At 43.5% G+C, this 102930-nt stretch overlaps 2 protein-coding genes across 2 annotated transcripts; one reads left to right on the top strand and one right to left on the bottom strand.

Annotated features, from left to right (window-relative positions):
- Nucleotides 1-36852: 36852 nt before the first annotated feature.
- LOC311247347 (rho-related GTP-binding protein RhoG-like) lies at nt 36853-44568 on the bottom strand. Its single transcript, XM_084337713.1, has 3 exons — nt 44367-44568; nt 43912-43999; nt 36853-38784 (listed from the first exon to the last, which is right to left on the bottom strand). Exon 3 carries the CDS (start codon nt 38743-38745, stop codon nt 38158-38160), a length of 588 nt encoding a protein of 195 aa, XP_084193839.1. The 5' UTR covers nt 38746-38784; nt 43912-43999; nt 44367-44568; the 3' UTR covers nt 36853-38157.
- Nucleotides 44569-46226: 1658 nt separating this feature from the next.
- LOC311247012 (cathepsin B-like) lies at nt 46227-97017 on the top strand. The gene is made up of 11 exons (XM_084337291.1): nt 46227-46361; nt 69173-69300; nt 80044-80129; nt 84592-84706; nt 85579-85694; nt 86222-86307; nt 87688-87834; nt 88047-88163; nt 88778-88906; nt 90303-90379; nt 96267-97017. The coding sequence occupies exons 2-10, from the start codon at nt 69178-69180 to the stop codon at nt 90374-90376; spliced, it is 993 nt and encodes a 330-aa protein (XP_084193417.1). The 5' UTR covers nt 46227-46361; nt 69173-69177; the 3' UTR covers nt 90377-90379; nt 96267-97017.
- The last annotated feature ends 5913 nt before the right edge of the window (nt 97018-102930 follow it).

Genomic DNA, 102930 nt, shown 5'->3' with positions numbered 1-102930 from the left:
CCCGGCCATTAATAGAGACCCGGCTTGTATTTGAGACCCGGTTACTATTAGAGGAATTACGGTATGTCTGCTCTACCCATTTCATAACTGGTGAGAATAAGGAACAAATATGTATATCGTAAACTAAGTTTTATTGGTTGTGAGGCTGTAAACGGCAGAGAAATGTTAGCTGCTAGCTACTTCACCATATAACGTTAGTCCATTCTCTTCAAGTAGCCTACATGCCTTTTCTTTCGCCTTAGAATCACCAGAAAGGCTTTCGAAATAGTGAAATGCTATGTTGGCCTCAATGTTTTCAAAACAAATTATATGAAAAGGTTATGAAATGAACAAGAATGTGATAAAATATGTAATAAAAACGGGAGCTCAACGCATACATTTGATCGTTTTCCACCATACCAATATGGCGGCGGTCTCGTGACAACAGTGTCTTCGAGAATGTACAATATATATATACATGGCAACAATCGCAGTATCTCAAAAAAATACTGTGGTGGAGCGGCTCCGTCACTGACTCCGAGCAGCGCACACACCAAACATTCATCATTGGACTGAGATCAGAGTGGAGACTGGATCAGATTGGACTGAGAACTGCAACCCCCCCCCCCCCCCCCATTATATTATCATATACCTTCAGACATATCATACATACCTTCATATACACACACGACTGTGTGGCCAAGTTCAGCTCCAACTCCATAGTGAAGTTCGCAGACGACACGTGGTGGTGGGGCTGATCTCGGACAACGACGAGAAGGCCTACCAGGAGGAGGTTGAGGTACTGGAACGCTGGTGCCAGGACAACAGCCTGCTCTTGAACATTGGTAAAACCAAGGAGCTGATCGTGGATTATAGGAGAGGACAGCAGGAGACACACACACCACTGATGATTAACGGGGCTACCGTGGACAGGGTGAGCAGCTTTAAGTACCTGGGGGTCCACATCTCAGAGGATCTGACATGGACAACACACATAGACACAGTAGTAAAGAAGGCGAAGCAGCGCCTCTACCACCTGAGACAGTTAAGGAAGTTCAGAGTATCGGGGAAGATACTCCAGTCCTTCTACTCAGGAGCTGTAGAGAGCATCTTGACCGGAAACATCACTGCCTGGTATGGAAACAGCACGGCACAGGACAAGAAGGCCCTACATAGAGTGGCACTACCTCCCCTGCAGGTTCTATACAACAAGAGGTGCAAATCCAGAGCCTGCAGAATAATGAAAGACCCCCACCACCCCAATAACAGCCTGTTTCAGCTGCTGAGGTCAGGCAGACGCCTGCGAACCCCAGCTACTAGGACAGAGAGGCTTAGGCTCAGCTTCTTCCCCCAGGCCATCAGAGCCTTGAACAATGAACATTGAGTGCCACAGAACACTGAACTATCCACACACAAGCGCACACACGACACGCACGCTGTGCACGCTCACACACTAGCAGCCACTTTAACACTTTAACATGAGCAGGCACACACTCATGCCGCACACACCCACTTATGGCCAAAAGGAAAGGCCACTTTAAATTAGTATAACAGTAACAGTGTATTGCACTACCAAAGCTACCTAGCATGTCCTATATGCTCTGTAAATATTTTTTATGTACAGATACCGAGATGTCACACCATGTTACCCGTTTATTGCACAATGTTGTTTTTATTGGATTCTATTATATGTTGTACCACTGTATTGCACATCGTTGCGGGCAAGACCACCCGCATTTCATTGTATACCTGTATGCCGTGACAAATAAAACTCTTGACTTGACTTGACTTGACTTGATACATAATCAAACATACATACATTCATCTTATCATACATACATTATCATTATCATATTATAGGCCGTGAGCCAGGGCCCCCAAATTTGGGCCACGGTTACCATCTTGGGGGACTAACTTTAATAGTGATTTTTGGGAAGGTATACACCCCTGCTGCTAGAAAATATGTGATAGCAATGCAGCAGTTGCCTCCAAATGTGTGCTATCACATCTTTTATAACACTACCAAGCATATTTTTCAGGCCTCCTGTCTGAAATTACATGCCCCAAATGAATCATGATAGCTCCTGAACCATAAGGCCTATATCCATGTTTCTGGTCTCCTTTGGTAAGTAAACCCATCTATTACCATTCCAGAGTAAATGGAGATACAATGAAAGAAAACATATTTTTACCCTCGCCTGGTTCATAATCTTAATTTATAAGGCAATATAACCAATATCCCATGTATAATAATGCAACTGAATGTCTTCTCCTACTCCTTGACTACAAATGTAAATGTGATGACAATACATAAAAAATTCAACATTTATGATACCGTTTAAAAAGGTATACTCGGCATCGGGGGCAGCGTGAGCCTCCCACGCGTTACTCCTCGCCACTGAGAGATTGCGTTGTACAGGTGAAAAGATGCGACAGCTGCCTCCTCGTGTACCGGAGGGGATGCCTAAATTCTTATCCCAACCCATGTTTGCTTCCGCATTCGCGTTTTACGCTCTGATTGGCCACTGACGTTTCTGGTCGCGCCTATTGTGTGACGGCAAGTTCTTTCGCCGGTTAAGCTTAGGCACTCTTTTGAAGTTGGTTAAGGTTAGAGTTTGTCTTAGAGCAGGCCGATATCGTGTGACGGCAAGTTCTTTCGCCGGTTAAGCTTAGGCACTCTTTCGAAGTTGGTTAAGGTTAGAGTGTGGATCGTAGGCGTTAGGTAGTTTGCTGCTGGTCGAGGCGGAAATGGTCGCGTCACGCGATTGGGCACACATGTCACATGACCAGAAACGTCAGTGGCCAATCAGATCGCAAACATGGGTTGGGATAAGAATTGACGCCGGGGGGACACGTGATGCAAGGCTTGGTCCTCACTGCAGCCGACCAGTGGGAGGCATAGTCTAGCAACGTTCGAGACGGGGGAGGGGAGAATTGAAGGGAGAATTGGCGAGGCGAAATTGGGAAGGGAGAAAAATAAGGAGAAAAAGTGGATACAAAAAAAGAAATAGTAATAAAAAACAATGAATATTTAAGCATTACATCACGCGACAGAGTGTGTTATAGAAATTAGATCACGCCTATGGGTGGTTGTTAGGCCCGAAAAATTAAAAAGAAGTTGCCTCCGTGTCTAGAAGCAGCTGGGAGGTGCGGTGCTTCAAAGCATGCCATCTAACAAAACCAATTACATAATCCAACATTGTGTAAACAACTAACATATTCCAGTTAACGGTATCTTTTTTAAATTATTCGTTACGAATATATACTTCCATTGTGTCCGGGACATCCAGTGAAATCGATTTGTGCGACAGTGTCCTTTTGCAGAGGCAGGTTGCTACAAAGCATGCCATCTAACAGTGAAGTTACCGGTTGTTATTGGATTGATTGATTGAACATTTGATTACCAGATTGCAGAATGGGTACAATACAGTACGGCTCAATACACACAATTGTTAAGGGGATGCAGACCAGAGAGAGATTTTCGTCTTGTTTACATCAGGGTCCCCCATTTCCAATGCATCATAACATATATGACATACAGATAGACAGTGCTACATCTATACATAGGTTGCTACAAAGCATGCCATCTTACACTGAAGTTAGCGGTTGTTATTTGATTGATTGATTGATTGAAAATGTTATTAATAGTGAAATGACAGTGTCCTTTTGAAGGAGAGGGAGGTTCTACAACGAATGGCATCTAACAACACACTTCCCACGATTTATATTTTGTTTCACAATGAGTCATGACCAACCAATTACATAATCCAACATTGTGTAAGCAACTAACACATTCCACATACATCCATTCATAAAGATTATTGTCCGCCATCTTGGTTTCATTCCTAAAAACACTAACGGCGGAGTGATTCGGAAACAAAGCAATTCGGTTGTGGGTGGGTTCTGGGATCACGTGGAGTGTGTTACAATGATATATTGCTTATTGGTTTTCAGAAAATCATTCGTTTATTTTGGAAAACTCAAGAGCACATATAATCACATCACAGAATTTACTTAAGTTCCGTCAGTCCAGACAGTTCTCAGTCTCTATCCGAGTACAGACGTAAAAAACAAGTTTCAAGTTTGTTTATTTGTCAATAAAATACAGAATACTTTATGATGCAATGCTTGTTTCTGTATGAGCCCCTGAGAGTGTGCTACATACAGTAAAAAAAAACATATAATAATACAAAACCTACCATACTTTGTTTTACATGTGTTAATAACCTAATAATCACAATAATCTTCCAAGTCTTCCACGTCTTCATCAGAACTTTCCACATACTCTGAGGTGGATGCCTGGTTCTCACAGTCTGCCAGTCTATACATGTCACCTGAGGCCATTTGCAACATTTTTTTTTCTTTTTGACAGTTACAGGCCAGTAGATCTAGTCCTGCACCTCTCTCCTGCCCTGCACCTCTCTCCTGCCCTGCACCTCTCTCCTGCCCTGTACCTCTCTCCTGCCCTGCACCTCTCTCCTGCCCTGTACCTCTCTCCTGTCCTGTACCTCTCTCCTGTCCTGTACCTCTCTCCTGTCCTGTACCTCTCTCCTGCCCTGCACCTCTCTCCTGCCCTGTACCTCTCTCCTGCCCTGCACCTCTCTCCTGCCCTGCACCTCTCTCCTGCCCTGCACCCCTCTCCTGTCCTGTACCTCTCTCCTGCCCTGCACCCCTCTCCTCTCCTGCACCTCTCTCCTGCCCTGCACCTCTCTCCTGCACCCTGCACCTCTCTCCTGCACCCTGCACCTCTCTCCTGCACCCTGCACCTCTCTCCTGCCCTGCACCTCTCTCCTGCACCCTGTACCTCTCTCCTGCCCTGTGCCCCTCTCCTGCACCCTGCACCTCTCTCCTGCCCTGCACCTCTCTCCTGCACCCTGTACCTCTCTCCTGCCCTGTGCCCCTCTCCTGCCCTGCACCCCTCTCCTGCCCTGCACCTCTCTCCTGCCCTGCACCTCTCTCCTGCCCTGCACCTCTCTCCTGCCCTGTACCTCTCTCCTGCCCTGTACCTCTCTCCTGCCCTGCACCTCTCTCCTGTCCTGCACCTCTCTCCTGCCCTGTACCTCTCTCCTGCCCTGCACCTCTCTCCTGCCCTGCACCTCTCTCCTGCCCTGCACCTCTCTCCTGCCCTGCACCTCTCTCCTGCCCTGCACCCCTCTCCTGCCCTGCACCTCTCTCCTGCCCTGCACCTCTCTCCTGCCCTGCACCTCTCTCCTGCCCTGTACTTCTCTCCTGCCCTGCACCTCTCTCCTGCCCTGTACCTCTCTCCTGCCCTGTACCTCTCTCCTGCCCTGTACCTCTCTCCTGTCCTGTACCTCTCTCCTGCCCTGTACCTCTCTCCTGCCCTGTACCTCTCTCCTGTCCTGTACCTCTCTCCTGCCCTGCACCTCTCTCCTGTCCTGCACCTCTCTCCTGCCCTGCACCTCTCTCCTGTCCTGTACCTCTCTCCTGCCCTGCACCTCTCTCCTGTCCTGTACCTCTCTCCTGCCCTGTACCTCTCTCCTGTCCTGTACCTCTCTCCTGCCCTGCACCTCTCTCCTGTCCTGCACCTCTCTCCTGCCCTGCACCTCTCTCCTGTCCTGTACCTCTCTCCTGTCCTGTACCTCTCTCCTGCCCTGCACCCTGTACCTCTCTCCTGTCCTGCACCTCTCTCCTGTCCTGTGCCCCTCTCTCCTGCCCTGTGCCCCTCTCTCCTGCCCTGTGCCCCTCTCTCCTGCCCTGTGCCCCTCTCTCCTGCCCTGCACCTCTCTCCTGCCCTGCACCTCTCTCCTGCCCTGTGCCCCTCTCTCCTGCCCTGCACCTCTCTCCTGCCCTGCACCTCTCTCCTGCCCTGCACCAAGAAACCTTCAGTGGACTAGGGCAGTCATGGGATGTGAGTGAGGAGCTGTTCCAGAGAATAATAATCTGACTATAATCAGATCTTGACATAGGCCTATTCCCATTAATAACCATACTGTATACTGTGCGATTAAATGTATGATTCACTTTCAATGTTAATTTTCCACCCACTCTTAACACAGGCCACCATCTCCCTAATTCTTAAAAAGGACAAAGACCCAACTGACTGTGGTTCCTATAGACCCATATCCCTTTTAAATGTAGATAGTAAATTACTGGCAAAGATCCTTGCAACCAGACTGGAACTTTTTTTTTTGTATCCACTTTTTCTCCTTATTTTTCTATTTTTCTCCCATCCCAATTTCGTATTGCCAATTCTCCCCTGTCTTGAACGTTGCTAGACTATGCCCCCCACTGGTCGGTTGTAGTGAGGATAGAAGCCTTGCATCACGTGTCCCCTCCGGTACACGAGGAGGCAGCCTGTCTCATCTTTTCACCAGACAGCGCGTACTCTCAGTGGCGAGGAGTAACGTGTGGGAGGCTCACGCTGCCCCCGATACTTCCTGTCTCTGCTGTGCAGGCGTCACCCAACCGACCTGTAGGAGTCGCTGTCCACAACGTCCAATCCGCACCCATCGACTTCCACCCACTACCTCTGCCAATTGAGATAGTATGACGACTGGCCCAAGCCGCAGGCAATGCTGACACCGGGATTCGAGACCGGAGTCTGTTGCATTGGTGACGAGCGCAATCTCCGCTACGCCACCCAGCCGCCAGACTGGAACATTTCTTACCAGATATTACATCAGAGGAACAAACTGGTTTTTATTCGGAATTGCCACTCTTTCTGAAATGTCAGGAAGCTCTTAAATATAATACACTCCCCGTCACCTTCAAACTCTCCAGAGGCTGCGCAGCTCGATCTCTCAGTGGCGAGGAGTAACGCATGGGAGGCTCACGCTGCCCCCGACACTTCCTGATTCTACTGCGCAGGCGCACCAACCGACCTGTAGGAGTCGCTGTCCACAACGCCCGATCCCCACCCATCAGTTTCCCACCCCCTAATACGGCCAATGTGTATTAGTATGAACGACCAGCTAAACTGAAAGCAATGTGGAGCGCTGGGCTCGAACAGGCAAGCCCAGCGTCTCCGTCATTCGTGGCGAGCGCCTTGCCCACTACGCCACGTAGCCGCCCTACATCATTATTGTTATTGTTATTATTAACAATATTATTATGATGGTTGTATCAACCCTAAATCTGAGTTGGGGGGGGGGATGCAATGCAGACAAACAGCTGCATACAGTGCGACCATTTCACTCACATTTGCCCATTCATTTTTGGACACATCACACACCATCGGTGTGTGTACTGTACGTGTGCTGTCATAGCTCCACCTACAGGCCTAATGGAGAACACCAGGATGTGAATGGAGGGTGAATGTGAGGTATATTGTGTAAATAAGTTTTGATTGATCGCAAGACTACACTGTAAAAAAAATAATAATAATAAGTTACCAGAACTGTTACTGTGCATTAAGGTTTTCAGTTTTCAATCCATAATAAGTTAACAGAAAAATAAGTACACAACCACATTATTTCAACCTAATAAAACTGTTTATTGTCATTGTTTTAAGAACACAAGTTGACTTGGTAATACTCACATTTTGAGTAAAAAAAATGGCTTTTAACATGTGCAATGTTCAATGAAATAGAAAAATAAATAATACAATTTGTTGATTAATCCCACTGGTCACAATGGTTTCAAGTTCAAGTTTCTTTAATAGTTGTCATACAGAAGTACAGAATACTTTTATACAAAATGCTTCTTACTGTTGCGCTCCAGAGACTGTGCAAGACAAGATAAGTATGAAATAAAATAACATAGTAAAATTAGAAGTAAAAAAAATGAGGTCACAGTGTTCAGTTTAGACATATGTACAATGTTCGATGCAGAATAGACGTAGTTACCATACAATATACAATACTGTGCAGTGTACTAATATACAATACTATATAGTGCAAGGCAGAAATGGAGAAATGGGACGAGGTGCAATTTAGGTACAATTCACAGTAGGTGTACGAGTTGTAGTGCAAATCCTTTATCAATAAATATAAAGTGTAAGTGTGTTTGTGTGATCTAAAGTGTGGAGAGTGTGTGCTGCAGTGTGTTGTTTGTTTGAGTGAGTGTGTGCGTGTGGGTGTGTGTGCTGTGTGCATTTGATGGTTGTTGCATAGTGATTATTGTTCGTTTAGCAGCCTGATGGCCTGGGGATAGAAGCTTCTTCTGAGTGTGCTCGCCTTAAGACTCCGGTATCGCTTGCCTGACCGCAGCAGTTCAAAGAGGCAGTTGTTCGGGTGGCTCGAGTCCTTAATAATTATCTTAGCCTTCCCCTTGCACCGCTTGTTGTAAATGTTCTGGAGGGTGGGAAGCCCCCCTCCAATTGTGCGTTCGGCTGAACGTGTCACTCTTTGTAGTCTGCTACGGTCTTGTGCAGTGCTATTCCCAAACCAGGAGGTGATGTTGCCGGTCAGGATGCTCTCTATTGTACATGAGTAGAAGTTCCTAAGGATCTTCTGACTGACTTGGAACTTCCTTAGGCGCCTGAGGAAGTAGAGGCGTTGTCGTGCCTTCTTCACAACACTGTCAATGTGTGTGGTCCATGTCAAGTCCTCGGATATGTGGGCTCCGAGGTACTTGAAACTGTTCACTCTCTCAACCGGTGCCCCGTCGATGCTGAGGGGGCTGTAGTCCTTGACCCCCGACCTCCTGAAGTCCACAATCATCTCTTTTGTTTTGCTGACGTTCAGGGAGAGGCAGTTCTCCTGACACCACTGTGACAGGTTCTCTACCTCTTCCAGGTAGGCCCTTTCGTCGTTGGCAGAGATCAGGCCCACCACTACTGTGTCATCAGCAAATTTGATGATGGTGTTGTTGTTCCGCTGTGCTACGCAGTCATGTGTGTACAGGGAGTAGAGGAGGGGGCTCAGAACACAGCCCTGGGGGGCCCCTATGTTGAGCGTGATGGATGAGGAGGTGCAGTTGCCGGCTCTTACCACCTGGGGTCTGCCCGTCAGGAAGTCCAAGACCCACTGGCAGAGGTCATAGTTCAAGCCCAGGTCCCTGAGCTTGGCTATGAGTTTGGAGGGGACTATGGTATTGAATGCTGAGCTGTAGTCGATGAACAGCATTCTCACATAGTTCCCCTGCCTCTTGTCCAGGTGTGATGCTGCTGTGTGCAGCACATGGGCTATGGCGTCCTCCGTGGACCTGTTGGGCTTCTCAAAGCACTTCATGGCTATGGAGGTGAGGGCTACAGGGCGGTAGTCGTTGAGGCAAGCGGGCGTAGATTTTTTGGGTACAGGGATGATGGTGGACTTCTTCAGACAGGTGGGGATGACAGCCTGTTCCAAGGACCGTAATAATGTTTTTGTTATAAGGCTCTGCAAATGTTACTGAATGATGTAGCAATGTATTTCCAGCTAAATTGAAATAATAAACAAATAAAGGGTCTCAATTAAATATGTGGTAGTAAAAAGAACCTGTGGGAGGATTTCAACAAGATAAATGCGACAACAGTGCAAAATATTTCACTATAATATTTCAAAGCAAAAAAAAAAAAGTATAATATATATATATATATTTTTTTTTATGCTGCCCCCTGAAATATGTGGTAGTAAAAAGAACCTGTGGGAGGATTTCAACAAGATAAATGCGACAACAGTGCAAAATATTTCACTATAATATTTCAAAGCAAAAAAAAAAAAGTATAATATATATATATATATATATATTTTTTTTTTATGCTGCCCCCTGTGCCTATGAAAATGCCCCCGCGTGGGGGGGCTCCAGTAGCTCACCGCATATCTCGGCGCTATTTCAGCGTCGGGGAAAACCGTGCTGCGTCACGGATCTGGTGGACTCCGAGTTCGATTCCCGGACCCGCCGTCATTTATCAGAATGTCTTTCCCTGATCTATATCCCGTTTCACCCTGTATCTGTCGGTCATGCTTGACCAGAAAAGCGATAAACGCTAAAAAATAAAGTTTTTTTAGAAAATGCCCCCGCGTGCCTAGGGTTGCCTACCCCTGGTATAGGGTCTCCCTATTTGAGGACGACCTACTATTATACCTCTCTGACCCTGTCTCTGCCACCCCCCACATACTTTCTATCCTCCGGAATTTTGCTACTTTTTCCGGTTACAAGCTTAATTATAATAAAAGCTAATTCTATCCTATCAAAAGCAGCGCTAGTCAGATCACACAGGTAGAAGTACCTTTTCGTATCTCACCCTTAAGCTTTAAGTACCTTGGAATACAGATCACTGACGCTTTCTCCTCCCTTAGATCTTCTAATTTCACCCCCTTGCTTGATAGGCTGAAATCGGACCTCCACAGATGGGATGGTCTACCCCTGTCCTTGGCAGGCAGGATGAATGAATGAATGAATGAGTGAATGAATGAGTGAAAACTTTATTTAACAGATTGCAGAATGGGTACAATACAGTACGGCTCAATACACACAATTGTTAAGGGGATGCAGACCAGAGAAAGATGTTTGTCTTGTTTACATCAGGGTCCCCCATTTTCAATTCATAGTCTGTAGAGATGATGATACTCCCTAAACTCTCCTATCTATTCCAATGCATCCCAATATGTTTACCCAAATCCTTTTTCAAATCCCTTGACCAGATATCTACATTTATCTGGCAAGGCAAACGACCCAGAATAAAATGTCACGTATTGCAGAGAAACCGGGAAAACAGGGGTTTGGCTCTGCCTAATTTCATCTACTATTGGGCTGCCAATATTCAGAAGATATCCTACTGGCTTTGCTCTCCCTCGACAGACTGGTGTCTGTTGGAAGCTAGGTCTTGCCGTCTAACTTGCCTTCCTGCATTGATTGATTGATTGATTGAAAACTTTATTAACAGATTGCAGAATGGGTACAGTACAGCTCAATACATACAATTGTTAAGGGGATGCAGACCAGAGAAAGACTTTCATCTTGTTTACATCAGGGTCCCCCATTTTCAATTCATCGTAACATATGACATACAGATAGACAGTACTGCTACATCTATACATTTATGACATACCAGATTTGCAAATACAGTACTGTTTGTGATACGAAAAGAGTCCAGAAAAAAAGTATATACATTTGACATAGAAACTGTACATTGGAGGTGGTTGGGTGGGGGGAGGTTGGGTAGGAGGGGTGGGGGGTGGACACTGTACAACTGTACAAGCAACACTGTACACTGGAATATTGACAAGACCATACTTGGTCATTTTTACTGTACATTGGAGGGGGTTGTGTTAGGACATTTACAGGGGCCAGTTTCGAATTGCAGTCTCCTGTAGGTGTTTTTTGAGAGTGTTTTTGAAAGTGGGTAGTGATTCACATTCCTTTACAGCTTTGGGTAGTGCGTTCCACATTGATGTGGCATAATTGCGAAACGTGTTTAGTCCCTTGTTTGAGCCGAATCTGGGTTTAACATGATTTGTGGAGCTCCCTCAGGTGTTGTGATCGTGGTATTCACTGACCTTTGGGAAGTATTTTGACATGTACATGGGTACCTTGGTCGTGTAGTGTATCTTGTAGACCAGGCCCATTGCAAGTTGCTGTACTCTGTCGTCTACTCTAAGCCATCCTAGGTTGTCAAAGTGGGCAGGGGTGAGGTGGGTTCTAGGAGTAAGGTCAAGCAGTAGTCTGACCAGTTTGTTTTGAGATGTTTGTAATTTTGTTTTTAGCGCCTTTGAGGTGCTTTGGTACCATGAGGTGCAAGCATAGTCGTAGTACCCTTGAATGAGTGCTCCTGCCAGAGTCTTCAGGGTATTCTTGTTTACCAGTGAGGAGATCCGGTACAAGAATCGAGTTCGTTGGTTGACTTTTTTTATTACATTGGATACCATTTTGTCACAGGAAAGATTTGCCTCTAGGATTGAACCCAGGTAGGTAATATCTTCTTTCCTTGTGACAATATTGTCACCCACTGTAACTGAGAAGCCGTCGGTCTTGCTGAGTTTGTTATTTGAACCGAAGAGAATGGACTCTGTTTTGCCCATGTGTAATGATAGTTTGTTATCAGCGAGCCATATGCAGATTTTGCCTAGTTCTGAGCTGAGGGTTTTTTCAACCTGTAACTTGTTCTTGTCAGAGACCAGCAGGGCTGAGTCATCCGCAAACAGGAACAAGTTGCAGTCACAAGCTGACGACATGTAATTTGCATAAATTAGGAACAGTAGCGGACCTAGTATGCTTCCTTGTGGAACACCACAGCTTACTGTGAGGGGGGGGGGGGGATAGGGTACCGTTTACCTCCACCATCTGCTCTATCCCCTCCAGGATCTACTCCAAGCTACCACTCTCCCTCTAAATTCACGCTCAACCCAGTGGTAATAGCTACACTAAAACTGTGGACCCAATTTCGTACCCACTTCAAATATATATACAGTATAGTTCCATCAATGGCCCCATAGATAACAACCACTTATTTCCCCCCTCAACTCTCGACTCTGCTTTCTCACTCTGGAAAGACAAAGGCCTTGTGAAATTCTCAGACCTCTTCTTCAACAATAATAGGTTTGATAGCTTTGAAACAATCTGCAACAAGTATAATTTACCCCGTTACTTCCAGATTAGGCATTATATAGAAACCTACTACCCCGATCTCCCCTGTGATCAGCACTGGGAATATCTCTTCACAATCAGGCCGAGGCGGAAGGGCTTCATTTCTGATATCTACAGCTTTATCTCTGATCTTGACACAACCTCTCTAGTAAAAACGGAGAACAAATGGGAGACTGAGGCTGCGGTTAGACTGACTGATGTTTTCGTTTCGTTTTCAGATGAGTTTTGCTTTTCCAGGTGGCAACGTAGCGGTAGGCGAGTGATGAGAGCCGATGGGATGTCTATTTATCTCAGAATCACTTACTTGAGATATAACCCTTTGGCCGCCCGATATCCCCCAGCGAGGTGCTAAACTCACTAAGTTCTCGGGTCAATTACTATTTCTGTCAAGCTTACTTCATAGTCACTAGTTTAGTTATATCCAGTTGATATGACATGTAAGCATAGAAGAGTTGTTAACCTCTTCTTTGTTTGTAATAAACCGAATGTATGTCTGGGAGAACTCTTATTGCCTATAATAACAATAATATTATTATCATCATTATTATCATCATTTTACGAAAGGGCTTGTAATACTGCTTCTCTGAAAGCCTGATGATATTACGTCACCGTCATCAACGCCACTATCCTCATTTGTGAGGAAAGGCCTGTAATACTGCTCATTTGAAAGCCTGATGATATTACGTCACCGTCATCAACGCCACTATCCTCATTTGTGAGGAAAGGCCTGTAATACTGCTCATTTGAAAGCCTGATTGTATTACTTCACTTTTAATAAGTTTTACTACTGTTAATAGTGTAATATTAGCGTACTAGCAATAATTTGCAAGCCCCATAACCCCTTATCAGTTTGACAGGCCAATCAATCCGTGGTACCGATCGTCCGGCCCTGCAGTGGCTTAGACTCTCAGTTTCCCACAAATCTGATGGAGCCCGTCCAACACAGTGGCTACCGGCGCTCGCAAACAACAAACAGTGAAACCAAGCATTACTACTGTCAATAGTATATATATATATAATATATACCTTTAGCTGAAAAGCATTAACCAGCAATTGATTTAATCTGTATTTCAGGCTACCAGAACATAGTCACCTCAGATGAAAGCAGGGCGCGGCCAGCGTCGTGGCCCATTGCGGATAGAAAGCAGTCCACGAATTCAATAAGTATTTAAACAAAGTTATTTTATTTAGAAAAAGCAAGTTTACAAAAGAGACTGTATTGGAAATGTCCAATTCAGTTAAAAGAATTATAAAACAAAAACATCTCTCTCTTAGCATAGCAAAAACTCTCTTTGTCTTGTCTGAAGTCTAAGAATGGAAAAATCAAAATCTGCTCGACGAGAGTGAAACTGTCTGTTTTATACATAGGTCCGTCACGTCATATAGCAAGCACAGATAAACACTCCCTCTTTCAACTTGTGTCGTTGTCATTGGCTCATCGCTACTCCACTAGTTAGTAACTAAAAAAAGTAACGGATTACTGTGCTGTGGGAAACCCCCTAAGAGTTTCTAGCAGGCAAGCAGAGGCCCCCAAGGTCGTAGACACATTCCTAAGGCCGTCCAGCAGTATTGAATCAAGCAATTGCCCTGTGTAATATACAATACATGGTCCTTCTATCATGAATAGCCTATACGCTTATATATATATATATACAGATATATATACATAATCATTTACATCATAATCATAATAGTACATCATACATGTGGTTTTTAAAGTGTATGATGGCTCTCTCTTCTGACAAGGTCAACGCTCTGTGACTGCATTCTGCATTCCATTCCGCGTTTCTGCCGTGTTTCTGACCTACTGACAATATTCTCTTCTCAACTCCTTTCTGACTGTGCATACCAGCCCAGACCTAGATACTAGATACCCATATCCGGCCCGCGGGATGATTCTGACCGGCCCGCCAAAGATTACACGATAATAAAAAAAAATTAAAAAAAATATTTTTTTTAATATTTTTTTTTTTTTACTTTTTTCTTTTCATGTCAACGTTAACACGCACAATTGAGCCAAAAGTCACTCAATTAATGACAGATTTCATTGATAAATTGAGGGAAAACTTTGCAAGTCGATTTGATGAATTTGACATGTCCAGAGAATTGATGCATTTTGTGAGCAACCCATTTGCCAATGTAGCTGCTATTTCCACAAAAGGACAAGAGTTCCTTGCATCACTTCACATTGATGAAGGTCTCCTGCAACTTGAAATAATTGACATGCAAGCATCATCTGCTCTGAAGCAGGCACTTGAGAATGAATCCACCACAACATTTTGGATAAAGTGTATTCATGTCAAGACATTCCCCAAAATAAAAATGCTGGCAATATCTGTGCTAACAATGTTTGGCTCAACATACACCTGTGAATCCAGTTTCTCTCACATGAATGCGATTAAAACAAGCAACGTGCCTCCTTGACAAATGAGCATTTGCATCACTGTTTGCGGGTAGCCCTCACTTCCTATGAACCCTCTTTCTCTGCCATTGCCCAGTCAAAGAAGTGCAATCGCTCTCATTAGATGTGTGTATGTAGGCTAGGCCTGTCTGCCCCCCACCCCCCTGATGTTTGAGAGTTAAGAGTGGACAATAAGTGCTAATAAGATGCTGTCAAAGAAGTGCAATCGCTCTCATTAGATGTGTGTATGTAGGCTAGGCCTGTCTGCCCCCCACCCCCCTGATGTTTGAGAGTTAAGAGTGGACAATAAGTGCTAATAAGATGCTGTCATTTGCTGTTGTTGCACAGACATGAAGCACTTTTTCACAAGCTCAGCTGCACTATAAATGTGTTTTTTTGTTCAAGTGTTGATGTTAGAATGTTCAGATGCACATCATGCACTTGTTTGTTTTTTATTTTAAATATTGAAATGTTGAAGAGGAGATGTTGCAGTTGTTGCACAGTCATAAATGAAGCACTTTCTGCAGGAGATGTTGCAGATGTGGCACATAAATGAAGCACTTTTTTTGAAAAGTATACTACTTTTGCAATGTAGTTAAATAAAAGTTGTGAAAATGTGGTTGCGTGTTGTGTCAAGTGTACATATATTCATAGCACGGGGAGGCGCCGTGGCAGTCCGGCCCCTGGCCTGGCCCCTTGGGTTTCTGACAATGTGGCCCCCTGAACAATTTAGTTGAATAGCCCTGCCCTATACCCTGATGTGGAAGACAAATGTGACCAATGCAATCTTTCTCCAGCCAATCTCACACATATGTTCTGGTCATGTCCCAAACTGCATACTTTTTGGACTATTTTTTAAATACTATCCGAAGTCCTCTCAATCGATCTTGAACCCTCGCCCCAGACAGCTATTTTTGGAGTCCCACCAAATACTGAACAATTAAACACTCCAAACTCCATCACAATAGCGTTTACCACACTGCTAGCAAGACGTAGGATTTTGTTAATTGCTATGTAGGCTATAGGCCACATAGCTATTTTGGGGGGGTAGGAGATTTCAAGTTTCTTTAATAGTTGTCATACAGAAGTACAGAATACTTTTATACAGTAAGAAGCATTTTGTATAAAAGTATTCTGTACTTCTGTATGACAACTATTAAAGAAACTTGAAATCTCCTACCCCCCCAAAATAGCTATGTGGCCTATAGCCTACAGTACCTGTGTGTGTGAGTGACTCCCTCGAACACCATTTTATTTGTGACTTTCTTACTTTTTATTTCTTATTTCTCTACGTTTTTATATTATTCTTTATACTTTAAATTTTGATTGATGTATGCAGATGTGACTGCATATGACATATGTTGATATACTCCGAGATACAACTCAGGTACCCTGCTCTGAAAGTGGCATCCCCAAATCTGCAAAAGCTGACCCTAGAGTCCCACTAAATTACAGAGGTATTAGTTTGATCAGTACAGTTTATAAATTATACTCAAGTGTTCTTAATAATAGATTAAATAAATACTTAGAATATAATGAAATGTTGGTGGATGAGCAGAATGGGTTTAGGGCTAAGAGAGCTTGTATTGATCATGTTTTTGTTTTATCATCGGTGGTGAGAGCCAGATTGGACGAGGGCAAGAATACATTTGTTTGTTTTGTTGACTTTAAAAAAGCCTTTGACTGGATTAATAGAGAGCTTTTGGACTATAAATTAATCTGTTCTGGTATTGATGGACTATTTTATAAGGCTATCAAAAGCCTGTATAAGGCCCCATCTGCCTGTCTGCAGCTGAATGATGTTAGGACCGGCTGGTTCCCCACACCATTCGGTGTAAAACAGGGAGATGTGCTTTCTCCTACTTTATTCGCCCTTTATGTTAATGACCTGGCGCAAGAAATCAAGCAAGCCAATCTTGGTATTCCAATAGATAATATAATCCTAAGTATTTTATTGTACGCTGATGATATTGTTTTGTTTGCAGAAAATGAAGCAAATTTACAAAACATGTTGAATATTATGAGTTCTTGGTGCATGAAATGGAGACTTGCGATTAACAGTGAAAAAACACAGATTATGCACTTTAGGAAAAAACACGAACAGCAGGGTAGTCATAAGTTTCAATTTGGACCAACGCCTCTGATTTACACACATTCTTATAAATATCTTGGTTTTACCTTTAATGAGTACATGTGCTTCATAGAAGGAAGGAAAATAATGTCTGAGTCAGCAGGAAGGGCGCTAGGGGGCGTGTTGAGTAAAATGAAAGTGTGCACTGACCTTGGGTTTTCAACATATACACAATTATTTGATTCAATGGTGGGTTCTGTTTTGTTTTATGCTGCTGGAGTATGGGGTTTTGATGATGCTCCTGAATGTAATGCGATCCAGAACAGGGCCATAAGATACTTTTTAGGAGTCCATAAATACACACCAAAAGGGGCTATAGAAGGGGACATGGGGTGGGATTCTTGCCTGGTCAAGCAAAAGGGTGAAATGGTGAGGTTATGGAACCGCCTGGTCCAGCTGCCAAATGGCAGGGTGACTAAAAAGATTTTTAATTGGGACAGAGCACACGGTCATCCCTGGTCAAGAGAGATGTCTATGATTTTTTCTTCTACTGACTTGAGTATGATTTTTATGAACAATTTGCAGTGTAAGGTTCACTTAATTAAAACAAAATGATCAACAATCCATCAGGATAAGTGGAAGGTGGAGATTTTGAAAAAACCTAAACTTAGAAAATATATTGCAATTAAAAATGAGTATTTTACTGAACCTTATGTAATGTTAAACTTAAAGAGAAGACGGAGGTCTCTGTGTGCCCAGTTGAGGTCTGGCACCCTGCCATTGGCTGTGGAAGTGGGTAGATTCCAGGGTAAACCTGAGGAGGAGCGGCTGTGTGTTCTGTGTGATCTGGGAGTGGTGGAGGATGAATATCATTTTGTTTTTTATTGCCCTTTGTACACCACTTTGAGGAGGGCTTTATTTGAAAAAATTCAAATTGCAAACCCAGATTTGTTTTGGCAGTCTGAGAGCTGTATGTTGAGTTGTTTTTTTGTGGAGGACATCTTCGGTTTTGCAGGATTTTTGGAGAAGGCATGGCACCTGAGACAAAACACACTGTATCCTATATAATTGTATTTGAATTCACCTTGTTTTTCTGTTTATTTACATTGAGTACAGCTTGTGTTATATTACGTTTTATTGTATTTTCTTGTATTTTTCTTTTTTTATGGCCATCTTGGTCTATGTCATTTATTAAGTAATTGGTAAAGTATATTATTATATACTTATTGTTATGTGTCTTGTAAGCCCATATGGGCTGGGCATACATCTGTATGTAAGACACGAAAATAAAAAAATATCAAATCAAATCAAATCAATAGGAAGTGTTTAAGTCTGTAGCATTTGACCTTGTCCTATTTGTTTTTATTTCTGATGTAGAGACCAAATGCCTATACAACAAACACAGGAGAGGGGGGAAGAGAGAGAGCGAGCGAGGGGGAGAGAGAGAGGGGGGAGAGAGAGAGGGAGGGAAAAGAGGGTGGGGGAGAGAGGGAAGGAGGGAAAAAGTAAGGCCTCGTCCTAGTAGGACCTCGTACATGTTTTTTCTTTCTTATTGTAGCAGGGTGGATTATCCCTGCTTCGTGGGAACGGGTGTGCACAGTCACTGGGTAGCGAGACACAGTAGAGCTCCGTCTGACTGCACCTTCGTCTTTGGGCCTGGAGTGTCAAACTGGAGGCCGGCAGTGGGAGTGGATGGGGCCCGGGATTTACCAACCTGGTCTGGTACTCTGGTCTTCCTCGCCTTTCCGGGGCGGTCAGCAGTACTCCCCAACTCGCTCTCACTTCCCCCAATACCTCCGTTAACCCTCCCACACCTAGTGACTGAATTGTAAATAAATAACTTAGTTCCTCCCGCAAGCAGTACCCTCCCTCGGTGACATTAGAAACCTTAATAGCTGAAAGGGGGAAGTTGGGTAGGAAGGGGTTAAATGTGTTAACGTTACCCGCACCAAAAGGGTTAATATTAGGCTCAGGAATGGACACGCACACAAGACTCCCATCTACATTCTTTACTGTTATTGAAGCACTGTTCAGCTATAAATATTTAATAGCAATGGGTGGTTCTATGGTCACTTCAGTCGTAATTCAATATCTTGCAACACTTATATTATACACCCATACCGTATAGAACCAGGTATTGCCAACCCAAATATAATAGACTTCAATGTGCTTGACTCATTACCCACGTCTGGGCTAGTACCAATAATAATACCTCTCTAAGGCTTTACTTATATGGTAATGTTACGTTTACCTCCAAGAGGGAAATGGTTAAGTAGATGGGAAAGTAATATTAAAGAACATACACGTTATCACACTCAAAGAAAATGAAAAAGGTGGGCCCACTTTACCTAACAAAAGTCCTAAACTAATGCCGGCATGTAATGTTTATGGGGTACCCCTATGAACTGTAGTTAGCAACCATTAGCTTCGCCCGTAGGCCGCGACACACTGTGTACTGTGCAATAGGATCTTGGTCACCGAAGCGCCAGTGTACTCAACCAAGATGGCGGCCTCGCCGCACCACCACTAGTCCGGGTGGTAAGATGGCGTCGAACGCTCTCGTCCCAGGAGCTAGCAAGCTGTGTTAGGCAGGGGGGCAGTAGCGGGCTGGAGGCGCGTGCTGGGTGATGGCGACCTCTGCTGGACGGGACGAACTCCCGTGCTAGGCTGCCGACTGCCGGTGCTGAGAAGATGTTGACTGCCGGCGCTGACAGGCTGCTGGCTGCCGGTGCTGGGTTGACACGCTTTATAATCTGGTGGCTAACTTAACTGAAGCTACTCTGTGGGTCCTAGACAGCCCTCTTGCTAGCCGAAACATGCAACAACGCACGGTGCCTCTAACCACCAGTTCTCTTCAGGCAACGCTTGCCGGGGCACCTCGCTGGAGGGGATAACGTTAACATAAGCCACTTGGATATACCGCTTTCTTCTAGGATAACTCGCTGTATCACTAGGGTTATTCCGTGGGGATATTCAACACGCTACTACGTTTATATTTCTACTATAACCCGTAACATACTCAAGTCCAATACGTTCACCCGCGTGTTCCACTACGGGGCTCTTCCAACGACACGACCATTCAGGTTCACGTCCAACGTCGAAGAGGCTGGTTCTCTCCACTTCCGTTTCAGTTGACTTGCTTCCCCTCCATGCCTCTCTCGTGCGCTCCGCCTGCCACCGCCGCCCCCTGCTGGCACCGCCAACTAGCCCCACAGGAAGAACTGGGTGAATTGAATATGATTCAGTTTAGTGTTTATAATCCATATTCCAGCCGGTGAGAGAAGGAGAAACTCGCGTCATTGTTCAGGAGAATATCAATGGAAACTGGTTAACATGTCTTTGTGCACAAAGGGGAGATTAAATGCAAGTCAGCACTTCTGAATAATAGTCGAATATTCAGGGTGCTACATTATTATTATGTTTTCTCTTTTCTACTACATTGTTCTTTGCACTTTATCTTCTGACTGAAGTACATGGATGTAACTGCATATGACATGTGTTGATGGTAACAACAGTAATGGGGTTTATTATTTGGGAGGGAGGGAAGGGGGGTCTGTTATTTTGACATTGTTCCAACTATTACTACTATTACTACTGTTTTTCTCACTGTTTTCCTCTAATACAGAGGTTAAATGTTTATGTTCCATATATTTTAACAGACGTGTCTCAGGGGAGGTGGGAGGGGGGGATGAAGGGGAGACAAAAAAAATTAAAAAATATATGTTCATTGCAAACTGTTTGTAACCTGAAAATGCAAATAAAAATATATTGAAAAAAAAAAGTGTTTATAATGTTGTTCTGTTTAATGCAGAAAAATGTGACGTTTCGTCTTGGCAGCACCAATGATCTTTTCTGCTTTAACTTTGTCTGTGAGTGTGAGATCACTTTCAATGTGAAGCAGACTCTCAGAGTTGCCTGTCTCTTCTGGCGCATTGTTGTTCTTAGCCTGTTTCGGATGTGATGTGCCTCATCCAAACATCAGACATTACCGGACATTTTCAACTCCTGACTGTACATTTATATTGTGATATTTCTATTCTATAATAATTGTTTAGAATTATTTTTTTATTTTAATAAAAAAAAATTACTTACATTTTTATTTCCAGTTTCTTGATTTACAAACAAACATCCACGTACAACATTACAATTGGCGGTCAAAAGAGACAGTACAATACAATTCAACAGATAAGCACTAAAAGATATAGCTGATACTAGAAAATAATATCAAAATCAAATGAAGAGTTGACTTAAAATAAATTAACTAAAGGGAAAAATAAAGTGACATGGGTTCTTTGGTACCTTCATAGTTCATTTTTATTTCGATTTCTATTTCTCTTGTCTCCTTTTCACTCCTGTGATGTCGTTTCTTTTCTTCTATACTCTTCCCACTTCTCCCATTTTGACTCAAACTTCTCGTCTTGTAGCCTCAGCCTATGTGTGATTCTCTCCATTTCCTGTATGCCCCCTACTATCTCTGTCCATTGTTCTTTCATCGGTGCTTCTACTCTATACCACATTTTCGTCAATGCTTTCTTGGCTGCTAGTAATATCTTAATCAAGTATTTGTCTTCCCCCTGAATTCCTTCCTGTGTTAAGTTCCCTAAATACAATAATTGGCCTGTCTGGGGTATTTCATATCCTACTATTTCATTTATTATCTCTCCTATCTCTTCCCAATAGTTCTTTATTATCTGACATCCCCAGAATATGTGTGTGTGGTTTGCTATTTCCTGTCCACATTTTCTCCAGCATGGTTTCTGTGTTGGTGTATAGTTGCCCTGTATTTCTGGTGTTATAAATAATCTAATTATGTTTTTCCACCCAAACTCCCTCCATATCCTTGACCCTGTGGTTGTGTGTTGTATCTTACATAATACCATTCTTCTTCTGTTATCTCCGTTTCTAATTCCTTCTCCCACTTTTCCTTTATATGGTTGTGATGTCCTTGCTGTCCATTATTGCCTGATATAGTGCTGATATCCCCCTCCCCTTCCTTCCTTCGTATGCTTTTACCATTATCCTAATTATCCCATTCTGATCTTTGTCTTTGTCTAGTTTTATTTCCTTGTTGTAATAGTCTCTAATCTGTAAATATCTAAAGTGGTCTCTATTCTCTAGTCCGAATCTTTCTTTCAATTTTTGTAGAGTCTGGATCTCCCCTCCTTCTATCATTGTACATGTTGCTGTTATGCCCCCCCCCCCCCCCCCCCCTCCCATCTTTTGAACCCATGATCTTCTATCCCTGGTTTAAATTTGTGGTCGTGCGTTATCCATCTCAGTATCTTGGATAATTTTCTAGCTTGTATTTCTTTACTATCTTGTTCCATATATTTATAGTGAATTTGGTAATTGGGTCTATTGGTTGTTCCTTTCTTCTGTATAGCTCCCTGTCTTCTATTAGTGCCTGCACTCTGAGTCCCTCTTTTTTGGTTTCTATGTCTTTCCATTTGGCTTCATAATTCTCATTGCACCAACATGCTACTATTATCAGCTGTGCTGCATAGTAGTAATCTTCTAAACTTCTCCTTTGGTAATTGTAGAGTCACATATCTGATCCTTGGCCTTTTATTTATTTTTATTTTTTTATTTTTTTTATTTAACCCAGGGTAGGTTCGCTGAGCACGGATGCTCTTTTTCAGCTACGCCCTGCTTCACATTCACACAGTTCCATTCACACCTGGGAGCTGCCCAGTACAACCACAGTCTGACACTGTTGGCCACTGTGCAACTCCACTGGAGCAGTTGGGGGTTTAGTGCCTTGCTCAAGGGCACTTCAGCGGTTGGTGTTAAGGGTATGGGGGAGAGTTATTCATTCACTTCCCCAGCCCAGATTTTTCCTGCCGGTCCGGGGGATCGAACCAGCGACCTTCCGGTCACAAACCCGCTTCTCTAACCTTTAGGCCACCGCTGCCCCATATGAATCTTGATATCTGTTTATTCCATTCCCTGAACTGGCTTTGTGGTATTAATATAGGTAGAGCCTATAGGTAGAGCCTGAAATAGGTATAGTGTAGCGCTGAGAGAAAGGAGTCGGAGGCGGTGTCTCGAAGTTGAACCTAACTCCTTTATTATTCATCAGTATAACAACATGTCGACGTACTAGACTCGATAGCAAGAATGAATGCCGGTGGCAGAAAGTGCCACACCATAAATCGTTCGGGGGGAACTACTCTTCCCAACAACAGTTCTGTGTGAATTATGTACAATCACTACAATAGTAACCTTGGTAATATATTCATCTTGATTTCGATCCTTGAGCTAAAGTCTAGAGGCATTACTGTCCATCTTTCTAGGTCTCTTTTGATTTTCTGATTAATCTGTGTATAGTTTGCATCATATCCACCCCTCTTGTAATATTCACTCCTAGGTATCTGATCCTGTCCATATCCCATTTAATCTTGTATTTTTCTTTGATCTCTGTCGTTGGGGTGTAGTTCAATGTTAAGGTCTGTGTCTTCGTTATGTTAAGTCTATACCCTGAGTAATATCCATATTCTGTCAGTAAATCCATTAGTGTCGGGAAGCTTGTGTCTGGTTGTCTCATATATACTATCACATCATCTGCGAACAGTCCTAATTTATGTTCTGTTCCCCTTATCTCCACCCCTTTGATGTCCTCGGTCTGTCTAATTAGTTGAGCCAGTGGTTCGATGAATATATCGAAGAGTATTTTATTTTTTAATAGTTACAAATAGTTACCAAAATTGCCTTCTTCCATCTTCGTAATATCGCAAAAATTCGCCCCATTTTAACTCTGGCTGATGCTGAAACCCTGATTCATGCTTTTGTCTCATCACGGCTGGACTACTGTAATGCACTTTTTTCAGGCCTACCTAATTCAAGCATCAAAAATCTTCAACTCGTGCAAAATGCGGCTGCACGGATACTAACTAGAACTAGAAAATTTGATCACATCACACCAGTTCTGTATCGTTAGTGGCTTAGCTTGGCATCACTACTGCACTATCTCGCGTACGTGCACGCGTACTGAATAAACCACAAATGTACCTCTAATACCAGTATTAGTCTGACCACACCCCTCATCAGCTTACCTTCATAAGCAGGTGTGTGGTCACCTGCTCTCCTCCTTCTCGCTTTCACCACAAGGAAGAAGTGCCTCGGTAGATCCCCACACTTGACACCATGATGGAAGAAATTGGATTAGGAACAGCTTGGGAAACAAGGATACGTTGACATCATATCTTTATTTTCTCTCTCACTATTTTCGAGAAAATACGGCGATATTGTCTTCGTACTGGAGTGTCTAGAAGATGATGATCATTCTAAAAACCCTCCACCGGTTTTCGTATTGGGAGCACGCCGCTGCATGCTTCTCAACTGCAGTTCCTTGCTGTGTTTGTTGGGGTGAAACCTGTCAGGCCACAGCTGAACTGTCGGACATGCCGCTGTTGTGAGGAGCGGTGCGTTCCAGGTTGGGTGAGTAGTGTTTGCTGGCGGGCTCCACTTGTCTGTTAGTGCTATGGGGGCTACTTGACAAAGTTTATGGAAACCGGCCCCAGGCTAGGGTCCTTTGTTTAGCCGCCTAGGCGACAGAAGGCCTTGGTCTGGAGACCATTATAGTTTTAACTAGTGGGCCGCGACCATTGACACTGGTGATCCCTGTGTGTTCTGGACGAGTGGATTCTCTCTGTCACCGTGTTAAGACCCCATCTTTCATATCCAAATGAGAGTATTCCTTCACGAGGGGATATGTGCATGTAATGTGCGATAGCGGCAGATTCATGTTCAAAGTCAGCTATACAGGCCAGTTGGTACTGTGCTGATTCCGCCGGATGTGGTAGAGTCACCGTTGTGAAGCGGTGTTGACGTCTTGTTTTCTCTTTTCTCTTAAAAAGTGAGGAGAGGTTCAGAACGGCGGCCTGTCTGGGTGAGTGTTATGTCATTGTTTACATGTTCATAGCTTACGGTTAGCCAGTCAGCTGTTAACTGCTGCGTTAGCCTGCTGGATCGCTGCATGGCCTGCTTAAGGCCTACTATTAGCCAGTCAGCTGTTAGCTGCGGGGCTAGCATGTCGTGGTCGCTAGGTAACGTTAGCTTGCTGCTATGGCCATGGCTGGCGCGGGGTAGCTTAGCTTCTCGCGCGCCGCCGGGAGCTCGCTTCTGATCGCCGTTAGCTTGATGCTATTCTGTTGAACGTGCTTTGATTTTAACATGTTTTACACTCTTGACCGCGACGTCATCCTTGACAGGGGATGTTTCGTCGACCCTGCCCTGAGCCTGGACGGGGATTGCGTCAACAAAGAGGACTGTAGCGACTGGTTGGAGCGGCGACGCTGCCCGGATCGAACAACACGGTGTCTTGTGACTGCACTTCGCTGATCTGCGTTCCGGGTAGGAACGGGGTTGACCAGACCTCATAACACGTCTTCTGGTTTTACTTTGCTAGATGTATTGTGAATAACGGTGTTTTTTCCCAAAACGTGTGTTGTTGCAATGCATTTAGGATACGTTGCGGGTTATGTGTGAGCTGTTTTTGTCACTGGCAGTTAGCTTCTCCGTGCAGATCGTGATGTATTGATCTGGTTGTTGTGTGAGAAACATCATGGTGTTTATGTGTACCGTGTACTCACTACTAAGGCAACTAACCTATGAAGCTATGCTTGGTGACAAGTGAGTAAAAGAATGTTCTTTCTCAGACTGTAATGACAATGAACAGTGTGTTCACACATTAACAGGTTTTCCTGTTTTAACTGGCCGTATTGAGGGTAAAATAGGAGGATTGTGTTTTCCCCCCCGGTTCCCTGGGGACTTTATCACCTCCTATCAGACATGTTGTGCATTAATTGTGTCTTTTGTGTGGTAGGGATACGATGTAACTCTTAGCTTGATTGCTGAGGTTGTGCTAAATCTGCTGGAGAAACTTATTTCCTAAAGGGAAATTGGTTTGGTTGCTGTCATGTGTGCTTAGCAAGGCCTGTGGTCGATACTAATCAAGAATGATGTATTCTCTCATTGTGAAAAAAACGGCGTTCCTCTGTTGAGTGTTTTTGCCATTTTTTGTAGGTGATGATGGGTTGTGTGTGTCATGTGACCTACAACTGGGTTGTACTGGCCACAGAAGCACATGTGTAGGAATTCCCCCGCCATAGAGTACGTCACCGTGCGCGTCTCTGTTGGTAGGACTTCCGTGTGCTGTTCAGGTCCATGTGATGGATCTGTTTTCAGGGGGGGTGGTCAGGGCTCCTCCTCACCAAGCGCCTATTCAGGCCTTCTGTGAGTTCGGACTCCTTCTTCCATGTGAGGAAGCCTCCATCAGAGTACAGAGCCTTCCTCCTCAGATTGTCAAAGTGAGTGGACCCTCTAGAAGGGTCCTTTTCTATTGTATGTATATTCGATTCAATTCGTTTATTGAGTGTGTATGGGTTCAGTGCCTCTTCCCCGGAGGCCCATAAACCAGTTTTTTACATGGCTCAAGGTGCAATATATTCTTTTCAATCTGTACAGCTCGCGTGGGAAGTCTCTCTGGGGATCCCCGTCTCTTTCCTATGGGAGGGTGGTGGGATGTAAAAATGTGAACATTTTTTACCCCGGCTGTGTAGACTGGGATACATACTGTTGATGCTTCCTTCTTTCTATTCCAGAAGTGTTGGAGTTAGGGAGTGTCACACCCCTCTTGTCGTTCCCCTGGGCGCCTTGGGGATTCAATGACAGGTCTAAATAGCCTGTTCATTGATGGGGGTGTGTCCCGACGCACGTATAGTGCTAGCTCGCTGTAAACAGGCGATTGACTGGCACGCCTTGGTTGCTTGTGGTTGAAACAGCGTTTTTATAAAGCAACTGAGATGGGGGTTTTTCCTCTTCCGACGACCACATCCCATGACCTGGGTGGGTTGTCGACGGATTCTCGTTCATGTCTGGGGGATGATGACGGGATGGATCTGAACATATGTAGTGGGGTCTCACGCCCTTGGGGTGGGCCACCAGGCGCGGTTCGTCCGAACGTCTGGGTGGCGCCTTCTTTTCATGTTAAGATCAACACGCATATCTGCCCTTCTCCTGGAGTAGGCATGTCGGCGTGGTTAGGGCACGGGACTGGTTCTGGTCACGCTGGTCCAGATCAGTTGAACCCGTTGTCCGCCGGGGATGCAGATCTGCTGTTCTGGTACCCTGAGGGACTTGGGCTTTTTTCAGGGGGAAAAATGCCAGGTCGGTCTGGGTGTCACAGGGTTAAGCGCTATGGAGACCCTGGTTGGGTATGTTTTTACTCAGCACTGTCGTCATGGCTTACAGCCATGCCATTCTGTACGCGCTCGATCTCGTCGGATCTCGGCCGCTACACAGGTTGGTCCTGGTTAGTACTTGGTTGGGAGACCGCCGGGGAATACCAGGTACGGTGTGCTTAGGGGCTGGTTCTCCATTATTTTTCGCTCCTCTCTCACGCATGGCGAAGAGGGGCCTGTGGGGGTGGTTTTTTGACCTCCTCTGGTGACCCTGTGCTTCCCGTACCGCCAGGCCCGGTCCGAAGTGATGTTTGCGACCCGTAGGCCTGGGTTAACCCTTTTTGGAAACTGAAACACTTGTACTGCGGTATAGCCGGTGTATGCCCGCAGGGGTTATAGGAACAACCACCGCATTGGGTAACACCGAGGTGGTTGATTCCCTGGTGTGTTGGAGCAGTGTCAACTCCCGGGTTCACCGTTTGAGGGTGCCCCTGCACGTTCATGACGTCTGCCAATCGTGTCAGCCTTCTCTGCCTCGACCCCTCTGGGTGGGGGTTTTTAAATGGAGGCTTGGTCATGCAACACCGCCAGCTTACGCTCCTTCCGCCGGGGCGGCTGTGTTCAGCTGTCCCCTCTGGCGCCTGTCTCGTCCGCAGTCTCCAGGCTAGGGTTAACAGCCTGTTGCCTGGTTTTTCCCCGGTGCGCTGCCTGCTTCCGTTGGTTAACCTTTTTGTGTGCTTACGGCCATGCTGACTGCCTGTTCTGCAGGGTCGGTGTGCCAGGCGGTGTACTATTGGGGGGACGGGGCCCGCTCGGCTTACGGCCATACCAACCTGAACACGCCCGATCTCGTCCGATCTCGGAAGCTAAGCAGGTTCTGGCCTGGTTAGTACTTGGATGGGATTCCGCCTGGGAATACCAGGTGCAGTAACTGAGGGGCCTTTGTCCGAATACGCTGGCGATGTGGGGGGCGGGGCACTACGTGCCCACCTGGTGGGGTCTTGATGCTGGCATCATGGACTTCTCCGGGCCCCCATTCCAGGGAGTCCAGTCCTTTTGGTGGGTCTGGGTCTTCCTTCGCGCTCCGCTGCTACGGCCTTGCCACGGGGTTGGGTTTGCCCTTGGCCCCGTGATTCTGGGGGCAGTAACGAGGTTGTTCCTCCGTTCGTTCCCGGGTGGCATGCGGGTTGTGCGTGTGTGTAGTCGTGGGGTCAAGCCACGGTCTGCTCACCCTGTGCGTTAAGTTGCTTGAGTGCCTCTTCGCACGGTCGGGTCCGTCGCCTTCCCGTGAAGCCTCTAATAGGGGGGATACCCTCCATTAGGGGGGGTCGGGGGGGCTCGGCCCTCCCTGTTCTGATGGTTTTGGGGGGCTGTCAGCGGGGTGTATTTGTCAGCCAAGTGGCTCCGCTTGGCCTCCCTTGTGCAGTAGTGATGCCAAGCTAAGCCACTAATGATACAGAACGATAGGTTATGACTATAACCAAGTTCTGTTAGTTAGGGGCGATGCTTGGCATCAGACGGCCGCTGCAGCCCTTGTCCTCACCTTGTGGTGAAAGCTTGGGAAGGAGGAGAGCAGGTGACCACACACCTGCTTATGAAGGTAAGCTGATGAGGGGTGTGGTCAGACTAATACTGGTATTAGAGGTACATTTGTGGTTTATTCAGTACGCGTGCACGTACGCGAGATAGTGCAGTAGTGATGCCAAGCATCGCCCCTAACTAACAGAACTTGGTTATAGTCATAACCTATCGTTTTGTCCGCCCTACACTGGCTTCCTATTCAAGCCCGATCTGACTTTAAAGTGCTACTCCTCACCTACAAAATTTTAAATGGGCTTGCACCGCTCTATCTATCCGATCTCATCTCCCGATACTCGCCCGCTCGTGCTCTGCGCTCACAAAATGCGGGGCTTCTATCGATTCCTAGGGTTAAAAAGAAATCCGCCGGCCACAGAGCCTTTGTCTACCACGCTCCCTACCTGTGGAACAAATTACCTGCCGTCGTCAGGGGCGCCTGCTCTGTCGAAGCTTTTAAATCCCTGCTTAAGACCCATCTTTTCTCTCTCCTTCAACCTACCCTGATCTCACCTGGTCGGGGACTGACCTTTAGATTAATCTGTCTAGTTTAGTTAGGATGTCTATTTTCTCCCATCTCTGCTTTTCCCGCAGCACTACAAACATGGGAACTCTCTAACCCCTGTCCCCCATCTCTCTGAGTGCCTGCTGTCTCCTAGTGCTGACCAAGATGATGGATGTCTCGGGGTCTTGGCCAAGATTGCAGACTGCTCTACATGCACCACCGAGGCCACGGATCAGCTCCTTACAGTCTTCTGTCCGTGGTCTGTCAATGTGGTTTCATTGCTGGGTTAAGTACTTCTATTCTATTCACATAATATGCTTACTTCATATATCTACTCTATTCACATAATGCTTACCACTTGTATCTATTGCTATGTCCGCCCACTACAATCACGCAAGCTGTCTAACGCCTGTCCTGTCTCCCTGTGAGTTGCTGTCCCGGAGTGTTGACCGGAGTGTCGGACGTCCCGTGATGAAGGCCGGGAGGATGCGACCCTCTCTGCGTGCCCTCCTGTCTCCCTGTCTCCGGCGGTCTCGTAGTGGTGACCGGACTGGAAAATCTGTGCTCCAAACACAACGACTTTGTGTCTGGTGAAGCCATAATTACTGGGGATTTTAATATTGATGTATCAAGGCGTGGCCACCCCTTGAACAAAGCCTTTCAGGACCTTTGCTCCAACCACAATTTTAAACAACTAATTGATAGACCCACACGAATAACAAACTCTTCCAGTTCCACCATTGACCTGATATTAGTGACTGACAAACCTAAGATAGCCAACAGTGGGGTAATACATTGTGGAATCAGTGATCACTCAATTACATTCTGTACACGAAAGATGGTGAAGGCAGCTATTGGCCACCACAACACTGTCAAGATAAGGTCAATGAAAAATTACAACAGCGAAGCTCTAAAAAGCAGACTCAATTCCATGGATTGGACACCAGTATATCATAGTATGAACGTAGATAAAGCCTGGGGTCATTTTAAATCTTTGTTTCTGACGGCAATTAATGAAAGTGCACCAGAAAAAACAATGAGAACGAAAATCAGACAAGAGCCCTGGATGAACCCAGAGATCCTGGCAGCTATAAAGTCCAGACATGACACATTTTCGAAATTCAGTAAAAACAGGGTTGAACAGGATTATGAGGAGTTCAAGAAGAAAAGAAATTAGGTCACGGGAATGATCAAGAAAGCCAAGGCTGAATATTTTAATGACAAAATTATCGAGAATAAATCAAATCCACAAAAATTATGGAAGTGCTTAAAGCAAACAGGGTATGGAAACAAGCTCAGGACAAAAGCTAAAAATATGATTCTAGACATAGGAGGCACAGTGATTACAGGCAATAAGAACATAGCTAATTGTCTAAATACGTTTTTTAACACCATAGCGAATACCCTAGTTAAGAGACTGCCAAGTACAACTGACATGTATGGGGAAAAACAGGTAGGGGAGTACTACAAACAGAAAGGTATCCAGACAGATTCCTTCTCCTTTGCGAGTGTGACTGAGTGAGGACACAGTTTTGAAAAAACTGAGGGCGCTCAATCCTAACAAGGCAACAGGACAGGACAAGATACCTGCTAGATTTCTTAGGGATGCAGCAGAGTCCATCACCTCCGGCTTAACACACATTGTAAATCTATCTATCGGTCAAGGACAGTTTCCCTATGATCTCAAACAAGCCAGAGTCATTCCGCTTTACAAAAAAGGCAATAAATTAGACCCAGGGAACTATAGGCCTGTGTCGATTCTTAGTGCAATATCCAAAGTCATAGAAAGGATCATTAATGATCAAATAAACGAATACCTCTCTACAAACAACCTGTTGTACGAGCTCCAGTCTGGATTTAGAACATCATATTCCACAGACACATGTTTATTATATCTGACAGACCAAATTAGAACAGAGGTGGACAAAGGTCAATTCTGTGGGATGGTTTTAATAGACTTACAAAAAGCCTTCGACACTGTTAACCACGACATACTTTTATATAAACTGAAGGCTATGGGTTTTAACAGTATATCCTTAAGGTGGATGGAGTCTTATCTGAGAGGCAGGAAACAAGTAGTGGAAATTAATGGGACCATATCCTCCTCACTCCAACAGACGTGCGGGGTGCCGCAAGGAAGTATTTTAGGACCACTTTTATTTCTTTTATATATCAATGACATGAAAACTGCATGTGATTGTAAACTGTTTTTATTTGCGGACGATGCTGCACTCATGGTCTCCCATCAGGACAAAAGAGAAGTAGAGAGGTCACTCAGTCTAGAGCTTGTCAAGATCAGTCATTGGCTGGTCGAAAACAGGTTATCCCTACACCTGGGTAAAACCGAAGCTATCCTTTTTGGCTCGGCCATACGACTTAAGAGGTCTCCTGGGTTCAAGGTAGTGGTAGGAGATATCGAGTTAACAGCAAAGGAGGAAGTCACATACTTAGGATGTATTTTGGACAACACCTTATCAGGGGTGAGCATGGCACAAAAGGTGGTCACAAAGATCAATCAGAGAATACAATTTCTCGGTAGAGTGTCCACCTATATTAACAGGTCAGCAATGGAAGTCCTGGCAGGGGCACTGATCCAATGTCATTATGACTATGCATGCTCCTCCTGGTACACTGGCATCACAGTAGCACTGAAAGGTAGGCTACAGACAGCTCAGAACAAATTAGTTAGAATGATTTTAAAACTCCATCCCAGGACTCACCTTACACAGACACATTTTAACAGCCTCAAATGGCTCAGGGTTGAGGAGAGGGTCTCTCAAATAAAACTCAACATAACACATAGGATACTCGGGAATACTGTCCCTCAGTACCTCAGTGGATATTTTAACATTGATGTACACGGACACGCCACCAGGGGGAGCCCTACAGACATCGTCCCAGTGAGATGCAATAGGAAAATTGGCCAAAACGCATTCCTATATTCAGCAGCAGTACAATGGAATAGCCTACCAATGGAGTTGAAGACCATAAGCCCCTTCTCCACTTTTAAATTAGCTATAAAGAGGTGGATCATAAGTAGCAGAAGCTGGGAGTAGTGAACAAAGGGTTTTAATATGTGTTGTTCCTTTTTTATTCTTTTATTGTCTATAAAATGGAATATTATTGTATGTATTTTTTTGTTTTTATACCACACATCCTGACATACAGACACTACAAACACCCACGTCCACACACCAGTACATAAATCCACTGACACCAATGATGAAGGACCACAATGGAAACAAGCCTATGGCTTTATTGTGTTTTTATGAAATCCTATTGGTAAATGGAGAAAATGTATACCTGTTTTCATATTGTGATCCAATGTATATGTGTGATTTTCCATTCTAAACCAATAAACTATTCAATCAATCAATCAATCAAGTGCTGGACGTCCCGCGATGATGTCGGGGAAGTTTTAGTGAGTTTTTCCTTACCTCCGCGTGGGGTATGTCTGGGAGTGCTTGCATTCATTCATTTATTTGCATTTATTTTAAATTTGTTGGACCTTATGGTGTTCTTGTTTTGTTCTTGACTTATTGTTATGTTTCTTCTTGACTTGTTTAAAGAAGACGTGTCCGGCCCATGGGGACATTAACGTGTGTTGTTGGGCCTTACAAATAAATTTGATTTGATTTGATTTACCGAGGTCCAGACCTCGGTGACCTCATAGCTGGCTACGGCCATGTGTACATGCATAGGCGGCGGGTAATGAAGGCTAGGGTAGGCTAGGCCTATCCAAAATGTTATATTGGGAATTTTGAAATGTAGATATGTGCAGGCTGCAGCGCAGCATTATATAGGCTGTGTGTTGTGCTGCAGCCCGCTGGCTGGCTGGCCAAGGTGTCAACGGCCAAGTAACCTCATTCCCAGTTTTATAAAACTGGGAATGAGGTTACTTGGCCTAGCCTTCATTACCCGCCGCCTATGCATTAATTGAATAAACAACTATTTGCTCATTACCAGTATGGTATTGTTTAAATTGTACAGCTTTTTGCACATCTTTGTCAGGGAATTCCAACTATTCTGGACCTGAATGTACCAGTTAATTGTAATCATCTCTCTCTCCTTATGTCTAGTCAAGCCAGGTTGTGGAGGAGAGAGACAGGGATGAACAGGCTATAGACTACTTTGCCCATCCTGAGCCTGCTATGATGCAGGTGTTTTTACATCACCCAAAACAAGATTCAGCCAAGAGCGAGTGAGTACACTGGTCCACTTGTCCATGGCACTTACTACCCAGCTTTGTAGTGGTTTGGGGAATAGTACAGTAGCTACGCATATTTAAGCCAACCGCAAGGATAGTGTACTGGTGGGTGGTGTCCGACTGATTATGGTGGGCCGGTCTGGGCCAAAAAAATAAATGGACCTCCCTAATTTCTAAACCCTGGCTACGGCCCTGCATGTACATGTCTAAATACTTCCCAAAGGTCAGTGAATACCATGACCACAACACCAGAGGGAGTTCCAAAAATCATGTGCAACCCAGATTCGGCACAAACAAGGGACTAAACACGTTTTGCTATTATGCCAAACCAATGTGGAACGCCCTACCCACAGCCGTAAAAGAATGTGAATCCCTACCCACATTCAAAACCGCTCTCAAAGAGCACCTACGGGAGGCTGCAATTCGAAACTGGCCACCATAAATGCCCAAACCCCCACTCCCACCCACCGACCCACCCCCTCCTAATGTACAGTCTCCTCCCCACCGAATGGTTATATTTTCTGTTATCATCTAACAGTACTGTATATTTGCATTGATTGATTGATTGATTGAAAAGTTTATTAACAGATTGCAGAATGGGTACAGTACAGCTCAATACATACAATTGTTAAGGGGATGCAGACCAGAGAAAGACTTTCGTCTTGTTTACATCAGGGTCCCCCATTTTCAATTCATCATAACATATATGACATACATGACATACAGATAGACTGCTACATCTATACATTTATGACATATCAGATTTGCAAATACAGTACTGTTTGTGATACAAAAGTGTCCAGAAAAAGTGTATATACATTTGATGTAGAAACTGTACATTGGAGGAGGTTGGGTGGGTGGGGTGTGGTTGGGTGGGTGGGTGGGGGCTGTACATTGGAGGTGGGGGGGGGGGGGGGGTTGGGTAGGGGGGGGGCACTGTACACTGTACATTGGAATACTGACAAAGCCATACTTGGTCATTTACTGTACAACTGGGTTAGGACATTTGTAGGGGCCAGTTTCGAATTGCAGTCTCCCGTAGGTGTTTTTTGAGAGTGTTTTTGAAAGTGGGTAGTGATTCACATTCCTTTACAGCTTTGGGTAGGGCGTTCCACATTGATGTGGCATAATTGCGAAACGTGTTTAGTCCCTTGTTTGAGCCGAATCTGGGTTTAACATGATTTGAGGAGCTCCCTCTGGTGTTGTGATCGTGGTATTCACTGACCTTTGGGAAGTATTTTGACATGTACATGGGTACCTTGGTCGCGTAGTGTATCTTGTAGACCGGCCCATTGCAAGTTGCTGTACTCTGTCGTCTACTCTAAGCCATCCTAGGTTGTCAAAGTGGGCAGGGGTGAGGTGGGTTCTAGGAGTCAGGTCAAGCAGTAGTCTGACTAGCTTGTTTTGAGATGTTTGTAATTTGTTTTTTAGTGCCTTTGAGGTGCTTTGGTACCATGAGGTGCAAGCATAGTCGTAGTACCCTTGAATGAGTGCTCCTGCTAGAGTCTTCAGGGTATTCTTGTTTACCAGAGAGGAGATCCGGTACAAGAATCGAGTTCGTTGGTTGACTTTTTTTATTACATTGGATGCCATTTTGTCACAGGAAAGATTAGCCTCACATATCGTATATGTGACAAATGTAACAGTACTACCTGCAGGGGTGTAAAGTACTTGAGTAATTGTACTTCGTTACAATACGTACTGTTTTGGGGGATTTGTACTTTATTCAAGTATTATTAGGTTTGTATACTTTGTACTTTTACTCCATTACATTTCAGAGAAAAAAAACATACTTTTTACTCCTTACATTTAAAATGCAGACCTACAAAGTACAAATCTCACAGGTCCAACCATTCTAATTAGTATATTTTAATAGTTTATCTGGCCGAACTAACGTTAACGTTATTAATCCTGCGACCGCAGGTAAACAGCCAATCAAATCCCCATCAATGGAAAATGAACCCGCCCCCGCATTATGCTGTGGTTAATATTGTGATATTAGTCAGGGTACTCTAGTATTCTGTCTTTAATATTGTGATATTATTCAGGGTACTCCAGTATTCTGTCTTTAATATTGTGATATTATTCAGGGTACTCCAGTATTCTACCTTTAATATTGTGATATTATTCAGGATAATCCAGTATGCTGTGGTTAATATTGTGATATTATTCAGGATACACCATTCTGTTTTTAATATTGTGATATTATTCATGCTGTGATGTGAATGCCGTCCATGTTAGTTTACCTTCAATTTTGAGTTTGAGACCCCTGGTCTATCACTTTCAAAAAAATATTACCTTTACTTTTTAGTACTTAAGTAGCCTACATTTAAAAGTAGGACTTTTTTTACTTTTACTCAAGTGTGTTTTTAGCCAGATACTTTGACTTTTACTTGAGTCAGATTTTGAGACGGTACCCATACTTTCACTTAAGTATAATTTCTGGGTACTTTTTACACCCCTGACTACCTGTATGTCATGTATGTCCCTATGCCATAAATGTCATGATGTAACAGTACTGTCTATCTGTATGTCATATATGTTATGATGAATTGAAAATGGGGGACCCTGATGTAAACAAGACAAACGTTTTTCTCTGGTCTGCATCCCCTTAACAATTGTGTGTATTGAGCCGTACTGTGTATTGTATTTGTACCCATTCTGCAATCTGTTAAATAAAGTTTTCATTAATTCATACTGTGTTGTAGGTCTCAGACTGTATACTTACTCTGTGGTCCTCTACTGACTGAGACTGAACTGTCTTACACTCTGTGTGCCCACAGTTTCAAAGAACTTTACCCAGGGAACTTTAGCACCCTCAAGTGCTCACTCAGATTCTTTTTAGAAACTCTATTAATCAGTTTCCAACGCCAGGGTCTATGACATGCAGGGGTGTAGCTCCAGATTCTGGGCCCCATGAAAGAATGTATTTGTAGGCCTCCAGTGAATGCGAGCGCGCGTAAGCGCGCGAGCAAAAAAAAAATTGGCAATTTTTTTATTGATGAAAACGCATAATATGGTTTTTACCTATACATTCGGATCAGCAGTTCAGCACCTGCACTGTTGGTGCGTGAGCCTAGTAAAGGATGTCGCATTGCGTTCATCTTCAATGAATGGACCAATGCAATAGTCTACCAAAGCCCCCCCCTCTCTCTCTATATATCTCACACACACACACACACACACACACACTTCAGAAACAAACATAGTATCAATGAGAGCATCAATAATACACCTGAGTGATGTCTAGAAAAAAGATTTTTTTTTTTTTTTTTTGGGCCCCCCCCCCAGTGCTGGGCCCTTGGAATCATCCTAAGCTACCCCCCCCCCCCAGCTACGCCCCTGAGCACTTGTGTCACCTACTTGTAACAGCTGTTCGCCACGGGCACAGTTCTAGGTACGAAACGAGGAGAGGAGTAATATACACAATATAAGAATAGTGGACCAGAGACAGAGTTATAACAATAACCGGTTTATTTCTAATGCGCGCTAGCTAGACATACATAATACATACAGACGTATAGTGCAAGGTAGTAGTGGAAGTATCCCTTTTAGGTTCTTTCTGTAACCTCTCCTTTCGGGAGGGTTACTTCAATATCAAGTCCTAGGTTGATTAGATCAACACATTAGGTTTGGTTCAGACGTCTCTGAGGTTATCTCTAGCTAAAAGCTAGATTCAAGATTGGATATTGGATGTATCCTTTTATCACCAGTAAACTCTATTTCAGTTTATCATTTCAATGGGTAAATGTTTAAACATATTAATCTAAACCTTTAAATGTGCAGGGAACGCAAATACCTTACTAGGTGAAATGCTCCTTTAAACTCTTCCTTTAAACTCTTCCTCTGTAGTGTGGTAGTGAAAGGTTAACCTTCTGTAGTGTGGTAGTGAAAGGTTAACCTTCTGTAGTGTGGTAGTGAAAGGTTAACCTTCTGTAGTGTGGTAGTGAAAGGTTAACCTTCTGTAGTGTGGTAGTGAAAGGTTAACCTTCTGTAGTGTGGTAGTGAAAGGTTAACCTTCTGTAGTGTGGTAGTGAAAGGGTTAACCCTTTGTCGTGTGGCAGTGAAAGGGTTAACCTTCTGTATTGTCGCATTGAAAAGGTTAACCATTCAGTAGTGTGGTAGTGAAAGGGTTAACCATTCGGTAGTGTGGTAGTGAAAGGGTTAAAAATCATATACAGTGGAAGGAACTGGAAAATGACGCAACAATTTGATGAATTTTTTCCAATAACAAACATATATCCTATTAGAAAAAAATACTATGGACAGAAATTCTTAAATTCATTCATAAAAGGGTGTCCTGATGACTCACCACACTAGATCCGTACCATGTGATCACAACGTTAAGACCTTTGTTGCATGATGTCACCCCTCTTCTCTCTACCCCAGATATCTTCCTGTCACTCACTGGCCAATCTAATCAAATATATATTTTAAAAATAAAAGTTCATCCATAAAAGGCACTATGTAAAAATGTAATATTATAATCACCTCAAAGGGATTTTGATTAGACAGATATATACTATAGACAGACAGACAGACAGACAGGCAGACAGACAGACAGGCAGGCAGACAGGCAGACAGACAGGCAGACAGACAGGCAGGCAGACAGACAGGCGGGCGGGCGGACAGACAGACAGACAGACAGACAGACAGACAGACAGACAGACAGACAGACAGACAGGCAGACATACAGACAGGCGGGCGGGTGGACAGACAGACAGACAGACAGACAGACAGACAGGCAGACAGACAGCCAGGCAGACAGCTCTACCGACTCTTACGATAGCACACAGTTCTTCTTGGCTGTGGTGGGATGATGGTTGAAGAGGCCCGTGCCGCCTCATCACACACCTCCTTCAGTCCTTCCTGGAGAAGGGCGGAGCACTCCAGATAGCCACAAGCCTTTATGCGCTCGGCCATAGCGGCGCCCTGCTCTCGCGTCACGGTCGCCTGGTCGTGCTTCGACAGCCTCTCCAGGACGTGCCGGTCGCAGCGGAGGTCGCTCTTGGTGCCCACCAGCAGGACGGGCACTTCGGGGGGGCAGTGGCGCGTGACCTCCGGATGCCACTTGTTCGCGACGTTCTCGTAGGACGACAGGCTGTCGACGGAGAAGCAGATGACGACGACGTCGGTCTCGGGGTAGATGAGGGGGCGCAGGCGGTCGTACTCGTCCCGGCCGTTCGTGAGCACAAGGGCGAGGCGAGCGGGCCTGCCGTCTACCGTGATCTGGGCAGTGAATCTGTCGTAGAAAGCGAGTTTGGGGTTCTTGGGGAAGTTGTTTGTGGCGTAGGTCAAGAGCAGGTACTTCTTTCCGACACCATGGTCCCCGACCAGCACACACTTTATGTTTACCATTCCGCTTCCTTCCTCCCTTCACTCCCTGTCTCCCGACGCCTGAAACACAAGGGCAAAGCGGCACGTTATAGACCCGTTTCCTGTTTATAAACATACCGTGGTCGAGCCAACCAGCAATACCAACTGAGTCACGTGACTAAGCCTCCTCGGACCTGCGCGAGCTGCTGCGCCAAAAGAAGCACAGAAACCATGACACTCCCCTGACTAAAAAGTTGTTTCAAACGAAAACGGCTGGATGTCATTTTGCCAAAATCAGCACGGCTGTGAGTGTGAGTTAGGCTTGGGCGGTATGACGGTATTACAATATACCGGGGTATTTAGAAATACCGACGGTATTGAAAATCAATACCGTCCGTCACCGTCAAAATCACAGATGCGCTTCAGCTTCTATTACAGTGAAACTGAGTTTTGAGTGTAGTGCACACACTGAGTGTAGTGCACACACGCGCCAGCAGAGGGCGAGACCAGTCTAGTGGAGCGAGTGGGTCACAACGGTGTTCACGTTTTACGGTAATGTTGCGACAGTGCTGTGAAAATACCGTAAAGCGTTGTGACGAGAGTTGATGTGTGTTGTTGTGGAGTGGTGCGCTGGTGGAGCAAGCAAATACTCTGTCTCTTATTATATGTGAACTAAAGAGTACAAGGTTTACACAACAGTCCCCACCCGCCTTTTTATTGTATTTGTATCGTCCTGTACTATCCGCTGTCAGCTGTTTATCTCTCTCTGTGAGATACTGAGCTTGATTAGATAGCGTTAGCTCACGCTAACTAGCGTTAGCTCTGCGGCTAATCTTAGATTACCCTGAACTAAATCAATGACTAGGTTATAAAGCATTCGAGTCGTTTTCACTGCACATAGAAGTAGCCAAACAACGGGAGCATTTCGGGAGCATATGACCAAAACTCATGCAATTTCGAGCCCTTAACGAATCAAATAGTCTGCCAAGGCTAGATGCTAACGCAGTAACGCTAACGGTGCAGGCTTCTGACTACCAATCTGAGAGCTGACGATGATTTGTTTACTTGGTAACACGCGTTGCCACCCCCCCCCCCCCCCCCCCCCGCTGATGAAAATGAAAGTCATACCGTCAAATACCGTGCACCGGGGTATGATGTGATAAAGGTATAACGGTGTGAAAAAAAGGATACCGCCCAAGCCTAGTGTGAGTCTTTCACCTTTTGCACGTCTAGCTTTGGCATGGATTGATTGTTTTTAGATCGCTAGCATGGCTAACAAATGCAAATATGTTGTAGTCCGCCCACGTTGTTCTGACCAGGATTACGTTCCTTTTTGCCGCCTTGATGCGTGCGCTACACTGAGTCTGACGTGGACGAGAAACACATCTATAGCGAAGTCAGAGGGCAGCTGGGAATCGAACCCGGGGCGCCCCGAAGAGAGAAGAAATAGCGTTCAGAGTAATTTCAGTTCACTAGAGTGGCTCCTAGTGGCAGCTCACAGGTAATGCACTTTGTGTAAGACCAGTGTCAAAGACATTGTGTGTCCTTGTTCTTTCATGATATGACCAGTGATGATTTCATAAGTGGTTGCACAGTGTTTTAATGACGTCACGTGCATGTGCGCTCTCGTGCATGCACATAAATGTTCCAGCTCCGACCAGCATTATGATTAGAATGATTATTATGCATAAATAGTAGGAAACATGTTTGTATAGGAAATTACTAGTTTTAGTTTAGTTTTTGTAAATATTGCCTTGAAATAGAGAAGCTGAAAAAGGTAGCAGGATGTAGCCTTCAATATATAAATAAATTATATTGTCAACAGATATGGTTGAATAACAAACAATGTTTTAAATGTAATTGTTTCAAGTTCAAGTTTCAAGTTTCTTTAATAGTTGTCATACAGAAGTACAGAATACTTTTATACAAAATGCTTCTTTCTGTTACGCTCCAGAGACTGTGCTAGACAAAAGATAAGTATGAAATAAAATAGTATAGCATGTAAAAATAGAAGTAAAAATAGAAGTCACGTACATAGACACAGTGTTCATTATATACATATATGTACAATGTTCGATGCAGAATAGAAGTAACTGAGTTACCATACAATATACAATATACTATGCAATATACTAATATACAATACTATATAGTGCAAAGCAGAAATGGGATGAGGTACAATTTAGGTATAATTTACAGTAAGGTGTACTGAGGTATGGGTTGTAGTGCAAATCCTTTACCAATAAATATAAAGTGTGTTTAGGTGATCTAAAGTGTGGAGGGTGGGTGCTGCAGTGTGTTGTTTGTCTAAAGTGAGTGATATTGTAGATACAATATTGTAGTTACAATTTCTTTAATTGAATTAACTTAAACTAGAAAAGTAAATACAAACTAAATTAACAATGTAACTTACAGTTTACAGAAGGACAGTTTCCTTCTGAAGCACAACTTAAGAAATGTCTCATCCTTCCAGTCGGGACCATTTGTCACACTGAGAGGTTCCACAGCTCAAGCAACCCCCCACCAATTGGTACAGGGCTTGTATTTTGGTTTTGCTCTTCTCATTCTTTGGTATGCTATTGTTATGCTATTGGTATGCTATTGTTATGCAAAGACAAGTAGCTAGGTGAGTACCGGTACTTGGCGCACGGCACGAACGAGTCGAGTGAAAGTTGTGAATGCATTTTTGTGTGCACACTCGTGCATGTGCGTGCACGTGCTTCTGCTCAGAAAGGTGGTGGAACGGCGTGGTACCGCGTGGCATGAGCACTGCACCCCTGGATATGACTAATGTCTGGAACAAAAACCTAAACTAACCTGGCCTGCCCGACAGTCTGTTACACAGAACCACCTGGGAAGTCTTCCTTGGAAACGGTTTGGAATAGGGCGGGCACTAGAATACTTGGCAGGTGATTTGATGGAACACCATGTCTGTAGCCGCTAGGGATGCCCCCCGGACCCCGGTTTTAAACGGGAACCGGTACTATATTAGAAAATACCGGAGTATTTATAAGCTCCGACGTCCTCGGTACTGCTATCGATACTCTAGAGAAATTATTATTATTATTATTATTATTATTATTTAAAAGTTGCAAACGATCTATCCTCTCTCTGTCTCTGCACGAGAAGCGAGCCACAGCGAGTCATTATTACACACACTCCTCGCGAGTCGCTCGCTAGTAGTGCTACATACGGGTACTCCTTAATGAAAGTTCTCCGTGCTGAAGCGAGCTGCACACAGACACAGACAGCTCTGAGTCTGCATGCACCGTGACTCGTGATGGCGGATAGAGCGAAGCGTTCTAAAGAAAGTATGGATATACAACGCACGTTGCCACAAGTGCAACAAAACATTTGCCAGTAAGGGTGGCAATACGAGCAATTTATCAAAACATCTGTTGGCAAAACATGATATTAGTGTGCAGAAATGCGCGTATTCGACTGCCTTGCGCGCAGTGTTCCATCTGCATCCACGTCCACTGCCGCCGGTAAGCCAAGATACGGAGTTTCCTAGGCTAATAACGAATTATTACAAATAGGCTAATAAACAAAATAATTGTTTAGCTACAAATACTACAATCTAAACTTTTTATAGATCGTCAAGCTGAGGCGTCAGCCACCAATGTGTCCCAGGCCAGTGAGTCCAGGGCCACCACACATCCTCCCTCTACCTCCCTCCACCACCCAAAGTCCTTTCTCCCTAGCAGCTAGAGGAAGGATGACAGAGGATAGGGTGAACGAGTGTCACAGTTCTGTTAGCCTTTTGCATTTGTTGTTTATTATAAAAAGTCTATAATTCAGAGTCAGACACATTTAAAACATTGTTGCTGCTGTTGCTGAAGAAATTATATTAATTTATTATATTTATTTATAAAGTTATATAAAAGAACATTGCTGCTGCTGTTACTGAAGAAATTATATTTATTTATAATACTTATTTATAAAGTTGTATTTATAAATAATAAAGCAATGTTGATTCTGTTCTTAATTAATTGTCTTTTTTTCTTGCAAAAAAAGAACCAAAAAGAACCGATAAGAGTATCGATAAAGTACCGAACCGTTAAGCAGTATCGATAAGAGTAGTAGTATCGATAAAATCCTAACGATACCCATCCCTAGTAGCCGCCAGTAGTTCCACAGAGGACGCCGATTGGTACAAACCACTGTGGTTCGGGGCACAAGCGCATAACCTGAAACCTGAAGTTAGGTTAGCAAAAATCATGGGAATGACAGCTTTATGCACAAGCAGGCACACAAGAATCTGGCTTTACACAAGTATGTTGACATGTCTGACTACCCTGGCAAGGCAGCTATACTGAGATACAATATTCACAATAGTGGGTCAAGGTAGTGATTGGCTCTAGGGCTGGGCGATATGGCCAAAAATGTTATCACGATATATCACCATAACATTTTTCATATCATTCGATTTTTATTAGTATTAAAAAAAAGATTCAAAATAAACATACATTTGTTGTTTAAATAATAATAATAATTAAAAAAAAGATTTTTTTTAATTATTATTATTATTTAAACAACAAATGTATGTTTATTTTGCAGCAATTCTTTGTTGCTATATTTAGTGTTACATCCCCTCACACTCCAGTTCTCAGGCTGCAGCTGGTTTGAAAGCTAAAGTAAACAGGCTTCTCTGCTGACTGTGGCTCCAGGGGTGTTGAACAGTTCTGGCTCTGCTAGGTTATTTTCTATCTTTTGGCGCTTTTTTGGTGGACAAACCACGGCACACATGCACCGTCACCGTGACTCGCGACTGGAGACTAGCTCTGCTAGCACACATAACCTACTGTGTACAGGCAGTTTCAAACTGAATTTTAAATTAGAAAGCAAACTAAATAAATGGACAAGAGAAAAAGTCGCCTCTCAATTTGGTCAGTATAAGCAAAGCCATTACTTTAAGTTGCAGGCAAGAAAGACAAGTCTGTCCACTGTCTCTGTCATGTTGCAAGTCACAATACAAATGTAAAAAAAAATATATATATATATATTTTTTTTTTATTATCGATTATTAAAATATATCGCGATAGTTATCGTTTTATCACCCAGTCCTAATTGGCTCCCACGCATAAAACGTTTTCTTTATTAACAGGTTGTTTGTGCGACACATGAGAGCAACAAAGCCAAAATGTATCAAATAAAAAAAGTTAAGATCCAGTCATCATCATAAAATCCACATGATCATACAGTCACCTTGTACTATTTTGATTTGCTGAGACGGAAGCGAGGACCCTTTCCAGTGTCTTTGTGCCACAGAGCCACAAGGTAAACAACAGTTAACCTGGAAGAAGATACAAGCAAAAACATTCTACACTTTATATTTATTAGCAAAGAGATTTGCACTACAATTCATACATCATTGCACCTTACCCAACGTTGTACCTGATCCCATTGCTGCATTGTACCTCACTGTTACTCTTGTTTTACTCTGTATTGTATATATATATAGATTGACTGAACACTTTTTTTTTTACATAATACTCTTGACTTTTTCTATTTGATACTTTTTATCTATTTTTATCTAGCACACTCTCAGGAGCTCATACAGAAAAAAGCATTTCATGGAACAGTATTCTGTATTTTACTATGACAACTATTAAAGCAACTTGAAACTACCTTTTCTTTTTCACTTTACCAGTTCTACTTACCAAATAGACCTCTTCTGTCACAACCTAGAGGTGGTTCATCAGGCAACCATCAAACTGTTCCGCCCCAGAGAAGAGGCCAGGAGGAGGAAGAGGCCAGGAGGAGGAAGAGGCCAGGAGGAGGAAGAGGCCAGGAGGAGGAAGAGGCCAGGAGGAGGAAGAGGCCAGGAGGGGGAAGAGGCTCCTGTGAGCAAGAAGGAGACGTTCTTTCACAACTCCATCCACTCCTAGTCGTGCTCAGTCAGAGACTGAGTTCCTGCAGGTTTCAACAAGTTCAGGTTATCATTCCACTATAGGGGGGGGGGGGGGGGGGGCACTGGTTTGTTTGTATTTCTTCCAACCAATCACGATCATCGTGGGCGGCGTCCTTGTGAAATAGTGTCGCAGAAGGGGAGGAGAATTCAGACTGAAATAGTCTGAATATATTAACTAAAAAGTACAATAGAATAGAATATAGGACAGGGTTGTATGCAGGATGTAGTAGAGTATACACTAAATTAGAATGAGGATACAGTGGAATATAATATGTTTTGTGGAAAATGTATGAACATTCAGACTAGTTGATGTGAGGCTGCTTAACAGAGGAACACGGATGAGCATGTACTGGGAATATGTTTCACGTCAGGCAAGGGGAAGTATTTTGGGGGATTTCCTTTCCAGCATCCTTCATTGACTTCCCTCTTGTGGAAAGTTTATGGTTCACCTTTCTACCACCAGAGGGCGACAGCAACGGCTCACAGCGGTCAGCACAACCAGAGTGCAACGGCCGAGCCTCGCCCTCGCCCAATGAGATCTCATTCTCATCAGCAGCCCAATTGACTTCTACCTGGCCACAGCTTTTGGGCAATGGTTATCATTTTGAAAATGACAATATAAATGAGACATTTTGGGAGTGGGGAGTTCATTTTGTGATGTGAATAGCGAGCGTGGCCCTAGGCCGCCCCCTGCTGGCCGAGCCGCATCCACCAGCGCGCCTCCCATTCCCAGTAACCAGCTGGTGTGACTCAGTTGCGTTGAGAAATCAATAAGAAATTATATTTATATAAAGTATGGGTACCTACGGAAGCCCTAAGAGGCCGTACATTCATACATTTTATTTACTCCGTTTTCAAGTGATAACGAGTTAATTTAATTTATTTTCTCAAATGTAACAGTACTATATACCTACATGCGTACTATTAAACAGTACGGTATATTTGTAGATCTGTCATAAATGTCTGGATGTAACAGTACTGTCTATCTGTATGTCATATATGAATTGAAAATGGGGGACCCTGATGTAAACAAGACGAAAGACTTTCTCTGGTCTGCATCCCCTTAACAATTTTGTGTATTGAGCCATACTGTATTGTACCCATTCTGCAATCTGTTCATAAAATGTTCAATCAATCAATCAAAGCATTGTGGCTGGGTGACTCTAGCCTACTCTGGCACCACTTGAATGAATTAATGAAAACTTTATTTAACAGATTGCTGAATGGGTACAATATACAGTACGGCTCAATACACACAATTGTTAAGGGGATGCAGACCAGAGAAAGTCTTTCGTCTTGTTTACATCAGGGTCCCCCATTTTCAATTCATATTGACATTTTATGACATCATGACATTTAAGACATAGCATAGGGACATACATGATGACATAAATACAGGTATGTATTTGTTATACGATATGCAAATATTTCATCCACATTGTGTCAACTCGATCCGATAACCTGTCGCATTAGCCAAGCCAGGTATTGTATTGCTTAAATTATCTAACAAATTGGGTTACAACAAGTATCAATTTAGGAAAGTTGCAACATTGCACACTGAGACCGTTTGTGTCACGTGAGTGTCAACGGCGCATAAAGCACGTGACCAGGTCACATGGTTTCCAGTGAATAAAAGACAGAGAGAAACAGTTGAAATTATTTACCTTTCATCCGGCGGCTGTGAGGTGGTTCAACTGAAGTGGTTTCATCGCGTTTAGCCTACAGCACCCGAGCAAAGCTACAGGTAATGATTGGGTTATTAGTTACAATCTGTCACGAAGCTCCAAATTATTCAACAGCTTCACTTGTTTACAAATTGTTAGGTGGTGCTTGTTTTATATCACTTGAGTGTTACGCTATGGTATTACCGTAGTCTGTGATTTCAAAAATGCATACAGGACCCGTAAAACATGACGGGGACATTATCTATAAAATATTTCACTGAGCATCTGTTTATTGCCGCAATTTCACATTGTTGTTATTTGGGCGTGATTTGGTGTGGCCTACTTTTTCCGCAGATGGGTGGTAAACAGTTGGCAACAGATGAAAGAGATTTGTATTTTAACGTCTTCAGACACTGAACTCCGTTAATTCCACCTTCACTTAATTTCATATTCAGGACTTAATGTCCTGGTACATGACAGACATGATGTAGCACAATGACGCAGCAAGAGGCGTCAAGTTACAGATTCAAAAGTGAAAGCTGGATATAAACAATCTGATCTTTTATGAGTCTCTTTTTACTCTTTAACTCGAGTGCAAAGTGGGAGATATAGCATTTTATTATTTTCTATGGTGTGTGTGTGTGTCTGTTTGACCTATCTCACAGTGGGAGCTCAGCTTACATGAGAAGAAAGTGAACCCTGGATGAACTGACCATATGTTTACTCAATTCTATTTCTACGGAACTGTCATTCTATATGGAAGGAAGCCATATTCTAAACTAACCTGTCACATTAACATACACTCTTGAGTTTGATTTGTAGATGGGAGAAAGGCTGACTGGAACCCAATGGAAGTATGCAGTGTAATAACAATGTAAATAAATCCTTTACAGCCACAAAACACAGCAAATACAATGAATATTGAGCTTTTCTCTAGTGCCAGTCTCTGTATCAAGAGCTCACCCAGTCTACTAGACTAGAGAATGAAAATGTGTCTGTTTATTTTCTTTTAGCTTTTGGTGGTTGGTGGGGCCCGCCATTTGTATACCCTTTGCCTTTGGATCACTGACTGGCCCTTTTTAATGTTCTCATCCAGAGCAATTTGGAGTGAAGTGCTACAGTAGAAGATTATCAGTGAATCCCATATTTGCAAGCAGCCAGTCTTGATGAACATAAACGACAGAGAGCCCAGAAAGACTCAAATCTGATGTCGGACGCAAGTGTACAGCCTGGAGCTGCTCCATTCATTGGCAATCATGAGATACTGGGTTTGTGGACTCATATGAACTATTGCCTCTAAATACGAATATGCGTTATGTCAGTGTAACAGGTACAACCTAGTACCTGCCACGAAACTTCGACCGCGCCTTGAGTGGGAGTCGAACCCCGGGCGTCCGCACGGGGGGAAGCAACACAAACCGCTGCGCCAAGAGAGGAACTCCTCCCTAAGCGCTCAGTTTGGATGCCTCTGGGGAGTGAGTTTCACTTCCTGGTACCGCTACCGTGCCTCAGCCACTTCTCAACGTCGGAAGTTCTTCGTGACTGGGCTTCGCGGTACCATCCGTTACATCAGGGTAGTGCTATCAGTTCAGAAAATCGACCCTGATGCCCAGGATACTTATAGTGTGACATTTTCACATCTGTATGCCATTGCCATCAAACTCCTCTTTCTTGTTTCTGGTTATAAGAGTTCTTGTTTCTGGTTATGGGAGACCTTGTTATTTATGCAGAGCTAACTCGGCATAGGAATAAGATATGTAAATTAGTGGTAAAACCATCATCATCACTGCTAGATTAACTGTGTGCTGTACAAGGGAAGTCCGTTTGCAGTAAAGTTGCGTCTCATTTCCCCTCTTTCACGTCAGGGCTGTTGATCCCACTTCATCAAAAGCGTCTTTGAGCATTTGGAAAAGCACTATATAAATCCGATGTATTATTATTATCATGTATCTAGAAAAACACTATCCTCACTGCAATCAGGCTTAAGATGCTGAACTGAGCCACAAGAGCTGAAGGAAAATGAGTGTCTGAATGTTACATTTCCCCTGACTTTCTAACTTTTTTTTAGTGTAGAACAGATGGTGTTGTAGAACAGAGGATATGGTGTTGAGTTGTGTAGAGCAAGGCAATGGTCCACTTCTCTAAAACTGAGACAATCCTCTTAAGTCAGCTGACAAAAAAAACAACACTAGATGTACATTTTGAAACAAAATATTTATCTTGACCCAAACTGGCTTTGCATGATTATTGTGTGAAATCTAAAATAAATAAATAAAAACGAGAGGTGGGGGGTGCATCTGGTTAATCAGAATAAGGAGTAGGAAGAAGTATAAATGTATTTAATCCTAGTATCCTACCCCTTCTCTACTACTTAGTAATTGTGAATAAATACACATTTTCTAAGTCACAATACATACATACACATACCTACACTTAAATGCACTATTCTCTATACATTTAAATATAGGCTATACCTATGTACATCGAGTGACCAAATTGCCAGTTCCCGGAACTATGAAACTATAGGCTGAAATGAACTTCTGTGTGGGCTCTTTCTTTTGTGTGTGTCACGAGTTCTGGCTGCTCTGGTATTGACTCAAATCAAAACAAAATGTTAGTTCAAAAGAACAATTGTTGTTTTCAGAAAATGCCAATTTTGGTATGGGGGGTATCAAAGATATTTCCAGTCTTGGAGCTGTTGGAGTCTCTATTGTGTGCCTTTCTGACTGTCATGAGTTATTACAGGTGCAGATTTCTGTCGTTAACGTTATGCAGCAACATGAAATTCCGCTAATCGAGGGCCCAACCTATGGAAAAACATTGTTTTGATTTTCACTCCTTTGGAATCACACAAATAGTTGTGTTTAATTTGAGGGAATCCTTGCAGCCATGTGTTCGTTACAAATGTGCTGTATGTCTTTTGACTGCAAAGTTGGACATGGAGGCAATAATTTTCATATGAACCAGTCTGCCTTTTCAAGACTATTGAAGACTGAGCAGATGCAATGTTGCTGGCCGAGCACCTCTGACCTCATGCTATTATTTTGAAGAAATCTACCTGTGTCACATAGGCATGTGCCGATATGACATTTTTCTTTTTTTTTATCTATTTTTTGTTCTCTTTTTTCTGTATTTTTGCTCTCATCCCAATTTAGTCGTTATGCCAATTCCCTTCCTGGTCGTTGCGCACATTGCCTCACTGTCGGCCTAGGGAGGGTGAAGACTACCACATGCCTCCTCCGATACATGTGGAGTCAGCCAGCTGCTTCTTTTCACCTGACAGCGAAGAGTCTCACTGGGGGAATGTAACGCATGCGGAGGTTCACACTATTTCCCCCCCGATCCCCTCCCTGCTGAACAGGCGCCCCGACCGACCAGTTCGACCGACCAGTAGGAACTGCAGTTTACAACGACCAGGACACACACATACCCCGCCGGCTTCCCACCCGCTAACACTGCCAATTGTGTTAGTAGGGACGACTGACCAAGCCGGAGGTACCGCTGACAGCTGGATTCGAACCCAGAGTCTCTGCGGTGGTAGGCGAGTGCATTATCCACTGCGCTACCCAGCCGCACCGATATGATTTTTATTTTTTTTTTAATCTTTTTCCCCCTCCTTTTTCCTCCGATTTTCTCCCATCCCAATGTTAGTCGTTATGCCAATTCCCAATCCCCTTCCTGGTCGCTGCGCACTTACCCCCCACAGTCGGTCTGGGAGAGTGGAGGCTATCACGTGCTTCCTCCGACACACGTCCAGCCAATCAACCGCTTCTTTTCACCTGGCAGCGCGGACTCTCACTGAGAGGGTGTAACGTGTGGAAGGATCACACTACCTACCCCCCTTAGATCCTATCCGCGCTGAGCAGGCGCCCCGACCGAACTGTAGGAGTCGCTGTTTACAACGACCCGGACCCACCCCGCCAGCTTTCCCACCCTCTAATACTGCCAATTGTATTAGTGTGAACGGCCAGCCAAGCTGGTGACACGCCGGGAGCTGGATTCGAACAGGCGAATCCACCGTCTCCGGCGTTGGTGACGAACGCAATCTCCGCTACGCCACCTGACCGCCCTCCGATAGGACATTTTGATGGTATGATAACCTTGGGCTAGGGCTGGCCGATATGGCCTAAAAATGTAATCTCAGATTTTTTCACACGCATCCGATTTACGATTTTTTTATCGATATGGTTCTTTTAAAAACTAGAAACGCCAAGGAAATTATTCAAATAAGCTTTGTTTTTATTTGACACAAAAAAATATCAAACCAAGATGAATTTCCCTATTGGGATTGAAGTGCAAACCTAACTTTCACCAATCTTCACTTAAAAAAACATTTGATTTGGAAATGGTAGCGTGTCCAGGCAAGAAACGCCAACGCTTATAGTAGAATACACGTAGCGCCCTATAACTCAGCGTTTCAGGAATTATCCCGGATCACTCCTAAATGAATGGATGGGTACCTCACATTTGAACCGGTACCTGTGAATCGATACCGGTACCCAACGGTACCTTTTTTAGGTACAGTCTCTAAAATTTTTATCTACCTACCTCAGTTGTAAAAAAAAAAATAATAATAATAAATCTATAATACTGTAAACTTAATTTATTATTACTTCATTATTATTTACATCTTACTGATGTAAAGCACTTTGAACTGCAATCCCCTGTATGAAAGGTGCTATACAAATAAAGTTATTATTTATTTAGAACAACATTCACACACACCTTTAAATAAATGTTATGTTTATTTAAAGAAATGTGTTTTACAAATTAACTAAAGGTACACATCTATATATTTAAATACAAAATAAATAAAGGTATTGTATTTTACAAAATAACAAGTATAAAACAAGGGTAAACAAACTACTCTAGCAGCAATTAACTATTCTGCTGATCAAAAAATACACATCTATATATTTAACAAATAAATGAAAGTATTTTACAACTGATTAAACAAACAAACAATCTAGCAGCAATGAACTACTCTGCTGCTGATTGAGTATTCTAGCAGTTTTTCAGAAAGATTAACATTACATGTTCACTCTCTAGTAAGAGCCGAGCCCACTCCACACTCACTGTCCCCTGCTTTGGAGAAGACCCGCTCTGCGGTGTGTGTGGCTTGTTTACCGACGTCACATCTGCTACTCTTCTGCACTGCTACTGCTTGCACTGTAGCCTAGGGAGCTAACGTTATGTCCGACGATTAGCTAACGTTAGCTTAATAATGTTAAATGGGTTACAATTATGTGGAACTATGGAAGGAGTAAGCCGACTGCTAAAAAGAAAACTCACGCGGCAGAGTGAGCACATAACAAAAGAAAGTTTCGAGAGGAGTGGAAGTTTGGAGATAGTGGTGTTTCAAGAGACTGGCTACAGTGTGATGCTGGGCTGTAGTGATCAGTTGTTCCGTGTGGCGCAAGTATGTCAAAAAGAAACAACCCGTTTGTCATCTGTAGTAAATAAATGAAGCTGGAATCCATTCGTGACCATGGACAGAGCCAGTGTCCCATTGGCTGCATGTCTGTCCCAGATTCAATCGGAGCCTCTCCTCTAAAGACACTCTGTGGCTAGATTTGATTTGATTTTATTAGGGATCCCCATTAGCTGGTGCGATAGCAACCAGCTAGTCTTCCTGGGGTCCACACACAAAAAAAACACACAAAAACAATCACTATTGCAAAAAACAAAATTATTAAAAGTCAGTACACACAATGCATAATGAACCTACTGTAACAATTAATATAGCTAAAATTACATTAGTGTAAAACAAAAACAAAAAATTACTTTACAGTGTTAAAAACAATTTAAAAACAATTTAAGATTCTTTTTAAAAGTGAATCTACTGTAAATGCAGCAGAGGTTCCGAGGCAGGCCATTCCACAGAGTTAATGCTCTAAAAATAAAAGATCTCCCCAGAGCGCTGGTTCTAGGACCTGGCAATTCAAGCTGCCCACTACTGGAACCTCTAGTGTAATGCTCGTGCACAGTATTACTAAAAACAATCTGATTATGTATAAAAACAGGAGTCTTACTGCTCATGACCAACTTGAACAGCACAAGTATATTAAAAGACAATCTATTTTCAACGTTAAGCCAAGAGAGGCGGGCATGCATACGGCTCACATTAGACCTTAGTGAGCAGCCCAGTACCAACCGTGCTGCCCTGTTCTGGACCACCTGGAGCTTCCTGAGGTCACCACTGGCAGCAGATGACCACATCGCAGAGCAATAGTCAAGATGACATAAAACTAAACTTTGCACTATCTGACTAGGCTAACAGCCATGTCAGAGCAGAGGTGGAAACTGAGCTACACTTTCTAACAACCTGCCCACTGTACCAAGATATCATAGACATATACAGCCCATGAATTGCAAACATCCAAAGAGAGTTTGAAAACATGTATTGTGCACGTGTCGTTGACGTTGGCGTGCGGTTTCGTTTTGCGGTAAACAAAACATGACGTCATCAGTTTTTTTTATTTGGATTTTTTGCATTACCGAAAATTGGCACCGTTGGATATCACGTGAATCGATACACGGTAGTACCGACGTGTTTCGGTTGGTACCCTTAAAAGTACCGAATTCGGTCCCCATCCCTACTCCTAAACTATACTTATATTCACCACGGGATAACGTGCCAACGTATGCATGAAAAAAATTATCTCTTTCTTGCATGTTCGACGGAAGAAAGTCACTGTCAAATGACTATAGTATTGTCTCCATAGCTGTAATATAGAATATAGATATAGCTCTCCAAACAGAGTGACGCACAGTGAAAATATGTTATGGAAACGTGGCACGTTAGCCACAAGGACCAACAAATAATGTGTTAATAGTGCAATAACTAGCTTTTTCCACCAAACTTCACTTAAAACAATTAAAAGGTGCCTCTTGATCATCAAACGAGAATGAATTTCCCTATTGGAATTAATAAAGTGCAAATCTAACTTTCACCAAACATCACTTTTTGTAAAATAAAAGGTGACAATTTTTTTTAAATTTTCTAAAAATCGTCCTAAATCATGAATTCGAATTAATCGCCCATCCCTACCTTGGGCAAAATCAGCTTTTCTGTAAGTGTTATTTATGAATGTGTGAAGACTGTGTATTACACACAGAGGGAACTGTCTGACCACCTTCAAACTAAGTACAGAATAAAAAATACTTCCAAATAAACTTTCATGAATATGTAGGCTACATGTCAAAAGGGCAATACGTTTTGTATATATATGATCTACTTGCACAGATGTATGTAGCCTAGTACTATTCTTACTGGATTAAATATACATTTAAACAATTAATCTTTTGAGGTGGATCAACATAATTCACCCACGGAACTGTGTTGGGGATAAGGGTTCCGCACGGACCATATTGTTTGTTACTTTCCTGTCTGCACTTTCCTGTCGGCAAACGAGCTCAACGTCAACAGTGTGTTGATCTTTAACACATTCGGGGCCATTGGGATGCGTCTAATAAATCTCTAGAGGACCGGCAAATGTAAACAGACGTGGGGCTGTTTGTAGAGCTAAATCTATACTTTATAGTATTGCTATCTGTCCATTCTCATTGTCAATTGAGTCCATAAACCGTCTCTTCAAAATGGCTTAAAGAAAAAAAGAATTCATCAATACGTTCTCATTTTATAGCGCCGTGAATATAAGCGTTATACGGGATTTGGTCTAGTATATTTTCTGGAAGGCTAGATAAAGGGCTAATAGCTGCTAACGTTATATCTAATGGCATTTCCGTTATACAGATGCTACAGTTAAAACTCAAACTGCATATGATCGGCACGATCCTCAAGCATGTATGCATGAAAGGGGGGGGGGGGGGGGGGACGTCGTTTCTTATTATTGATTACCAATAACCGTGTTCGTCTAACTAGCCACATAGGCCGATCGCCTTGATGGCTATCAAAACAATGCCCGATCGGGTTGTATTTTACGTGAAAAAGATCTTACCATAAGCCGGTTGGATCCCCCGAGCATTTCCCCGTTATCGATCGCCATCTGGTAGATCGATATGTCCATTGGCTGATGATAAATCCCCTTATTGCATAGTGAAATCCGCAATTCAAAACGTATCCCGTGCAACAGACAATAGCTATCGCTTCAGATGAGTAGAAAACTACATTAGAGATCCAAAAAAAAAAAAAGACAACTTCTGCCACAGGGAACACTCTATTATCGTGATAGCGCCCCTAAGAGGATCTGGCCGGTATTGCACGTTGGCGAATTCAAAGAGTAGGGTAAATCTGCAGTGCCGCTCGGCGACCTTGAATAGGTTATTAAAATGGAATAAAAGCAATAACAACTTGCCACGGATATATCCGTGCTTCTGTCCACAACGGGTGGAATCGAAACACGGAGATATACGTGGTTGGGCGGGATTGTGTTAATAAATGTTTAGCATCGTCTTTCGACCACTCGGCGAAGGGCTAACATTAGCTAACGTTATTACCCCGTGTACTGAGCATTATTTTCAGATAACGGCAAACCACGTCATGTATTATCCTTTAGTTAACTTGCTAGCCATGGTAACTCCCAGCTATTACAGCATTCCAGTTGACATTTCTGACAGGCATTTTCCGAAGTTCATAATTCGAAACGTAACTTATACCGTCGGCGCCTACCGTCTGAACGTAATTTTAGTGGTTTTGACACCGCAACGTTTTGAAACCGCGGTGAACCGGTAACCGGCCCATGTCTATACTATGCCTATACTTCCGGCTTCAACATGAACAGTCGCATGTCTCTGGGCTCCCAGCCACGACAACGTAAAAGAAGAATATTTATACTCCAACAGGGAACAAACCATTTATTTCTACATACCTTCGTTCCTGCGCAATCCCAGGCTAAACCCTGTCCCGTTTCAAAATAATCCAGTCTCGTTTCCTGGATCGCAAGATATTACGTGTTTTCTGTGCAGCATGCGCATTTTGTGCGGGTTGCTCGCCTGACACAGGTCTATATTATTTCCAGGTCAAAGGTAAACATGACCATACATAGAATGGTTCTATTCACAAAGCCACCATGAGGGGGGGGGACGACGACGACGACACAAAGACGTTACCTTTGTCAGCAGGTCCACCAAAACCCCGTCCACTCTTGCTCCGAAGTGTCTGAGTCAGAACAGGAACAATTTAGATAATAACGTTAGTTGGCTCTAGGCGCCATTGCCGAACGTTAGTTGGCTCTAGTCTGGTGATAACGTTACATCCAAACAGCCTGTTTGAAAATATTAGACTCCAACATAGTCTGGTGAAAACGCACCTTATGTTATGGATGGTAGGGCTGGGCGATATGGCCAAAAACGTTATCGCGATAAAATTATTTTCATATAACTCTATAATTATCGTCGATATAATGTCTGTCAAGTTTAATTAACTTCTTATGCCCGGAGCCGATGGACGGGCTATTAATAGACTTGTTTTGCTGCTGCGAATGTCTCGAGTTGATGTCATCAGTCCGCGCACGTTAGCAGTTAGCCAGAGCAAGCAGTGTATCCCATGACAATGTACTAAATGACCCTAAAATACTCCGTTTCGCCCCAATACATTGCAACGACGTCCACCGTATACCCCACACTACTATAACCGTGGCTATCAGAATTCACGCCACACACCCACTCGGCACGTAAACTATAAAATAGCGCCGTGCAAGCTAATTATCCTAGCCAGCCTTGTTTCCAATGCACTCAATATAACCCTAAAATACTCTGTTCCGCCCCAATACATTGCAACAACGTCCACCGTATACCCCACACTACTATAACCGTGCCCTCAGAATTCACGCCACACACCCACTCGGCACGTAAACTATAAAATAGCGCCGTGCAAGCTAATTATCCTAGCCAGCCTTGTTTACTACTTGAGTGCTACCTCTCTACCCAGAGGTGCAGCGCGGGTCTCCTTCCGCTATCGGCCATCTCCTTCACTGATTGGTTGTTAGTGCGTGTGCTCATATCCAAGCTTGGAAAATCGATATATTGAAACTTTGCGACCACGTTTCATGTTTATTTCGAGGAAATAATTTATCGCGATAGTTATCGTTATCGTTTTATCGCCCAGCCCTAATGGATGGATCGTCACCGTTTGTCCTCTTCATAATAATCTCCGATAGTTTGCTCTAACTCTAGTGGCTACTACTGTGGCCAGCAGTGAGTGAGCAACCCCCCCCCCCCCCCCCCCCCCCCCCAGTAAACTAGCCCAGTTCAGGCGATACTGCCACCTATCGGGATTCGATCGTCATTTCAATTTGAATTCACTCCGAGGTACCAGGATCACACAAGGTCCGGCTGACTGTTTAGTATAATAATAATTAAAAAAATAAAACTAGTATACTCGTTTTTGGAGGCGAACGTGTGGGAGCCAAAAACTAATATACTCGTTTTTGGCGTTCAATGAGTTAATGTATGAAGTGAATACTCTCTTTCAAAGTAAAGGGAAATTCACAATCTTTATGCAAAATACTTTAACTCATTCAGCGCCAATCACGAATAAAGTCAGGTTATAAAGCGAACTATTGGATATTATGATGAAGAAGACTAAACGGATTATGGATGATAAGGTGCGTTTCCACCAGACTATGATGTTGGACTATGTTGGACCAAGCACTACTGGTAAAATGTAAAACAACTATAACCAAATCGACTGATGAAGAAACCTATTCGGCTCCGTGATACGGCTTTGGGAAGAAACAAGGCCAAGTGTTTACCTTTGACCTGGAAATAATGTCTCAGGCGAGCAAAAAAACATGATTTACGCTTACCCGCAAAAAACGTTCTGTAACTCGCGTTCCAGGAAATCAGCTTGGATTTGAGTGAAACAAGGCAATGTTTATATTGGAATTGTGAACGAACGAAGGTATGTAGAAACTAGGGATGCCCCGATCGATCGGCCGATATTCAGTATAAATATGAGATTGTGAATTCCGATAATGCTTTATTTTCGCCGATCGTGAAAACCGATCGAAGACGCATGCGAAAAACATGATCCAATTCTCAGCGGAGTTCTCACTCGCTGACTTCTCTCTCAGGCACACAGCTGCTGCAGCGCACTGGCCCTCCCCCTCCCAGACCCATGTCAACAAGCTCCGGCAATAGTCTAGTGCATGAGACCTCCGTGAGCTAACGTTAGCTACCTAGCTAACGTTAATGTTTAAACAAAACTACACAGTCAACTATTCACTTTAGTTTAATACATGAGGTATTGCCTAACGTTATCTAGCTGGCTAGACGGGGTTCGTACGGGTGCTGGAAATCCTTGAAAATGCTTGTTTTTCAATGTGGTGTTTTCAAGGTTTGAAAAGTGCTTGAATTGTGTATAAAGTGCTGGAAAGTTATTGAAATTGTAATTGCACTGTATATACTTTCATAATAAATCGCTATCTGACTGAATAGTTAGGTTTTTACTAGATAAAGAAATACAATTTCAGAGATCGCCTTTCACGCTAAATGAAGGAGTCCTCTCTCGAGCGTCGCCACTCGCATGCCCGCCCCGCCAACGGCACCCCCCCGCCCCTCCTGAAAGCTTGCCTCCTGAAAGCTTGCTTTAATCCCAGTAACGTTAGCGAGCTAACCTTAGCAAGCTTCTTATTTAATTTAAGACGTTAGCAAGCTAGTGAGCTATCGTTGCCACAGACAGCTATGTTTATTGTTCATGTTGACAACGACAAGCGACACCGACCGTATATTAAGGTGAGTTAATAAATTCACTGCTCCGCTCTGATAAACTGACTCTTCGGTCAGAGCGTCCAGTGTGCACAACTTGAGTGCGCTTGCTCTGACACACTGAAAGCCAATTTACCTTCAAACAATGCCATTATGCATCGGAGCTGTGGTTTCGCTGTGATCAACATGGCTAACAAGCAAATCAATTATTTCTATTTTAAGGGATGTTCTGTAGGATATGTCGGCAACATAAGAAGCCAGGCAGCTACTAGGAGTAGCTGTTTGTGTGAAATAACAAGAGAGGAGGCTAGAACGTGCGTCAACTAACTGTGCATCTGTATTGCAACCAATAACATGGGCATCATATAGCTTACATCCTGGTCCCTGCTGGGACGTACCAACTGAACACCACTGTGGGGGGTTATATAAAAATCCTAGGTTGATTTTATTTTGTATACATTTTAAGGCTCAATGAGCTGATTGACTGCTTACCTCAAAGACTGTTCTCTTATTTTGCACATTTTCAGTAAATATTTGATTGAAATTGAAGTTTTATCTGGTGATTATTTGAGTGATTGTTTCATATTGGCTCAGCCAGGTTATATAGGATGCCAAGTCTGCATCATTTTGGTTTATTATTATTTTTTATCCACTTTTTCTCCTTAGGCCTAACAAAATAAATTGTTTGGTTCCTGTTGGATAGGGAATTTCTTTATTTAATTAAAATGTTCACGACAACATGGATGCATGTACTCTGCCAGCATGTTTAATATCCATAATACTAACGGTTTGACTAAGATTTTTATGAAACTTTATTGTAAATTGTAAAAGTATTTTCCTTTTTACTTTTTTTTTTTAACTTTTTTTAAAATTTCTTTAACTCATAAAATAATTTGGGTCGCACCTAAATCGACAGGGTAGTTCGGCAACCGGAACCAAACATTTATTTTGATAAGCCTTATTTTTCTATTTTTCTCCCATCCCAATTTTGTATTTCCAATTCTCCCCTCCCCTGTCTTGAACGTTGCTCGACTATGCCCCCCACTGGTCGGTTGTAGGGAGGATAGAAGCCTTGCATCATGTGTCTCCTCCGGTACACGAGGAGGCAGCCTGTCTCATCTTTTCCCCTGCCAGTGCGGACTCTCAGTGGCGAGGTGTAACGCATGGGAGTAGGGCTGGGCGATATGACGATATTATATACATTTTTTAAACGTATCGTGGATATCGTGATGTTTTGCCCAAGAGGATTGTGTCGCGTCAATCTGGTCCACACGTTGAAACTTTTGAACAGCGCCGCCCCACACACACACTACTGCATCAAAGTTACTACTTATGATAACAAAGGCATTCGTTTTGTGGCATTAACGTTATATAGTTACACGTTCAATAACATCAGCGTATTTACATAGCAACGTCCGAGGTCGACCTAGATATAGCAAGCATTAGTCGTTCATATCTCAGCCCGTGCTGACTCAGTTGTGCCCATTCTGCGGTCTGTTAATAAAGTTTTCAATCAGACAGATGTATGGAAAGGCTTTTATTATAACATCCGTTGCAGTAAAATCATTATGCCTCCAGTCGTTTAGTCATCCTGCGGAGCTAAAAGCTAAACGTCGGCCGCGGGGAGCTACCGCTACCATTGTTGTTGTCATTGAGCTCTCCAATGGCGGAAGTAAAAAATTAATACGCGCTTGCCGATTGGTGCTAAGAACAGCAGGGCGGGTGCAAGCGGTGTGACGTAATTGGCAGACTCGACTGTCAATCAAAATGATTCTGTTTGCCGTCTGAATGAATGAAAACGTTATTAACAGATTGCAGCATGGGTACAATACAGTACAGCTCAATACAACAACAGTGGACTGGAGGATGCAGACCAGAGAAAGACTTTCGTCTTGTTTACATCAGGGTCCCCCATTTTCAATTCATCATATTTCATATCTAAATCATATAATATCTCATTGCTAAATATATGCAATATATAATCTAATAATCCAATAATCTAAATCTAATATATAATATAAAAATGCTAAATGCATGGGTATTTTATTTTGTCTTTAATGTTAGCTTGCAAACTCAAATACTGTCTTGGTAAGCCTCATAATGAATTGTTTGGGGAAAAAAAGAAAAACATTGTGATGCGTATCGTGTATCGCCGAAAGGTCAGAAAATATCGTGATATCATATTTAGGCCATATCGCCCAGCCCTACATGGGAGGCTCACACTACCCCCGCTACTTCCTGTCTCTGCTGTGCAGGCGTCCCCCAACCGACCTGTAGGAGTCGCTGTCCACAACGTCAAATCCCCACCCATCGACTTCCACCCTCTAACTCTGCCAATGAGTTAGTATGACGGCTGGCCCAAGCCGGAGGCAATGCTGACACCCGGATTCGAGACCGGAGTCTCTTGCATTGGTGACGAGCGCAATCGCCGCTGCGCCACCCAGCCGCCCTATCATTTTGGTTGTTTATAGCACAATAACATCGGATTTAATGTGATGGAAGAAGTAAAATTATCATTTTGAGTAAATATTTCATTTACCACAGCCGCATAAGATGCTGGAAAAGCTTGAAAATGCACCTTGAAAAAGCTTAAAGTGCTTGAATTTTGCTTTGGAAAAGGTGTAAGAACCCTGTACTGATAGCTCTTGATATCAACGTCTGATAACGTCTTATAAGTTTCAGTTCATAGGAAAATACTTTGACTTGACTATAATGGTCATAAGTAAATTAACTTAGATACTGTTATGCTTAACACGCAGTACTATCACTTTACTTAATTTCTAAGATTAGAATAGATAATTTAGACCGGACTTTGAGAATGCCTGGGACTGGGTGATGAAAGAAACAACCAGCAACAGAAAAATTGGCATACAATGGAGCTTGACAGAGCAGCTGGAAGATCTGGATTTCGCTGATGACCTGGCATTACTGGCTCACACACATCAACAGATGCAGGAAAAATCGGGGAAAACTGGAAGAAACTGCTGCTCTGCTCGGGCTCAAAATAAACTCATCCAAAACCAAAGTAATGCGTATCAACAGCAAGAACAACACACCCATAACCATGGAACAAAACCCATTAGAGGATGTAAACAGCTTCACTTACCTTGGAAGCATAATTTCTGTGGAAGGGGGTACGGAAGACGATGTCCAAGCCAGGATTGGAAAGGCAAGGACATCATTCAACATGCTAAACATTATCACTCAAGACCAAGCTACAGATCTTCAACTCAAACGTAAAGACCACTCTACTATATGGCTCAGAATCCTGGAAAACCACCACCACTATACTCAACAAGCTACAGACCTTCACCAACCGGTGCCTCAGACGCCTCCTGGGAATATACTGGCCCAACACCATCTCTAACGCCAACCTGTGGGAACTCACCAAACGGGACACGATAGAAATTCAAATCCGGAGGAGGAAGTGGAAGTGGATAGGTCACACACTCAGAAGAAAGAAATCAATCACAAAGCGGGCACTGACATGGAACCCACAGGGCAGGAGGAAGAGAGGCAGACCGAAAACCACCTGGAGAAGAACCACAGAACAGGAGATGAAGAAAGAAGGGCTGTCCTGGCAAGATCTGGAGCGGAGGGCACAAGACCGAAGAGGATGGAGGAGCTTCGTCGATGGCCTATGGAATTTAAAGGCCTAAGTAAGTAAGTTGAGAATGCCTGTGTTAGACCTACAGTATAATACTGCCAGCTGCTATAAGAAAACCAAAAACGACCAGTATCGGCCGATATGACTCATAGACTATCGGTGGCAAAAAACGTGATCGGGGCATCCCTAGTAGAATTTTTTTTTTTTTTTTTTTTTTTTTTATACATGTTGTACTACAAATAGTGTTTGTCAAATGAGCCATACTATTGTCTACATAGCATAATAGAATATACAATGGCTCCGCAAAGATCATGAAATATCGCGAAACGGTCACGAAAAGCTGGCCCAGAGACAGCAGGGATCATGGGGGTACACGCTGGCGCTGAATGAGTTAATGTAGCTATTAAAAAAAAAAAAAAAAAAAAAGGTAATTCGATACACCTAATACATTTGGATCATGTAATTTTAGGCAAACCTCAAGGCATGGCCTCTTCATGACACTGTTTCTGAATATGTGTGTTGTACAAAATGTCCACACTTTTCACAGCGAAGGAAATACTTGCCAGTAGTGGATGCAAAGCTATTAGCTTACTTGCAGAGTCCAGCTGTCGGGAGTTTGCTCCCTGTCTAAAGCTTCCGGCTCCCTTGGAACCCGGGTAGAACTCTGACCACAGGACTCTGTAATTCTGCTAATTGGTTGCCTCGACTACAATAGTGTCAAGTAGTTCATACAACTTGATGCCCAAAAATCCAAACTATGCCTTTTAAGCTAAGGTTTAGAGAATGTCTTAACAAGATAAGTATTGCAGTTTGGTTTGTGTACTGTTACTGTATGACTAGCTAGCTGCTGAGCCTAAACCTCTTTGGTTCTGTTGTGCTCCCCGTAGAGAGGTCCTCCACTAGCCTGACTGGCGCAAGGAGTGTTTTGTTTGCTTGACTTGGCACACATACACATAGAGACGTGTGTGTGGGTTGTGAAGGTTGTTTGTTGTCACAGACAACATGCTGAATCGGTTGAATATACAAGTGGAGATAGCTGTGTTTACTTGTAGGCATAGCATTGAGATAATGGAGGCTTGAGTTGATGGGAATGTGCACAAGTGTCTCTTACCTTTTTGACCTAATTTCAACAATGGTGTAGGAGCCAAAGCTATATATTTAGGTTATTGTATTATATGAATGTTTATATGTTTATTTCTGTATAACCTTACATTGAAACGGCATTAGGAATATTGATTGGATTTAGATAAAGTCATTGAACCGTCTTATTTGTCATAATAGAACATTCTAGAACATTTGTGATGTCACAGTATGATGTCATAATCAAACATTAGAACATTTGTGATCATGATGTCATAACCAAACATTCTAGAACCTTTGTGATGTCACCGTATGATGTCATAACCAAACATTCTAGAACATTTGTGTATCTATATAGTCAACAATTCTCTACACTGCCGGAAATTCCAAAAAAGAAGAAGAAGAGCAGCAGAAGAAGGAGGTTGCGGTTCCGAGAGTGAGAAGGGAGGGTAAGTTATCGTATGCTGAGGCGGTTAGCAGGGTAGGACACAGGACAGGGAAGCCAAGAAAGGGTGCAGGGGGGTGGAGAAGGGCATTTAGCAGAGAGGGTAAGGGAGGAGAAATGAGGTATTGTGGCCTTCGTGGCAGGGGTAGTGACTGGTCTGGCAGAGGCTAAGGGTAAAACAGAGAGGGTGAAGATGATTGTTAGGATAGCGGTTCAACATTTGGGAATGGAAGGTCTGAAATGGGAGGAGGTGGTTAGGGAATTGGGTGTGGGGGCTGAGAGGGACCAAGCAGCCCAGAATAAGATTGCAGGGGGCAAGGAGGGTCCCGCGGAGGGGAGCTCAGACAGGAAGTAGCAGCATTAGCTGCACTCCCAATGGACAATGTAGGGGATGACGGGATCCAGTAGACTGCGGGAAAAGAAGAAGAAGAGCCCATCAAAAAAATTGCGGAGGGCAGTAATACGCCACGATGCGTCTACACTGCCGGAAAATCAAATGAGAAGAAGAAGAAGAAGAAGAAGAAGAAGAAGAAGAAGAAGAGCAGCCGTGTGCATCTTGAAACAGGACTGAACAGATACACTCAACAACATAGACTGAAGCCTGCATTTCTCAACCAAGGTGCCAAGCCTACCGTTTTGCTGTGGAAAGAGCCGGCAAGTTGATTTACGGCTTTCCAGTGTGGAGGAATTTTCATGCGTCGAGTCGGCGGTGATTTTGGAGACTGGGAAAATACAGTTTTCTTACCTTGTAGTAGTAACGTGAATATTTAGGAAAATAGCTTTAGGACCACTTCTGTAAAGAAAGACTTCGCTGTGGAAGAGAAATAAACCATTTGGATATCTTTGTTTTACACTGGAGCGGCTGTGGACATTATTTTTCTTTCACGAACGTACTACTCACGAGTAAGCAACTTTAACCAGTAGAGTGGAAAGTCGGCCCTCATAAATGGAGTAGGCTATAATCTATAATGCCGCCTTGTTTTTGCATTTAGACATTCAGTAGAGCCTCTCCTCAGATTGCAATGTCACCAACATGGCAAATGCAGTCAGGGCCATAAATATATGGACATCAACACAATTTTCATAATTTTGGCTCTGTACACCACCACATTGGATTTAAAATAAAACAAGTGCAAATTTTCAGCTTTCATTTGAGGGTATTTACTAGGGGTGGGAATTGCCAGAGACCTCACGATACGATACTATCGCGATACTTGCGTCACGATACGATAGTATCGCGATACTAAATATATCGCGATACGCTGAGTATTGTGGAATATATTTTTTTTTTATCAAATTTAATTTATTATCTTTTTTCAACTGCAAAGTAAAACGTTGTCAACATGTTTTATCTAATAAAATAAAGTTCAGTCTGTTCATCTCTCTTCAATAATTTGTATTGCAGAACATGGTATTTTCTCAAGCAGACAGATGTAAACACTGTAATCTGTGTTGCATGTACTGTACCTGACAAACTGAACTGTTTGTATTAGTCATATTCCAACTTAACTGAATGCACATGTGTGTGTGTGTGGACTACTGTACTATTACAGGTATTGAAATGAACAATGCAACTTCCTTATACAAAAAAAATAATTGTTTTTGTTTTTTATGAATAATTAAATATCGATACTTGGCGTCCCTGTATCGATACAGTATCTCCATGCAAAGTATCGCGATACTACTATGTATCGATTTTTTTCCCCCACCCCTAGTATTTACATCCAAATCAGGTGAACAGTGTAGGGCGGCACGTGGTGTAGTGGTTAACAGTCTCCTCACAGCTAGAAGGTCCTGGGTTCGATTCCTGCTTGGGGAACAAGTTGCCGTGTTGCCAGGTACCCAGGTGGGCTATCTCCCGGGCCTTTCTGTGAGTTTGCATGTTCTCCCTGTGTTCTCAAGGGTTTCCCCTCCCAATAAGATGAACCCAATGGAAAACATGCAGAACAGATCACTAACTGCTCCCGGCTGCCCTTGGGGGAAGGACGACTGGATGGGACAAGTGCAGAGAGGCATTTCATCGGCGACTCCGTGTGTGTGTTCTAGTGGGTCGCCCATCTCGTGTGTGTAACAATGATACATCAAATTGTCACTTTTAATTTTTTTGCAATGACAGCCTGAAGTCTGGAACCCATAGATTCACATCTTGTGTGAACCCTCTATTCACTCTGGTCTGAAGTCTTGATTGTTGACTTTGAGACATCTCCAGAGGCAGGAGAGATCTTGATCTGGCCAACTGGGTTTTTCTTCACCAGGGAAATTATTATTCTGTCATCCACATTTGTTTTCTGTGGTCTTCCAGGTATTTTGTGTTGCTCAGCTCACCAGTGTTATTTATTTGAATGTAGAATGTAAGAATGTACCAACAGTTGATCTGGCCACACCTAATGTTTTTGCTATCTCTCTGATGGGTTTGTATTGATTGTTCAGCCTAATGATGGCTTGCTTCACTGATGATGGCTCTTTGGGCCTCCATATTGAGAGTTGACAGCAAATGCAAATACCACACTTGAAATTAACTCTAGACCTAAAACACACCTGGCCATGGAACAGCTGAGCAGCCAATTGTCCAATTACTTTTGGTCCCTTAAAAAAGGGAAAGCTGAAAGTCTGCACTTAACACTTTCAGCGCCAATCACGTAAAGTCGGGTTAGCTCGCCAACGGTTGAGCGCCGAAACCCGAGAAAAGTCGGGTTTTCGATCGTTTTCATCTTTTTTTCTTTTATTCGATTTAAATATTCTATAGTCTCACGGACCTCGGTATATCATTGGGACTCATTCTGAGACCTCGAGAATGCAATGCCGGCCGAATCCTGCTACCCTTTGAAACCTTATTTCACACTGTTACATTTTATATGGTCCGGGCGGAAAAATGGTACCCGGGCAAGTGAAAGGCTTCATTTGAGCCACTTGAAACGCGCCCAGCACACTTGAGGCATAGTTTGTCCCATTTCATGTTAGGGGCCCGATGGACATCAATACTGGAAATCGCGATCAGACAATTGGAATATTCATTTTGGAATACCTCCTAACTAGGGCTGACCTTCGAATTTTCTTTTGGCAATCGAAGCTTCGGGGCCGAGCTTCGATTTTACTTCGAATACATTTCTTTTTTAATTCTTTTTTAAATTTTTTTTAAATTTTTATCTTATGTTGTGGGACTTGTACATAGGGGTGGGACGATACATCGATCCAGATCGATACATCGATGTAATTATCAACAATCGAATCGGATCGATGCAATGTAATAAGATCGATTCATATCGATACTCTTATTTTGAAAATCCTGTGGCGAGTCTCATATCCGCCCAAGAACAACAGCAGTAGCTCCGTGTGTGTAGACGTTACAGCATAGCATTCTCCCTTTCTGTGTGTGTGTGTGTGTGCGCGCGTCTTTGGAAAGACCAGATGAGGTCAGAGGAGTTTGATGTTTAAATGTTATTTAAACATAAACAATATAATACATAATAAATGTAGGCCTATACATGATCATGCAACATCAACAAATTGTTGTAGGAACGGTTGGGGAGAGGGAGGTAGGGAGGGGTTTTAGGTTGAACAGGAGGTCTATTTGTATTAAAAACAATAGATTGATTTTCCTTTAAATGTCTGGAAGAGCTCAAAAATACAAATGTCAAATGATATTTTCGTTACCTTTTTTTAGTTGATCTAAATGTTACTGATTGTGTTGAATGGGCATATGATATCATCTCATATCGATTGCAGGCACCTGAATCTAATCTAATCGTATTGTATCGTGAGAGACTTTGTGATATCGGCAAATATCGTATCGTTGTCCAAAGAATCGATATCGTATCGTATCATGATGAAACTGGTGATTCCCACCCCTACTTGTACAGCACTTTGGTAAACTTTGTTGTTTTTAAATGTGCTCTATAAAGTGGATTGGATTAATGAATTAAGTAGCCCCTTTCGTGACTGTGACGCAGCCAACACGGCTGTGTGATTTAATTCAAGGTGGATCGCTGTTGTCGTTTGAACAACTTCAGATTTCATGGGAACTACCAATCCCCCAAATCAAGAATATTTAAGATGAATGAAGTAAGATTTTGATTATTTGAAATATGGCCTGTGTAGACTAAACTATGCACAGAATTATGTCAGTCTACAAGGTCCGGATTCTACATGGTCCGGCAATGTAGACCTTGTAGACTCCACTACAGACCAATTATCAGTGAATGTTCATGCATTTTTAAGAAGGGCTACTTCCACAAAAAAACAAAGAACTCACAAACATCTCAGTAGCACCTTATCTAAATGTTCTATTTCATATATGGAGATTCATATTTATTTATGTATTGCATGCATTTCTACATTTTATTTCCTATTTTGTTTATTCATGGTGTATGGTGTATATGTGTTTGAGGATGATATCCTTCAAACAGGCAATAGTGATGATATAATTTGGGCAGTGCTGAGCTGGGTTACTTTCCTCCAGTGTATTTGTCCCCCGGCCCCACCCAATGGCCCAGTGCACACACACACACACACATTTTTATTTATTTTTTTAACTTCGATTTTTTTTTTTAATGTTCGAAGCTTGTGCCATCGAACGAAGCTTCGAAGTATTTAAGACAGCCCTACTCCTAACAAAGGTAAGGACTATATGACATCAATCCTACTTTGATCCTACAACGATTTCACATCGATGGCAACGATCATATGTAACATACTCAAACGTATGCCGTTGCTGATGATCAGAGCATTACAAAACGACCCCCCCCCCTTTGATGCCTTCATGATGAAACATAATACCTTTATTATATACCTTTTGATTTGGAAATAGTATCGTGTCCAGGCGAGCAATGCGAACGACTTTTGCAAAATGCACATAGCGCTCCATAACTCAGCTTCCAGGAATGAGCCCGGATCACTCTGAAACTATACAATATTCACCACGGGATAACACGCGAACGTATACATGAACAAATGTACTATTTTTTATTTTTTTTTAAACTTTTCTTTATTTTTTAGCGTTTATCGCTTTTCTGGTCAAGCATGACCGACAGAAACAGGTTGAAATGGGATGTAGAGCAGGGGAAGACATTCTGAGAAATGACGGCGGGTCCGGGAATCGAACTCGTGTCCCCCAGATCCGTGACGAGCACGGTTTTCCCCGACGCAGAAATAGCGCCGAGATATGCGGTGAGCTACGGGAGCTCCCCCATGTACTATTTTTTTTTACATGTTGGACGAGAGATAGGCGCTGAATGAGTTGAAGCACATTTTGTTTCATTGTTTCTTTTTTTTTATCCACTTCTCCTTTTTCGGTGTTTTTCTCCCATCCCAATTTAGTCATGCCAATTCCCCCCTCCCCTGTCTTGATCGTTGCTCGCATGTGCCCCCCACTTGTCGGTTGTAGGGAGGGTTGAAGAATCTATCGCATGTCCCCTCCGATACATGCGGAGTCAGCCAGCTACATCTTTTCACCTGCCAGTGTGAACTCATTGGCGAGGTGTAACGTGTGGGAGGCTCACACTACCCTCGCCATCTCCTGTCCTTGCTGTGCAGGCACCCTGACCGACCTGTAGGAGTCGCTGTTTACAACGACCAGATTACCACCCATCGACTTCTCTCCCGCTGACTGCCAATTGAGTCAGTATGACGGCTGGCCCAAGCCGGAGGCAACGCTGACAGCCGGATTCGATACCGGTGTCTCTCGCGTTTGTGACGAGCGCTTAGACCGCTGCGCCACCCAGCTGCCTTTCATTGTTTCATTTCAAATACATTGTGGTTGTGTACAGAGCCAAAAATGTTGGCTAAATTGTGTTGATGTCCAAATATTTATGTACCTGACACTAGTAACATGGCAACTCAACAGTGCCCAATAAGATAAAAAGATACGTGCAGTCGATAAGAACTGAGGACAAATAATAAAAAGAAAATGCAGTATTCTAGTGCTTTCCATTATGTTACTGCCTGGTTTGTGTTGTATGCACTTTGTCTCCACAGGTGTGCATTGCTTGCCAATACAATAGCTGACAGGAAATACACTGGGGGGACCAAGCTATTCCCCTAGCAACGGAATTGTTCTGAAAATGTCTTATGTTATTCATTCTTCCCTACAGGCAGAATGTGGCGTGCAGCTTGTTTGTTATTGGCTGCCAGCCTGTCGGTCAGCCTGGCTAGACCCCGCCTCCAGCCATTGTCCGCTGAAATGGTTAACTACATCAACAAATTCAACACTACCTGGAAGGTGAGACCTGTGTGTGTGTGTTACAAGTATAGTCTCCTCAATTGCATCCCACTACCCTTTCAAGCATATCATTTGTATAAGAGCAGATTTTGATATCTATGTTGGGTGTCTAAATCCACACTTTGAAATTCAATGTGTTAAATTGTATGCGCAAACTGACGGAATCCTATAAATGTAAGGAAATCCAGCATTGTTCATAACTGTTGTATTTCAGGGTTATCTTCAGTTTTCAAATGTTGAAAGGAGCTGGTAGGCTGATGATTATGATGGTGATAATCATTTATTATTATTATTCTCCCAACGTCGGTAGAGTCCCACCTAAAATCGTAAGGTTTTATGCATGAATTGAAATGCAAAAATCTCTTATTGGTTTCAACTTGACAACAAACATTCTAAATGCACCCAAGTTTATTTCCTGTTGCAATGTTTTTTTTTTGATCAAATTTTTTATTATTATTCACATGAAACAAGACAACACAATAACCACAATCACAATACTCAGAAAATAACAGAAACAATAATAATACAGAAATAACAAATTATAAAGACAAAAAGAAGGGAAAACAGAATTCAACCTATTAAATTTCAAGGGGTACTATCTAATAAATAATTGGCCTTTCCCAGTATTAAGCAACGTTTACCGGCCGTGTGGCCCTATATTAATAAAACTATATCTCTAATTTTCAAAAGGCCACTCTCCCAACCCACCTCACAACAATCACCCTATGTGACAGATGCCACCGGGTCACACAGTGGTTGGAGCCCAGCCTCAAAACGGCCTAAGGTCCTGAGGAAGAAAACGCCGCTTTTGATCACACGATCAGAAAACAAAACAATGAGCCTTCTTGAAAAACAAAACCTACAGAGGTGTTCCATAGACTCACAGGAACCGTTTAAAAGTGTCCAAATAGTGAAGAAATAGCTAAATAGCTGCCCCCCCATAAAATCCCTAGTTAAATTCAAGACATCACAAAAGACAAGACATCTCCTCCTCCCCCTCCCACGAGACCGCTGGACTCCCCCGAACAAGCACCCCCACCCCGCTCAGCCGCACACGGCGGTCCTGACCTTCTCAGCTGCTGCGAACCATAGGTCAATCCCAGCCTGCCCCACCCCAATCACCCGTGCCGTGGATATCTCAAGATAAATCACATCCAACAGTGTTAGGGACCAGTTAATCACTGTGAGCTTCTCAGGCTCCTTCCATCTCATTGCTATTAGCTTCTTCGCTGCTGTGACGCCCGCTAGGACAACCCTTTTCAGTTGTACGGACGCGGGTAGTGTCGTTATATCGTTCAGGAGTAGCGTAACAGCTGTGAATGGGATAGTTAAGCCACACAAATCTGAAAGTTTGTCCGTTATTGACCTCCAGAAGCGGGCCACTGGTGGGCAATCCCAATACATATGCATATAAGTGCCAGTGGCCTTTTGAGAGCACAAAGTGCACAGAGAGTCGGTTATCAGTCCCATAGCAAATAGCTTCCTAGGTGTAAGATAGGTCCTATGAATATAATTAAAATTAATTTGCTGGTGATTGGGGTTGCGGGAAGACCATGCCACATTTGCCCAAACATCATCCCAGTCAAACTCGGGGTCCAACTCCGGGATATCCACACGCCAGATTGTATCCAATGATACATTTTTATACGTGGATTGAATTAAGCGCGTATAAAAGTCTGAGACAAACCCTCTGGAGGTCGTCCTGTCCACTATGAGCCTGAGGAAGGGGTGTGGTTGCAAAGCTTGAGCCCACGGCACGCCATGCGCCCTCAGCGCTGACCTTAGTTGAAGGTAAAGAAAGAGACTCGCCGGGAAGATCATAAAATTCTCTTAAGTCCTGAAACGCACGGAGGCCGTTCTTATCATAAATATAAGTATGAACTCCCCTCCTCTGCCATTGAGGAATATTAACCGGCTTGTGCCCAACAAGTAATTGCTGGTTATTAAAAATTGGAGAGTCCAGGTGCCATGGGCATTTAACCCCACACGACTTCTGTACATTACGCCACGTTTGGATCACGTGAGTTATGATCGGTCCATACCTCAGTCAGCATTTCGAAATAGGGACAGTGGAGTACACTACATCCTGCAATCTTAGCGGTGAAACCGCCGCCGATTCTAAGGAGCGCCAAGATACAGCCTCAACAGGGTCTAGCCAGCACATCAGAGGTCTCAGTGAAAAGGACCAGAAATAAAGCTTAAAATCAGGGATCGCGAGGCCCCCATCTTGTTTTCTACGTTGAGTAGTAGCCCTTTTGATTCTCTGGCGTTTGTTATTCCAGATAAACTTAGATACCATCGATTGTACCTTGCTCCAGTGGTCTATTGGAGGGGGCAGGGGGAGCATTGAGCTAACAAAATTTATCCTAGGCAGGACGTTCATTTTGATTATGGAAGCCCGGGCTTGTAAGGAGTTAGGAAGGGACGACCACCTGTCTAGATCCTGGCGTATTTTATCATAAGTACCCGTGAAGTTGTACTTAGTAGTTTGATTCAGCGTGGGGAATATCTCTATGCCCAAGTATTTAAAATGTTCTACTATGGGGATATCAGCTGGTAGTCGTACCGCCTTGGCCAGCTCATTAAGAGGTAGGCAGGCTGATTTGTTCCAGTTAATCTTAAAGCCTGACATTTTACCAAAGTCGTCGATTATTCCCAATAATTTCGTGGCCGACCGGGAGGGGTCGTCCATAAAAATCAGCAGGTCATCCGCATAGAGAGCAATTTTGTGTGGAGTATTATTGACCATTATGGGGACGATGTCCTCCGATTGCCTAATAAATTGGGCCAATGGTTCGAGGGAAAGCGCGAACAGTCCTGGGCTCAGAGGGCAACCCTGTCTAGAAGATCTGGAGACTGGAAAGAGTGTGGAACAGTTTTTGCCTGTCAGTATCATCGCAGACGGCGAGGCGTACAGGACTTTAATCATATGAATAAAACTCGTTCCAAGACCCATAACCTCAAGTACCTTTCCTGTTGCAATGTTATAGATCGTATAGCTACCGCTCTGCGTCCTTCTGGAACACATCCTTACGTTAGTATAAACACTGAATAAATCTCCACATGCACCTTTATACACCTATTCGCCTGGCCACACCCCCATCCGCTCCTCTACATAAGCAGGGGTGTGGCCATACTAACGGCTCCTTCCTTGATTTTTTTTATTTGATTTGAAGTCTTTATTTCGAACATGCAATGAATACAACAAACAATAACAAAAAAAGAAAAACAACTCAATCTGCATGTTCGAAAAGGAGTAGGAATAAGTATACACTTATTTAATCCTACCCCTTTTCCACTACTCAAATGAGTGTACTATTTTAAACATAAAAAAGAAAAGAAAAAAAATATATATATATATGCAAAACAAAAAACAAAAACTATATGTATAAAATAAAATAGAAAACAAAATAAAAATGTAAACACCCGTGAATATCAAGTCCCTTCCTCATCCCTGTACCTTGTGAACATAATTTCCTTATACATCAGTTTTTGAATTGTCTCATGTTTGGACATTGCTTTAGCACCACATTTAGACTGTTCCACAGTTTCACTCCACATATTGAGATGCAGTGTTTTCTCATGGTAGTGCGTACGTTTAGCACCTTTAAATTGTGTTCTCCCCTCAGATTATAACCCCCCCTCCCTATCAAAGAACAATTCTTGAATGTTTCTTGGAAGTGCATGACTTTTTGCTTTATACATTAACACTTTGATTGCCTAAGGCTAAATTCATGATATACCGTAGGTTGCCGGCTCTATTTGTCTATAGAGAAATTCCCCTTCTTTGCAGGGCTAGAACTTTTTAAATTCTATTGCTACATTGCCATTATTAGGGCCCATTCAAAGTCCTATATGTATTGTTCATTGTGTAGCAACGTTAAACTTTTTCATTCACATATTCATAGTAAAGTATGGTCTAATGTATAAGTATGTTTTCATCTCTTTCTGCAGCTTTCTCCAGAACGTGATCTATAGCCCCAAATGCATTATATTGATGATGCAATACAGTTTTATGGCAATCAGCGCGATATAAAAAATTCCAACTAGACGTACTTCTAGAAGTTACTACACGTCATCTGATGTTGACCGGATGGGCTAGGGGGCGTTTATAATTCCGTGGGCAGCGTTATACCAATCATCTAATGTGGGTCAAATGTTGATAATAGCAGTTAGTATCGAAGACGGTAACGTTACACGCTAAAACTCACCCCAGTCTCCGCGCGCCGTTGGGCGATCATCGTAGAGTAGAAATTGTATCATTATGGGATGTAGATTTACCCGGTCCATCTCCAGCTTGTATAATGGTATATACGTCCAAATCATGTTGTTTATCGAGTTATTGGCAATCGATCACTGTGTATTTTGACGAGCTAGAATGCCGGGACCTATAGCGAGTGCCCGGAAGTAATACGGACGTCCAGCACAACCTCTATGCCGCTTCCTGTTAAGCGATTGCGCCGATCGGCCACCAGATGGCGCTCCTGAACCGCCAGAGAGCTCAGTGGGTCCTCCTGGTGGATCTCAGGCCAGCGGAGGGGACATATGAATCCGATCGCAGATTTTTGAAATATTGATATAAGGACGCTGTAAAGCGTCCTCCGGCAACTTGAGCATGGCCGGCAATGACGTGTAAACACGTTTCCTGGCAGCCAAAGTGTTAATTGTGCCGTTTTAAATTCCACAAGATCATTTAACTTCAATGTCTTTGACTCCAGAAACAATATGTTAGTGTGATCACGATAACCTGCAATGTGAACTATCCTTACTTTCACCACGGCGAGTGTCTGTATACACCACTCGAGTTTAGTGTGAAGATTGGAGCTGCATAGACATTATTTCTTTATTTTTCTCTCTCTCACAAGTTTAAGAGAAAAGGCTAAGCTATAATGTCTTCATCGGAGGGTTAGAGCGTTCACAACATCACCCTTCACCAGCGATTTTCCATTGCCGCCTCCGCCGTGCGTCGTGGGGCTGCTCTGACTCCACGGTCGTGGCAGTCAGACGCACCCGAGCGGCGTCCGGTGGGGAGTTTGCCTCTCCGAGGGGCTGTTGAGCCAAGGCCGTCTCCCGTGAGATGGCCTAGTTCCAGCTCTGGTTCCCCCGCCAGTGGACGGTCGGCCGATAGGCTATCGGCCGACGGCTCCTCTGGTGGCGGGGGATCTGAGACGCAAGCTCTTCGCCTCTGCTCGCTCCTGTCGTAAGATGGTGAGCTGCAGGGGCGAACGGCCTGGCTTTGGGGAGTTGCTGGAGCCAGACGAGGGTGCTCCTGCTTGGTCTCCTTGTCCGATGGAAACGGAGGATTTTATGGAGGGAGCGCTCTTGTTTGACACCCCGTTGGAGACGTATCACTCTCCCCCTCAGGGTGTGGCAGGGGGTGATATGTCTCCTTGGGGTTCCTCGTCATCTGGTGTTGGGTTAGAACCTCAGACTCAGAGACGGGATGCCCAGCTATCAACCACATTGGATGGTGGCGCCACACATGGCAGCCTCCCGTACGTGAGGGACGCGGGCTGCGTGGAAGGAGGTGCGCATGCGGAATTGCGTGCCATGTTCCCGGAGCTCATGGCGGCCGCCGCAGCCGCTAATGGCGTGGCGTTGCCGCAGCCACTGCCTGCACCTGTCCCTGATGACTTGATAGGTCATCTCTGGCAACGTCGTCCTGTGAGGGAGACGGGCGTTGTCTGCCCATTTTTCCCCTCAATGGAGGCCTACGTGCGTCAGGGACAGGTAATCTCCTGCATCACTGGCCTTACCCCCGCCTACGTGCCAGTCACGCGGGTGGCGGGTTTGGTCCAGGGATTAAAGGAAGGGGTGCCTCGGCTTGATAGCCCAATGGCGTCTATTCTTTGTCCCGAGGTGGTGTGGGAGCCGTTGCGGAAGCCGGTTCCCCATGGGAAATCGGCTAGGCAGTTGGCCAACTGGAGTGACCAGTCATTCATTGCCGCGACACAGAGCCTGGCTGCGACGTCCAACATCGCGCAGCTGGCGCGCTTCATGTCGGGGATGATGGCAGGCGGGTGGGTGTTGGACGATCACCATCAGTTCCTACACGCCCAGGCGGCTGGAGCCATCCTGCACCTGGCCGGGAAGGGACGAGCCCTGGCCACTCTGACCCAGCGCAACCTTTGGCTGGAGCAAGCGAGGGTGCCGGAGCAGAAGAGGCTTCCCCTGCTCATGGCCCCCCTCTCCGAGGCTGGGCTCTTCGGGTCTGCTATGCAGCAGATGACGGCTGCATGCAGAGACATGGAGGAGGAGCGCGCTGTGCTGCAGCCCCATTTCCTCCCACTCGATGCCGCCGGTGATGTTCAACGGAGGCCACGTCGTCGGAGGTCCGCGACCGTTGCCACCGCCACCACCGCCGCCGCTGCTGGGCCCTTGCCCATGAAGGCCAGGAGCGGAGAGGGTGCCTCGTCCGCTGCAGCCAGCCGACCCACGCCCGGAGGTGACAGTAGGGATTGTCGTGTCCAGGCACCCCAGAACCGTCCCTCCGGGCCCACTCCCCGTGGGGGCAAGCACCGGGCTGCACGCGCCGCTAGTGATTTTTCCCCCTGTTTCCCCCTGTTCCCTTCCCCGCCCCAACCATATGATTTTGTTACACATTAAATAAAGGGTCCCTCCTGGTGAGGGACTATTTTTTGTTACAAACTGTGTGTTTATTCACTGTATATGTTGGATATATGGATACGATGTGTGAACCCTCGCCTAGTTGTGGGGTTGTTTAGGAGAGAAGGACTTTTAGTCATTCTGGTCGCTACATCTATATGTGCTTAGCAAGGCCTGTGGCTAGCACTCGGTCAAAATACTTTTTCTTTCCTCATCCTGAAGAAATATGTTTCTTCTTATAGTGGTACATTTTTACCGTTGTCTGAGGGGGTTGTGTGTGTTCTGTTACATTGGAAACGATGGCATTGAGTCCACAACTTTGGAGTGTTAGCCTACAGAAGTGCTCGTGTGTATAGCTTGTACCAAGGTCTTATAGACCCTCTCTCAACCTTCTGTGTTTTTTTCTTAAAACATGAAACACAGGTGTCGTGTTCACACATAAGCCTTTGGCCTTGTTTATAAACCCTGTTCGCAGACGAGTTGTTGTCTGTGCCTAGCGTGCGTTGGGTTAGCTTGTCCTGGTAGGATATACGCTTCTCCATTTTAGCATGCTGGCTACATAGGTATCGCTGCTGATGGCTTGTTTTCTGTCGTATCCGGGGTATGGGGTCATGAGGGGGTGAACTGATAAAACCCTCCTTCCCTCTTTTCTGATTGGTCAGGGGGTTGGGCCTTCTGTCCTTCAGGTTCCCTGCCGCACTGATTGGTCAGCACGGCACGGGGTAGGGAGAGGGGGGGGGAGTTCCCTGATTCCTCGCCTTTTGGTCGGTTGAGTCATGGGATTCCCCCGCCATATAGTACGTCACTGGGCGTGTTTCTATTGGTTGGCGACTTCCGTGAGTTCTTTACAGGCTCCATATGTGGACCTCTGTTGTTGTCAAGTTGGTGTTGCGGTGCATAGGAACTCAAGAGTTCTGCTGCGCTCTGTATATATGTGTCTTGAGCTTTTGGTCACGTGGCTCAATGTTACATAAACTTTTCAATTTGTTGCTCACGTGGGAAGTCTCTCTGGGGGTTCCCCGTCCCCTCTATTATGGAGCAGGTTGACGGGGTGTTGTTTTCCGCGTCATATGGGACCCATGTCCGTATTTTGTTCTGTAAAAAAAGCGGCTTGTCGTTCTCCCAGGCGGCTTGGAGGAACGATATCTGGGTTCTTGTTAGAATTACCATTGATATGTTTTGGGTCTCGACGTGTACATAGTGCTGGCCCTGGGTGCTTCTGATAGGAACCACGCATGGGCTTGCGCGCCTTGGTTGCTCATCATTGAAACAGCGTTTTTTTATGGGGCAACTGGTATGGAGTTTGTCTCTTCCGAGCGCCAGTGTACTAGGCTTGTCTCGACGAATTCTCGTTCATCTCTGGGGTGATGATAACGGAATAGATCGAAGCATTGGTAGAGGGGTCTCACGCCCTTGGGGTGGGCCGCCCGGCGCGGTGCTTTGTGTTCTGACCGTCTGGGTGGCGCCCTCTGTGATGTTTTGGATCGACACGCGTACCTACCCCCCTCCTGGGACTGGGGATGGCGGCGTGATTAGGACACGGGACTGGTTCTGGTCGCGCCGGACCAGGTCAGTTAACCCGTTGTCCGCCGGGGCGCAGATCTGCTGTTCTGGTACCCTGAGGGACTTGTGCTTTTTCGGGGGGAAAATGCCGGGTCGGCCCGGGCGCTGCAGGGTTTGATGTTATGGAGGTGTTCATGGTTATGGTACTGCGTGTTATCCCTCACTGTTGCTTGGCTAAGGAGCCTGGTCCTTCTCCATTCTTTTTTCGCCCCTCTCTTCTCCTGCTTGGCGGGGCTGGGAGAGGGCTGTCGAGGTGGTTCTTGTAGAACCCCTCTGGCATCCCTGTGTACGTCCCGGTCCGCCGGGCCCAGATCCAAATTTGTTTTCGTCAACCTGTTGGCCTAGGTTAACCCCTTCTTGAAAACTGAAACACTTGTACTGCTGTATAACCAGTGTATACCCGCAGTTGTGTTTTGGAGTTTGAGTTTTTTCTTGGGGGGTTATAGGAACAACCGCCTCATGTTAGAACCAAGGTGGTGGTTGGTTTCCTGGTGTGTTGGTAGCGGAGTCAACTCTCGGTTGAGGCCGGACTTGGCCCCGTCTGCCTGTGAGTGTGCCCCTGCACCTTTCATGACATCTGCCAATCATATCAGCCTTCTGTGCCTCGGCCCCTCTAGAGGGTTGGGTATTTTTTTGTGGAGGCTGCGACATGGTGCACAGCATACCAGCATACGCCCCTTCCGCCGGGGTGCTGTTTTCAGCAGACCCCTTTCGCGCCTGTCTAGTCCGCAGTGCTCCAGGCTCAGGTCGAGTGGCTTGTTGCCTGGATTGAGGGATCAACCTCTTTGAGGGTTGTCTCCCCGGTGCGCTGCCTGGTCCTGCTGTGGGTGTAGCCTCTTGAGTGCTTCGGGGCGGCGTGCTGTATGGGGGGAAGGGCCTGCTCTTGGATGGGCCCTGTCCGAATACGCTGGCGATGTGGGGGGTGGTGTCACCTGGTGGGGTCTCGATGCTGCGGCGTCATTGGCCTCACCAGGCCCCCTTTTCCAGGGGGTCCAGTCCCTTCCTGGGGCTGGGTCCTCCTTCACGCTCCGCTGCTACGGCCTTGCCACGGGGTTGGGCTTTTGCCCTTGACCCCGTGATGTTAGGGGTTGTAACAGGGGTTTTATTTCTTCCCGTTCGTTCCCTAGTGGCATGTGGGTTGCGCGTTTGTGTAGTCGTGGGTTCTTCTGTGGGAAAGTAAGTCCCACGGTCTGCTCACCCTGTGCGTTTGAGTTGCTAAACCCCTCTGCACAGTCTGATCCGATTCCCTCCCGTCCTCCACTAGGGGTCCGGGCCGGGCTCGGGTCCTCCCCCGTTCTGATGGTTGTGGGGGGCCTCAGCGGGTACATTTGTCGAGCTTCCGCTCTGCTCAGCTCCTGTGTTCCAGAAGGACGCAGAGCGGTAGCTATACGATCTATAACCATTATAGTTATAAGAGTATAGCGGAAGCTCTGCGTCGGACTCACTGAGGACCCCGTGGTCTTCGCCCTGGTGGTGAAAGACTTGGGAAGGAGCTGTTAGTATGGCCACACCCCTGCTTATGTAGAGGAGCGGATGGGGGTGTGGCCAGGCGAATAGGTGTATAAAGGTGCATGTGGAGATTTATTCAGTGTTTATACTGACGTAAGGATGTGTTCCAGAAGGACGCAGAGAGTCCGCTATACTCGTATAACTATGGTTATAGATATAACCGTACGAGGGGCGGCTAGGTGGTGCTGTGGGCAAGGCACTCACCACCAATGCTGGAGACGCTGGGTTCGAGCCCAGCTCTCCACATTGTTTTCAGTTTGGCTGGTCGTCCGTACTAATACAATTGGCAGTATTAGGGGGAGGGAAAACTAAGGTGGGGATCGGATGTTGTGGACAGCGACTCCTACAGGTCGGTTGGTGCGCCTGCGCAGTAGAATCAAGAAGCGATGGGGGCGGCGCCCCTCCAAAGCGCATACCCCTGACGCTGAAAGATTGCGCCGCGCAGGTGAAAAGATGCGACGCCTGCTACCTCGAGTATCGGAGGGGACTCGTGCTATGTATGGCTTCGTCCACATAGCAGCCGGCTTGTGGGAGGCAAGAAACAGCGTTCGAGACAGGGGAGGGTTGAATTGGACGATACGAAATTGGGATGGGAGAAAAATAGAAAAATGGGAGAAAAAGTGGATAAAAAGAAAAAAGATATAACCGTACGTTCGCTGTCGACAATACTTGAGTACATTCAATATTGAATCCTTTTGGGGGAGCTCCCGTAGCTCACCGCATATCTCGGCGCTATTTCTGCGTCGGGGAAAACCGTGCTCGTCGGATCTGGGGGACACGAGTTCGATTCCCGGACCCGCCGTCATTTCTCAGAATGTCTTCCCCTGCTCTACATACAATTTTCAACCTGTTTCTGTATGGTCATGCTTCAGAAAGCGATAAACGCTAAAAAATAAAGTTTAAAAAAAATATATATATTGAATCCTTTTATGCTTCTGTAGAATTTTTAATTCAGACTTTCTAATTATGTAAATTCACCATTGACCCAGGCAGTGTTTTGCATATTTGCCTATTCCAGTAGTTTTGCTTTCCTAAACCTGTCTCCACTCTACCCCACCCCTGCAGGCTGGCCACAACTTCCATAATGTGGATTACAGTTATGTAAAGAAACTGTGTGGAACACTGCTCAAAGGACCGAAACTACCCATCATGTGAGTTTCAGATCATGTGCTTAGATGGTGTGTGTGTGTGTGTACGTAAGTCAGCTGGGGCCATTTATCATCAATACCGCTCATGGGCTCTTTGGTATTGTGTATCTTGATTATTGTTATCTTATATATTGTGATGCTTGTTGTTGTCTAAATGATCAACAATGAAATAATTTTTGAAATATCTTAACACATTGACCGCCAGCAGCAGGGGGTGCTGATCCCCCTTCAGTGCCAGGTCTTTATTCAATGGATATAGTTTTAGAATGACAAATTTGCGAGTGCTTAAAATATATCTTATATTATAGCTATGGGTCTAATACACCCGTCGATTGTCAGTGAGTTGCTTCCAGTCAACATGCACAAAACGGATTGTTTTTTCATCCGTACATTTCCGTTTTATACCGTTTTGAATATGAGTATAGTTTTGGTGATTCTTAGTAATCCCAGGAAAAGACGCGATAATAGCGTTTTAGTGGAATACACTTATCACGTTGTCATTTTTCGCCTGATTATCGAATCTTCCTGAAATCAACGCTAGATTATCATTATTATGTTTCCTCGTGCATACATGAAATGGCCATCGTAGCGGGCCCCCCCCCACACCGCAGCCAACGGTAGAAAGCACAACACGGTCCACACAGATAGCTTTGATCGCGGGAGAAAGAAATATCAGATCAACGCAAGATTTTATATATAGTGTTCTTACCTTGTCTGATGTAATGCAAAAAAAAGAATCCAATTAGCTGATCGCCATTCCAGTTATCCACAGCGATCCTTTCCCCGACATTACCGAGCGTTACACATGAACGGGCGGGCGGGGTTAGTGTTCCATGCCATCGTTGTAAAGGCCTGCCTCGCCTGAGTATTTAAACCCCGCCCCACGGCTCAGATCGGCTCAGAAAACACACCAGACCGTTTCCAATGAAGTGCAATAGCTCCGCAAGGCAGTAGAGGGCGGTGTTGACCGTTTGCCAGCTCAGACAGGGTCAGAAGGGTCTGCAGAGGCTGCAGCCATGAATTATGAATCGATATATCGAATAAAAGAAATCGATCATAAAAACGAGTTTACTCGTTGTTGGCGCTCCACGGTTGGACAGCAATAACGAGTATACTAGTTTTTGGCGCAGAACCAGTTAACACTTTCAGAGCCCAAGCTTAATTCCTTTTTACCCCCTTGAATGCCCAGCACCACTTCAATGTTAACGTTAATATCGCCTAATCTCTGTTTTAAATTATGGCTATGTGTCTAATCTGCCCGTCGCTTATCAAAGACTCATTTTCCAGTCAACATTGTCGTAGCAGATTGTTTTTTTATCGGTTCATTTCCGTTTTCTAGCATTTTGAAAAGAAGACATCCATGATAATCGCCCTTTACTGGAATACTCTAGAACGTTGTAATTTTTCGGCCTATTTATGAATAGTTTTCAAATAAATGCTAGATTATCTATAGTATATGTGTACACATGCACGCTCGTGCCGCGAGCTGAAAATCGATTCTCCTAGTTCCTGACCGCACGCACAGTCAAACAGCCATATCACATAATCACATAAAAGCTTATATCTCCGTGAGAACGGGTCTGATTTTCCTAAGACTGGTAACATAGATTCCTTACCTGAGATCAGATGGTATCCAAATGGATTATTCCAAGTCGATCCTTTTATTAATCCACCGCGTATACTGTAAAAATACATAATCCCCGCTGCTCTGAGGCTCCAGAGTGAAGCTGATCGACGCCGTTTTTTTTTCTCATTCATTTTCATTGAGTTCAATCCAAAAGGGTGAATTACCATCTGGGAGACGATAGGGGGCGCTTTTTTCACATCTGAGCGCCTGGGGTGGCTGAATTTCGGTTGATGAAATATGAATTCAGATCGCTAATAAAAAAAAACGAGAAAAAACGAATATTCTCGTGATGGGCATTCAACCCGCGGGGGGTAAACCCGAGAAAACTCGGGTCGGGCAATCAAAGTGTTTTTTTTTATCACATTTTTTTTATTATTATTTACATGAAACAAGACAACACATCAATCACAATCACAATACACAGAACTTCACAGGAAAATAACAAAAACAATAATAATACAGAAATAACTATTTATAAATTATAAAGACAAAAAGAAAAGAAAACAGAGTTCAACCTTTTTAAATTTTAAATTCAAGGGGTACTATCTAATAAATGACCAAATAGTGAAGAAATAGCTAAATAGCTGCCCCCCAATAAAATCCCCAGTTAAATTCAAGACATCACAAAAGACAAGACCGACAAGACATTTCCCCCTCCCACGAGACCGCCGGACTCCCCCGAACAAGCACCCCCACCCCGCTCAGCCGCACACGGCGGTCCTGACCTTCTCAGCTGCTGCGAACCACAGGTCAATCCCAGCCTGCCCCACCCCAATCACCCGCGCCGTGGATATCTCAAGATAAATCACATCCAACAGTGTTAGGGACCAGTTAATCACTGTGAGCTTCTCAGGCTCCTTCCATCTCATTGCTATTAGCTTCTTCGCTGCTGTGACGCCCGCTAGGACAACCCTTTTCAGTTGTACGGACGCGGGTAGTGTTGTTATATCGTTCAGGAGTAGCGTAACAGCTGTGAATGGGATAGTTAAGCCACACAAATCTGAAAGTTTGTCCGTTATTGACCTCCAGAAACGGGCCACTGGTGGGCAATCCCAATACATATGCATATAAGTGCCAGTGGCCTTTTGAGAGCACAAAGTGCACCGAGAGTCGGTTATCAGTCCCATAGCAAATAGCTTCCTAGGTGTAAGATAGGTCCTATGAATATAATTAAAATTAATTTGCTGGTGATTGGGGTTGCGGGAAGACAATGCCACATTTGCCCAAACATCATCCCAGTCAAACTCGGGGTCCAACTCCGGGATATCCACACGCCAGATTGTATCCAATGATACATTTTTATACGTGGATTGAATTAAGAGCGTATAAAAGTCTGAGACAAACCCTCTGGAGGTCGTCCTGTCCACTATGAGCCTGAGGAAGGGGTGTGGGTGCAAAGCTTGAGCCCACGGCACGCCATGTGCCCTCAGCGCTGACCTTAGTTGAAGGTAAAGAAAGAAGGACTCGCCGGGAAGATCATAAAATTCTCTTAAGTCCTGAAACGCACGGAGGCCGTTCTTATCATAAATATCCTCCAGAGTATGAACTCCCCTCCTTTGCCATTGAGGAATATTAACCGGTTTGTGCCCAACAAGTAGTTGCTGGTTATTAAAAATTGGAGAGTCCAGGTGCCATGGGCATTTAACCCCACACGACCTCTGTACATTACGCCATGTTTGGATCACGTGAGTTATGATCGGTCCATACCTCAGTCGGCATTTCGAAATAGGCACAGTGGAGTACACCACATCCTGCAATCTTAGCGGTGAGACCGCCACCGCTTCTAAGGAGCGCCAAGATACAGCATCTACAGGGTCTAGCCAGCACATCTCTATGCCTAAGTATTTAAAATGTTCCACTATGGGGATGGGCAATCAAAGTGTTAAGAATGTCAGTTGAAAATTACAGTTTCAGTTTAATACTGTATCACTCTTCCCAGATTCAAGACTTTATTGCCACATCAATCAAAGATTGTTAGGAATTTTCTCCACTGCGCATACACCCATAAAGACAAGATGGCAACACAACTCACTCAAAACATTTTACACATTGACCGATGGCAACACAACTCACTCAAAACATTTTACACATTGACCGCATATTTGACAAAAGTAAAAGAATACTTAGGCCAGGACAATGATGCAAAGCAAGACCAGACTCTGGGGCAGATGGATGGTATAAGGACAGTCAGCGGGGCAGATGGCATGTAGACCAGTCTCAGGAGCAGATAGATGGTATAAAGAACAATCTGACGGGCAGATACTTTAAGTGAAAGTACAGATGGGTTAAACTTTAATGTCAGTGACTCTTTCCTGTCTGATTTCTCTATTGACATCTTTAGTAAAATTGGCACGTGACACTCGGACCTCAACTCCAGATCCCATACTGTGTTTGAGTCAGCTGTAAAAAACTCAAGTCCCATTCAAATGTATTTAGGGACATTGGTCGCTGCTTTGACTACTTAAGGGTCACCGACACGACATCAGGCAATCATCGATTGCAAAGGATTTGTAACCAAATATTAAATGTGATGACTTTTACGTTTGTGTCCCTTAAAATGTACACATACTGTATTGTGTAGTTATTGGAAAAGCTCCTTAATTTTGTGTTATTTACTTGTTTCCGTATCGCTCTGACCATATTCTGTATACAGGAGCAGAGCAGGTCGTTTACCTTTTACTGCACTACATTCTACAGGCATTTGATTTGTATGTACAAATTGATACGATGCAAAGTGTCATTTGCTATCTTCCTGTATGTTTAACCCAAAAAATGCTTCCACCCTATAATCCATACTGTGTGTTTGTGCTTACATGTGTGTTTACCTCCCTGTTGCAGGGTGCAGTATGCTGGAGGCCTGAAGCTGCCAGAGAACTTTGACTCCAGAGAACAGTGGCCAGACTGTCCCACTCTGAAGGAGATTAGAGACCAGGGCTCCTGTGGATCCTGCTGGGTCAGGACACACACACACACACACACACACACACACACACACACACACACACACACACACACACACACACACACACACACACACATACACATACACATACACATACACACACGCACTTTAAAAACGTACACTAAATGCATTATTTGAAGCTACAAATTGAGCAATAGTACAAAGATAAAGTTACAAGTTCAATGTGGGTCAAGGGCATTTAAGGATACGAACAACACTTTCTCCTCCACACAGCCCAGCTACTAATTTCTTTTTGTTGGCCTAGTAAGCCACTAATAGCAGGTTTGTTGACAAAGTTGTCCAATACCACAACAGCTGGCTTGCAACCATTACAGACCTCTGGTGTGTGCAGCCAAGGCTTGATACTTTGTCTAAGAAAGCAAAAAAATTGAATCTGAGATGTCTTGCCAATACATTGAGCAGCTTGATCAACTTGTCACCATAAATCCATACATTTTCCATAGAACCAAGCGCCCTGTGAACCTCGACCGATGTTATGAGAGGTTTGAACTTTGGACGATCATCGGGAGCCAATCTGATTCCTGCGCTACATTTTTATTTCCCTACTGATGTGACAACAGATCCATTGATACTTATTTCACCTGCTGCAACCGAAATGGCTAGAATAGGATGTCCCATCATTCTTGCCAAAATAAAATTAAGTTGATAACCGCTGTTCAACGTTTCCTGGTGCTCTACAGAAATAAGCTTCCTTGGTTTGGGAAATAAAAGATTAGGAGATCACTACAAAGACACAATTGTAATGCCTCACACTGCCCACAGTATATCGGAATAGAGCAACCCCATCAATCAAGTTGCGGTGTGTATGTGCGTGCGCTGACTTCTTGCATGTTCTTCCACAGGCGTTTGGTGCAGTGGAGGCCATCTCTGACCGTGTGTGTATCCATAGCAACGCCAAAGTCAGCGTGGAGATCTCCTCGGAGGACCTGCTGACCTGCTGCCACAGCTGTGGCATGGGGTGGGTAACTGCTGTGGCAGGGGGTGGGTGACAGGCATGTGTATGAAACCACTGGAGGAGGCCTTGTGGGGGAAGGAGCTGAGCATCAGCTGACTGTGCGGAATAGAAACTGATAATGGAAATGCCATTAGGATGATGCAATATGGTAAAAAATCTGACTAATGCACTTTTTCCACATCGGTCAGTAATGATACTAGCGAATATATATATTAGCTTATATATATATTGATTTATAGATTAATTTCTTCTTGAGAATGACGCTTACAGAAACCAGGGAGCTCATTGTGGTTTAATCATATTGTCTGAAACATTTATTTTCCCAACATGGAGTAAACGCCACTAAGCTATTATAAATATAAATATAAATGACACTATATAAAATAAATGATAATAATTCCTGGACTGAGTTAATTGAATTGGTATGACAGATGTGGGAGGCGTGTTCAGTGGTATACTGTATGTGGGAGTTGGATGTGTGCAGGAATGTTATGTGCAGACGAGTTACACCTGGACATGTGTGTTTTCAGGTGTAACGGCGGCTACCCCTCCTCTGCCTGGGACTTCTGGACCCAGGAGGGCCTGGTCTCTGGAGGGCTCTACGACTCTCACATCGGTATGTATTGTGTGTGTGTGGCCTCTCGTTTGTAAGGAGGAATTTATTTAAATCCAAAGATCTTTCACTTCTTTTGTTCTTTGTTACTTCATGTTATTTAAAAATGTTTGATTACTAAGTGTCATAGGCATACAATACAAATGTGACGGGAGTGATTCTGGAATAAAGGCAATTGATACTTCATACTAAGTTATTTGTTTCACAGCATGTTAAGAAATGTATTAAACACTCATTAATTTGGGATTTTTCATTTTCGATTTTTCATCCATATATACGTTGGAATATGTAAATGACAAAAAAAAGAAAATGTAGTTTGACTTTTTTCTTTTTTTGTTCTTAGTTATTTTTCATTTCTTATTTTTTATATACATTTATTATTGAACGGCTTAAGGCTATATCTGTACTTGATGTTTGTTTGTTATGTTGCATATTTGAAATAAACTTGAATCAAATAAAAAAAAAATGTCCCCATTCATGTAACGAAAGAGTCTGCATGCACGGTTCACCCACAGCTGCTAGGTTGGCTCTGTGCCACCTGATGTGACGTCATAGTTTCCTACGTGGACCTCCAGTATAATGGAGGACTAGTCAATGACTCATACAGACTGTTGATACAGAGATGCGATAACTGCACAGTGGCAGTTAATCCCAAGTCTGATGGTATACATGTCAGTGTTTCCCCCTTGCAATTATTTTGTAACCGTGAGAGACTATTGGCTTGGGTTTCAATGTCAGACCACATTCCCGTCTGTTTTTATTGTTTTACTGACGGTTGTAGTGCTAAATTTCTATGTATGTAAGTGTGTGTGTATATATATATATATATTTGTGTATGTTTTGTACTTTTTTTCTGTTATCCTATTGTCTGTCTACATTGTGGGGCGGCTTTGGCTCAGGGGTAGAGCGGGTCGTCCAATGATCGAAGGGTTGGTGGTTCGAATCCCGCTCTAGCCCATGTCCATCCCATCACCGTTGTGTCCTTGGGCAAGACACTTAACCTACTTGCCTCGTATGAATGTGTATGCATGTGAATGAATGTTGGTGGTGGTCGGAGGGGCCGTAGGCGATGATTATTCGCCACGCTTCCGTGAGTCTGCCTCAGGGCAGCTCTGGCTGCAATTGTAGCTTACCACCACCGGTATGAACGAATAATGGACTCTGTGAAGCGCTCTGGGTGTCATGAAGAGCGCTATATAAATCCAAGCCATTATTATTATTATTATTACATTGAGTTTCTTACATTTGTTTTAGCAGTGGTCGCAAATCTTTGGCTGCGGTGGCCCATCACTGTGTCAGTGACTACTCCTTCATTCTCAGGCTTATATGTTAATGATCTGCTCCTACTTACACACAATATTTTAATATTTCATCTTCCTTCAGGTTGCAGACCGTACACCATCGCTCCCTGCGAGCACCATGTGAACGGGACAAGACCCCCGTGCTCGGGGGAGGGTGGAAACACCCCCAAGTGCACCAACAAGTGTGAGGCTGGATACTCACCCAGCTACAAAAAGGACAAACATTTTGGTGAGGAGGACAGTGACACACACTCTCACACACATGCACCGTATTTGAAGGAGATCTGAAAGACATGCCTTCTTTGTATTTGCAACCTATTCCTTTCCATTGATGACTCATCAAACACAACTATCTGCACACACACGCGCACACACACACACACACACACACACACACACACACACACACAAAGCCTAATCACTGACCTGTTTGTTCTGCAGGTAAGAGTTCATACAGCGTGCAGTCTGAGGAGACACAGATTCAGAGTGAGATCTTTAACAACGGCCCTGTAGAAGGAGCTTTCACCGTCTATGAAGACTTTCCTCTCTACAAGTCCGGTGAGAACGCACGTCATACACGCACCTCAGAAAACAGCATAACAATGTTCAACAATACATCACAAATGGATACATTTGCATCTGAAATCGATAAGTTCCCAAATGGAAATTACGCTTCCATTTATAAATTATTGAAGTTGTCCTACAGTAAGTGAGGTGGCTGACTTTTCCTGCCATTTATAAATTATTGAAGTTGTCCTACAGTAAGTGAGGTGGCTGACTTTTCCTTCTACCGGTTTCCCTCTGTATGGCAGGTTGTCACTTTGCCCACTAAAGTATTTTTTTTACATTTTATAGACCTGGGGAATCAAATGATAAGAGACCACATAGACCTGGGGAATCAAATGATAAGAGACCACATAGACCTGGGGATCGTATGATAAGAGACTACATAGACCTGGAGAATCGTATGATTAGAGGCCACACAGACCCGGGGAATCGTATGATAAGAGACCACATAGACCTGGGGAATCAAGAGACCACATGGACCTGGGGAATCATGTGATGAGAGACTACAGACCTTATTTCATACCAGAAATGTTTTCAATATTTTAATTGTAAAGACATTTTACTTTGTCAATTGACTGAAGTTGATGAAAACGTGGTGTGTTTAGGTGTTTACCAGCATACTACTGGCTCCGCGTTGGGAGGCCATGCCATTAAGATCCTGGGCTGGGGAGTGGAGGATGGCGTGCCATACTGGCTGTGTGCAAACTCCTGGAACGTCGACTGGGGAGACAATGGTGAGGATGCACATGCAGTGTTCTGATCAGCCACCTGTTTTTTTTTTATTTTTTTTTTGCAATTGACTCATCAAGCCCCGCCCTCTTTTCTTCATCTTCCAATCACAACTGTTTGTTTGTCCAAGGGAAGCAACAGTTGCGATTGGAGGATCAGGGAAAGAGGGCAAGTCTTGAGATGGGTCAATTGTTTCATTAGAGCAAATTCTCATCCCACCCTTTTGCTTTTGTAAGTTGACAGTTTTGAGTCAATCACTAGTCCTACACACTCAAGATTTGGGGCACAAAGCTATTCAGTTAAATGGTAGTTAAAGTGTCAGCTTGCTATGCTAGACCGGTATCCTACACTAGCTTAGCTGGATGTGAGGAGCTCTATTTCGATCATCCCTCTTTTTTTTTTTTAAGATTCTTTTTTGGCGTTTTATCGCTTTATTTCTACTGGGCAGTCCAGTAGGGAGAGACAGATGAGGAATGGGATACAGAGTGGGGGGAAGACATTCGGCAAATAACGACTGGTTCGGGAGTCGAACCCGGGTCGGCCGTGTCGCGGCTGAGCGCGCTATGTGGTTCGCCACTGGGGCGCCCCGATCATCCCCTTTCAATATTCCAGTCTGATTTTTTGGATCCACTTTTTCTCCCATTTTTCTATATTTTCGCCCATCCCAATTTCGTATCATCCAATTCAACCCTCCCCTGTCACGAACGCTGTTTCTTGCCTCCCACAAGCCGGCTGCAATGTGGACTAAGTCATACATAGCACAAGTCCCCTCCGGTACTTGAGGTAACAGCAGTCGCATCTTTTCACCTGCGCAGCTCGATCTCTCAGTGGCGAGGAGTAACGCGTGGGAGCCTCACGCTGCCCCCGACACTTCCTGATTCTACTGCGCAGGCGCACCAACCGACCTGTAGGAGTCGCTGTCCACAACGCCCGATCCCCACCCATCAGTTTCCCACCCCCTAATACGGCCAATGTGTATTAGTATGAACGACCAGCTAAACTGAAAGCAATGTGGAGCGCTGGGCTCGAACAGGCGAGCCCAGCGTCTCCGCATTTGTGGCGAGCGCCTTGCCCACTACGCCACGTAGCCGCCCAATATTCCAGTCTGATTTTGTGAAACTTCAACTCCTATCAGCACTCTTTTTTGTTTTTTTTTGTTACTCGTATATTAATTAAAAGTAAGCATTGTTGCAGTTAGACTATTTCTGAAATATAATTATCAGTATTTCAATTATCTTGGGAGTAAGTTTGGAACGGCTGTATGAAATACTTCAACATGATGGACTAAGTCATTAGATTAACTCATCAGACAAACTCATCAGACTGACTCATGTGAACGTCCATCTCAACCACTGCTTTACTTTGTATACAGTATGTTAACTGTCTGTTTTTGTTTCCCAGGATTCTTTAAGATCCTGCGTGGGCAGGACCACTGTGGCATTGAGTCTGAGATTGTGGCCGGAATCCCCCAGTAAGATGTAAGTCAAGAACACTCTAAATTTGTTGTATGGGCTGGAAAAAAGAGGGACATTGGGCTTACTAGGCTTCAGGCAGGGTTACTCTACTGTGTTGTAGTGTTGGGGAACATTACTTCTGAAAGGAACTAGTTAAATTATTAACTAGTTACTGCAATTAAAAGTAACTTTTTGTGTCACAGCCTTATCTACTGGGAAAAGTAACTTGTTAGATTACTTTTACGTTACCAAAGATTATGACCCCTTAGCGCTGCCTTGTGCATGTTAGTTATTTTTATGCCCATAGGGCATGTGCTGCTGCCTTTGTATGTCTTCACTCTACCATCGGAAATAAAGAGGGATGGTGTCTGTAAGTGCATATAGAATTATTTGGATGGTCTACACCTGGCCTAACTGAACCTTTTGGATACACTCAAATGGATGTATGGTGGCCGAAGAATGCCTTTTTTGGTCTTTATTAACACATTGGCGGCCACAGGGATTAGACGGGCCCCACTCTATAAGGCCAGCTTCTCATAACAAGGTTTAACTATGCGTGAGGGTGTTTGTAGAGCTAAATCTATATTTAAAATTATTGCAATGTGTCCATTCTCATTGTCAATTGACACTATAAACCTTCCCTTCAATATGCCTTAAAGAAAATATTTTTTCATCAATACGTTCCCATTTTATAGCGTGATGAATATGAGCGTTATATGGGATTGGTCTGGGGTAATTCCTGCAAGGCTAGTTATAAGGCGCTAAGCTAATAACGTTAAATCGATTGCCGTTTCGGCCATACACAAGCTATATCAAAATGCATATGATCGGTATCATGTTCCACCATGAATGCATCAACCAGGGGGGGGGGGCGGGGGACGTCATTTCTGCTAATTGATTACCAATAACTGCATTTGTTATTGTAGCCTCATTCACTGATCGGCTGGTTGGCTGTGATAACAAGGCCTGATCAGCATGAAATCTACGTGAAATCGTTCTTACCTGTAGCCGGTTGGATCCCAAAAAGGATTTCCCAGTTATTGATCGACATCTGGTAGATCGATATGTCCATTGGCTGATGCTATATTCCTTTACTGCATACTGAATTCCGCGTCGCAAAAAGCCCTCCCTTCAGGCTAACAGAAAAACTAGGCCTGAATGAAAAAAAATAACATCCGGTCTGAAAACAAGGAGTACTCTATTCTCGAGACAGCGCCACTACCAGGATCTGGCCGGTAATGCACTTTTCCGAATCCCAAGACTAGGGTATATCTGCAGTGCCGCTCCGTGACATTGAGTAGGTTATTAAAATGCAATAAAAGCAAAAACAAGCTTATCGCGTATATATACGTGATTGGCCCTTTAACACTTTCAGCGCCCACCAGGGGGTGCACGATTTAGTGCTTGAATGCCCATCATCCACTTCAATGTTAGCGTTAATAACGCCTAATCTATGTTTTAAATTATGGCTATGTGTCTAATCTGCCCGTCGCTTATCAATGACTCATTTTCCAGTCAACATTGTCAAAGCAGATTGTTTTTTTATCGGTTAATTTCCGTTTTATAGCATTTTGAAAATGCGTTTTCAATGAAAATAAAAAGATTCCGTGATAAACGCCCTGTACTGGAATATTCTAGAACGTTGTAATTTTTCGGCCTATTTATGAATAGTTTTCAAATAAACGCTAGATTATCGATAGTATGTATATGTGTACGTATGCACGCTGGGGCCGCGAGCTGAAAATCGATTCTTAGTTCCTGATCGCTCGCACAGCCACACAGCCACACACACAGGGGAAAAGCTTATATCTCCGTGAAAACAGGTCTGATTATCCTAAGACTGGTAAAAATAGATTCCTTACCTGAGATCAGATGTTATCCAAAAAGATCATTCCAATTCCTGATCGCCATTCCAAAAATCACTACATACTGTAAACACATATTCCACGCTGTTCTGATGGTCCACAATGAATCCGATCGGCTCGGGGTACATGCCTGAGAAGTAAAATGTGGATTCCGGATTTTTCTTTTCTCATCCATTTTCATTGAGTCCATTCCAAAAGGGTGCATTACCATCTGGGAGACGATAGGGGGCGGTTTTTTTCACATCTGAGCTCCTGATGGGGCTGGTTTACCAACGGGAGACTCCGTTGATGAAATATGAATTCAGAGTGCTAATAAAAAAATCACACGCTAATTGTCGTGGTGGGCATTCAGGGGGCGGGCTGATAACACGTGTTATCACGTGGTGTGCTCTCTCAAAGTGTTAAGCATGGCGCCGAATCACGTTGGCCGGAAAGCGTGTATGCCTTCTACAACAGAACTGCGTTTCCGCGTTCGAGTTTTGCGCTCTGATTGGCCAGGTCATGTGACATGTGCGCCAATCGTGGGACAGCAAGTTCTGCGCCTATTTCCGGGTCTAACAGCCTGCAAACTACCTGCCGTTCTATCGCCATGCTCTAAGACAAACTCTAACCTATGTGGGGCGGCTTTGGCTCAGGGGTAGAGCGGGGCGTCCAATGATCGAAGGGTTGGTGGTTCGAATCCCGCTCAAGCCCATGTCCATCCCATTGCCGTTGTGTCCTTGGGCAAGACACTTAACCTACTTGTCTCGTATGAATGTGTATGCATGTGAATGAATGTTGGTGGTGGTCGCAGGGGCCGTAGGCGATGATTATTCGCCACGCTTCCGTGAGTCTGCCTCAGGGCAGCTCTGGCTGCAATTGTAGCTTACCACCACCGGTATGACTGTGTATGAACGAATAATGGACTCTGTGAAGCGCTCTGAGTCAGAGAAGAGCGCTATATAAATCCAATCCATTATTATTATTATTATTATTATTATTATTAACTAGGGCTGTCAGTTTATCGCGTTAATTAGATTAATTAATTACACAGCAAATAACCGCGTTATGAAAATTAACTCAATTTTTTTTTTATAATAATATTTTTTTTGTATCTCATTCATTCCATAAGCATTACATGTAGAATACACATTTACAGATTTCTTTTTAATATGGTCCATTTGCATGTTCTTGGTATCTGATTCTAGGGACATCTATGAATCTCAGGGAATGTATTCCCAGTGTCAGAAATACTGTGGGCTAGATCCACAAAGAATGGATTGCACGGTGCAAGTTGCACCCTTACTTACAATTCATTATGAATTGAAAATGGGGGACCCTGATGTAAACAAGACGAAAGTCTTTCTCTGGTCTGCATTCCCTTAACAATTGTGTGTATTGAGCCGTACTGTATTGTACCCATTCTGCAATCTGTTAATAACATTTTCATTCAATCAATCAATCTGCGCGGTGATTGATTGAATGAACATTTTATTTTAAGTAAATTGTAATGAACCAAATGAGAATATCAATAATTTTTTTTTTATCTTTGACTGTGAATAACACCATGCTCAAATTGACCAGACCTGACAAATCTAAGCAAATTAATAGATGGAAGATGATTAAACAGAAGGTTTTGTAGATACAGTACTGAATTCTGCCATCTGGACACATGCAATTTGAAATATGATTATAGAATATGAGGCATAAAATGGTAATGTGATTAAAATGCGATTAATTAGATTAATTAATTAATTACAATCCTGTAATTAATTAGATACATTTTTTTAATCGCCTGACAGCACTATTATTAACCTTAACCAACTTCGAAAGAGTGCCTAAGCTTAACCGTCGGAATCAGGGCAGGCGTTCTATCGCCATGATCTAAGACAAACTCTAACCTTAACCAACTTCGAAAGAGCGCCTAAGCTTAACCAGTGTAGAAACTTGCGGTCCCACGATTGGGCGTACGCGTCACATGACCAGAAATGACCTGGCCAATCAGAGACGCGGAAACGCAGTTCTGTTGTAGAAGGCATTCAGGCGGCCGGGAATGTGTTAAAGATCTTTTCAATAATTTCAGAATTGTACTTCTCATCCATAAAGTACTATTAACATGCTCCATTTTCTTCTATGATACTTCGGGAACATGAGTGTTTTCCTATAGCCTAAACATTTACAATTTGCATTTCTCAGTTTTATTAAATGCAGAATTAACCTAGGCCCCATATGAATAGGAATTATTTAGTTATGTGTGTGTGAGATATCAAAGACTGCATTGGAATAAGTGTTTTTAATACTTTATTGTGTTAATCTCAGAATGAACACTGTCTACATTTTAATCTTGTGTTTGATGAGCATTAGCCAACTTTTGATGTGGTTGCCTTATAGACTAGTATAATCCAGCTATACTTCATTGTAAAAGTCCCTTTTATCATTTGTATAATTTGTTTAAAGAAAATACTAACCTTTCACTGGTATTCACTCTGCTACTAAGGAATCTACCATGCCTATATTACTATTTACTACCTACTATGCTAATATGTCTATACTACTATGCGATAAACAATGTGACTTACCCTTAGCTGCCAGAGTTGTACCTTCTTGCTGACTTGTTGTACAGAATTTGTAAGTCGCTTTGGATAAATGTAAATCATGTGGCGGAATGATATTTATTATCATTCCTCAGTGAAGCGAGCCATGCACGCCCCTTTATCATACCTGTATAAGAGTTGTATATTCAGCCTTTCCACTAGTACAGACACGTTTTAACTGTCCAGGTGTTGTACCCCAATTTTCTAATAGGATATGACTGAGTCGTGACCTGATCCATTTACCCTCCATGGTCACTGTCGGGTCGCTTTCACACAGGGGCTGTTTGGTCCGGACTATCTGACCAGAATTCGATAGTCCGGTTTTTCGGGTTTGTGTGAATGCGCGTCGAACTCGGTCCGCGGACCAAACACGCAAACTCTGGTCCGCCTGAAAACGTAGGTCTCGGTTCGCTTCATCGGACCAAACGCGGACCAAACGTAGGAAGTCACCTGATAAACCATCTTGGGTATATTATTATTACCGCGGCGCGGCATTCACTGCAAAACAAGCACACTGCATCTATCTATCTATCTATCTATCTATCTATCTATCTATCTATCTATCTATCTATCTATCTATCTATCTATCTATCTATCTATCTATCTATCTATCTATCTACTGTGCATCTTGGGGTAGAAGGAAGAAAAAAAACACAGCTGTTATTATTATTAATAGTATTACCGCGGCGCGGCATTCACTGCAAAACAAGCACACTGTGTAAACATGTCTCGTGGACAGACTTGGGGGGCAGAAGACCAAATAAAACAGCTGCTTGTGGGGAATGTGGGCACTCACAAAAACAACGAGGTGTACAAGTTGTTTAGCAAGAGGATGGCGGTAATGGGAATTATAATCGAACGATGGATCAATGCCACACCTCTGCTACTGCTACTATCACGCTTCACGCAGTTTGTGTTGACGCGCATTTCACTTCCTGAAAGGGAGGGATTTCCACTCCATTGTGTCCAATAGACGAGCGTCCTTTTCGACCACGTGACATTGTTCAGATAGTTTGGTGCGCCTGACCAATTGCTGTGTGAATGCAGACGAACCAAATGATGAATGCAACAATGTTGCAACTTCACCACCAGAACCGCACCGAGTCCACCAAAACTATATGTGAAAGCACCCTCAGTGTATCGCATATCCTAGTCTACGGCCTGTTATGACTCTGCAGAGTAATAACAGGAATGACGGATGCAATTTCTCCTATTTTATCTCCTATATTGTAAAAGTAACGGCCTGCTTATTTAAAAAAGTAACTACGTAAGTGATTCGTTTTATGTTTGTAGATAACACAAATGCGTTGCATTTTAAAACCATGCCCTGTGGAGGTCTGGGGATGAGGCTTCATAGCCATGTAGGTCAACATTATGGTCATCCTCATAGAATGTTTGAATAGTTTTCACATGTTTTTTTTAACCACCAACAGCCTCTCTTCATCTTGCTCTTGTGTCTCTGGTTGATCCTAGGCTTTGAGCTGCATTGTCCTTGACCTGATCACCAGGGGGCGACACACTCCTCTGCTTGCACCGGAGCTCTGACCCCACTGATTAGAGGTTTGATTGCCTGTGTCTGATGTAGTTCAAATCCCATTGGTCATTTGTACAAGTATGGCATGAATCACTGCTGATTTTTTATTTTTTGTTAGTTTTAAGATGGATTTTAATTAATGATCTCTAGGCCATGTTCAAATTATGGAAAAGCCACTTCTTTTGCCTCTGTGGCAAAAATGTGTCAAGGATATGTTACAATGGAAAGACACTTGTTTTATACATTTTTATTTTTATTTTCAATCAAATCTCCACCTAGCATCTGCTCTCTCTGAGCTTAAAATTTCCATCTAGCCCTACTCTCTCTGAGCTGACTTGACACACTATGCCCCACAGCTCTTGATGTTTAGTGTGTTTGTCTGGACAAAACACTTAAGAGTTGAGTGGATCCCTGCCAGGATTCTGCTTCAATTGTCTACTAGTAATGAGTCTGACTTTGATTACATTTATGGCGGGGTCTCTAGCTGGGCTCCTTTCTCCCCACTCAGAGTCTGGTTATAATGTGAATTTTTTTTATTGTCAATTGAGAGGTGGAACAAGTTTTCTTGTTTTTAGTATATGGATTGAATCTGTGATTTGACTGTTTTTTTTTTTAACGCTTCTCTGCTGATCTTGATCAAAGTGTTCATGATTCTACTGAGATACCGGAGTAAATAAAGCCTTGTTTATACTTTGGTTTCCAGTGGTTTTCTTAACTGATCTTACAAATTGCTGTATATGGTTTGAAATTAACTTCTGTGGAGGACCAAACCATGCATTCCAATTTCACCTGTATCGACTACCCCCAGAACAAGACGCACGTGGGAAAACCCGTAAATTCACTATTTTGCTAGACTCTTGAATTAATGTAAACAATGAGCCAGTGACAAAGCTGTACTCCTATTGACTCAACATGGATTTTCCTTGTATTCCTTAAAAGTTTAATAATTTTATTTGAAATAAACATCCAACACTGTATTTTTTGGTAAACATTTTATGTGTAATACAGGTTCAAAGTGTGTTCATGCTAGTTAATATCCCCAGCAATCTATTTGAAATTGCAAATTTCTCTAACGCTAATATGCAATTATTTTTTCTTTACATGGAAATAACTGGAGGATTCTTGGCACATTGTCATTTTGTATGGCATTGTAGTTAGACACGTGACTTACGAGGTAATTTGGCTGCTACAGTGTATCATACTGTCTCCATTAGCCAGTTTTGCACAAGCCTGGTCAAACCCGGGTGTGTAACTGTATGCAACTGTGATGATGACTCATATTTCTTCTATCCGATTTGGCTCCAAGAACCTGAACTATAGAAAATTTTTCAAATTAACAAAAGAATGTGGCGCAGATCGAGGTAAAATATGGTATAGAGAGTCTCCTTGGTATACTTTGTAACCATTCATGACTGGAGGGCAAATTTACAGCTCAATGTGTGCTGTAGAATCTCTCTGAGAGCCCCCCCCCCCCCCCCCCCCCCCAAGTTTCTCTCACACAAACCATCTTCATAATACATTTGAATTCTATCTTGAACTTGAGGACATTTAGGCCGTATGGTGAAAGCTGAGAAGTGGCTAGAAAACGATTCTCGTTCCCACCTCAGCGAATTACACAATTTTCACTCTGGGTGAAAGTTCGATTGGTGTAGATTTAGGAACAAAAAGTTCTCCATTGACAAATAGCACATTTTGCGCAATCATTTTCGTAAAGTCGTGACTAGATCTTTCCTCGCGAATGGATATTTGGTCACTGCAGAGTTTTATCTGACGCAATTGGTGCGAGTTCAGTCACGTATCTTGCGCTAGACCAATAGCAGCTCTCCTTGTTGCCAAGTTACAGACAACAAGAGATTAGTAGAACAGTAGTAATGGAAGCAACTGAAAGGCAGTACCCATCGACGAGTACAGAAGATGACGAAAATGGAGAAAAAACACCTAAAGTTTGCAAAAAGGTTTCGAAACAATGTTATATGCATCTTGCATCCGTTCAGAAAGAAAGTGTACAAGATTTTACACAGACACGGTGGGATAGATATAGAAACTCCGTCGAGCGGTGGCTTAAGTTGCCAGGAGAGAATCGTATCATTGCAGATGCATACAAACATTGTTTAGAGATAGAGTTTGCCAATGTTCCCTGGGATGCTGGTTTTCACGCTACTTGCTATAGGCGTTTTATCGACAAAAAACGCTTGGATGCAGCTGCGAAACGGGCTATGTGTTCTGCAGCTCAAGATGTGGAAGCAGAGCCAGAGTGTTAACAGAAATGGCTATGGGGCGACAATAATATGTACAAGAGGCATGGTTTCCATCTGTGGCCTTGCTCTGCTGGCAGCGGTTTATTCATTCACATTGACTCATACCACAGCAGCTCATGTGTTCTCCTCTCCGGGAGAGGCATGTGTGGGAAGAAGAAAAAGTAGGAGGGAACCAAGACTTATATACTCCCAACCTGGCGTAGACAGTAGAAGCTCCGCCTATAGCGCCCTCCAGTGGACACAGATATATATGCAGTCATGGGAGTAGTAGACTAAGTAGAGGACAGTTACAGGTAGTTACAACCATACATACACCCTCTAGATTCAACACAGAGTCAGAACTTATGGCTCTACAAGTGAAAGTCCTGTTATGGAAAATGTTAAAGGACAAAACGATGAGCCGTTTGTATAAATCATTCTGAGTCGTTATTAAAAATAGAAACATAGTTTATTTCATCTGTGGCCGCAAATGAAAGTTCCGTTTACAATCGGAGACAACATGTGTTCACACACTGAGTCTGACCAGCAAAGTGACCAACTTGCAAGACGTAACATTATACATCAGATATGATGATGAAAGTATAAACAAACTGGGTTCTCAGTAGGCAGGAACAATAACACCAGCTTACTTTGGCCTTGCTAGGAAAAGATTTAGGTCAAAAGTCATCCTCTCTAAGAGTACTTAACCTGTTCCACTCGACGGGGTCGGTACCGACCCCTTTTGACCTTATTATCATATAGGCATATTTTTATGAAGATGAAAATAATTTGTGATTTTAAAATCAACCGTTTTCAAGTAGAAACATCACTACTATGTCACAAATACATGTAGAATGTAAAACGTTAGGTTGGCAATAGTTTAGCAATAGGTTAAAAGTGTACTTATATCATTTTAAGTTTTCTATTTGCGATCGTCTATTTTGAACCGGAAATGGAAATGTTGAACCATGGGAATTGTAGTCTTTTTGCGGCCATTTTGTAGAGGAGATCGCTAGCTATCTTCCAGCGTTGAAATTTCTCCGATCTACACTTCCTGTCACATACTATGGTGGTTCAAAGTTCAGCGTTCTGAATGAATCATATCAATAATTGTTATGATTCGCGATAATAAGCTACAAAAGGTAACGTTTTTGACAAATATTGAAACGCAGTCAGTTTCTCCACACTCTTGTTACCATGTAGGAAGAATTAGATCTGAAATTAGTTTCAAAATGGTTACACTGTGGGGGAAATAAAATAGTACAGTCGATTACAGTAAATATCAGTATCTGTTATTATGCAAGCCTGGTGATACTATATCCAAATTGAACTCGGCCATTTGAAAGATACTATATGTATATATATATATATATATATATAAATGTGCGAATTGGCTATAATAAGGTAATGTATAAGCATATATTCTATATTCTATAATAATATTTCAAATTGCATTGGTCAGGATGGGAGAATTCAGTACTGTATATACAGAACCTTCAGTTTGATCATCTTCCCTTTATTAATTTCCTTAGATCTTTTGTACACATGATCTCAAGAGGGTACTGAATGAGCTCAGTGGCAGTTTTTTAAGTTTGGTCATTATTATCATGGTTTTATTCACTGTCAAAGATGAAAAGAAAAATCATAATTCATATTTTCCTTTGTTTCATCACAATTTAAGCAAGCCTAGTAATAGACACAATATTTCTGACACTGAGAATACATTCATTGAGGTCCATAGATGTTCCTAGATACCAAGAATATGCAAATAGCCCTTGTAGAAGTGGAGCAATATTCCATTTACCTAGGTATACATTTTATGCAGATTTTCACCTGGGGTGGAACAGGTTGGAACAGTCGAATATGTATTTTCACACAGATGTATAGATAACATTCCCATCACAGTCCTCTGAAGAAACTTCGATCCAGGACATGCTTACCAGCTTTTGCCAGTCTTGTGCATCATTTGCAAGAAAAGGGACAAATATGTGACTGTGAAGGGCAAACACAAGAGGGACCATCTATCTATGGCTGAAACATTGTCTGCAGGTATGAAAAAAAAGCCTAGCTACACTAATGTGAAAAATACATTATTTGATGCTGTGCTGAGATACAGTTTAGCTGTGTTTTTATAGTTGACATAACTAGCATTCTAGTTTTCAGATACTGTATGTAGTTTTACTACTAAATCTCAGTGATGTTTAAAGTTAGCTTCTGTTAACCCCCCCCCCCCCCCCCACACACACACATATACTGCATGCCTGTGTCCTGTGTCTCTTTTGCAGGGGTGTAAAGTACTTGAGTAATTGTACTCTGTTACAATACTTAAGTACTGTTTTGGGGGATTTGTACTTTACTCAAGTATTATTAGGTTTGTATACTTTGTACTTTTACTCCATTACATTTCAGAGAAGAAAAACATACTTTTTACTCCTTACATTTAAAATGCAGACCTACAAAGTACAAAGTACAAATCTCACAGGTCCAACCATTTTAATTAGTATATTTGAATTGTTTATCTGGCCGAACTAACGTTAACGTTATTAATCCTGCGACTGCAGGTAAACAGCCAATAAAATACCCATCAATGGAAAATGAACCCGCCCATACCCATGCTGATTGGTCCTTGTGCAACACTAGAAAGCGGGGATCTTTGATTAAACACCTGCTATCAGAAGAATAGACAGTCAGATCCGCATTATGCTGTGGTTAATATCGTGATATTATTCAGGGTACTCCAGTATTCTGCTTTTAATATTGTGATATTATTCAGGGTACTCCAGTATTCTGTCTTTAATATTGTGATATTATTTAGGGTACTCCAGTATTCTGTCTTTAATATTGTGATATTATTCAGGGTACTCCAGTATGCTGTGGTTAATATTGTGAATGATATTATTCAGGATACACCATTCTGTTTTTAATATTGTCATATTATTCAGGATACTACAGTATTCTGTCTTTAATATTGTGAAATTATTCATGCTGTGATGTGAATGCCGTCCATGTTAGTTTACCTTCAACGGATCACCACCTTAACGCGGTGGGGCAGTTTGTGCGTCTCAATGACCCCTAGAGCTATGTCGGCAGGAGTCTTGTACTCCTAGCAGGGTCACCCAAGCCGAACAGGTCGAAGGAGAGAGACCAGACGAAGAGTGATCCAACTGGTCCTCCAGGTTCGGGGTTGGGCTGAGGGCCGATAACCCGCTCCCGGAAAAAAAAACGTTATTACAGAAACCAGAAACAGAGAAAATTCACACAATCTTCGAGACGCCATAGCCAGTCCTTCTTGTAACAGGAGAGACACCATGACACCCAAGGGCCAAAGCCGCGAGGACGCCTTTGGGCCGAATAGGTCACTAGTGCATCCGAAGGACTACCTGGAGACGCACAGTAGAGAAAGAAAGAAAAGAGGCAGGGTGGAGCTCATGGCCTGAAGCAAGAACAATGGCAGCTGACCGAGAGAAGTGGAAAAGCTCTGTGAAGGCCTTATGTGCCACTAGGCACGAAGTGGATAGGTAACAGGTAACAGGAGAAGTGCATTAAATAATTGTAATGCAAAAAAAGTGTCCTCTGTTCTTTCATTTCAGCATTGTCTATCGCAGAACACATTCCATTGTGGGCAGAGTGTCTGCTTGGTTTCATTCCAGCCTTGCCTAAACACCAGCTGATGATTTCACTAATTGGCTCACCTCTTCAACTAACTCACCTGGTGCAATGTATAGTTAAAATGAAAACTTGGCCCATGATGGAATGAGTTGAGACCCCTGATCTATCCCTTTAAAAAAAAAATACTTTAACTTTTTAGTACTTAAGTACATTTAAAAGTAGGACTTTTTTACTTTTACTCAAGTGTGTTTTTAGCCAGATACTTTGACTTTTACTTGAGTCAGATTTTGAGACAGTACCCATACTTTCACTTAAGTATAATGTCTGGGTACTTTTTACACCCCTGCGTCTTTTGTCCTTGTGTGTATGTGGGGGGGGGGGGGGGGGGGGGTGAAGCCACAGTCTCCACAAAGTCTGCAGAGATGAAATTCTCAGTCCCAACACACACTCATGTCATTTTCCAATTTTATTTAAAGGCCTGTTGCTAGACACCAGCCTGCTTTTGCATATCCAAGACAAAGTGTGGCAATTGAGGTGCGATATCATATCACACAACCTGTTACAGGGAGTACACCAGATCAGAGTATAGATCCTTGAGACCTCAATCAACTGCAACAGCTACTGGGACTTTGGAAGAAACAGAAGCAGAGTGAGTTATTATACCATGAGCTATTATTAATTCCTGCATATTGCACATTTTAAAAGTAAAGCTTGACCACCTATTATGTTTGTCTGTAGCAATCATGACTGCCCAACC

The sequence above is a fragment of the Notolepis coatsorum genome (genome assembly GCF_963971535.1).
Source record: "Notolepis coatsorum genome assembly, chromosome: 20".
Classification (NCBI taxonomy): Eukaryota; Metazoa; Chordata; class Actinopteri; order Aulopiformes; family Paralepididae; genus Notolepis; species Notolepis coatsorum.
Note: the sequence above shows the minus strand (reverse complement) of the source record. Positions and strands in the feature narration are given on the sequence as shown.

What these genes read in the sequence shown, in the direction of transcription:
- LOC311247347 (XM_084337713.1), bottom strand. Translation starts at nt 38,745, where the DNA reads ATGGTAAACATAAAGTGTGTGCTGGTCGGGGACCATGGTGTCGGAAAG.
- LOC311247012 (XM_084337291.1), top strand. Translation starts at nt 69,178, where the DNA reads ATGTGGCGTGCAGCTTGTTTGTTATTGGCTGCCAGCCTGTCGGTCAGC. An exon ending in GGACCGAAACTACCCATCAT is followed by an intron (nt 80,130 to 84,591) that starts GTGAGTTTCAGA and finishes TCCCTGTTGCAG; the next exon opens with GGTGCAGTATGCTGGAGGCC. An exon ending in CAAAAAGGACAAACATTTTG is followed by an intron (nt 87,835 to 88,046) that starts GTGAGGAGGACA and finishes TTTGTTCTGCAG; the next exon opens with GTAAGAGTTCATACAGCGTG.